We start from the raw sequence: 144,179 nt of genomic DNA on the forward strand, positions 1-144,179 counted from the left end.
AGCTTTATACATTTCCCCATCACCTTTTGAGTATCTATTCTTAATTGCACAGCAACCATCCCTTAAATGAAAGCATGCAAGCAAGAAGCACTGTGGGCAAAGTGGATTATTAAAACTAAAATAACACAAAAAAGGGAACAATAGGCAAGAAATGCCTTTAAAAAATTAAGTTAAAAAAACACCATTATCCTTTAGGTGCTTATGTAGATCTTTCAACTCTTCAGGGTCTGGCATTGACATTTCCGCTAGTTCAATAAGACCATGCACTCAGGAAGAGTGTCTGACATCCTGACTAAATTACTCAATAGTACTACTCAGGAGTTACTCTACAAAAGTACTAAATTTCAATAGGACGCCCTCTAGCAAATTTAGTCAGGAAGTTAGGCAATGAATTTAGTTTTGCAAACGCCACTTGCTCTAACTACTATAGTCACTAAAATTATGTAATAGCAGCTTTTTGCTGCCACCATCAGCCCTTTTTCTGGAGGCAGGCTGAAAGCCTGTAAAAGCACCTTGAACCTTGTAAAACACACAGGGCATGGTTCAAGGGTGTTACTACAGGAATTCCCCTTGTCATAAAAAAAAGGGAGGGGGACCCAAAAATATCACAGAGAAGCAAATTAGCCAAGCATCAGGTACATGTGGGACTGAATGCAATATTTAAACCCAGTACAGATCAAGGTTATAGTAAAAACAAGGAAAAGGTCTAGTTTATTAAGTACAACTTAAAGGAACAGTTTACAGGCAATCAAAATGAAAAGCAAATGTTCAAAAAGCATTGTTACTTGCATTCAAGATTTAAGATGCAAGGATCTAGGAGCTAGTTTCTCTCAGTTTCCAACTATGGATTCAAGTCTTACAGCTTGGTTTAAGTTGCCCTCTGCCCCAACTCAGACAAAGAAGACTCAGGAACACACAAGTTGGTCTCATGAGCAAGAGCCTCTCATGGAAGCCTGCACTCAAGAAAAACGTGTCTCTTTTCTCCCTTGCATTTACAAGCATACATCAAAAGGTAATCCTGTCTCTCTGTATGGAGACTGGAGCTGAGAGAAAAAGGTGTTAATTAAAGTCTAAGTCCTCATTTGATAAAAACATCTGGGATACATAGGTGGGTGATTGCTCCAATGGTTAAACTTGTTTTTTGGCAAACAACCAAAATAATACCAAATATCGACCAAAACAACTGAATATCCAAAATAATACCTGGCCAATGGGGTTACACATGCCCCACAATGAGGCTAGTTGCAACTATGTATGTGGAAATGGTCCGCAGGCTGTTGTGCGAACAAATCCACAGTAGGGCTTTAAGACAGTCCCTAATATTCAACAGCGTACATCTGTATTTCTGAAGCATATTTGAAGCCATTTTAATAGCAAATGGAAAAAGAAAATAACATTAAAGGAGGCTTTTATGTCTGATGATGAGCAATATCCAGAATACCTGCTCAGTAGTATCATGCATGTCAACCCAAAGTGAGGCCAGTTTCAATCCCACACCCCCAGACAGTCATGTCAGATATTGGGAGCTGGAGCATCATTTCTTGTATATATTAAGCCAAGAGAGGCCCGGAATTTAACACAAAATTCAGGGCAAATTTGAAATGGCCCACTCAAATGTTGGCAGAAGTTAACCATATTTCAATTAGAGAAGTAAAATTCACAGTAACGTCTTGGATATGTCTATAGAGAAGAGGAGAGATAAATGTTATGTGGAAACAATAAGAAAATATGAATCAGAGAACCCTTAAAAGAGAGTGGAAAGCTGTCTGATATAGCAACTTTCCCAGTCAAATAACTGAGAGAAGCAACTTTAAATGGAAGAAGACCTATTTTCCCCACTGGTTATTTGGAAGACACTTACTTAATAAAATTATTCCCCCAGCAATTATGAAACCTAGTCATACACATGATACTGAGGTCATTCACACAATCAAGAACTGTGTTCTACCTGGGTTTGGGAGCTGTGTGTACTCCCAGTTTTCAGTTGTGTGGAAGGAAGGAAGGAGGGAAACCTGGGTAGAAGTGATTGTGTGGAAGCAAGGTAGGAGGAAAATTTGGGTAGCTTTTCCTCCTACTTTGCTTCCACACAATCACTTGTATTTATTTTACTTATTTATTGACTTTCTCATATTTCTGTACCACCTGATATAGACACCTCTAGGCACTGTACAAAGTTTAAAAGATAGCAAATATAAAACAATGTAAAAACAGTTACAATTCACAAAACAATTAAAAACAATCTCAGAAGATAAAAACATATTAAGAATTTAAAAGCCTGGGAAAACAGGTATGTCTTGAGGGTCTTCCTAAAAGCAAACTGAGAAGGAGATGCTCTTATTTCAACACGGAGAATATTCCAGAGCCCAGGGGCAGCCACAGAGAAGGCCCAGTCCCAGGTCACCACCAATGAGCCGGTAGCAACTTTTACCCAGGTTCTCCTCTTATTTTGCTTCCACACAATGTATGGAAACATACATTGTATTTTCCACACTGAAAATTGGGAGCACACGCAGCTCCCAAATCCAGGTAGAACACAGTTTTTGATTGTGCAAATGACTTCATTGTTTTTAAGTAATGTCAGTTATTTTTGCCTAAAAAAACTTTAACTTTAAAACTTTGAAAATTTTAAAAAACTTAATGTAACTATGTAAAAAAAAAAAAACTTAATGTAACTAAACTTCAGAATCTCTGAACAAAAGAAGCCATCAATTCTAATTTCTACCCAGAAATCACATTTACTTTCTTAAGCTTCAGTTCTCAGGTCACTTGATCATTTTCGTTCACATTCATCATCTTTGACACTGTCCTCTTTTCCGTGGTTCATTCATAGAGACAGTTGTCAAAATACAGTCAAATCAAAACAGAGATATGGCATGGATTAAGGAGTACTAGATTGAAGGGCAGACAATGACCAAATAATGAATACAAAAATTATAGCTTACAATAACCTCACAAAATATATGTGTGATTTATTCCTCAAATGAGGCAAAGCCTGTGGTTTGGGCCACAATGGATTTTCCCTTTGGGTTTATTTTTAAAGCATTATATTTCCCCCATTTGTACTAGCAAAGGCCTGCCTCAGAGGCACATGAGCACATGTTTTGGATTCAAAAGTTGCAGCACAGGAAAAGCCAACCAAAAGTTATTGTTTATCTTTTGAATTGGCCTTAAATACAAATGAGTAGTAAAATAGCACTCTATCCAGTCTATATAATCATATGCATTGTTTCCCATTTATACTGCTTACTCAGGATAGCTATACAAAGTAGCTTTAAAAGGATGTGTTTAAATTGTATATGGCTTCTCGAAGGCTGATTTGCTCAGCTTTTTATAAAAATGAGGAAACCAGCTGTTTTAGTTATATTTGAACCCCTATGATAGAAACAGGTAATTACTCATGTGTTAACCAGATGTGCTGATATGTCAAAACCTGAACATTACCTATTAATGGGCACCACATTTCATTTATATGGAGATTTTTCAAAAACAAAATTTGATATCTTCTTTTTAATCAAACGTGTTATTTAGCCACATGCTAGTACAATAATTAAAAGGGACAGGAGAACTTAATTGAGCCAAACTATACGCAACCTTCAAGTTTACCCAGGTTGCTCCTTTACATTTAACAAAAATACAATCTTTTGTGGCACAATCCACAGCCCAAACTAGGCCTTCTCCAATCTGATTGTTTTCAGTCAAGAAGATTTAAACACATGTTTAACTCTCCCTTTGAAATTAATGTGTCTTGAAAGTCCTTTGACACAGTTCTACTCTTGATCTTTAAATCAATATACCACCCAAAGTGTTTTTTAAAGTATGGTACTTTTGATAACCCAAAAGATTCCTATGTTTTAGAACACCCATAACCCATGAGAACAAACAGATGGGCAACACACCACTGCTAAATTTGTTATGAGTTTGACTGAGTTGATTAGCATAAATCAACCCATCACTGCGGTTTTGCTTGGTGTTGCTTGATCAGGGACTTAACAAAAGAGTTGAATATTCCTTCACAGCTCTAGCTAGAAGGAGTTTTTTGGAGTCTGAATTGAGGCAGGAACAGAAATAGTGGAAGACAACAATCAGTTGAAATGGAAGTACCGTGGGGTGCAGTTGCTGTTCTTGGGAAACTGATACAGTCAATCAATCAGTCTTTATTATGGTCATAGACCAGCATAAAGTATAATGGGTGATTACATATTACATATTAAAAGTATAAGTAGATATTAAAAGGCCGGGAGTGCACAGCACAAGCATATAATAAAAGACTATGATAAAAGACTGTAAGAATCAGAAGTAGAAGTAAAATTTAAAATAAAAATATGACTGTCTAAGACAGAACAAGACCGCAAACTAAATAACCCTTAATGCCCGAGATCTAAGAATTGCAGTTAAAAGTAGTTAATAATGGTTAAAAAAAATAGTTACAAATATTTGTAAAGGCATCATAAAAACATCATTTTTTTTAAAAGGCATAAAAGAGAGAAGCAAGAATGCATTAAAAAGTTATATGAAAAACATGGAGGCATATAAAATAATAAAAAGATGGGTACAAATAAACTGATACAGATTGAATAGTTGCCTGCTGTCTGTTTTCTTACCAAGTATTCTGCTTGTATATGGCCACCTAATGGCATAGCAGGGAAGTAACTTGCCCAGGGAGCAAGAGGTTGCTGTTTCGAAACCCTGCTGGTATGTTTCCCAGTCTATGGGAAACACCTATATTGGGCAGCAGTGATATAGGAAGATGCTGAAAGACATAATCTCATACTGTGTGGGAGGAGGCAATGGTAAAAACCCCTCCTTGTATTCTACCAAGAAAACCACATGGCTCTGTGGTCGCCAGAAGTTGACACCGACTCAATGGCACAACTTTACATTTATTCTGCTTGTATATATATTATAAAAACTTTATAAATATGCATTATATTCTAAAGTTTACATATTTAAACTTTATACATATGCATTAATATGTATATATTATACATATATACATAATACATATATAAATATGCATGTGTGTGTTTATAAATAAATGGATGTGAAAAATATAGCTTAAGTTTACAATGCTTTCTTGTCCAAAGGAAATGAAACCGCTCAGTGCTGCCATGGAGTTCTCATCACTTTGGAATGGGTAGATAGTAACTAACAACATTACGTAGGGACATGTGCACAGTTGGGCAGTTGGGGAGAAGGCAGGGTTCAACCTAACTTCCCCCAGATGACCGCTCACATCCTGGGTGGCACACAAGCCACACACCCACATGACCAGCATTGCTGAGAGCATGCTGCTCCCAGGAGTGCTGGTAAACAGGGGCCAGAACTCATTGTCCCAGCATACATGAATCCCACAATGCACTGCATGACATGCACGAAGCATTTTGGGATTCCCCCAAGAGATGGGTGCTCTGGGTGCCCATCTCTGTGTGTGGCCATGCTAGTAGTAGCCCGGCTCTCACATGAGCCCATAGCCCAGGTTAAGGGAACGCATGCTCCCTTAACCTCAGCTAACAGCCAGGCTAAGAAGTGGGACTAGGTGGCACTGCCCCACCAGGATCAGGCCCAATCCCAGGGGTTAACCATATTTCAATTACACACGGCCTAACCCAGGCTGGGCACCCCATCCTGTTTTAGGTTGCACGTAAGAACAGTCTCGTAGTTTCATTCTATTGTGGCTTGTTTATTGCCTTATATAGGACAAGAAGCCAAGAAATTAGCTAGTTGGCTCAATCAGTAGCTAAAATTCAGCTCTCCCCTACCCTATCTTTGTGCTTTATAGTGCAGGCTTCTTGGTGCATTGCACTCTTAAGGGTATCAGACTACCAAACTCTGGTGAAAGTTGAAGCCAGGGGCGTATCTGGGGTAGGGCAGGCAGGCCATGTGCCCCAGGCACCACTTGAAGGGGGCGCCATTTTAAAAAATTTAAAAATGGCCACCGAAAACAAAATAGCCACCCACATGCTCAAATGGCCTCTGTGAGGCCCTAGGCCATGCCATGCCTCACAGAGCCCATTTGAGCATGTGCGGTGGCCATTTTGTTTTCAGCGGCCATTTTAAAAAAAATTATTTTTAAAAATGGCCACCGCCCATGCTAAAATGGTCCCTGTGAGGCCCTAGAGGCCAGCAGGAGGAGGGGAAAACTTTTCAGACCCCCCCCCCACCGTACGGCCTTTAGGAAGCCCTCCAAAGGGGCTACAGGTTATAGTGTTATATATATATATATATATACACACACACACACACACACACACACACACACACACAACTGTACACATATTTAATTTGGCACTAACAGAGAATCGGGGCTTGTGAATATTGAGCTGAAGCTTATGAGCTAGGATTGTATTCATTTGCTCTTACTTTGCTTCTTGTGATAAGTGAGTTAAATGTGATGTCTTAATAATATGGCTACTAATGGTGAGTTTGTCTTTGAATCAGTGTGAATTCCTTAGTATTAAGGCCCACTGGGAGTTTCTTGCTCTCTTTCTCTCATTTGAACTGTCTTTCTGAAATAGTAGAATATATTGCAAGCAGTGACACAGTTTACTCTGCATATCCTTTAATTATTTTCAGAGTATCTGGGAAAAGTCAAATTCTCCATTTATTTTTTTAAACTTATGTAATAGTGATGCTACAATGCATAGTAGAGACTTAGACAGGCACTTCTGTTTAGTTTTCCAAGTACACGTCCACATAGTATTTGGGTATTTCATGAGCCCCAGCATACTGAAATTTGTAGTTTTCCAGCATTTTTTGTTCTGACTACGTGCACTGCTACATAGTTTTTGAAATATTAAAAGATTAACAAGCTTGACTTGTATTTTTCAGCTGATATTATGGTAAAGTTACCTGAAAGATGGGTGTCAGATGTTTGGACAGGGGGCGCAATTTCTGTGCTTGCCCTAGGCGCTATTTTCCCTAGATACACCTCTGGTTGAAGCAATATCGGAACAAATCTTGTCCTTCTCTGAAATGACAGCAAGTGAGGTCATTTTCACAATCAAAACCAGTGTTTTACGTGGGTTTGGAAGCCATGTGTGCTCTCTATTCTCAGTTGTGTAGAGGCAAGGTAGGAGGGAAACGTGGGTAGAAGTGATTATGTGGAAGCAATAATCTCCTGTGCTTTCACACAGGTTGAACACTACTGAAAATTGGGAGCACACACAACTCCCAAACCTGAGTAGAACACAGTTTTTCTGTGAATGACTTCTCCCTATAAGATTTTGCTTTAGTCCTGTTTTCGCTTGGATCTTCCTTCTTTCATTGCCATCTCTTCTGTGTGTAAAAGACCAACTCCCAGAATAACAGCAATGCCACATGGATAAAAGTATAGAACTTCCTTCCATTTTTTAAAAAAAGAAAATAAATTCCCACAGCAATTAAACTATACCAAGGGACAGATCTATGAGCAAGTCTTAGGCAGACATGTGCTAATTGCAAGCAGTTGGGGGAAGAGTTAAAATGCAATGAAGGAGCATATGGTCTGTAATAATTAAGAGCAGTATCATGGCAGTTTCATAAATTATCATACACTGGAGCAGAAACAATGCCATTATCTCAAATTTTAAGTATGATAGTAGCGTTATGTTAAAATGCATTTGAGAATTGCACTCTTAAAGTGTCAGTTAGTTTGCTTATAAAGCTCTGGAGTTTCATCATTTTGAACCCTACACTGGGAATAAGAAGAAGTGGTTGTAGCCAGTTCAAAAGTCCATATACAGGTATCTCTGACATTTCCCAGCAGCCTATTCCATTAAATATTGAGCCCTTTCTCATGATCATGAGAAAGGGCTTGAAGGAGAGAGGGGAGTAAGCCTATAAAAGCTTACCTCCTCCGCAAATGATCTGTTCCTCTTTGCTGGGTGTGTGGATTGCACTCCCAGATTGCCCTCCGCCACTGCCAGCAGCAGGGAGGTTTGGGGACTGGGAAGCCCATGGGACTCCCATTATGCACTGCACAAGTGTGTGGTGCATTATGGAGATTTCCCCAGTGCCGGCAGGGAGCCCGGGGGCTGACAGATGATTTTTAAAAGGGGTTAAGGGAACGCTTGCTCCCTTTAGTTGGGCTCCCTAAGCAGTTTTGCTGCTGCACTGCCACCAGGAGCCAAGCAGCTCCCAACGGTTCTCATGAGCAGACATAACCAGGGGGGGCTTCCTTAGCCCACTTTTGCCTCCAAATGAGAACAGCCTCATCCTGGTCTTCGCATGACATTTCCTAAAATTGGTCATAAGCATCTTTAGTTGGGCTATGTGGTTTATTCTGCTTAGATTTCATGTGTCCATTGGCTATTATGAAAATAATAATAATAAAAACAAATAATAATAATAAGAAGAAGGAGAAGAAGGAGAAAGAGAGAGAGAGAGAGAGAGAGAAAGAAAGAAAGAAAGAAAGAAAGAAAGAAAGAAAGAAAGAGAAAGAAAGAAAGACAACTTAAAATAATCGACATAGCAATACCAGGTGATAGCAGAATAGAAGAAAAAGAAATAGAAAAAATCACAAAATACAAAGATCTACTAATTGAAATTGAAAGGCTGTGGCAGAAGAAGACCAAAATAATCCCAGTGGTAATTGGCCCCCTAGGTGCAATTCCAAAACAACTTAAACAGCACCTCAACACCATAGGGACCACAGAAATCCCTATCAGCTAATTACAAAAAGTAACTTTACTGGGAACAGCCTATATACTGCGACGATATCTATAATAATAACAGCAACAATATTGATAATAAAATTCAGCCATCCCAGGTCCTTGGGAAGGACTCGATGTCTGGATAATACAAACCAGTCAATAACACCTGTCTGACTGTGTAAACAAGAAATAATAACAATAACAACAATAACAAATAAGCATCCTTCTCTTTTAATGGGCCTTTGCTAACAGATGTGATTAGAAATGGTCTTTTTCCTTTAATGTCTTAGTTGCAAGAACTGATGAAGTTTTGTTTTTACTGACTATACATATTTACTGCCCTCCTCTGCATTCCAGTTTATCAATATCCTTTTTAAATTGCAGGGCCCAAAACTGGATATGGTGGCTCCCATGGTCTGCAGGCTGACATGTTCTGCAGTAATGCAGGCTATAGCGATCCACCCGTGTTGCTTCAGGCTTTTTCAAGGTTCAGCAGTTTGGGGCATTTGCATAACAGATACTTCATGTAGCCTGCCTGCACTTCAGACGCACCAGTTAGACTGGAAACATGCCATTTGCGGTGTTTCTGATCTAACTAGGGCTTCCAGAGCACAGCTGGGCTACTTGCTTAGACAAGTAGATAAGGGGTTTCAACAAATTTATGGAGGAAAGATCTATCAATAGCTACTAGTCTAGTGTCTATGGGTTACCTCCAGCCTCAGAGGTATGATGCCTCTGTATACCAGTTGCCGGCGAGCAACATCAAGAGAGAAGGAATGCCCCACTCACTTCATGCCTGTGGGCTTCCCAGAGGCGTCTGGTGGGCCAATGTGTGGAATAGGATGCTGGACTAGATAGGCCTTGGGCCTAATCCAGCTGGGCTGTTCTTATGTACTTGAAGTATTTTCCCTCTTGTGTAAATGCCGAGCACTGTTGGCCCTTCACCATTAGCCCACAGCAGCATGGGTGAATCCACCACCAGCCTGAAGCAGCGTGGGTAGATTGCCACCACCCCTGTTCAGGCGCGGCTCGTGAACGCGCCTCGGGGGGGGGGGTGGCGGGCGGCTTCTTTAAGGTAAACGGAGCCAGTGCTCTGTGCTGCCCAGCAGCCTTCACAACGGGGAATCGCCTCCACCACTCACCTGGCTCCCACGGAGGCAAGCCCCCACCAGCAGCCAGGTGAGTGGCGGAAGCAATTCCCTGCTGCGGGGGCTGCTGGGCGGCATGCAGCACCGGCTCCATTTACCTTAAAGAAGCCGCCCGTCCCCCCCACGCCGGAGGAGAGTTCACGAGCCACGCCTGCCCCTGTTAGACTGCAGAATATGTAAGCCAATGTTCTAAGTGAGGTCTGATAACTGCAGAATAGAGTGGAATTGTCCTTCCTTCAGTTCCTGCAGTGGGCACAAACATATTTCTTGAAATGAAAGCAAATGCGGTGAGACTTTATACCTTTGGTTATAGTAATAGAAAGCATTAGCTTTTTAATCACAGTAGTCTCTTTTTTCCTATTCACTTTTCCCCACAAGCTAAGATTCTGCTTTCACAGACTGATTAGTTCTTGGGTCTTTTTAAATTCAGTATTCAAAACCCTAATTCAACAACATAATACACACTTTTTGTCTCTGAATGTTTCCATCTTCTCTTCACAACCCTCCACAAACTGACGTAGAACATTACTTCACTGGCACTAGAAGGAGCTAACATTTGTGGTAGTTATAACAGTCAAAAACTGGAAGGATTGCTCCTGAAATATAGCTACTGGTTTTGTTAGCTGCATTCCTACTTCTATACAGTTTTGCTGGGGTTTAAAGGAAGGGTTCTTATGTGTCCTTTACATACTGTTTGTGCAGGAGGTGGAACAGATGGAATGACAGACTCCCAGTTTTCTTTTCTTCTTTTGCTTCTACCAACTGTAATTCTATAGTATAAATCTTAATGCACAAAACAAGAACAGCTGTGCTAGCTCTCTACAGAAGGCCTCAGAAATACTAAAATGACTGTTGCCCACGTTGCCGTTGCAGATGGTGGAACAACTAGTAGGGTTAGGGTTGACCTACTGACCCAGAAAATACTCAAAGAGGCTATTCTCATGACCCTCAGACCCTAAGGGACCCCAGCCCAGTTTCTGTGGGTCATGTGCTGCAACGGGAGCCACCCGGCTCCCGGCAGCAAACCCATGTAATTGCCTGCCCTTAAACGAGGTTAGCAGAACACACACTCCGCTAACCCCATTTACCTGATCATGAGCTGCCTAGCAGCCTGGCTCTGTGCCACGGTGACTCTTGAGGAGACCCTGACAGAAGTGCAACAACAATGCAACAGCATTGGGGGGGGGCTCCCCAGAGTACCCCATGCACTCATGTGGGGCATTCTGGGACTTCTGGGGGCAGGGAGGCCCCCGATCCCTGCCGCCCCAACCAGCTCCATAACAGTAATCATGTGGGTGGCCAATCCGGCTGCCCAGGGCTAGCCACCTGATCCTCTTTGGGGAGAGCAGGTCAAGCCCGCTCTCCCTGTGAAAACCCTTACGGCTGTCCACACTGCCCATGTGGAGAGCCTCAAACCTTCAATAAAAATCACACAATTGCCTGATTGTTTTGCAATTTGGGTGGTTGGTAGCACTCATCATGCCCTACCACTGAACCTGCCACTGAACCCTACCACTGTCCCTAGGTGCTACACATGGGGAATAAGGGGGTGATTCAAGTTCCCATTACTCCCTATGGGTGAACCAGCGTGCAAGTCTGCCACACAAGTGAAACACACACACATACGGTACAAAAATTATGGAATCTCCCAATACAGAACACAGTGCAAAACATAGTCTGAAAAAGAATCACTGACCCAGTATCTGCCAGCCAAAGTGCCAGGTACCCATGTATCTTTGGCACAAGTTGCTCTTCCACGCACTGACAAGGACAGGTGTCCATCCACCTGGGCAGCTTGTCAGGGGTCACATCCACTGAGCTCCATCCACCTGGGGTCTTGTCAGGGGTCACATCCTTGGGTCACATAACCAGGACAAAACATGCTCTGCTGATTGACCCAAGGTGTTGCTGAACCACTCCACTGCTCCAGTCCTCAGCCGAGCTGCCAGGGCTCATGCTTCCTCAGTGGTCAGCGAAATCTGGAGCTCACCCATCATCTTCTCCAGGAGAAGAGCAGCGGGCAAAGCCTGGCTGAGTGTTTCTTTCTTGGCACACAAGCTTTTCGTGGCAACAAGGAATGGCTTGAATGTCAAGACAACCTCAGCAGTGAGCTCCCAGTCCATGTTGGAAAGGTCACACATTCCAAGCCACACCTCCTTGCCAGGCCATGGATGTGTGGTTTACCATGTATGTGGTAACTGAGGGTGAATTTTTCTTTTTCTTTTCTTTTTTATATATTTTTTATTTTATCAACAGTTTAAACAGAGAGACATAAGGAAAACAGAAAAGAGAAGGAAAAAAGATCAAATAATGCAATTACAATAATTACAATCTGTATACATCCACCCGAATTATTTCCACCACCATCTCCCTCTCCCCTTCTCCTATCTGAAAGATAAAGAGCTGCAAATTTAAAAATATTGCCAGTAAGGTCAATAATTAGTGCACCTGTTATCTACTCAGAGCATTCAGCATTAGATTTCTCTACAAAAAGAAACCAAATCTTGGATGAGGAGCCAAACCCAGTGATTTATTATATTGAATAAATGGCTCCCATGTCTGAGAGGGGGGTGAATTTTTCATAAATGTTGTAGCAAGTTTCATTTTTAGCACTGAGGACAGAATTAAAATATGTGCATTCCGAATGAAGACAGAATTCCATTGATGGCTTCCCATTACAAAAGGATTAGAAATAAGAGTGCAGTGAAGTGTTTCTCAACCTGGGAGGTGAGCCCTCAAGTCAATCATGAGTTATTACTGATCAGTAAGAGGCCAATTTGCTGTCAGGATTTGGAATTTCCCAGAATTATGACCCTACTGACACCGATGAAAGAGAGTAGAGTATCATATTCCCAAACGATATAGTCCAGATCAGGAAAGAAGGATTTGCCCAGCAAAGCAGGCAAAAGGTCCAGCAAGGTAGCACAGATCCAGCAAGGCCCACACCCAGCAAGGTCCAGCAAGGCAGGAGGCCCAGCAAGGTCCAGCAGGGCAACATTAGGGTAGCACACAGCAGGGTCCAGCAGAAAGGCACAGCAAAGGCAGCAAGGCCAGCTCTCTTCCTCCAGAGGGAGGTTAAATACACTTTGAAAGTCCCTTCCTTTTGCTCCCCCTCTCTCATCCCCCCAGCCAATAGGCGAAGAGTTGCCCTGACAACATTGCCCTGACAACACTTGATTTTGAATGACAAGCCCAAAGGAGATCGGCTTGTTGAATGACAACAAGCCAAAGGAAATTGCAAGCCAATCAGAAGGCAGTGGAAGAAAGCCAATCAGCAAGGGAGAATACTAGTTAACGTAGCTGCTATAGCCACTTCAGCCTTCAAACCAGGTCTGATTTGGTTGGATTGCAGACCAACCACCCTTTTTTTTAGGCTGGTCCAGTTCATGATCAAGCCGGTTGAACTGGCTAGGTTTGAAGTGAACTGGTTTGATATTGAACCAGTTCGGCACACCACTAATAGTACCCCCTTTTCTCCAATAGGACTCAGGTTTGTGGTGGTCAAGAAATGGTTAAAAGGGTCTGCAAACTGCTCTAATTGCAACTTGCTAAAAGCACAATAATTCTTGTTGACCTGCTGGAATGCAGGCAAAGGGGGCCCCCTTGGTATCTGTAGATAACAAAGTGTTGGCTGGCCAGTACCTTCAAGGCCACATCTGGAAGGGAGTGAAATAGTTGGCAATCAATATGCAGAGAAAGAAGGAGGAGGAGAAATGCTTAATTATAGTTAGCAGAAAATGTTTGATTGGTATAATTGTAAGATGACGCTGCTTATTAATGAGAATTGTATCTACAATATGTAAATTACTATGAGTTTAAAAGGCGGAGACACAATGTAAACGGGGTTCAAGCTTTGGAATTTATTCCCTTGAGACTAATTGCTAGCAATAAAATCTGCTTTCTCTCAAACTGTTGGTGCCATTCTCTGTCTATGAGAACCCAGGGGATTTCTGCTACACAGTCATCCAAAAATGACTGCATACCCCTATTACAGCCTCTCTCCAAGTCTACTATACAGTCACAGAAACTGTATAGCAGAAAGTTGAAAGTCACCATAGCTGCCCTGAAAGAAGTGGAAATTCATTTGGCTAGAAGAAAAGGCTGAGGAACAGATGGACTTCCAGGCTGAAATGACAAAATGGCCTGGTTGGACAAAGCGATCTGAACTCAAAGAATAAATTCAAAATAACAAGCCAAGTCATTGTCTGAAGTTTTCAATATAATTGTCCACTATAAGATAAGGCATACCATGCTTCTGTGAGTTTTTGCGATTGCTGAATAGTTCTCTACACTACCAGAGATCAGGCCATAGATCTAAAATAACAAAGGTTATTTTTTTTATAAGAAAGCTTCCTATAATTATGTCAGACACTGAAAATCTCCCTTTCTCCAGTGGAACTGTCTTTTGGAAGGTTGAAAAAGTTTTTCTTGGTCCAGCCACAAGAGGGGAAACAACGATCTCCTCTGAGTCTCTCCTGACATGTAAATACAACTCTACTCTGGATGCAAAAATTTCAGAAATAAACAGCATTATGCTATATAGGGAAACTTCTTTTTTTTAAAGGCCAGACCTTTTAAATATTGGTATATCTGAGCCTGAGACTAAAGGGCACCTGGCCACTGTAACTGCGTTTTGGCCTGTTGCCCATAAAAACAAGCTGCTGTTTTGCTTTGTGTGGCAGAGCACAGCTTGACCTAAGCCCACCTGAACATTCCAGGGCTTCATCAGTATGCTCTGCTGCTAGTTCTTTGTCTCATGTGGTTTAGGCCTCTTCTTGCTCTGTCTGAGTCTGCTGTGTTCACCTCCACTAACCATTTGTAACCAACTCAGTCTGTCTGCATAATGCATATGCATCCATAATGAGCTCCTGCTGCCAGAGCCACACCGTGACCTTCCTAATTTCATACTGAGGCACCTTTTGAGCAGAGCTTTTGCAGCTGATCCTTCTCATGTGTTGTTCACTTCCATGACTGCAGTATTCGTTGAATAGGACCAGAGCTAGCCTTTTTAAAAAGAGAATACTGGAGACACTTGGACAATGGCACTGGAGTGTATTATGCTGCTTTGCTGATGCTTTTGTATGAGGCTAATCATAATAACAAGCTATGGGAAAGGTATAAAACCTCATTTTCTCTTTTTCCTTCCCTATCGCAATACAAAGCCATTAAGTGAATCATCATTATTCAGGGCATCACACAGGGTTTTTTCCCCCTCCTTTTGCAAAATCTTTGGGTATAAAATACTGTAAAAATACAGCATTTTAAATCATCTCCAAAGTGTGATATGCAAACAGATAGATTACTTGTGTGGACAGCAATTTGTGGGAGTTAGCGACAGTAACTTCAGCACCATTTATCGAAGGTCAAAATTCTGCTTCCTGTGTGTGCTCTTCCTCCTCCACAATATCATTTCATTTGACATACATGCATACATACAGGCTCTTTAGGAGGCTTATGCAGTGAGTGACACTTTTGTATATTGTGGTGGTGTTGCAGAGAAACAAGAAGCATGAAATGTTCATGATTTCTGTTCAGTCCAGAACATTATAAAGCCTGAAGTCATTTGTAGCTGGAATAATGTCAATAGCCCCTGCTAAAAAAATGTGCTCTTGATTCAAATCTTTCTTCTATCATTAAATAAGAGATCATGGAAACAGATCATTATCTCTGGTACCTGGAATTTAGTTCCATAGGGAAAGGCAGATAGCAAGACTGTGTGATTGAACATGCTGGGGCTCCATATTTTTGTAGGCAGGAGTTGTTGAGGTAAGTCTTTTGGGAAGCAACTCCTAAATATGGGATAAATATGAATGGATGGTCCTTATTCTAAAACTGTCCTTATGTTAAATGCACATGTGCTGTTTTTTGTCTTCATTCCAGGTGTGGTAGCAAATGCAGATGGTGCTTATATCTACTAGTTGAACTGACTGACTGCATATAATTTTTTGTACTTCTATATTTGTAAATTTTAAGGCTGCAATCCTATCCACACTTAATGTGGGGGTACGCTGAGCAAATGCGGAGGGACTTATTTCTGAGTAAACATAGTAGGATTGTTCTGTAACTCTCTTCACATCTTAACCCTGGATCGATAGACTTGGGAACCTAATACATTGTGGCCCTAATCTTGATGATAATATGATGTGTGTGTGTGTGTGTGCGCGCGCACACACGTGCATGGGCACACATGTGCACACACAAGCATATGTTTAATTCTATTGCTACTCTGCTGAGTATTCTTTAGTATACTTTAAAATCTCACCATGGCTTGAGGTGTTCATTTAAAGCACAACTATATGTTACTGAGCAAGCCAAAAGCTGAAATGTCTGAAAATAAAAGTTTTAGTTGTTTTGTCATTCACTTATACATTTATGTGTTTGATAGTATCTTTCTGAGATCCAGAGCTATTTGGTTGCTTTAGTAATGAATTATATATATGATATGGACTCCTGTAGTGAGCTCCATAAGATGATCCTCTGGAGCTGCATTTGGTCCTGCTGCATTTAGTGTTTGGTACATCTTGTTGTACAGTAGTGTGACAATACAGATGAAAGAGTTTCCTGGGAAGAGTCAGGCAGCTTCCTAGATATCGGACTGTTTGGGCCTCTGCCAATTTTACTTCTGCAATTAAAGGGAGCAAATAGCAAACAAAAAATACTGACAGTTCATGTATTTACTATCTCCTACAGAGTGTGCGCTAATACAGAAGAAGCAAGGAAACAGAATACTACACAGAAAGCCCTTGTTAGCACCTCTTGTGAGTTCTAAGCAAAGGAAAGATGAATGCAAGCCATCCCGCAAGGTACCATAGGCAACAGCCCAAAACATCAAAGATTGCTGAGAGAACTAACAAAGTCAGCATGGATGCTTGATGTGCCATAGGGAGACAATCAACAATAACTCAGTTTCCGTGACTAAACTAGCTTTTTAGACAAGACCAAACTACAAGTGGAAATTCTCCCAAACAGCCTTCCCAACAGACTGATAAGAAATGAGTGGAACAAAATAAAATAAAAAAATGAGACTTTGTACCCAGAACCCCAACCAGCATGTATGGATAAAAACAGGGCCACTTTTATTTATTAGATAACTGTGTAAGGATCTGCAACAAGCACAACAAAATAAATCCAATCTAAAATGTGGGCAACTCAACCCCTCATGGGTAAGGTCAGCCTCCTAAAGAGGGCAGGCCTCCCCTTACTGTTGGGTGAAGCAGCGTGGCTTTGCAAATGCCAGCTGAAGCCTCAGCATGGCCCCGCCAAGCCACACAGTTATCTGTGTCAAGGAGGTAGCCATCCAGGTCACCACCCCCCAAGCTGCAAAGCTCTGAGTGGGTGAATTGAATGGCACTCCAAACGTTGTTCATTCTCAGACACCACCCGAGCTGCAGGACCCTGGAGGGCTGTTCCATGAGTCCACTTAAGGGTGCCTCTGGCTGAACAACAGTTCAGATTTTAACCTCCAAAGCCTACACGCACCTGCCACAAAAAGGGGGCAAATCTCCATTTAGTCCCCTTTCCCCCACCATCTACGAACCACCTCATGGGTGCCATGTTGCAGATCCCTCAAAAGGATGTTATTGCCCTGTTCTGAAAGGTGAACACCATCTTCCCTTTACAACCACTCACTGTTGTGCCCAATGTCCCCATGAGGGATACATATCCTTCAATTATTAACTGTGGCCAGTGAGCCAAAGGGATTCAAAAATCCACTGCAGCGTGCAGAATAAGGGCCTTGCCCTTCAGCAGGCCTAGGTCATTGCCACCAAGGTGAAGGACCAATACTTACGGGTGAGGGCGAGAGCTGACCTGATGGAACAAAAGCGGCAGCATCTGGCACAATGCCATGCCTCATCTTCCAAGCCCCTCCACCTGAGCAAAGGTGGTGCAACCCAACTGGGTTCACCAGTTGCTAGAGCAGGCATGTTAACTGGCCCAGAACACAAAACTGTGTCCACCTATCAAAATGTGGACCAAACCAAGGTGGCTCCTGACATCTGCAAAAGAAACAAGAGTGAGCAACTGTCAACTGAGACTATTTCTTAAGCCCCTCAACGGGCCCGACATAAACCCGATAGGCCAAAGAGTACCACTGACCAGTGCTCCTGATGCACACTGGGGACTGCTGCAGTGGATGCTGCCCCAATCATAAAGGAGTGTGTTCCAGAGAATTCAGCTGGCAAGCCTGCTGCGTGCAATGCCGAATCTGTGAGTATCCCAAACTGGAAGTGCGTTAGTGGGACTGCATTAGCATGAATGAAGAGAGATCCAGGGGAATCCCCCCTGACAGAAAGATATGCCAGCATGGCCCATACAAGACAAAGTAACAGGTCAGAGCAACCTCAGAGAAGAAAGGTCACACCTCTGTGCTTCTGATTGGTGTTTGAGGCCCGCAGACGTACCTTCAACTCCATCTGAGACACCTGAATATCTCCCCTATCCAATGCCCTACCTGATGTGTCCTGTTTAGATGAGACCACCAACTCACTAATGTGCAGCGCACCCAAAAGGCCAACAACAACACTGCTTGGAAAAGAAGGGTCTTATAATTGGAAGAACAACATGCCTGAAAGTAACTAAGCACATGGGACAAAACCCCAGGTGAAATTGACCACCTGGGATCATGTGCCCACAGCTGACACCTGATCCAGCCTTCCAGCAAACCATTTAACATGTACCATTTCAATTTAGGTAGTAGGCAGAGGGTTAGACTTGACCCAAAAAGGCTACCTTATGTCCTATTTAACCATAACGTTCAGTGGTTGCAGTTAAGCAAGTTGCTAACTTTGACCCAAACCTACCTCACAAAGTTGTTATGATGGAAAAATTGGGATAACCTTATACACACTTCCTTGAGCTCCTCAGACAAGATGGGATACAAATGACAAATAACTAAAATGCAACTGCAGTTCAATAAAATACCACTATGATGGCAACAAATATTTATATACCATTTTTCAACAGAAGTTTCTGAAGAGGCTTATACAGAGAAATAACAAGTTGTTCTAGTAAGAACTAAGCTGCCTACTTTCCTTTCACTGCCTCTGCAACTGGACTAAATTTGGTTCAAATTGAGGTCCACAAATTAGATCTCTTGCGCCTCAGATGTTCATGCATCTGCCATTTTGGATCGAGGTGGATGACATCATTACAAACTACACCATTTAGGTGTTCCTATGTGTCACTCATTACAACTGTACCTCATTTGGTTCAAATCGGTTAGGCAGTCCACAAGTTAGTGTACTTGTGCCGCAAAGATTGATGTTTCCGCCATCTTGAATAATCACAAACTACACCATTTTGGCATCTCTATCTGTCCTGCAGCTGAAGCAAATTTGGTTCAAATCAAATTTTGGTTCAAATCAAATTAGGTGGTTCACAAGTTAGCCCACTTGCGCCTCAAAAGTTTATGTGTTTGCCATCTTGAATCAGGGTGGATGACATCAGCTCAAAATACACAGTTGAGGTGTCCCTGTGTGACACTCACTACAAATGTACCAAATTTGGTGTAAATTGGTTAGACAGTCCACAAGTTAGTGCGCTTGCACCCCAATGGTTCACATGTACGCCATCTTGGATCAGGGTGGATGACATCATCACAAACTATGCTGCTGAGGTGTCCCTACAAGTGTACCTGAATTGGTTCACTGGTCCAGGCATTGTGAAGTTCACACACACACACACACACACATACACACACACTGCTGGGTGATCTCATAAGCCTACAGGAAATTAGGCTAAAAATAAATAAAGATGGATCCCTGCCCCCAAAGGGCTCACAGTATAAAACGAAATATAATATAGACACCAGCAACAGCCACTGGAGGGGAGCTGTGCTGGGGATGGCTAGAGCCAGTTGCTCTCCCTCTGCTCTGTAAAGAAAATCATCACTTTTAAAAGGTGCCTCTTTGCTCAGTTAGCAGGGGCTAAACACTAAAATTAAGTTAAGCAAATATAATTATATATTATAGGCCTTCAGTGCCAGCCTACATAGACATAACAGTTTTAAAATATGCTTAAATTTGCAAACAGGTCTACAATTTATGAAGGTGGCAGAGCTGTGTGAATAGATTCATTGTTGAAAATGTGCTGTATAAAAATTGCAGTAGATCAGAGGGGGAGAAGTAGTCTCTTCTGCTTGATTATCCAATGACCACCTACCTTTTTCTTTAGCAAGCGTATAAAATGTGAAATAAAATTGAAGTTGGAACATTCAATGCAAGGGGGAAGGCTTTGGAAGCATGTGCCAACTACATTAATATTAAAAACCTATTTGGAAAGGGTAGGGGAGAAGCACCCTACATTTTCCTTGCTCTCATAACCAAAGTTCTTACTCAACTTTGTTTCTCTAGAATACCTGCAAAAAAGAATAAACTTGTTAAAAATAGTTCTCTATGCCTCAAGGTTTCTTCTCTGCTTCCTTTTAATTAAACACAGAGGCTATTATTCTCTTGCTTGCCCAGTGAATTCCCTCTTCTTGAATTCAATTTCCCATATGTATTTAATATATAAGAGCCACAACAGCAACCTATAGACGACTGTGCCAGCTTGACTTATTGTCCTGAGTGCATTTCATGTGATTTGTACTCAACAATTTGAAAATGACATGTTGCATTCGATTTAATTAGTTTTGCTTTCCCAGGGCTTGAGCTGCTCCTTTTTAATTAGCATTATGAACAAACAGAAGTTCTTCTCACCTTTTAGTTTGTCTCTGTAGAAGAGTTCATTATAATGATTGCATTTATCTTGTTAAACAAGACTTTTTATTCCACTGCATCCCTAGTTTTGGTTTATAGGCCTCATTAACGTTAACGGGAGCAAAAACTTCAATAAGGACAATATTGATAGTGTGTATATCAATAACATGTGTTTGATGCATGGTTATCAACAAAAGTGGAAGGGTACTAGGAATGGAGCATATTGAACATCTCTTTGCATCTCCCTTTCTCCATTGATAACTATGTTCAGCAAAGTACCTAATCTGTATCAGGACACACAAGAAACTAGGGATGTGTGGGCTTGCTCACTTTTGAGCCAGGCTCTCTCGATATAGATATAGATATAGATATAGATATAGATATAGATATAGATATAGATATAGATATATAAATTTGAAACGGCCTGGCCCTTTGTTTGAAGGACCAGCTCATGGGCTGGCTCAGGTATACTTGTAAAGGGGAACTCTTGGAGATTCCGCTTTACAACTAAAGGGCTTCCCTATTCCTAATGGTAAAGGCGGTGTGGATGGGTGGGGCTAACTAAAGAAAGCAGCCTCCTTCAGCCTCCATACCTTTAGAGGAGACCGTGGAGAAGCGGTGGGGGCAGCAGTGGGGGCACTTCCAAGCTTGTGGTGGGGAAGCCACTGACTTGGCTTGATTCGAAACAGTCACTTTGATTCAGAGCTGACCTGAACTGGATGGGCCGAATTGGATTGAATTGTCTCCTAGTTCTCCAGCAAATAGGTAGCTGCAGTCATTGGGGACACTGACACTATGCATGCTTAACAGCAGGGAACCTTCCCTTTTATTGATTGATTAATCGATTGATTGTTAAATTTATATACTGCCTTTCGTTAAATCGATTCCAAAGTGGTTCACACAGAAAAATTAAAACAAGACTATAAAATTCACAATTAAAATATTAAGCTAAAATATAAAAACATAAATCTGACTAAAAAGATTTAAAATACAAGCTTTTGTGTTTTAACAGCACTTGTTCTTAAGTGATCAAAGTGCCATGCATTAGAGCTGTGTGAAGCTTCAGAGGCTAACAGATTCTGAATGGATTTGATTTGGCCCCTCCAGTTCTGGTCAAATTTGGGGGCAAATTGAAGCCAGAACTTATTTGGCTCCCGAAGCAACCCCTTCCCCTACCCTGTCATCCCTTCCCTGGGGCTGCATCCCAGCAAGTTCTGCGGTGCTCACATCACTACATTAGCCTCATAATGTATTAAGAAATTTTGTTTTAATATTTATTTATTTATTTATTTATTTATTTATTTATTTATTTATTTATTTGATTTATGTACTGCCCTTCCAAAACTAACTCAGGGCAGTTTACATCAAAATCAAAACAATCAAAATCAAAACTAAACCAATTAAACAATTAAAATCATTTCAATATTAAAATCATTAACATTAAAATCATTTAAATCCAACATTAAAAATTTAAAATCATAAATCTATCTAAAAGCCTGGGTGAATAAATGTGTCTTCAGTGCCTTTTTAAAAGTTGCCAGAGGTGGGGAGGCTCTTATTTCAACAGGGAGTGTATTCCAAAGTCCAGAAATAAAAATCAATTATACTTCTTTCTTTATTACAAGAATTAGATTATGGGTTAAACATATCTGGCCCCTGCTAACTGAGCAAAGATGTGGGGCTAGTGTGGGGCCCCCATTCTCTCTGGTACATAATAGAACTTTTACACTGTGGTTCCCCTGCTCTCCAGGCGACTGTTTCATACTCCTAACGAATAGTGGCCGTTCCATGTGTCCAGGCAGTACTGTGTGGGCAGATTAGGGAAACACTGGGACCAGGGTTACTCTCATTCAAATTTTCCAGGTTTCCACTGGTATTCAGGGATGTGCGAACTGGTCTGAGTTCAAACCGGTTTGAGTTCAAACCGGTTTGGTTCAATGGTTCAAACCTGGACCAGACAGGGCTCTGATTTGCCCTTCTGGTCCAAGTTTGAACCAAATCTGAACTGCTTTGAACCAGTTTGGATGTGCCATGGAGTGCCTAGGGTCTGTTTTAGTGTTTGTGTGTGTGTCCTCCATTTTGCAGATCATTGTTCACTTTTGCTCCTGGCCTCCATTTTGTGAGCCTATTTTTCAGACTTTGCATTAGCTGGGCTTGTTGGTGAGCTGGGTAGCAGGGAGGAGTATGTCCTCACTTGTCTCTGCGACTCGACCATCAAGGGCAATGTCGTGAGTGCCAAGAACTTGCCCGGGTGGAGGGACCTCCTGGTCCAGAAAGTTAGGGAGGAGGAGGTCTCTAGGACCAGGAGAGACCAGGAGGGTGGCAGTGGTGTGGGTGTGTCTCCCCCTGAGCGACCCGCATCCAGAGGCAGTGCGGTGGTGTCAGCTTGCCCTTCCCCTTCCTCTTCCCAGTCCAGCAGCATGGCATCCCAGGCAGCTGCGCCAATACAGCAGAAACTTGCTCCCGCCACGAAATCCGCCCAGTGGTTTCAGCACGTGTGCCTTGGCGCCTTGCCTGGTGTGCAGGAGGCTCGATCTGCCAGGCCCTCCAGTGCTGAGCAATGTGTTGCCCAGTACTTGGAGGAGCCTGTGGAGGAAGACAGCTCGATGGACCACACAGAGTTCTGGACGACCCGTCGCCAAGTCTGGCTGGACCTGGCAGTGGTTGCTGTGCGCCTCCTCTTCTGCCCCCGAACCAGTGTCCAGAGTGAGCGGGTGTTTTCACATGCCGGGGATGTGGTGAAACCCTCTCGCTCCCAGTTGGACACTGGTCTGGTGGAGCAGTTGGTCTTCCTTAAGGTCAACCTCCCCTTGCTGGGCTACCCCAAGCTGGAGGTTGAGCTGGGTGAGTGATTACTGTGGTTTCCCCATGGTTGGTCACCTGCCTGGCTCATCCTCTGCTCATCCCTCCCCTCCCCCCTTCCACCTCTAGCTGAGCTGACGTGACAGATGCTGAGCCGTGCCAGCCAAGACGCAGCATGCCTACTACTGGTGCTACGACTGGCCAAACATTTATACACCCCACCACCACCCACGCCCACGTAAGAAACCCGATGCTGACCACAACAAGTCCTTATCTCCACCTTTCAACATTGAGGGGCCTGGCGCGGGCATGACACACACACCTAAAAGTAGCACAGCCCCATCCTCACAATAATACCACCAGACTAGCACTGGAGATGGCGGGTATATGTTCTGTAAATATGTAAATATGTAAATAATAATTTCCAAAAATGTTCTGTTAATCAACCCTCCAAACGTATTGAAAATCATACTTGAAAACGAATGATGACTCAAAAAAGTATTGGTTTTTAAAAATATGTTATCAAAGAAATGTGTGGGGTTGGTTTTCATTTAAAATGTTTTTAATATCTTGCTGAATGAATTCTCATGTTATTGATTATGGTTACTGTTAATGTTGACTAACAAATTATAATCATAGAACTTTACTTGTCAACACAACATATTGATTGATTGATTGATTGATTGTCTGGGTTCTTTGTGGGGGAGGGAATTGGGTCTGTGTCTGTGCTGCTTGTACTTGTCTGGAGAGGTGTGTGTGTGTGTGTGTGTGTGAGAGAGAGAGAGAGAGAGAGAGAGAGAGAGAGAGAGAGAGAGAGAGAGAGAGAGAGAGAGAGAGAGAGAGAGGGAGGAGGCTGTTTCTGTTGTGTCTGTGTGTCTGTGTGGATGGATGTTAGTAGATGTGTCCTAGAGCAAAGATGTGGTGGTCCAGACAGACCCATTTCTTTCCCCAAGCTAGGCAAAAGGCATGCACTGCAGACACAAAGAGATGAAGACACTGGACAAGAGAACTTGAGAGAACTACTCAACCAGCTGGTGAGTGTTGCAATGCTCTGCTCTATCATCACACTCAGTCAGCTCTCAGCTGCACTGTGTAGACTCACTGGTGGTTCTTCCTGTAGTTCCTGTAAATAATATCTCATAGGGATTGATGGCTTAACTTTTCACCCAGTGACACACATTCCATCAATCCCTATGAGATATTATTTAATGCCTTAGAAAATCCTTAAAAAACCACCCATCACTCCTATCACTCTGGGGTTGTCTGGGAGGGATTGGGGCCATTTTTGCCATGGTCCCAGACCCACTTTGGGGTGCTGCCACCCCACAGAGGTGGGGTTTGGGGCTTCCCCAAATCCTCAATATAAGGGATTTCCCCCCCAAAAAATTCACCATTAATACTAGGGGCAACCAATTGCCTTGGGAATTTGTGGGTGGGGGACACCCATGGGTGCCTACCACCCACCCCAGCTTTTTGCCCCTAAGTACTCCACAGAGAGAGTTATGGGCAACAATGGAAAATATTTTAAGAATTCATAGAAAATCATACCAATCTCCAATTGCTTTGAGGTAGGCTTTGAGGTAGGCACCACCCTACCTACTTTTTGAGTTTCAAACTGGTTCAAACTGGTTTGAAACCAGTTCAAAACCAGTTCAAATTCACACCGAACCAAGGGGTGGTTCGAGGAAAATCAAAACCAAACCACCCCACCCCAGTTTGAACCCAGTTTGAATTCGAACCAAACCGGGGGACCCAGTTTTATGCACATCCCTACTGGTATTTCAGTGTATGCCAACTGGCAGCTGCAGGGAATAATAGTAAAGGGGAACCTTGATTTTCAGTGATCCCAGAAAAATGGGATCACCATACCAGGCAAAAGCAAACATGGATATGTGCCAATGGACAACCAAACTGGCAGAGGGACTGCTTGGACTGCTTGATTGTAGCAGTCACCAAGACAGGGAAAGGTGTTGCTGGGGTATGTGTCCCGTGGCTTCCTTATGTCAAGCAACCAGGCTAGGTGGCATCTGCCCTCCAGCTTGCATATGTGTTTCCCTGGCCTTTTGCTCTCATAAGAAAGTGGTCCTTTGGAGAAGGGGCATCGTCATACATTATTTATGATTCTGCCCTATCCCTGTCTTCCCCTCCCAATGGTTCTTCTTATGTGTAATGCCATAGAGTGTGCACTTGCACTCAAGGGGAATTTATTGTACAATAAATAGAGTAGAGACATTCAAGATTTCTTGGGTGGGCCTTCCTTTTAAAGCTGATACATAAGAACATAAGAACAGCCCTGCTGGATCAGGCCCAAGGCCCATCTAGTCCAGCATCCTATTTCGCACAGTGGCCCACCAGATGCCGCCGGAAGCCACAGACAGGAGTTGAGGGCGTGCACTCTCTCCTGCCATTACTCCCCTGCAACTGGTACTCAAGGGCACCCTGCCCTTGAGGCTGGAGGTGGCCCACAGCCCTCTGACTAGTAGCCATTGATAGACCTCTCCTCCATGAAGTCATCCAAACCCCTCTTAAAGCCATCCAGGTTGTTGGCTGTCACCACATCCTGTGGCAGAGAGTTCCACAAGTGGATCACGCATTGTGTGAAAAAGTACTTGCGTTTGTTGGTCCTATACCTCCTGGCAATCAATTTCATGGAGTGACCCCTGATTCTAGTGTTGTATGAGAGGGAAAAGAATCTCTCTCTCTCCACTTTCTCTACACCATGCATGACCTTATAGACCTCTATCATGTCTCCCCGCAGTCATCTTTTTTCTAAACTAAAAAGCCCCAGGTGTTGTAGTCTTGCCTCATAAGAAAGGTGCTCTAGGCCCCTGATCATCTTGGTTGCCCTCTTTTGTACCTTCTCCAGTTCAACAATGTCCTTTTTAAGATGTGGTGACCAGAATTGTACGCAGTACTCCAAGTGTGATCACACCATAGTTTTGTATAAGGGCATTATAATGTTAGCCGTTTTATTTTCAATCCCCTTTCTAATGATCCCTAGCATGGAATTTGCCTTTTTCACAGCTGCCGCACATTGAGTCAGACTTTCAACGAGCTGTCCACCACAACCCTAAGATCCCTATCCTGGTCCATCACCAGCAGCTGGGATCCCATCAGCATATACTTGAAGTTGGGGGTTTTCGTCCCAATATGCATCACTTTACATTTGCTAACATTGAACTGCATTTGCCATTTTGTCACCCACTCCCCAAGTTTGGAGAGATCATTTTGGAGCTCCTCACAATCCGTTTCGGATTTCACTACCCGGAAGAGTTTGGTATCATCTGCAAATTTGGCCACATCGCTGTTTACCCCTGCTTCTAGATCATTAATGAATAAATTAAATAGCACGGGTCCCAGTACAGATCCCTGGGGGACCCCACTTCTTACTTCCCTCCATTGTGAAAACTCTCCATTTATACCTACCCTGTTTCCTGTCTTTCAACCAGTTAGCAACCCACACATGTACTTGTCCCTTTTTCCCATGACCACTAAGTTTCCTCAGGAGTCTTTGATGAGGAACTTTGTCAAAAGCTTTTTGGAAGTCCAGGTATACTATGTCAACTGGATCACCTTGATCCACACACTCGTCGACACTCTCAAAGAAGTCCAAAAGGTTGGTGAGGCAAGATTTACATTTGCGGAAGCCATGCTGGCTCACTCCCAGCAGGGCCTGTTCTTCTAGGTGCTTTACAATTTTATGCTTTCCAACAATTTGCCTGGGACGGACATTAGGCTAACTGGCCTGTAATTTCCCGGATCGCCCCTGGATCCTTTTTTGAAAATCGGTGTTACATTTGCTACTCTCCAGTCCTCTGGTACAGAGCCCGATTTCAGGGATAAGTTAAATATTTTAGCAAGGAGGTCGGCAATTTCACATTTGAGTTCTTTGAGGACTCTTGGATGGATGCCATCCGGCCCTGGCATCCATCCTGTTAGCTTTCCGTTTTTCCAGACAGTTTAGAACATCATCCCTTGTCACTTCTATCTGACTCAGCTCTCTAGCCTCCATCCTTAAAATGGTTCAGGAACAGGTATATGCTCAGTATCCTCTGCTGTGAAGACAGATGCAAAGAACTCATCCAGCTTCTCTGTAACCTCCATATCCTCCTTAATAATCCCTTTCACTCCCTCATTGTCTAATGGTCCAACCGCCTCCCTGGCAGGTTTCCTGCTTCTGATGTACTTAAAGAAGTTTTTGTGATTCCCCTTGATACTTTTGGCTAAATGTTCCTTAAACTCTCTTTTTGCCTCCCTTATTGTCACCTTGCATTTCTTTCGCCAGAGTTTGTGTTCCTTTCTGTTCTCTTTGTTTGGACAGGCCTTCCAGTTTTGGAAGGAAGTCTTCTTCCCTTTCATGGCTTCCTTGACGGTACCCGTTAGCCATGCTGGCATACTCCTGGACTTAGTAGTACCTTTCCTCCTTTTGGGTATACAATTTAACTGGGCTTCTAGTATTGTGGTTTTGAGTAAACTCCATGCACTCTGGAGCGAAGTGACTCTCCTGAGTTTCCCCCTCAGCTTTCTTTTCACCATACTCCTCATTTGGGAGAAGTTTCCTCTTCTGAAATTCAAAATGTCTGTTTTAGACATCCTTGGTGATTCTCTGCCCGCATGTATGCTGAATTTGATGGCACTGTGGTCACTGTTCCCTAAAGGGTCGATGACACTGACATCATGCACCAGGTCCTGGGTGTCACTCAGAATTAGATCTAAGGTCGCCTTCTCTCTGGTCGGTTCCATGACCAACTGTTCTAGGGCACAGTCATTTAGCGTATCTAGAAATCTGACCTCTTTGTCCTGACTTGAATGTGAATTTACCCAGTCTATGTGTGGGTAGTTGAAATCACCCATAATTACAGCCCTGCCTCTCCTTGACACCTCCCTGATTTCCTCCTGCAACTCCCGGTCACTGTCGGCATTTTGGTCCGGAGGGCGATAGCACGTCCCCAGTAGCACGTTCCCGTTCCAGCCTTGTATAGTCACCCACAGGGTTTCTGTGGAGGACTCCAGTCCACCTAGGTTTTCTAGCTTGTTAGATTCTATCCCTTCTTTAACATAAAGTACTACCCCTCCCCCAAGGTGCCCCTCCCTGTCCTTTCTATAGAGTTTATATCCAGGGATAACAGTGCCCCACTGGTTCTCACTGTTCCACCATGTTTCTGTTATGCCCACTATATCTATTTCTGCGTTAGCAACCAAGCACTCCAGCTCACCCATCTTGGCTCGGAGGCTTCTGGCATTGGCATACAAGCACCGATACACTGAATTTCTCCCCTGATGTATGCTATTCTTCTGACTCTTTGACCTGCTGGCACAGGCTCCCATCTGCTCTTTATGCGGTTCTGCTCTGTCCCCTTCTGTTTTATTTGAATTCTTTGCAGCCTCACACTTTAAAGGATGGCTTTTGCCAAATGGGATACTGCCCAGCTTCCATCGGCTGTTCCCCAGGTGTCATTTAAAAAGCTGCTCTGCAACCTTTTTGATCTTAAGCACCAGCTGTCTGGTTCCATCTTGGTTCAAGTGCAGCCCGTCCCTTTTGTATAGGCCTTGCTTTCCGCAAAATGTGTCCCAGTGCCTAACAAATCTAAACCCCTCCTTCCGGCACCAACGTCTCATCCACGCATTGAAACCCCTCAGCTCTGCCTGTCTCACTGTACTTGTGCGTGGAACAGGTAGCATTTCTGAGAATGCTACCTTGGGGGTCCTGGACTTCAAAATGCTACCTATCAGCCTAAATTTGGCTTCCAGGACCTCATGACTGCATTTCCCCACTTCGTTGGTGCCGACGTGCACCACGACAGCTGTCTGCTCCCCAGCACTGCCTAGGAGCCTGTCTAGATGCTGCGTAATGTCTGCAACCTTCGCACCAGGCAGGCAAGTCACCGTGAGGTCAACACGTGGGTCACAAACCCGAGTATCTCTGCCCTGCCATATCTTATACCCCAGGTACGGGTATCTCTGATACCCCAGACTCGGGTTTCTCTGCCCTGCCATATCTTATCTTTGCAGTTATCTAATCAGATTTCCCAGTTTATGGCACTACTGTGACCACATGTGCTTGTGAACATCCTTCTTGACCAATTTATTTTTGGTGACTAGAACACATAGTACCCATTTTGCCATCCTGACCCCTTTCTTTTCTGGTTGCCAGGGCAGGGGACAAAAGCATGGAGTGGGCTGTTTCCTGGGTGGGTCTGGCCGCCCTCTTTATTATTTCAGTTCCAGAAATAGCACAAAACTGCGGTCATGTTTGCGTCTGCATTCGGACAACTCTGCCACCTTCAAACCTCAGGTTGGTGCAGCAAAACTCACTACAAACTATAGGTTCAAACGGCAGCTTGGCAAGAGAAACTGCAGGTTGCAGTTTCACACATTCAGATACACATGGATCCCAACCATGAGGAGAGCTGGTCTTGTGGTAGCAAGCATGACTTGACCACCTAGCTAAGCAGAGTCCACCCTGGTTGCATATGAATGGGAGACTTGATGTGTGAGCACTGTAAGATATTTACCTCAGGGGATGGAGCCGATCTGGGAAGAGCAGAAGGTTTCAAGTTCCTTCCCTGGCTTCTCCAAGATAAGGCTGAGGGAGATTCCTGCCTGCAACCTTGGAGAAGCCACTTCCAGTCTGTTTAGACAATACTGAGATAGATAGACCAATGCCACATTCAACTCTGGTTTGGCATTACATGCAAATTGAGCCTCTGTCTCTGCTGGGCTCAGCAGTAGCTAAAATTGTTTGGGAGAGGACGTAGTTTGACCAGTAATAGTGAATCCTGTTGTGGCCACAGTAACACTAACCTTTTAATCCAGTGGAAGTGGAATACTAGTAGATCCTACTGAAACTGTTAAAATGACAATTTCCCACCACTAGCATGGAAGCCACAGATGAGTTTCTACCATAAGTGCAAGGGCCTGTTATTCATTGCATACCCACTTTAGACAATGACTTGCTGTTGCTGGTAATATTTATGTGGACATTTGTCTTAAGTTTCTGCATTTTAATGAGTGTATCATATTTCTTATATATCACTGAATCGCTGCATACCACAATCTATAAAAATATCCATTTAAATTATATCTGCATTCTTTGGCAAATTCTTTAGTTCTGTATTTCTTATAGCTATAAAAATATTTATTCTTATATTCATTTTCTCTTTAACAACTTAACCCTATTTTACCTCTGTAACTTAAATCATGCAATATTTCCAGATGATATGCTTATGCAAATGTTCAACTATTCTACCTTTGCAAAGCACTGCATTTCCCCCCAGTGCTGGGAGGGCCCTCGAAAAGAGATGGAACCCTCTTTTAAGAGCACTATGGGGAAAGCACTAGAAAGGGCTCAACTTCCCAGCAGTCTTTGCATGCCTTCCAAGATGATGCAGGAGCTCAAAGGGGTTCAGTTTCCTTTAAATAAGCTGCACCCCTGGCACTAGGTAAAGCACAGCATTGCACAGTAAGAATGGTCGTCTACGCATGCTGCCAGGGGGAGAGTATTCAACTTTGGCCAAAGAGTCACACAGGCCCAATAACCAATTAGGGAGTCACACGTAGGGTTGATGGGGGTTGCCACTGGTCCCAGGCCTTACAATGAAAAACACTGCCCCAGTATATGTATATAGGATTGCAACCATAGTACTGATAGAATTTCTTTTAGTTTCTTTGAAATTCTTTGTCCAGTAGTTCCTCTTGTCTGGTTAAAGTGGAACAATTTCAGTTTGTGACTCCCAAAGATGTGCACAAGATACGTGGGCAAGATGTGCACAAGATACGTACTTCACCACCTGTTCTCTCAACCCTGGCCCAACATGGCTTATACAATCCAGCAGTGAAGTTATCGGAGAGGGCCTTGTTAAGATCATGAATGCATCTCTGAGGGAGAGCAGGATGCCTCCTTGTCTCACAGAGGCAAATATTAGACCACTCTTGAAGAGGCCTTCATTGGGTCCCTCAGAATTTTGCACTTGCAGGCCTGTCTCCAGCCTCCCATGGTTGGGTAAAGTGATTGAGAGGGTGGTGTCTTGGATGAAGCGGATTATCTGGACCCATACCAAACTGGCTTTTGGCATGCTTTTGGGCAGGCTATGGTGTTGAGATGGCCTTGGTCAGACTGTTGGATGATCTCCAATTAAGAATTGATGGGGTGTGTGAGATTCTGTTGGTCCTTTTGTATATCTCAGCGGCTTTTGATACCATCAATCATGGTATCCTTTGGGGTAGCTGAAGAGATTGGGAGTGGGAGGCATGGCTTTGCAGTGGTTCCGCTCCTACCTCTCGGGTAGGTTCCAGATGGTGTCACTTGGAGACTGCTGCTTTTCAAATCAAGAGCTCCAGTATGGAGTCCCACAAGGCCCCATACTGTCTCCAATGCTTTTTAACATCTATATGAAACCACTGGGAGAGAACATCAAGGATTTGGTGCAGGGTGTTATCAGTATGCTGACGACACCCAAATCTATTTCTCCATGTCAACTTCATCAGGAAATAGCCTAACTTCCCTAAATGCCTGCCTGGAGGCGGTAGTGGGATGGATGAGGGAGAACAAACTGAGGCTGAATCCAACCAAGACGGAGGTACTCATTGTGGGAGGTCGAGACTTAGGACGTGGTTTAGATCTGCCTGTTCTGGATGGGGTTGCACTTCCCCAGAAAGAGCAGGTACGTAGTCAGGATCCAAACCTCTCCCTGATTTCTCAGGTTGAGGTAGTGGCCAGGAGTGCTTTCTATCAGCTTCGTCTGATTCACCAGCTACCTCCATTTCTGGAGATAAATGACCTTAAAACAGTGGTGCATATGCTAGTAACACCTAGGCTTGATTACAGCAATGTGCTGTACATTGGGCTGCCTTTGTATGCAGTTTGGAAACTACTGTATGCAGCAGCCAAGTTGGTCTCCGGAGTTGCCCAAATAGATAATATTATATCAATTTAAAAACAACTACACTGGCTGCCAATAAGTTTCTGGGTGAAATATAAAGTGCTGGTTATTACCTATAAAGCCCTAAATGGCTTGGGTTCAAGGTATTTAAGAGAGCGCCTTCTTCTTCATCAACCCTACCGCCTATAAAGATAATCTTGGGAGGTCCGGTTGCAGTTGCCACCAGCTTGGTTGGTGGCGACTCGAAACCAGGCCTTATCTAGAGTTGTCCTGGGACTCTGGAATGTGCTTCCTAATGAAATTAGAGTTCCCCCTTCTCTGAATGTTTTAAAGAAGGACCTAAAAACATACCTGTTCAGTTAGGCTTTCAGTTTATAGTTTTCTTTTTTAAAAAAAAGTTTATGTTTTAAATTTTTATTTAAGAATAGAAATAAAAACAGAAAGGTATGGTTACATCTCTTGAACTTCCAGCATACAAAATATATGTGCAGTATGTTGAAAATAACTTTCAAAAAAAAAAGACCTCTTCCATCCCTTCTCTAACTGTTATCACATTAAGAAACTAACACAAAGCCAAAAGGTCTATAGTAAGAATAATATGGTGATATAATATAGCATGAAAGGCATCATCAATGGCAACCAAGTTTCAAATATGGATAACTACTCTATTAATAAGAGCTAGGTATAAGTAAGATTTGTATATCTGCCCACTCCCTGAAAAGATTTCCAGTCTGAAAGAGATCGCCCGATTATACTTGGTTCAGCTTAAAAACGTGAATAATCATCACCAAAGAAAACAAAGCTTTAGATGTAGATGAGTACTCTATAAAACAATGTAAGATTTATGGAGGATTCCCGGACCATCAGATTATAACCGTAATTATTCCCATAATTTTGTTTCAGCAATATCTTATATTAAAAAGAAGTAATGTCTAATTCCTCCTCTCAGTTCATTCTCCTGTTTAATCCTCATCCAAGGATTTATTTAACACTAGCGAGGAATCTGTTGCTTATTCCCATGATTTTGTTTCAGCAAGATCTGTATGAAAAAGAGATAACATCTAATTCTTCCTCTTCAGTACATTCTTCTAATTAATCCTCATGCAAAGGTTTGTTTAATACTGGCAGGGAATCTGTTACAATTAAAAATTCCCGCTAAAAGAAAACAAGCATTTATACTTGGTTCAGCCTTTAAGAACCTAAATAATAAGCATCATTAATGAAAACAGAGCTTTAGATATAAATGACTACTCTATAAAAAATATAAGATTTATAAAAGATTCCCTAGTTTATAGTTTTAAAGCTTCAGTGTAAGAGTTTTTATTGTATTTTAAATTGTTTTAATTATGTTAATATTTTAATGGTTTTATATTGTGATTCACTCAGGGACCTTTTTGTATGGGGTGGTATATAAATGTACTAAATAAATAAATAAGAATAATGGGAGATAAGAGGTTAGAGGGGGAAAGGCAGATTTGAGACATTATCAGCTTATTATCTAGATTATCATTATCTAGCTGGTAGATTGATTCATTTGGGGGAATTCATATAATGCACATTTATCACCTTTACTTGCATGCAGTCACGATTAGTGCATAACAAATGAAGTTTTCTTATTACTTGTCTTTATATAATCTTAAATGCGCTATTTTACAATCTAGGCATTTAACATAATTTAAATATGAATCAACAGGTAACTTCAAACATCTCTGCTAACTGAGAAAAGAGGCACCTTTTTTGAAGTGGCGATTCTCTTATTTTTTGCAGGGGGAGAGCAACTGGCCTAATTCACCTCCAGCACAGCATCCCTCCAGTGGCTGTTTCTGATTTCTGCCATGTTTCTTTTAGATTGTGGGCCTTTTTGGGAAGCAAACCATGTTATTTATTATTATGTTTTCTGTGTAAACCACACTGAGAACTTTTGTTGATAAATAGGAGAAGGAGAAGGAGAAGAAAAGTGCATTTGTAAATCAGCTCAACAATGGCTGCCAAGATGAGTCAATATTCTCATTTACAAATGAGAAAGTCACTGCCTGGTAAGCTTCCACGCAGTTGTTCTCCTGCAGTGAGGTTCTGAGGAGATGCTCACGATCAGCAAAAAGCAGGCCAAGAGAGCCTAGCCTGCTTTGTCCTGATCGTCTGCTGCCACGGGAGCCATGCGACTCCCGGCAGCAAACCCTCCTAATTCATCCTCCCCTTAGCCAGGGTTAGCAGAGTGAGTGCTCTGCTAACCCCATCTTTTTGATCATGTATTGCCGCAGTGCAGCTCCGTACCACGGCAGCACATGAGGAGACCCCCGCCAGGAGGCTGAAACAAGCCTCCCAACCCTGGTCTCTCCAGGATGCCTCACGCGCTCACGTGGGGCATCCTGGAACTTCTGGGGCTGTGTGGCCCCCAATCCATGTGGCCCCCTGATCCCCGCAGCCTCCGCCGGCTCCGTGACAGAGCCAACAGTCGTGTGGGTGGCCAATCATCTGCATCATCTTCCGATCATCTGCAGGGAGAGCGGACTAAGCCTTCTTTCCCCACAAACCCCCTAAAGGCACGTCTCACTGATTGTGAGACTCGCCTCTCTGTGTGACCTACCTGTAACCTTAGAGAAGCTGATGCCAATCTAGACAATACTGAGTTATATGGACCAATGTCGGTCTCTGTATAAGGCAGTTTCTTATATTCCTATCTGTGCCACCTCTGACATGGTCACATTTATTTTTAACTGTTCCTTAGGAATAATAAATATTTGTTTATTTTTTGTAAGGCAAACCTACTTTTGTCCACATGGGTGCAAATTGACAAGAAACCATCAGCATGGGAGATTTATAAGAGGAGAAACACAACACAATATTCTATTGCCATACAGTCAGCCTCCATTTTCTACTGAGTTTGACATACTCTCACTCAGTGGTGGATGGAATCCTGAAATAACTTCCATTTATTTCGCAGACAGGGTCAAGTTGATCAAGTGGGCTTTATAACTTTTCCTGGGGAAGGACCCACCCAGTTCAGGCTATGCTTGTTTCATAGCAACAAGATTCACAAAGCTTGAGTCTATGAAGCCAGTTCCTTTCCAACTTTTCACCTTCCCAAGTACTAGAGATCTAGAGCTGGAAGAGACCACAATTTAGATTCCTCTCCCTCCATTTTCCCTCTACAGCCAAATTTGCCTGGCATCCCCTTAGTTTAGCTATTCTCCCCTTGATGATTGGTAGTTTTTGTCTTTGCCATTCCAATTAAATCTCATAGTTTTAAAGAAAAAAATCCCATAAATTGTCCAATCGATTCTGTATATTTACTGATGTCATATTTACTGACAGTGTTAATTTCCCAGTAATTTATTTCATTAATCCTGTATAATTAAGCCAGTGCAGGTCTGGGCAGCAGCAGTCTTACACATTTTAGAAGGTATGATCTCCCTCACTGCCCCACCCTTCCCCAGCTGTCATGTAGAAAGTAGCTGTTCGTGGTGGTGGTGCCTGACCCCATGTCCCTCAACAATTAGTGCCCTAGGTGACTGCATAGGTCTACCTAGCGGATGGGCTGGCCCTGACTCCTTATCTGGTAGATTCTGGGTTTCTGAATACTGACAGTGTTCTGAAATGAGTCAGGCAAGAGATCCCTGGATCCATGTTATTTCATTAGGAGGAATGAAGCTGAAACTGTGGAATAGCAAGCAATGGTAAAGGGAGTGATTTACAATTCCTTCAGTAGTGTGCTCTTCAAGCAATGCTGGAAATTGCTGCCCCTTAAGTTAAGTAATATAAAATGTAAGATTTAGCACTACCTTTTTAATAGCAACATTTAGGATAATCCAGCTAGTTCAAAGTATCTTCTGAGTGCTATATAGATAGAATGAGAGATTATGCAGCAGCCGAATACTGATTTAAGAGCCCTTTTTCATGTGTAGTGAGAAAGGGCTACCCAGTTTGAGGGGAGAAAGACCAAAACCACTTACCTCCCCACACATGAGCACGCTGCCATTCCTGGGAAGGCAGATCATCCACCCAGATGAGCACTGGCTCCTGCAATTAGCTCTGAGGGTCGGGGTGCCGGGACGTGCTGCCCCAAGTTGTCCCACCCCCCAGGGCTCCAATAATGCACCACACAAATGACATACGATTGCTCATATAGGGTTAGGAGAGCACACCTTTAGAAGGGAGGCTGCACAAATGGTGCCACCGGAATCGGGCATGATCTCAGCAGTTCACACAAATATGCAGAACCAGGTTGGGTTCCCATCACCCGGTTTTGCACACATGTGTGAATAGCCTCTAAGTCTTAAAAGGTAGCAGAGTTTGATCTGAAAGGAAAGCATTGATCACCCTTAAAAAGAAAGGCACCATAGAGGTACTTTTAAAAAATGTATCAGGTGATCCTTTTAAAATGTGTGTTTTAGATGAGATCTAAATATAATTAGCATAGTTATTATTATTATTAATTCGATATCTATACCGCCCTTCCAAAAATGGCTCAGGGCAGTTTACAAAGAGAGATAACAAACAAATAAGATGGCTCCCTGTCCCCAAAGGGCTCACATTCTAAAAAGAAACATAAGACACACACCAGCAACAGTCACTGGAAGTACTGTGTTGGGGGTGGATAGGGCCAGTTACTCTCCCCCTGCTAAATAAAGAGAATCACCACAGTAAAAGGTGCCTCTTTACCCTGTTAGCAGGGGTTAATCTTCATTATCTGATGATATAATTGCTTTAATTTTTAAAATATAAACGTTTCTATTAAAATATTCATATTAAAGGGGTTTTTATTTTGTTCATATTAACTTATTAAGGAAACTGCTTGACTACCTCGAAGAAATAGACTGTGTTGATTACCCCTCTTAAAATGTTCATTTCACAACTGCATTCATTTGTAATATTAAAAATGCAAGCAAAATAAGGGGGCTTCTATATAATTAACCAGCACTGCTCACAATGCTATTTCTAGAACATTATAAACATAGACAAGAAACTATTTACCTAAAAAAACTTGGGAATAGTTTCAAATAAGGAATCCATTGGAGAAATGAAATGCACATCTGTTCACAGGCAATTATCAAAAATGGGAAGAATTTGCGTAATGCATTATTTAGCAGCACAAATTGTTCGCTTTGGTGTGGTACTTATATTCTATTTTATTCCACGACAGAACAAAGATATAAGGAAGTCCTCACTGCCTTTTCAGAAACACAATTCCCAATGTGATCTTAACAAAGTTTCCTAAGTGAACTGTATAGTAACAGAATTATAGTTAGTAAAAGTTTAATTGCAACTGGCAGTTTGTAGCTGGGTAAAAACCACCAAGCACTATATTGCAAAGTCTTCCTTCAATGGGGCTTGAACTGATGGTTGCATAGCAACAGGATATGGTAGATTGTGTCCCCTGCTCCTCGTTGACTGAGTGTTCAGAAGGCGAGCTTGTTTACATCCAAAAAATTTAAGGTTTTGCTATCCCTACACTCGTTCATTTGACTCGTACATAGTCATGTTTAAGGGAAAAGACAACCTCACAACTATATAAGCCCTCATTAAAGACAGACTCACAAATCACTAGAGGAGTATGGGAGCAGTTTCCCTGTGACTTCTTCCCACACCCCTACTGTATGTCATGTGGGCAGGGCGATTTCCATGGTTACTGTCCCTACAAACTTTTTTCTCCTTGAGGGAAAGGCAATATTTATGTGAGAGAAAAACACAACATTCAAACTACCCAAGGGACAGAGAGATAGGGACTATTCTAGTGCGTAGCTCATCTGTGGGCTTGACTCTATCATGTGTTCTGTTCTATTTGTATCAGAGCTTTTTAAAAGGAAGATTTGGTAGGGATGTGCAGAATGATTTGGGTACAAAATGATTTGTACCTGAATCTGGTTGATTTGGGTGATTTGTAGACAAAACAAACCCCTGTCCTCAATTGCCTAGATTCAGGTACAAAACACCCTAGATTCGGACCCAACAATTTCAGAGATTCAGACATCCATTTTGTGGCCAAAGTGTGTTGGGTGGTAGTTCCCAATGGGTAGAAGCTAGGGATGTGCGAACCGGTTCGGATCCGAACCGGTTCGGGTCCGAACCGGTTCCGGTTCGGAGGTTCGGATCGAACCGAACCACCCCTGGTTCGGTTCGAATCCGAACCGAACTGGGGGTGGTTCGTTTCGAACCGGTTCGGACCGGTTCGGATCGGTTTGGAAAGCTGAAAATTGGTCAGATGGTAGCTGGCACCCAGGGGTACCTGTCACCCAAACCCCAAAGCAATCGGACACTCGTACGATTTTTTATGAATTTTTGAAAAATATTTTTATTTTTCTCTCATAGGATATAATGGGACCCGAACCAGGCCATTATTTCTTATTGTGGAGCACTCATGGGTGCCAACAACCATGCAAACCCTGAAGCAATCAGACACCCCTATGATTTTTTATGAATATTTGAAATATTTTAAATTATTTTTCTCATTGAGTATAATGGGACCCAAACCAGTCCATATCCCCTGTTGTGGAGGACCTAGGAGCACAAAAGCAGGGTGGGTGGTAGACAGGCATGGGTGCCTACCACCCAAAAAATCTCAAGGCAATTGGACACTCCTCTGATTATTGGTGAATTGTTAAGTGTTTTTGAATTCCTCATAGAGAATAATTAGGATTGCAGCAAATGTATAGCTTCACGTCGGGGGAAAAGGGGTGTCGTAGAGTGCAGTGTGGTGGGTGGTAGTTCCTAGGGTGGGCAAGGAAGCTATCAGAATTATTTGAAAGGAATTGGGCAAAGAGGTGATTTTTAAGTGATTTTTGAAGTTTACGCGTCTTTAAGGTTTTTCCTCATAATAAGTTATAATGGAGCTTTCAGCAGCCCTATAAGTGCACATGGGGGTGCTGGGGTGGCCCAGAGCAAGTGGTGGTGTAGTGCACATAGGGTGCCAACCACCCCCATGGGTTTCTAACCCATGGGGTACAGGGATCTCTGGTAGGGGCACCCCCATGGGTACAGGGTTCTCTTGTTTCTGAGGTATTGAGTGTGGATTCTATGATAGCAAATGAGATTTTCAATGAGACACCATCAATCCACTCTAATATGCTATCATAGAATCCACACTCCGCCTCCTGCTTCTTCTCTGTGTGTGTGCTTAGTAGGGGTGTGCAATTTGGGATTTCGGGTGATTTGGCTCGGACCCGAACCGAATCACCCCTGTTCTGTTTTGTGCCCGAATCTGGGTCACCCGAATCACCCTTGATTTGGTTCGGATTCGGATTTAATCCGAATCCAAATCGATTCGGGGGGTAAAAAGGGGCCCAGGGTCAAAATTTTGGGGTGGGGTGGTAGTGCCCAATGGGTAGAGTCTACCACCCCAATTTCAGGGGGATTGGGCAAAGGGCTGATTTTTGGTGAATTTTTAAAGTTTTAGTGACTTTGGGGCAGTTCGGGGGCATAGCATGGGATATGGGCAAAAGGAGTGGGGTGGGGTGGTAGTGCCTAATGGGTGCAGGCTACCACCCCAATTTCAGGGGGATTGGGCAAAGGGCTGATTTTTGGTAAATTTCTGAAAATTTCATATCTTTGGGGCATATTGGGGCAGAAAGTGGGGCCTGGGGCAGAATAGTGGGGTGTGATGGTAGTGCCTAATGGGTGGAGGCTACCACCCCAATTTCAGGGGGTTTGGACAAAGGGGTGATTTTTTGAGAATTTTTGAAGTTTTAGTGACTTTGGGGCAGTTTGGGGGCAGAAAGTGGATCTGCCCCAAAATAGTGGGGTGGGGTGGTAGTGCCTAATGGGTGGAGGCTACCACCCCAATTTCAGGGGGATTGGGCAGAGGGCTGATTTTTTGAGAATTTTTGAAGTTTGGGTGTCTTTGGGACAGATTGGGGGCAGAAAGTGGATCTGCCCCAAAGGAGTGGGGTGGGCTGGTAGATAGTGCCTAATGGGTGGAGGCTACCACCCATCCCCAATTTAAGAGTGATTGGGCAGAGGGGTGAATTATGGTGAATTTATTTGTATGAGGTTTGTCTTCATAAGGTGAAGTGTGCTAAATTGATTACTTCCTCATATTATTCATAGTAAAGGAAAGTGTGAAAAAGTGAAAGTGGGGTCATGAGAGTTGTTTAATTGAAAAATATCTCATTTGCTATGATAGAATGAGAATTCACACCTTTTCTATTCACCATAATTCACCCCTCTGCCCAATCACTCTTAAATTGGGGATGGGTGGTAGCCTCCACCCATTAGGCACTATCTACCAGCCCACCCCACTCCTTTGGGGCAGATCCACTTTCTGCCCCCAATCTGCCCCAAAGACACCCAAACTTCAAAAATTCTCAAAAAATCAGCCCTCTGCCCAATCCCCCTGAAATTGGGGTGGTAGCCTCCACCCATTAGGCACTACCACCCCACCCCACTATTTTGGGGTAGATCCACTTTCTGCCCCCAAACTGCCCCAAAGTCACTAAAACTTCAAAAATTCTCAAAAAATCACCCCTTTGTCCAAACCCCCTGAAATTGGGGTGGTAGCCTCCACCCATTAGGCACTACCACCACACCCCACTATTCTGCCCCAGCCCCCACTTTCTGCCCCAATATGCCCCAATCTGCCCCAAAGACATGAAATTTTCAGAAATTTACCAAAAATCAGCCCTTTGCCCAATCCCCCTGAAATTGGGGTGGTAGCCTGCACCCATTAGGCACTACCACCCCACCCCACTCCTTTTGCCCAGATCCCATGCTATGCCCCCGAACTGCCCCAAAGTCACTAAAACTTTAAAAAAATCACCAAAAATCAGAGGAAGGTCCAATGGACTTGAAATTTGGGTGGCAGGTAGAACACAAGGTCCCCTTTCAAACCAGCTATTTTTTGAGATCCGAACAGGTTCGGTTCGGATCCGAACCGGTTCGGATCCGAACCGAACCGGGGGGGTGGTTCGGCAAAACCAAAACCGAACCACCCTGGTCCGGTTCGGACCCGGTTCGGATCCGAACCGAACCGGGAGAACCAGTTTTATGCACATCCCTAGTAGAAGCTACCACCTAAATTTCAAAGAAATTGGGAAAGGGGTGATTTTAATTTTTTTTTTTTGAAGTTTGCATGTCTTTAAGCTTTCCCCCCCATAGAGAATAATGATGGAATTCAGCAGCCCCATTACTCCACTTGGGGGACACCAGTGTGACCCAGAGTGAGTGGTGGTGTAGTACAGATAGGGTGCCAACCACCCCCAAACCTACAAGACCATGGGGCACTGGGTTTGTTGTTTCTGAAGTGTCCTTCTGAGAGTAGATTTTTCTGGTAGGAAATGAGAGTGGATTCTATGTTTGTCATTAGTAAGAACTAATCTGCCTAATCCTAATTTCCTTTCACTATCCCTACAACTGGACTAAATCTGGTCCAGATTGGATAGGCAGTTCACAATTTAGCCCACTTGTGCCTCAAACGGTCATGCATCTGCCATTTTGAAATAGGGTAGATGGCATCACCACCACCTATGTATTTGAGGTGTCCCTATGTGTCCCTACAACTATACCAAATTTGGTCCAAAATGGTTCCCACTTGCACCTCAAATATTCATGTATCCGTCATCTTGAATCAGGGTGTATAATATAATTACCAACTTCACCCGTGAGCCATCAGTAAGTGTCCCTACACTGGTACCAAATTTGGTTCAAATTGGGTAGGCAGTCCACAAGTTAGCCCTCTTGTGCCTCAAACATTCATGCTTCTGCCATATTGGATTGGGGTGGATGGGATCATCACAAACTATGCCGTTGAGGTGTCCCTATGTATCCTTACAACTGTACTCAATTTGGTTCATATTGATCCAGGCATTAGGAAGTTGATAGTGGGGAAAACATACACGGATGAACACACACATGGAATACCAGGTGATCTCATTAATATATTAAAATATATGATATAAGGATTACTATTTTTTAAGAGTTTGCTTCCTGTTTGCTCCGGGATCTGATGTGGTGTGTACCAATAAGCTTGTAAGCTGAAACCTACAAACCTTCTACGGCATTTTTGTGCTTTTTCGCCTACCTAAAAAGCACAAAAATTCATTACAAGGCAGGGCCATCCTTAGGGTGGGGTGACCGAGGCAATTGCCCCGAGCCCCATGCTGGCACAGGCCCCACTCTGGGAACACTGCAGTGCAGCCTGCCCTCCTCTCTCCCCCAGTCCCAGTCAGAGCCAATTTTTTGTGTCTATGCGTAGCCTGAAAGGCTCCCAGGCAAAATGCTAAGAGTTCCGTCTCTCCCCAACTCTCGGCTGTTTGACGGGTGGGCCAGGCTTCCAGGGATGCCTCCATGTAGGCCTCCCTGAAGCCTGAAGTGAAGGAAGGAAGGAAGGAAGGAAGGAAGGAAGGAAGGAAGGAAGGAGGCAGGGAATGTCTTTCTGTAGACCCTCTGTATAGCCCAGCCTTAGCAATGGAGGTATGATGTGATTTCCTTTTTGTGGTTATCCCCCCACCCAGGATATTTAGGGATTGACTTGCCATAGAGCTTTGGTATTGAGCAAATTGTTGGTTTTATTTTATTTTTCTTTAATTAAAAAAAAAATCCATCCAAAAAGTCCTATAAGTGGCTTGTTTCATGGCAGAAAATTACAAAAATGTCAGGAACTAAAGCCCCCCTCCCCGCACCTCAGACCATCATTCCACCCCCATATTGAAGAATCTGCCCTTTCCTTCAGAAAAAAGGGCTAGACATTCCTCTTTCAGCCCCAGCCTTTAGATAACCTGGAATGACTTGGCATAGGGCTTTGGCACTGAGCAGAGATGTAGGTCAGGGTGGGAGGAATATGTATATTTAAATTGAAGTGAATTAGATAAATTGATGGTTTTTAATTTTTTTCCTTTAATTTTAAAAAGCTCATCCAAAAATTCCTATAACTGGATGAAAAGCCTATTCATGGCAGAAGATTACAAAAATGTCTGGAACTGAAGCTCAGCCTTAGACCATCATTCCATGCCCCCATGGTAGAATCTGCCCTTTGCCTTCATAAAAAAGGGTAAAACACCCCCCCTTTTGGCCCTTGCCTTTAGATCACCTGTCCTGGAATGACTTGGAATAGGGCTTTGGCATTGAGCAGATCTGTGGGGCAGGATGGGAGGAATGTGTATATTTAAATTGAGGTGGACTGGAAAAATTGTTGTTGTTTTTTTTTTTAAAAAAAACTACCCAAAAAGTCCTATAAGTGGTTTGTTTCATGGCAGAAAATTACAAAAATTTCTGGAACAAACAACATATAATATCTATCTATCTATCTATCTATCTATCTATCTATCTATCTATCTATCTATGGATGCCCCATAGGGATGTGCACAAAACTGGCTTGGACTGTTTGGTTTGAATTCAAACCAGTTTCGAACCAGCGTGGGTAGGCTTGGTTTTGGTTTTGCTCGAGTGCCTCCTTCCCAGTTCAGTTCAAATTCTAACCCAATTTGAACCAGTTCTGAAAGATTCTACATAGGGTATAATGGGGGCTCGAACCAGCCCATTACTCCCTATGTAGAGCACCTAGGCGTGCCAAAGCAATTGGATACCCCGAAGCAATTGGACACTCCTGTGAATATTGATGAATTTCTGAAGATTTTTCCAATATTTGTATTCCTTCCATTGGGAATGGGAATTTGAGGTGGCCCATCTGGCCCATTGTCCCCTTTGTGGGGTTCCCAGGGCACCTCAAAGTGGGTCTAGGGGCACAGCAGGTATGGCCTCAACTCCCCCCAGGCAGCCCCAGGTTTGTAGGATTTATTGGCTTTTTTAAAAAATGATTTTAAAAAAGAATTTGTCCCCTTCATTGCAATGCATTAGGAGGATTATCTCCATTTATAGACTGTGTGTGCCCTTAATTGCTGTGAACTCTGAACTCAGGACCTCAAAATGCCACCAAACATCATTGCTCTGGGTGGCCTCAGATGCCCTGGGTGCCGTATTAGGCCTCTTGCATGGCCGCAGACCTAGTGGGGCTGCTGGTGCTCACCCACTGTCATCATCCACCCCACTTCCACCCTCGGCAGAAGAAGAAGGGCCTGACTTTACTGGCAGAGGGGCCGCCCCCTCCACCTCAGCAGCAGACCCTTCCTCCTCAAAGCCAGAATGGAAGGACCCAGCACCGGACTCTGCCACGACCTGGGCATCATCAGGGGAGCCCCCAGTGAGTGGTGAGAGAAGTGCTGGAGCAGCCACAAGAAGGAGGAAAAATCTGGCTGCACTGCCAAACGTCAACTCCCCGCCCTCCACCCCCGCCATGGAAGGAGATTTCCTGGCAGGAGAGTCCACCACACCACCAGGCTCCACACGGGGCAGAAACACTGGTGGTGCACCCCCCAATGAACCCCCCACTGTTATGAACGGTCTATAACATATCAGATCCAGAGGTACCAACTCAGAAGTACGGTGAAATATAGGCCTGTGTCTGATTTCATTTTATAATGAAGTAATATCTGAATTCAGAAGTGAATCTCATGACTGCCTGGTCAATGATTTGTAGAGGCAGGGGAATCTAGCATTGGTTATCAGCGTTTGCGGAAACTCACTGAGACAATGGGTCAGGCTTAATTACCAGTCTCACACTGCTGAAATTAACCTGTTGTCCAGTAATCCCCTTTACCAGGATGCTTCTGCCTGAAGTCAAATGTGTTGATTAACTTGCCTCACTCATGCTTACCCTTTTGATGTTACTTTGAATATTCTTTTGTTGCAAATACACACTAGATAGAGGTATACAAGAAATAATGTCTCACACAAATAGAACTAACTCCCTCTCACTAATTGCTAACTTTTAACACCTTCTGGGACCAGGTTAGCACATCTGGGATGCAGATTTGCTTTTGGACTTTGTCCCCTCCTCAAGATAACAGTTTACAGAAGATAAGATTGAGATCTCTCTGAACCGACCAAATATCCTGAGCTAATTTTGGTAATTAAAAGACAATATTCAGAGGATAGCAGAAAAATGCCTTTTGTGACCCAGAAGACTCAAAATTGACATCAAGGGGTGGAACCACTATAAGAAGGAGTCTCTGGATATGGCAGTTTAGCAGTTCTGTGCCTACGGGCATTCTGTTCACACGCTAGCTATCTTGTGCCTACAGCAAGATTTGCTCAGGAACTCTGCCCATGAACAGGAACTGACTGTGACTTCTACTGCGCAGTGAGAAGCCAAGACTTTTCCCCAGCCATGGCACCTTCACTCTCTGCCTCGCTCTGAGCAAACTGTCTGCTCGACCACAAGAAGCCAGACCATCGCTCTGTTGCTGTTCCCAGCTACAGTCTCTCCTCTTCAGCTGAAAGATCCGCCATTCTCAAGCCTGGGTAGATATGCTGCCTGTAATTCCCTCATCCCTTCCCCTTTTACTGCTCCCTTCTCCTTCTCCCCTTCCTTTCCTCTACTAACTCCAAACCATGCCAGCCCTCAGCCTCTCTCAACGCCCCCCCCCTCTTTTCTGCCTGTATCTGAAATGTATTAGAATCTAGGAAAATTTAATTACACACACATAAGTTAGTTAGGCACACGGTAAATATTGGTACTGGTTAGGATGTTCTGTTTAATTACTGTTGCTAATATTGATAGAGGGTTCTGCTTTTTGCCTTGCTAGATTAAGTCGTTTATACTCAATAAAGCCCATTGAATCTTTGAGTGGTTTGATCTCCTTTCTTGCTTGCATCCAGATCAAACATGGTCACTAATATAAAAGAACTTGGTCCAGACCTATTTTATATACTAGCTAATGAGCATATTTAGTATATAGATCAGGCCTGGCCTGTAACACCACTGGTCGAGGAACTCATTCGGGGGCAGAAGGCTCCTCCGGATAGGAGGGCCTTTGCACCACTGCCTCACCTGGGCCAAAGAATTCACCAGTGGGGACCTGTGGGACCCCAGGATAGTATCTTCTCTGCCCATGCAACCCACTACACCAGCTTGGGGACCCCTCCCACCTCTCCCTGCCATCCTGCTGCGAGCTTTGCTCACAAAATGGCACTCAGACATTCCTGCACAAAAAACCTTTAAAACGTTTAAAAAATTTAAAAACAAAATTTAAAACAAAAAACCTATTTTGTGGGGGAAACCCTTTTAAAAAAACCTATTGGGGAAACCTTTTTTAAAAAAGAACCTATTGGGGGAAACCTTAAAAAAAAACACCACCCTATTTAAAGAAAACTTCTTTTAAAACAAGCCTACCCACCCACTTCACCCACAACAATACAACACAATAAAGAAACAAAGCAATCAATAAACTACAAAATGGGTGAAGGGAACCTGTAAAAACAAGAGACAATCTGCAAAAACAAGAAACAACCTGCAAAGAAAAAACACAGAAAATATACCTCCCCACACCCAAACACAAAAAAAGGAGGCCCTTTTTTAAAAAAACACTAAAGCGGGAAAGGGGACAACAGAAATTAACCACTACCCCCCCCCCCGTCATCCTGGAGATCTTCTGCCCCGCACACTGGTCAGGGGGAAAAAGAAGGAAGACCCAGACCACTGGCAGGCTGGCACAGCCTGGACGGGCACAGCCAGAGAGGGGGTAGGGCAGAATGAAAAAGCTTTCCAGCAATTTCACAGACCCAAAAACAAATTAAAAGTAAAAACACTAAGAAAATAAATAAAAATGCTGGTGGGAGAAAACATTGTGGGAATGGGGGTAGGAAGGATAGGGGAGAGGGAGAGTAGAGTCAGGAGCAGGTGGTGTGCTAAGCACAGCAAGAAAGAGATTAACAAGAAAAGTACCTGTTCCAGAGGAAACAAGCGGGGGGGGGGGCTCCAAAGAGCCCAGAAAAATAAAATAAAAGCAACTGGCACTGGCTGCTGAGCTGAGGAGGAAGCTCTCAACTCAGCCAACAGATTTTAAAGCAGCAGCCACAGCCACCAAAAGCAAAAAAAGGTGGGGGGAAGTCTGGGTTAGGGAAATGGATGGGCCAGAGAGATGCCTCAGGCCAAAGTGCCTGGGCCCCCTGGCCCAGAAGAGAGGGGGGAGAGAGAGACACACAGAGACACTCACTCAGGGGGTGGGGAAATAAAAGCAGTAGAAACATACCGCAGAACAGACATACAGTGGGGGGCGGGGAAGGTTTAAAGAAGCAGGGGCAGAGAGAAACAGGTAGAAGGGAACAGGGTATTGGGACAAAAACACAGCAGTGTCTGCCAGGCAGACTCACGCCAACACAGCTACAGTAGGCCAGAAGGAAGCCCAGGAAGACTGCAGCCAGACTGACTTTGCCAGGCCAGAGGCTTGGCTTTAAATATGATTTGAAACTCCATTCTTTGGGAGCCCCTGACTTTGCCCTCCCCGCTGACCAATAGAGTGCCAGTTCTCAAGGACTGGCACAGTGCACAGCCTACCAGAGAGCCAGACTCATCTGGACAAGCAAGAGCTCAGCGAATAAACTCAAGCAAAACAAGTTACACAAAATAGAGGACAAGATCTGAAATGGCAACTAGAACCTTCGAACTGCCTCGAACAGGCTTGAATCAAACTGGGCTTGATTAGTTTGAACTCGGTCCGGCATTGCCAATGCAATGCCCTGTTTGGTCTGAGCTTGAACCTTCAAACCAAACTGGTTCAAATTCGAACCAGTTCAATTTTGAGCCAGTTTGGGCATCCCTAATGCATCATGCTCAAGTTGATTTGCAACCCAGAAGGTCTGAGAACTGTGAAGCATGTATTGTGCTTTTTATTTTCATTTCTTTAGAAATGCATTATATGTCCAAGCTTCCTTATTGCCGCCACCGGCCATTCGGTCAGCTCTTCAGTCTTCCCCATCCAGCGCGGTGGCCATTTTGGAGGCCGCTGCACTTGCGCAATTGGCCTCTGTGTGGCCTGTGCAATTTTTTAAAAAAAAACCAGCACCCCCCTCCCGAACAGTCTGGGGGTGTTCGGTCCAGGGTCAGTTCAGTTCAGGAACAGGGGATGGTTCAGTTCGACCCCAAACAGTCAAACATTCAATGTCAAACCTGTTTGCACATCCCTAGCTCAGACATCTATAACTAGACAGAGGTCACTTACAATAATTTACATTTTAGTCTCTCAAATAAATGTGAAGTGGAAAACAGTTTTGTGACAATAAAATTTTATTAGCTAAGCTAAATGTAATTTACAGTTAATACATGAAAAACTTCTCACTTCACTTGACTCTGTCTGATACAGCAGGATGAGCAATATACTAAGCATAATGGATCTGTGAAGTATTAACATTGTGTATTTAACATATTGTCCATTACACACAATCTTCTTTTTGTGCAGAGGAAAGTGAAATCCAGAATTGACAGTTATTGATTTGGCAGCAAGGTGATTTAACTAGTTTTAACATAGATGAAAGTAAAAATCCAATTAAATGACTTTCTAGCTGAACTGCATGTCTTTGACAAAATACTGGGTAAAGACTACTAATATCCATATAGACCATGCTCATGTGGCAAATAAATCAGAGCTAATTTAGTTTATATTTTGAATGAAGGTAAGAAGTTGCCACCAGCTTGGTAATTTGATATGTTATATAACTTTACATGTTATATCTAATTTTATATAACATAGCAAGGAAAAAAGGGCAGCTCCATCAAGTCCCACTTTAATGAAGTTTAAGTACATGAACATGAAATAACCATGTATTAGGGGTATGCATGAACCATTAAATCCTGAATTGGTTCACCAGCTCAATTGCAAACCAAACCAGGGGTGGTTGGGTCCACGACTGAACCAAACAAAGCCCGAGTCGGGCAAACCAGTTCAGGATTCAAGGGGCAGGGTGGTGGTGAGAGAAATAGATTAATGTTCTGGTGGTGCCACCACTAGTCTCCCAGCGCAGCCCAAGTGAGTGGCAATCCCTCTTCAGCAAGCTGCCTTAATGTTCACCTGTAAGAACATTAAAGCACCTTAAGTGGCGCAGCAGGGAAATGCTTGACTAACAAGCAGAAGGTTGCCAGTTCGAATCCCCGCTGGTATGTTTCCCAGAAAATGGGAAACACCTATATAGGGCAGCTGCGATATAGTAGTATGTTTATTGTGGTCACAGACCAGATTAACAAACACTAACAATTAATAGCATTAATAAGAAAATTCAAGAAGTAGATGCTGAAAGGCATCATCTCATACTGCGTAGGAGGAGTCAATGGTAAACCCCTCCTGTATTCCACCAAAGACAACCACTATGGGCGCCAGGAGTTGAAACTGACTTGACAGCACACTTTATCTTTAAGAACATTAAATTGCTTTCCTTGCTGCCCCCTGGCCCCACTTTAGAGGATTCCTCCTACCCCTTTGCTTGTAAAGGGGAATCCTCACAGAATTCCCTTTTACAAGTATAGCCCCTTAAACCACTGAACCAGTTTGGTCAAACAGACAGGACCACCCGGTCGGTTCAACTAAACTGGTTTGAGGACAGTTGGTTAGGTTTGAATTTGGTCTGAATTTGAACTGAACCACGATTTTCAGTTTGTGCACATCCCTACCACGTATTAATTAAAATGATGATGATGATGATCATGATGATGATGATCATGATGACGATAGCATTGAGATTTTATAGTAAAATACATGCCACTGTCCATATTGAGGAATGTATGAATATGTAAGCTGGGACCTGACACCATAGCGGCTTTAGAGCAAACAAATATGTGTTCTGCAATAATTTCTGAAGGCTATCACAGAGGTAACCCTAAAATGGCAGCCAGCATGATAAAATGGCAGCCACCACTTTTGCTACAGAAAAACAATTGCCATCAGCCATCAGCAGTTATAGGGTATTTTTGAGTGTTTATGTAGCTACCAATTATGCGCCTTTTCAGATCTGTAGGAAAAATAATCAAGACACATATTAGTGTTTTGTCCAGTCTGTCATATCATCTGCACACTGTTCCTAATTGTTCTCAGGACAGATAAGATCAGCAGTTTGGAAAAGAGGTCAAAATACCTTTGTGATATTGATCCTGAATTGTACAATACCTAGACATCTTGATCTCTTTAATTTAGTTATTTAAATGTTTCTCACTTTATCTGATTATTGAAAAGTTCTGAATGCCAATATTACATATGGTAACTCTGTAAAACATATCAACCTCTTCTCTATCAGCTCCATCGTCACCAAAAGGGCTAAAAAATAAGAGCAATGAGGAAAATCATAGAAGCCAAATGAAAGTTCTTGTTGATTTTACTCTTGGACCCTTTCCAAGTATTCTGTCTAGCCTTGTTTTAAATGCCATAGAATTAGACTCAAGCTGAACAACAGAACTCTACCACATCTGTTTTATTTATGTTTCTGCTATTATTTAATTGTTTAAATCTCATTGTGAATTATGAGTGATAAAAGAGACAATTTTGTAACAGACTATCACTGTTTGAATTTTACATTGTTCTAATGGAGAAAATAAAAGGATGCAAATGTTCAATTATGTAAGAAGTTTTTGCAAGAAAATAGTCATGTTAACTGGGATTCCTAACATTGTTTTACTATAGATGATAACATCTCAGCTAAAATTGCATTTACTACTAATATGCCGTGGGGCTTCCCCAGGGTTTCCATGGAGGCAAGCTCACCTACAATGACCACTACTACTATTTGATTCAGCAGGATCATCATGGGAGGTGGGAGGCAGTGAGAAGATTGGCAGTATGGCCACCAGGTCAGGTCTTGTGGGTGGGGGCTAGATGGAGCAACAACTGAGAACAGAACAATCTCAGGCTGTCTCACAAGAGCCAGAAGTCTCATGACAGGATTTTGGGCTCCCACAAGATTTGCACCATCTTGTCAGAGCCTATTTCATACTCCAGCTGATGTTGAGACAGAACTGGAGATTGAAGTGAATTGATGGAGGTCTCGGGCAAATGACCGGGTAGCTGTGAGAAGAAGGAAGGGAGACAGAAACCTCAGTGATGGACGACTGGCCCACTGCCAGACCCAGACTAAAACTCCATGCCTCTGCTGAGGCCACTAGAGGAAGCTCAAAAAGCAAAACAGAAAGACAGCCCCAGGCATGCTTGTCCACACCAGCTGTGGGCAGAAGATCCACATACATCTTGCATGATTTTTTAAAAGCAGTTATTTTGTAGATGAACATCAACCTAGAGGGAGATATCAAGTGGAATACCAAAGGGACTCTGTCCTGGGCCCTGTGCTGTTCAACATGTTTATAAATGATTTGTACGAGAGAGAAGAGGGGCTCCTTACGAATTTGAAAACTAAGCTAACACCTTAGAAATCTGAATCAAGATTCAACACAATCTTGACAAGTTCAAACACTGAAAGCCGTTCATGTGACCTGAACCTATGTGTCCTAGTGGACCAGAAGCTGATCATGTGCAGGAAGTGTCATCCAACTGCTAAAAAAAAAAAAGCAAATGCACTCTTAGAAGTTATGCACACAAGCAGGCAAAACCAGGCTAAGGAAGCCCAGTCCAGTTTTGCCTGCATGTGTGCACCGCTGGGATAGAGCCTGGTCCTGGTGGCACCTCGGTGGCAAACCCACCAAGGCAACCACCCTCCAAAATGAGGTTGGGAGAGTGAGCACTCTCCTAACCCTGTTTCTGTGATCATCTGCCAGCCGTGGCTGCTTGTTCAAAAGCTTGCTCAAAAACTTCATTGCTCAGCCACTATTCCAAGTGCGCTCTGACCAGCATAGAATATCATTCACACGATCAAAAACTGTGTTCTATCTGGGTTTGGGAGCTGTGTGTGCTTCCAATTTTTGGTTGTGTAGAAGCAAGGTAGGAGGAAAAGCTGGCTAGAAGTGATTGTGTGGAAGCAAAGTAGGAGGAAAACCTATGGACCTACTCACCTGCTCTTTAAGGGAACATCTCAAGATAGGAAGAAAACCTAGGTAGCTTTTCCTCCTACTTTGCTTCCACACAATCACTTCTAGCCAGCTTTTCCTCCTACTTTGCTTCCACACAATCACTTCTAGCCAGCTTTTCCTCTAACCTTGCTTCCACACATCTAAAAATTAGGAGAACATACAGCTCCCAAACCCTAGCAGGACACAGTTTTTGATTGTTTGGATGACCTCTAGAATGGTGCAGGCTCCAACAACACCATCCTACCCTGCACTTCATACCCAGCATATTATTGTGGAAGCTAGGGATCATTAGGAAGGGGATTGAAAATAAAACTGCTAATATTATAATGCCCTTATACAAAACTATGGTGTGGCCACACCTGGAATACTGTGTACAATTCCGATCACTCCATCTAAAAAAGGACATTGTAGAACTGGAAAAGGTGCAGAAGAGGGCAACCAAGATGATCAGGGGCCTAGAGCACCTTTCCTGTGAGGCAAGGCTACAATGCCTGGGGCTATTAAGTTTAGAAAGAGAACTGTGGGGAGACATGATAGAAGTCTATAAAATCATGCATGGTGTGGAGAAAGTGGATAGAGAGAAATTCTTCTCCCTCTCACATAACATTAGAACCAGGGGGTCATCCCATGAAACTGATTGCCAGGAAATTTAGGACCAGCAAACAGAGGTACTTTTTCACGCAACACATAATCAACTTGTGGAATTCTCTGCCACAAGATGTGGTGACAGTCAAAAACCTGGATGGCTTTAAGAGGGGTTTGGATAACTTCATGGAGGAGAGGTCTATCAATGGCTACTAGTCGGAGGATTATAGGCCACCTTCAACCTCAAAGGCAGGATGCCTCTGAGTACCAGTTGCAGGGGAGTAACAGCAGGAGAGAGGGCATGCCCTCAACTCCTGCCTTTGGCTTCCAGCGGCATCTGGTGGGCCACTGTGTGAAACAGGATGCTGGACTAGATGGGCTTTGGGCCTGATCCAGCAGGGCTGTTCTTATATTCTTATGAAGAAAGACCATCTAAGCCTATACCTGCATCCCCACACTCACTTCCCCCCTTCAGGTATTTGTGACCAACCTGGGAGCACACACATCTTGTCCTACTCAGCTTACCATTGTGAGAGCCAGTTTGCTGACTTTTTCATGTGTTTTATATTGCAAGATTTACATGCACTGATAACAATAACCCATATAGCCATTGCATAAGAACCAGTAACAAAGCAGTGTGTTTTTTGTTGCTTGACAACTTGAATCAGAAATACATAAATTTGTTCTTTAGATTATTCACTGACTACTGTGCTTTTTAAAAAAGTATGTTACCAGTCCCTTTCAATATGAACTAGTCATAGTTGTCGCAGATACAATGATAAATTGCTGCAACATCATTATCTCTTAATTGAGCCATCAAGGAGGTCACATCATGTGCTTGCTTAGTTGGTTGCAAACACATGGTATTTTCATGGCTGAATAGTCCAAAAAAAAAAAAAAAAGGCACACAAAGAACCAAGCTTTATTTTTCTTCCAAACAATCCGTATTCCAGCTTCTATATTTATACGATGGTTTATACAGTCAAAATTTTAATTTTTATCCCCATCCCCACAAATATACTTCCTTTTATTAGGACTCCTAAATTCATAGCACAGCTGTTGCCATGCCTATTTTCTGGAGTGAAGCAAAAAGGGTAACTGGGATGAGGTTATATGCATTTGTTTTGTGCACACTGGTCCCAATATGGTCCGTTAACTCTCAGTAGCACTGCCATAAGTCTCCTGTAGGAGAGATTGTCTCTAAATCCCTCTCCAAATTCTTCACACCCTAGAACAGGGGCTCAAATCAACTTTTTAAAAAAGCCTCAGTATCACTTAGCGTGTGACTCAGAATGGGCATGGGTAAGACAGAACTGAGTACTTCCAACATAGACAAAGTTTACAGTAATTAAAAAGCTAGTTAATTTAAGTAAGTTTTTAAAGGAAAGAATTTACAGGCAAAAAAAGAAAATAGTCAAAATATACAAGCAAAGTCACTTTTCAATCTGCCTAACACTAGGATGGAGGTTATAAGATCTTAGTTGTCAAGTTAAAGTTCAGAAATGAAAAGCTTGTATCATGAAACGAGCCTTCATGATGAAGGTTCTGCCTGGCTGGTGAAGACCCAGCCTGGCAGAGTAGCTGGACAGCCCTGCTGTAACAGGTCCAAGGCCTATCTAGTCCAGCATCCTTTTTCACACAATAGCCCACCTGATGCCTCTGGAAAGCGCACAGGCAAGAGCTGAGGCATGCCCTCTTTCCTGCTGTTGCTCCCTTGCAACTGGTATTTAGAGGCATCTTGCCTCTTAGGATAGAGGTGGCCTATAGCCTTCAGACTAGTAGCCATAGATAGATTGTCCTCCATGAATTGATCTAAGCCCTTTTAAAGCCATCCTGGCTGATGGTGGTCACCACATCTTGTGGCAGCAAATTCCATCAGTTAATAATGTGCTGTGTGAAAAAGTACTTTCTTTTGTCAGTCCTAAATTTCTGGGTAGTTTCATGGGATGGCTCCTGGTTCTAGTGTTATGTGAGAGGGAGAAAGATTTCTCTCTTTCCACTCTCTCCATACCATGCATGATTTTATACAGTATACCTCTATCATGTCTCCCCTCACTTGAATACCAGGTGTTGTAGCCTTACCTCATAAGGAAGATGCCCTAGGCCCCTGATCATGGTTGCCTTCTTCTTCACCTTCTCCAGTTCTATAATGTCCGTTTTGAGGTATGGTGACTAAAACTGTACAGAGTGCTCCAAATGTGGCTGCACCATAGATTTGTATAAGGGATTTGTATCATACATAGATTTGTATAATATTAGCAGTTTTATTTTCAGTCGCCTTCCAAATTATTCCAAGCATGGAATTGGCCTTTTCTGCAGCTGCCATACATTGTGTTGACACTTTCAATGAGCTGTTCATCACGACCCCAAAATCTCTCTCCTGGTCAGTCACCAACAGCTCAGTCTGTATGCTCTCTAGAGTGATGCAGCTTGGGTTCAACTGATAGGGATGTGCAAATCGATTCAAATCTGAATACATTCAGCTCAGATCTGGGTTATTCGGGTGATTTGAATTTGAATCGAATCACCCCTTAAAAGGGCAATTTGATTTAAATTTAAATAAATTTTTGAAATTCAATTCAAATTTGATTCGAGAGCCATTTGGCACATTTTTAAACTATTCAGGACCCTTGATTGGTTAAAAATGTTGCCAAAAAAGGGTTTTGATTTGAATTCAATTCAAATTCAAATCAAATTTTTGGACCAGAAACAAATTTGATTCAAATTTGAAACAAATGTTCAGAATTTGATTCTAATTCAAAACAAATAAAAAATATCATTTCATACACAACTCTATCAGCTTGGAGCCCAACCAAAGTGAAAGCTAAACTAATACAGAAGTCAACTTAGATCAAGAACTCTGAACAATTATGACAACAACAACAACAACAACAACAGACAAAAGCTGGCCTTAGTTTTTATAAGAAAGAATTCCCTGTTTAATATGGGAAAGAGCATAGCTAGATGATAACTAATTTTTTCCCCTTACATCCCTTTTAAGTCTCTGGGATCTATGGGCTGATTTCTCTGGCAATTGAAGACAAGGACTCCAGTCATTATTTTAATTGTTGTCCTAAGGAATACAATATAACTTGTGAGCTTCCTCTATTTGCATTGATGATCCATTTAGTAGTATTTGGGTCTTTCCTGACACAGGAAGGAGATCATATAGAAAGCAGGCGACTAGGAAACATGTATACACTAGGGATGTGCATGGAACCGGCGAGGGACAGTTCAAAGGTGGGGGGAGGCTTCCAGGGCGGGGGAGGATGCACTTACACCACCACCCCTGCTGCTTTTCCAGCACCGGTGCACCTTTCCCTAGAAGCCAGTCGGGTAGCAGCATACCTCCCTGCCACCCTGCTCCAACATTATCCTGAAGTAGCCGGAGGTAGTAGCTGTGATGTGCGCATGCGAGTGACATGCACAGTCGCAACTACTACTTCCAGTTACTTCCGGATAACATTGGAGCAGGGCAGCAGGGAGGTATGCTGCCACCCCGACAGGCTTCTAAGGAAACGTGTGCTGGTGGGCGAAATGCAGCTGGGGAGGTAAGTGCATCCTTCCCTGCCCTTAAAGCCACCCCTCCCACTCGAGGATCCCCTCGAGCCGGGCAAAGTTTGAACTGGTTCAGAGACACCTAAAAAGGGCCTCCGAACCTGTTTGTGCACTTCCCTAGCATACACATGGCTAGATGGGAGGTTAGAGAAGCTTAAAATGGAGTTTAGAATAAAGAAAACTTGGGCCGTGGGGCTGAAAAGAGGCCAGTTTAACGACAGGAGGGCTTTGTGGTTTTAAGAAAAAAGGAGATACCCAACAATAAGCCTAGCCTAGATATAGTAACAAATACATGCAGCATCAATAAAAAAATGTGTCTTTTGTGACCACATTGTTTTTGATATGTATGTATGTATGTATGTATGTATGTATGTATGTATGTATGTATGTATTTGATTTCTATACCACCCTTCCAAAAATGGCTCAGGGCGGTATGTCTGCATTCTGCTGGAACAGCCCCTCTAAATCAATGTTTCTCAACAATTTTGGAGTCATGGACTGGTACATTCTTCGTGCACAGTTTCCTGGACCAGCAGTTAGTAAAGGGGTCACCCTCCTACCCCCAGTGATGTCATGCACAAAGGGTGGGCCCCAGGGCCCAGGTAGCCCAGGTGAGCTCTCCAGGGCCCATTTCTAGGCAGGCAGCCATCGCTACAGGATAACATTCATTTTGCTTCCTCAAAATGAACATTATCCAGCAGTGAGGGCTGCCTGGAAAAGAGCTTCAGAGAACTCCCGGTGGCAGCCCCCATGGCCCGAAATTGGTTTGGGGTGGATTTTTATTAGTGATGCCTCTTGGACTGGTACCCAATGCCTCGTGGACTGGCACCAGTTTGCAGACCAGTGGTTGAGAAACACTGCTCTAGACAATGGTTTTAGCATGAGGCTAACTATAGATGGAAGAAGTAGTGAACTCTGAGAGCATCTGTTTTAACAAGATAGTTCTGACTTGTTTATTCTGTACTAGTATTTTGAAGCCCGTTAAAATAACGGGCACTAGTAACTTCCCCCCCCCTTTCTTCCTTTTCCCTTTCTCTCGCCCTCCTTTCTTTCCTTTTTTTTTCTTTTTCTCTCTCTCTCTTTCATTTCTTCTTATAAGGACTAATACTCAAATGGCTATTCTAGGTCAGGGGATGGCCATTTTAGCACAACACACTCTTGTTTAAGCACAGAGGGTAGTTGTGATTCAACAGTTTTTATAAACACAGACTGTCATTTGAAAGGCAGTGGAAGGCCTCTGTAGGCCAACACTGAAGATCTGTGCTACAGTGTGGATGAGCCTAAAGTCACTTCCAAGCAGCTATGATAGTTACCAGTTAATATTGCTGGTCATAGCCCGTAATAAAGAACTGACTGACTGGCTATCAGTCAACAAATTCCCAGCTGAGCAGAGAAAGAAATTTAAGAAATCAGCACACAGTAATGGAAGAAAGTCATGTCCTGTATATATTGGCACAATGAGAAGCCTAATAAATGATATGAATTACAAGAAAGAAAGTAAAACTATGCAAACAAATTGGGTACAAGACAAATATATTTCAGAATACAATAGCCCTTGTACAATCATGGTGGTAACTTGGCATTTCATATATTTAAAAGTTCAATGGGAAATCAGCCTGGAAAGACAAATTACTGTATTATAAAATTATGATACTGATTATAATTAAATTATTTTATTCATTATTATAAGATTTATAATACTGAACAGTTATTATATACCCCACTGATGCTGGCAGAGGCATGTCAAATGTTCCCCCTTAACTACCTTTCCCTATTGCTCTTTTCAGCTGTTGTTCTTGCCTGTCTTTCCTGCTGATTCAGTGTCATTTATTTGGCTATGCTTCTCCTTCCTCAAGTGAACACTGCCAATCGCAACACCACAAAGCCAATCAGATTTGGTATGTGATGACATCAAAGTGGGAACAATATATAATGTCAACCAGTTGAAAAAAGTGCTGAGGAGGTAGATTTTGCAGCTGAGTGATGAAAGTTTGGGGGGAAAGTATCTGTCCTTTAACACATCCCTAACTGTTAGAGCAATGACAAACCAATCTCCAAACCACCAAGACCTAAAAAAAGAAAGAAAACAATTCAGCACTGACTTGCAGTATATTTTCAGATAGTTTGGCATTAAAATGACACCCATCAATTTAAAAATGAAATCAATATTGATTAATTAGACTACCAAAGGGGGAAAGCACATTTTTTGTTTGGACTATTTTGTCTTCAGCATGGATATGAAGTAAATTTTTCCTTCACTGTTTTCCCTTCATACCAATATGCAATATGTTGTTTACAGAATAAACAAAACCTTGTGTAACGTCTGGCAGTTCTGCTGCCACAAATGAAAGTTTTCCATCTGTGCAAAACCTAAAACAGAGACAAATATTTAGAAAGGCAGCTGATAACATTTAATGGCTGATTCATTCACTGTAGTACTTTTTTTATAAAAAACAACTGGAGTTATTGTCAAGCTGGCAATGACATTTATGGAAGTTGGGGGCTTTATTGACATTCTGTTCCATGATTAATAACAGCATGTTGGTGGGGGAGATAGTCCTTTACAGATTATGGGCCGTTGACAGTGTAAAAATTAGGTCACACAGTTCTTCCATAGGCTGCCGGAATCGAATATTGCACATGCATATAGCATTTCAGAATAACAAACCAGGGACAGTAAATCAGAGATATCAAAGGCACAAAACAGAATTTCACAGCTGATTTTATTACAGTGTTTGATCAGTTTTCATACATTTTGGGAAGTCCACTTGTGCTAATGCAATAAAAAATCACTTCACTAAAATGACAGAAAGTGGATAATGCTATAGGACCTTCATCACATTAGTACCCTTCTCATGATATTACCAACTCAATAGAGGACAGGGGAGTCACTGTTTCTATAGCAAAGTCACTAATAAAATATAGCACTTCTCAATATGATATGAAATATGCATCAGAGTATAATGCTTAGACGGGTTTTATTGTAGAGCAGGATCCTTAGCTGGAACAAATCAATAAAGGAATAGCTACTGAGGATCTGGGACCATGGAATTTTCCAGGCATTGTGGTTATATTTTTTGTTATACACACACCTGGTCCACACACAATAGAAAACAAAATAAGCTAAATAGAATGATACTTCATAAATTTCAAGTTCAAGTTGCACAACATTATTCTCAGTGAAGTATATTCCAAATTAAAAGTCTCATACAATGGAACTTAAAGTATCTGGAGTTAGAAGGGATTTTTCTCCTTTTCCCAAATAGATGATGATAAATAGGTAGGTAGGTAGGTGGGATTTATATACCACCTATATAAATGCAATCATTTAACAGCATCAATAAAAATATGTTCCTTTCTTCTTGTGCAAAGCTTGAACCTTTATGAAGAGAATATTACTGATAAATTCCTCTTCTTGCTTGCTGTCTCACAAGTGGGCTCCCCCAACAGATGAAAGAAGTAGGTTGTCTTCAATCTTGTAGTCAGGAGTTGCCCAAGGTATTTTGGTATCTGCAGCAAGGTGCAAAATGCCAACTCGCCTTGTCCCCCAGGCCTGCCCCCTGAAACATTTGAGGAGAAGAGGCTGCTGCTTGCTGACAGCCACTTCTTCATCTGAGCCACCTTTCAAAGCCCATGTTCCAAAGCCACCCATCCATCTATCCTTTCCCCCGCTCCCTTACCTTAGATGATTCTGACTGCAGGGAGCAAAGGCTGGTGACTGTTGCCAGATCCAAGGCCTGGTCTGGGAGCTAGAATTTGCAGCATGTCAAATATGAGAGGAGGGAGAAGGAAGTATGGATAGATGCATAGCATGAATGAAGAAGGCTGCAGTGCAGCAGGAGCAGCTTGGGTGCCTTGTGAGCTAGAGCTCTGCTGGCCTCATTGGCAGGGTGAGTTTTGCTCATAGAACCTCTAAGAGGTGAACCAAATAGTGGATTGACCACTGAGGAAATATCCGTTGCCCCAGGAGGGGCCTCACAAGGCCAAATATGTCAATTAAAGGAGTTACACTGTAACATATGTATTGAAGGAGTTACACTGGCTGCCAATATGTTTCCGGGCAAAATACAAGGTGTTAGTTATATCCTATAAAGCTCTAAACAGCTTGGGCCTGGGAATTTAAGAGATTGTCTTCTTTGTTATGAACCCCATCGCCCATTGAGATCATCAGGGGAGGTCCGTCTGCATTTGCCACCGGCTCGTCTGGGGGCTACTCAGGGATGGGCCTTCTCCGTTGCTGCCCTGAGGCTTTGGAATGCGCTCCCTAGTGAAATAAGAGCCTCCCCATCTCTGACAATTTTTAAAAAGTCTTTAAAGATGCACCTGTTCACCGAGGCTTTTAACTGATACTGTTTTGATTTTTTAAAATGTTGTTTTAGAATAGTATTTTAAAAATTTTAAATTGTTGTGTTTTAAATTTCTTGTTTTTGTTTTTAACTATTGTTTTACTTTTATTTTTATCTTCTTGTAAACTGCACATAGGTTTGGGGTGGTATACAAATATGTAAAATAAAAATAAATAAAATAAATAAATTCATCAAGGCAGCAGGGCTTTTAAGTTCTGTTCCTAATGCTGCCTTCTCTCTCCTCTTGAGCTCTGTAGTCTCTCTGTAGGGACAATTTTTAGGGTACATGGCAAATCGTCAGAGCTGTGTTGTGAAATCACTGAGGAGATTATCTGCTGTTGTTGTTCAGGACCATGGAGGAGGGGAAATACTGCCTTCCCTGGAAGTGGCCTCACAAAGCCAAAGACGTTTGTTAGTCAAAGAGGTGGGCTTCTTCTCAAGCCATGCTTTCCCCTTGTATGATACTTTGCTGTAGAAATACCATTGGTTTTCAAATATAACTGAGCAACATTGTCTCCTGTGAAATCTCTTAACTTTACTGGACCTGGAAGCCTACCATGAAAACAGGAGGAGCCCGGCTGTTCCTACAGACAGCCCTATTGTTCCTTATTCATCAATAGTTCACTGCAGATCCAAGTGTTTAAAAATACATTGTTCTGCAGCTCCCTAAAGTGCTTTGAATGCTGTTTACCTTAAACCATTTAGCTTTTCAATGAAGAATAAGATAATGTGCTGTATAAGAGCAGGGGAAAAACCATGCTGTTGTGTCAATCCTATAACAATATTGCTAATACCTAGCTTAAAAAGCATTCTGAAATATCTCTTTGACATTTTCCTTTCATTAAAGAGGGATAAAACCTCATCACTAACTTTAATCTACAAATAATTCATATAAAATGTTTCTAAGGCTGTATTTAGTCTAAGGATGTTTAACAGATGAGTTATCCAGACTTCACAACATTTAGATATTTTGTAAGCAGAGGCACCAAACCATTGTCCAGCCCAGCAATTGATAGATGGTGTATTTGATTGTTGAATCAAAAATCATGAAAAAGTCAATATGTACATTAAACAGCTGCACAAAGTACGTATGACAACTACAAATATCTCAGTGGATTACAAGGACAGCATTAGTACTTGTGTGTGGTGTCACAAAGTGTCTTTTATTTTCTTCTGTTTACTCTTAAGTTGTTAAAATTGTTTCCTCAAGGAAATATGCTGTTATGTTAAAATGAGAAAAGAGGACATAACGATCCTTTTACTGAAAGCATGGCACCTGTAAGCATATGGGCTGGCAAACAATTATTACACTCTGATCTAAAAAAAGACTACTTTAGGATTTGCAAGACCAAGCACAAGAAGCAAGTGAAAAAAGATTTTAACAATCCAACTTAGGTATATTATGTTGACTTGCCATGCCCACAACATATACCTTAAGGTATATTATGTTGTTATTATGTTGCAGCCCTGTTACAGAAGAAGAAGGCTTGTTGAAAGAGAATCAGCATGGCTTCTGCAAAAATAAGTCCTGCTTCACTAACGTTTCAGAGTTCTCCAAGAGTGTCAACAGGCATGTGAACAACAAAAACAATCCATTTAGACAACAAAAACAATCCATTTGGACTTGCATATTTATTTATTTATTTATTTATTGACAAAATTTATCACCAGACCTCTTGAGTACACCACAATCATGGGGTACATGCTTGCAAACTGGTAACAGGTTAAAGAATAGGAAGTAGGAACAGTTTTCTCAACAAACCATTTTCACAATGGATGGAAGTAAACAGTAGTTCCCCCAAAGATTCTGTATTGGGACTGAGGTGTTATTTTCAGAAATGATCTGGGGTTAGAGGTAAGATGAGATGACCAAGTTGCATATATAAACTATTCAACTTACTGAAACAAAAAGGATTATGAAGAGTTTCAAAAGGATCTCACTGAACTAGGTGACATGGCAAAAATAATTGCAAATACAGTTCACTGTAAATCTGTGTAAAGTGATGGATATTGGGGCAAATCATCCAACTTCATAAATGCTTTCGGGGTCTGAGCTAGCAGTGGCTAAGAAGGAAATAGCTCTTGAGCTCTTGACTAGGTACACCAGCTGTGGAAAAGGCAAATTCCACACTAGGGATCCTTAGGAAAGGGATCAAAGATAAAACTGCTAACATTGTAATACTTTTAAGACAAATCGATGGTGCTGAAATACTGTGCACAGTTCTGGTTGCCACATCACAAAAATAATATTGCAGAGCTGGAAAAGGTGAAGAAGAGGGCAAACAAAATGGGCAAACACCAGAAAACCTGCTTATGATGAAAGGCTACCAGCTGCCAGTCTCTCTCCCTCTCCCTCTCTCTCTCTCTCCCTCTCTCTCTCCTTGTCCCACCCTGGCTGCCTCTTCCTCCTTCTTTTTTCTCATCCCAGTGCCCAACCCAGTGAATGACCAGCCCATGCAGTTTAAGTTAAATCCGGGGGGGGGCAAGGGGGGGGCCAGCCGGTGCAGAGCAAGAAGAGAGGGAGAGAGAGAGAGATGGCCCATTCTGCACCTGCCTGCCCCCCACTGCCCCACTCAGCACCAGCTGCTACTTAGTTTAGAAAAAAGTGACTAAAGAGGGGGCATGGTTGAAGTTTGCAAAATTATGCATACTGTAGATCAAACATGCTGATATTATGGTAAAGTTATCTGAGAGATGGGTGTCAGATGTCTGGACAGGGGTGCAAATTTCAGTGCTTGCCCTAAGTGCTATTTCCCCTAGATACACCTCTGCTTAGCAGCAGCAGACTCTTGGGCTGTCCAATGGGAGATGGGTAGGGCTGCTGAGGCTGTGGGTTTCTGCTGTGGGTAAAGTTTCTTCTCCTCCTTGTTGGAGCAGCCTCTACGCTCCCTCTCCCTCTCCCTGCCTCGTGCCTGTGCTGCTTGGTGCCAGTGCACTTAAACTTTTTTTTACATCTCCCCTGCCGTCATGCAGGCATTCTGCCACTTAAATCTTGCTGCCAGGGTGCCGAGGACCTGGCTCTAGGATACCAGGAACCTCCTCCATCCACCACCCTCCTCCAGCTGCCTCTGCAGATCTCCTTAGATGCCTTGTGAAGGGGGACTTTGTACTCTCGCGACTTCGCACTCCAGAGCTGGTGGAGGGAGGAGGAGGCAGCACAGTCTGGCTGGGTGGAGACTGAGAGGAGGAGGCAGCGGAGGGGGAAGGGGAAAACCAGGATTTTGGCAGGCAGGGCAGAAGTGGTGAGAGCATAAGAACATACATAAGAGCAGCCCTGCTGGGCCCATCTTAGTCCAGCATCCTGTTTCACACAGTGGCCCACCAGATGCCTCTGGGGAGCCCACAGGCAAAAGGTATGTGTATGCCCTCTCTCCTGCTGTTGCTCCCCTGCAACTGGTATTGAGAGGCATCATTCCTCTGAGGCTGAAAATGGCCCACAGCTACTGGACCAGCAGCCATTGATAGACCTGTCCTCCATGAATCTGTCTAACCCCCTTTTAAAGCCATGCAAGCTGGTGGCCATCACCAGCAGTAGCTGCATGATTATGTGGCTGTTAAAAACAGCTGTGTGTGTGGGGGGGGGGCTGCTCATCTGCCAGAGTGGGGCCTCTCCTGGCATGGGGCAACCACACTAGTTGCCCCACTCTAAGGACAGTCCTGCCTGCCACACCCAACCTAGCAGTCTCCCTGGAGCTGTTTCCTGCAGCTCTCCCTGCCTTGCCCTCTCAACCCCACTGGTATCTTACCAGCCTGGACCCTTCTCATCCCTGCTGCCCTCTGAAGGGAATGAAAGCCCTCACGGGAGGGATGCCACGCCCTTCTCCAGCCTCCATAGGGCCACCCAAGCAACCAGGTAACATGGCATCCTGATAGTTTTCAATAATAAGAACTGTGCTTGAGGAAAATACATGGAATGTTTTTAAAAATCTGATATTAATAATGGCTAGAGGAAGAAGAATATAAAGCCACCAATCTGTAACTTATTACTTTTAACATATGGTCGCCTTTGTTTTATAATGTCCTATGGAAGTAATAGCTCCAACAAAAAAGCGATCACTGAATGATTTAGCTCTGGAAAGAAGTTAGACATGGCGGGCTGGTGGCCCTTGCTAAGAATTTGTACTCAAATGGTATAAGGCCTGTTGATCTTGATGGCTACAATGGCGGAATTTAAATGAGGGGAAGCAGATGCTGTAATCTCAAGTATGCTGATGATGTTGTCCTTATCATGAAGGCTCAGGAATCACTTCACCAGCCAGTAATGAGAGTGGCTGAAGCTAGTTTGGACTGAGACATCATGCGAATGTAAAAGAGACAAAAGAACAGGAAAGGTTATTAGAAAGGACAACATTCCAAGAATACCACAAATAGATATTGAGAAGTCAAGCAAGCGAGAGTTCTCTAATTAGGTTCTTCATGTATGAATAAGGACACTATTTGAATTATATTCGAATTAGCATTTTGATGTGAAATATACACAAACAAAGCAAATCAAGGAGAACAAAGCTTAACTTTTAAAAACAAAGTTTATAGCTTTTTTAAACCCTTTGCTCCTGCCTACATCCAGACTAACACAATGTTTGTGCAGCTAACACTGCACTGGTCCTGGTGTTATCATCTTGCCAACACCCTGAAGCCCTTATGTCTGGCAAAAGTATGTTCCGGAAGGCTACATGACTCTCAGGGACATATTTTTGGGAGTTACAGTCAGCTTTGGAGGGAAAAGGAGATAGATGGAAATTGGACCTCCTGTGTAAAGCCTGCATAGCATCACTACACAAGCTCTTTGTTAGCCTAGGGGGCTGTTCCGAACCAGACTAAGAAAGCCCAGCCCAGTTTCCCCTGTGTGTGAGAAATGCCAGGAGCCACTCGGCTCCTGGCAGCACCCACCATGGCGGCAAGTCCACCTCTGCAGCCCACCTCCAAAGTGAGGTTAAGAGAACAAGTGCCCCCTTAGCCTTGTTTTTAGGATTGTCTGCCAGCCCCTTTCAGATCTGCTTTCAGAAGAAACTATCATTCAAAGGATAGGAGCTAAAAGAGCTGAAATGACCATGCCTTGGAAGACTAATGCTAGTCAGAGTAGACAACTCTGAGCTAGATTGACTCTGTATATGTCTCATATGTGAAGCACAAAGGAAATAATAGGAATCAGACTATCAAGTTCCCATTGAGAATGATGTATTTATTTGGAACACTACTTATCCCACTCTTCATCCAAGAGTCTCTCAAACACCTAACAAAAATTTAAAATCAATAAAACTGTAAAATCAGTACAACAACCCAGGCAGTTCATATCAGTGCCAAGTGATATGTTTTTAGAGTTTTTTATCCATATTGTATATTGTTTAAATTGTATTAATGTTTTAATTGTTGTTGTGTTTTTAGATTGTGAACTGCCCAGAGACTTACATATGGGGAGGTATAAGAATGTGCTAAGGAAGGAAGGAAGGAAGAGAGGGAGGAAGGAAGGGAGGGAAGGAGGAAGGGAGGAAGGAAGGGAGGGAGGGAGGGAGGATGGAAAATGGGCATCAGGCAATCCCACTGAGTAAAGTGTCCTGCAATTGGGGCACCCCAAATTAAAAAGCTCTGCCTTGGGCCACCACCTCCCTCACTGATGAAGACAGTGGGGACTCAAAGAAGAGTCTCTGAATACTCTTAATGTCTGGTAGATTAAAGCAGGATAAGGTAGTTAAACCCTTTTCTTCGTGCATATGCATTTACAGAAGGAAAATTTGGGCAACATTTATTTATTTATTTATTTATTTATGTTCTTAAAGTGAGGGGGGAAAGAAAAGGAAATGCATAGTAAGAGGGATAGTAGATAGTAGATGGCTGTTTCCCAGTTTTAAAAGCCATCATTTCATCTTTATATCAAAGGCAGCAGTCATAATACAGTCTGGCACCTTGACAACATAACAAACTGCTACCTGCTAATAAACACAGCTGGAGAATTTGCATGCAGTCAGACTGCATATAGAAGACACATAGCTTGCTGCTAGGAAGCCTGACAAGAAACTGTCTGTTTTAAAAAATGGAAAATATTGTTTATTTCCACAGTATCCATTATTGACAAAATACAGATTTTTTAAAAGTCCTATTGCAAAGTATGCAATAAGACAAAAAGCTTGAAAGCTATGAAGTCCGAATGCTATTTTTCACTTTTCAGATTATGGTTTTATTATTTAACTGTTTTAACCATGAGATGTATTTGCTGGTATACAATTGTACTGAATGAATGAATAAGTAAATACTAGTAGATTAATAGATATTCTATTAATATCTGGCTGCCAATAAGTTTCCAGGCGAAATACAAAGTGCTGGTCTTTACTTATAAAGTCCTAAATGGCTTGGGTCCAAGGTACTTAAGAGAATGCCTTCTTCATCAAATTTTAATTATAAAAATATAGTTTTTATAATTCTCAATTTTTAAGCTTTTAAAATAACTTTTAATTTAAAATTTAATAATGATTGTGGTTTTTAATCTGACTTTTAACTTAATTTGGTTGGTTTTATTACTTTTATTATATACTTTATCTATTTCATTGTTGTGGGCCACTCTGAGCAGTAGTGTACTGGAAGGTGGGGTATAAATATTTCAAATAAATAAACAAACAAACAAACAAACAAACAAACAAACCCTGCCACCTATTAATATCATCTGGGGAGGTCCAGATATGGTTGCCACTGGCTCAGTTGGTGGTGACTCAAAGCTGGACCTTTTCTAGAGTTACCACAGGACACTGGAATGCTCTTCCTAATGTAATTAGAGTTTCCCCTTCTCTGAATGTTTTTAAGAAGAACCTAAAATCATACCCATTTAGCCAGTCTTTGAGTTTATAGTTTTAAAGCTTCAGGTTTTAGAGTTTTTATCTGTATTTTAAAATTGTTTTAATTGTGTTAATGTTTTAATCATTTTTAGATTGTGAACCGATTTTTGATTGTACTAAATGTACTAAATAAATAAATAAAAATAAATGTTACTGAAGTACATGGGTGAAAACTGAAACTATTGTCCATTCAAAGTCCTCCTTAATACAGAATTCATGTTATATGCATATTAAGATTTCTAGACTATCAGTTGTGATGGCTCATGTCAGGAGATAATACATTCAAAAATACAGAAAGCAGCTGATTAAAATGAGGCAAATCAATTAAATACAATGTTTTCAAATCCTTACCTGGTTCTTTTGAGCCCCATAACCTATGAGGACCACATGAAAAGATCGTACAAGGCTTCCCAAAGATGCTTTGGCACTGGGAAGTCTCCAAAAGAATTTAATTCCACACCTGTTGGATGTCAGCAGAGCCAGACCACTATGAGGTTGGATCAGGCAATTGTCTCCAGCAACAGACTGGAGTAGGCAGGATTCCTCCCACTCTGCGACAAAGGGTGGGAATGGAGCAGCTCTTCAAAAGGAAAAATAGGAGGAAGAGCAGGATGGTGGCAAGTGCTAAATAAAGGGGAGGAATAAGGTGGGGAGAAGGTCAGGATGCCTCGCCTGGCAATAGTAGCAGCTGCCACATTCGTGCTTCTCCTCTCACTCTGATGCAGAGGGCAGGAAGGAGGCAGTAGGAACTTCCTGCCCCTCCACTTTTCAAAAGGCAGAGCAAGAAGAGAAGCAAGAGTGTGGTGACTCCTTTGTGACACTCCAACTTCTCCACCATCTGCCTTTTCAAAAGGCAAGAGGAGTACGACAAGGGCAGCTGGTGAAATGTGTGCTGCCACCGGATGAGGCTTGAGGCAGCTGGGCAACAGAGATGACTGGGGCTCTGTATGGCCCCTCCATCAATCTGGTCACTTTCCCCAGCCCCATTAATGTGCCAGATCTAAAGCTTTGCCTGCTACCAGAGAAAGCTTCCAATGTCCATGAGTGTTTCAATATATGCAGGGATTATCACTACTGAAGAGTGACTGGGAATACTGAATTGAAGCACACGACGACTAAACTTTTAAACATGCAGATGGGTTAAATGTGAAAACACATGCAATATTTTTAATTACCCTGCTTGTCATTTTAGATGAACAGCAAAGGCCAATCAAATCCTTATGTCGCCAAACTGAAAGTGACAGAAATACCAAGGGGCCATGTGTGTTTCATATTTTCATTCTTCCCTTGAGTTCCAAAGCAAAATGAACTTTTGGATTTCTTTCCCTTAGCTTAGCATGAAAGCCTTTATGTTGAAATTGTCTCTAAAGGAACCAACAGTTTTTAATGCAAAGTTCTTCCCTCAAGGAAGAGGGTCTAATTTTTCATTTTTCTGAGGATAAAAATATTACTCTCTTTACATGAAAGTTCTATCTTTTCTATTGCTGAGGGGTAAAAAGCAGCAAAACCTCTTTAATATAGCCCAATTCATCAAACTGATTCTTTTTTGCTCTAGGTTATTTCACATTGATATTCCCTTTGGTTCTGCTGAGTTTTTAAATTAGGGTTTCATACATCTATGGAGCACAAATTATTTAGCTAACTATTACTTTCCATTTGTATTCATTATGTGTTGTATGACTTTATCATTGCTCAGCATTATTGCCACCATAAAGATATGTTTTATATTGCCATGGATGCAGAGATAAAGGTCCTTCATTTTGAAATCAGCATCTTTTCTTTTCCTAATCAGATGAAGAGGCAACACGTCAATGTAAATAAATTGTATATATTTATCTAGGCATCTTTGTAGCATACACTATTATTCCACCACTTCAATGAAGCCACATTCTTCCTTTTGTTTTAACCTGTATGGTTCATTTGTAACCAGGACTACAGATATCTGATGCTAATGATCAGCAGAGACATCTCAAACCAATATAAGCTGCACAGTAGTATGCACAGGTAATATATTTCTTGTACACTTCCAAACAGATTAATATGGGCATTGTATTTTCTGCAATTGATTTCCCCCCATCTCATTTTTTAGAATATATTCCAATGCCATTACACTTTAAAAGCATACATCTATTGCCATAGTTCTGAAAAGATCACAGAAATGCTTCCTTTACATCTTTTTATTTTTATTTTTCCTATTTGTGTCATAACATAAACAGCACAAATATCAGTTCCCATGAGAAAAGTTCTTTAAATAGTTAGAAGAAAGTTTAAGGAAGTTTGAGGTAGGAAGGCAACTACTGCAGATTTTGTGGATTTTTCCACAGCAACACCTGAAGGGGAATCGACTAAGGACTTCCCCAGTGTAGTCCAATGAATATGATAGCCAGAGTTAACGGAGCCAGCATGGTGTAGTGGCTAGATGCTGGACTAGGACCGGGGAGACCCGAGTTCCAATCCCCATTCAGCCATGATACTAACTGGGTGACTCTGGGCCAGTCACTTCTCTCTCAGCCTAACCTACTTCACAGGGTTGTTGTGAGGAGAAACTCAAGTATGTAGTACACCGCTCTGGGCTCCTTGGAGGAAGAGCGGAATATAAATGCAAAATAATAATAATAATAATGTTCTGTTTTCCCAAAGTCATTACCACAATTATACACTTTTGGATCCTAAAATCCCTTCCCTCAGGAATGACTTTCCCCCAGTGAGCTCAAGCCAGATTCTTCAGAAGATAAGCCGCCACCACCCTAGAGATAGGTAGAACCACTTGGATCTGCTCTGGAAACATTTCTGTGTACCCGGATTTTTGTTTCTAGAATCCACTAAAATTTCCACAATAGGTATTCCAAATTCTGCAACAGAGCTCAGAATACTGCATGTGCATAGTGAAGTAACATCCAGGGTAGGTTACTCAATAGATTTCTGAGTAACATCAATAAGTTACTCAGGAGTTTCGTAATTTCAACATGACTTGCATCATGCAATTTAATCAGGATATGAGCCAATGTCTTTTGTGAAAGTGTTCATATGGAGTTCATGACCAATTAACACAACTGATTTTGGGAATTGTTCAAACATTCTGTGTAGTTTCCTGTCAACCTGCCAGGGCAACATCAAAGGCAGCCCTGACAGTGTGCCTTTAAAGTGTTTCTGGGTAGAAGTGGAGCACTGTTTTGATAGAAAGGAGTGCTGTGTTGCTGTCCAGGAGTGGTTTAAAGTCATTCTGCAACAGCCCCTTTGCTACCCTGTCAGGGCTGCCTTTGGATTGGCACAGAAGCCCTGATGCGTCCTTAGTGTCAGTCAACGAGTGTGCAGAGTGTCACCTAGCACTCTTATTTGGGGATGGCAGTCAGGGACTAGTTGAGTACACAGGCTTGTTGTGTAGCAAGGCATCAGAATCTACATGCCTAGTTGTGCACACAAAAAGGTGACAACCTGTCTCACACTATAGCACCCTTGACATTTTAGAGCACTCCAAATCCAAGTCCTTATTATGAAAATCCCTTTAGGCAGGACCACATATCAAAATATGACTGACTGAGTGACAAAAGCTTGACTACAGCCACCCAGTGAGTTCTGGCTGTGCTGAAATTTTAAGAAGTGACGTCTATTGCTGTGGCTTTATACTACACCGTACTGCCTTATGCGAAAAGTTGTACACAATTGGTTGCTGCATTGTAATGTAAACTATGTTGATAAAGAACATGTCGAATGCATTCAATAGCTGTGGTTTAGCAGCTTTGATATATAAAATGGTGCTTAGAACGTGTAGGATATTTGTCCTTTTCTTTAGTTGAGAAAGAACTTTCTTCTTGGAGAAAGTTCCCCACACCAATACAAATACGAATGCGAATACAACGAATATTTATATACCGCTTTTCAACCCAAGTTCCCAAAGTGGTTTACATACAGAAATTAATTAATTAATTATGGCTGTATGTCTCTAAAGGGCTCACAGTCTAAAAAAGAAACATAAGAAAGACATCAGCAACAGCCACTGGAGGGATGCTGTGCTGGGGTTGGATAGGGCCTGTTGCTCTCCCCCTGCTAAATAAAGAGAATCACCACTTTTAAAAGTGGTGCCTCTTTGCTCAGTTAGCAAAGTTACCAATGGTGTGTACTGGTTCCCTAACAAAACTGATCTTATTCCCCCATCCCCAGTTCTTGTTCCTAGAATTCCTTCATTTAAATTCCCTCAGTTAAAGTATTTGCTGCGTATTGATATTCAATTAATATACATAACATGACATAAACAAAACATCTCATAACATAAAAAAAAACAATTGGAAGAAGGAAATATGTAAATATGTGCATAAGTATCCACGGATAATAATCAATAAGAATTATAAAAATAATCAAGAAAATCTCACTGCCGTAACAATACTGCAATAGAACAAAATAATATTTGCTTTTCAGTATGCATAGATTTGTGGATCACAAGCCAGCAGCCCCACTGACGCTGCAGAGGTACAGAACGTGAAGCAATTCCAATGTGTTTGGTAAACTGAGAGTCACAGAGGGGTGATTTTTGCCATTCCCCCTGCTCCTGGAAGCACTCCGTGTGACCTAGAAGTAGGTCCCTGAAGGTTGTGCAACCTTCATGGATCTGCTCCAGATTTCAGGAAGCATTTCTGGAGGAGGGGAATCAGCCAAAACCACGGGCATGTGCAGAGCAACTCTGGATTGCCAAATGCTGCAGAAGTGCTTTGCATGCTTTACCTCTACACCTAGTGGGGATACCAGCCACTCTTTGTTACTTGTGCAATGATTTGGGGATACAACTGCCAGACCCACGTTTATTGAGATAATGTGAATTCAGAGGCATTTGTTGGAGTAGTTTTAGGTGGAAGACAAAATGTAATCCTTCCCATAAAGTTGTGCCTTTGGGTCAGTGTCGACTCCTGTGGTGACCACAGAGTCATGTGGTTTACCAGTGGTTTACCATTGCCTCCTCCAGCACAGTGTGAGATGATGCCTTTCAGCACCTTCCTATATTGCTGCTGCCTGATATTCTGGGAAACACACCAGCAGGGACTGGAACCAGCAACCTCTTGCTTGCTAGGCAAGTCATTTCCCTGCTACACCATTAGGTGGCTTAATCCTTCCCATAGCCACCAATTACCCTTCCCCCCGCCTTATCTACTGCAAATATCCCCCATCTGCTTTTCTCCGACCTGAGCTCATTTCTGTTCTCAAAGCTCAGCTGGGGAAAATGAGTTGAAAATGGACAGAGAGGCATTTTTAAAATGAGTTAAAATGAGCAGAGAGGCAGTTTCATGGAAGAATCAAACAAGGAGGCAAATGAAAGTGTGCCATCCCCCGCCCCCCTCCACACACACACACAAATTCCCTCTGCTGTTCCTCCACATTAGCATTGCAAGGCAAATACAGGAGCTGACCATGGCTACCTTGTAATGAGCAACTCCACCCTTTGGCTGCAATCCAGAACACACTTTGTAGGAAGACGTCCCCAGGAATGCTACTGAATTTACCACTGAATAGAATGTCAGTGTTTGTTTTGCCTCACTGGAGATCCAAAATATGATGGTAGATTAAAAATATTGATCCTATGCAATTTGAAACAAGGACAGGGTCTTTTTTCCCCCCTTCCGCCAACCCATATTAATTATTATGTGAGTTTAGACCAACTGTTCCCCTCAGTTGAAGACCAGCTAATTAAGCACTGGCTATAGCCAAAGTGGATAGACAATATGATTTAAAGTGATATTATTGAATAGATTGGTTGGTTAAATAAAAATGGACTCCATTCATTGTCTATTGGAATATACAAGGAAGAGAAAATGAGAATGTATAGAAGAAGAAAGGGACCAACAATGGGGGGAGAAAAGGAAGGGAAAAACAAAAGGAAAGGAAGCAAGAAAAATGGAGGCTCTTTCAAAGAATGGAAGAAAGTAAGAGAAAGTTCTAATATACTTTTTAAAAAAGGTTACGAAGACTGAAATGAAACAGTAATTTTTTTTCTTTTTCCTCTTCCTCATTAAACTCCATAAGCCCTGCTACACAATAACTTGGTTTCCACTGCCCCCTGCCTTTTTTGCATTGCACAAAATGAGCCCAGCTGCACATTAGAATACACTCAGGGCTGCACAACTAAAATGCCCTAGTGGGCCGGAACCATTCACAACTTGGCATGCAGGGGCCAAGGTCAATTTTTAGCTCATGGTTACATTAAAATTAAACATATTATTAGTTTCTTGTAGATCTACTCCATTTGTCTAGGGACCCATATTTTTAAAGGACAGTGGCCAGAGAATAGGTCCTGCCCTGCTCAGTCAGTGAGGCCCCTAGAATGCATGTCAGGCCCAAACAAATGCCAAGTCCGATCTTCTCCCTAAATCACTGTTGCTTTTAGGCTGCAATCCTAGGCATGCTTACATGGAAATAAGCCTCACTGGGCACACCATGGAACATATTGCTGAGAAATCATGCACAGGATGGTGCTATAAGGCAATTTCCATTTCCTGAGTTGCTGCAGGATACCTGGGGCTGGTCAAATAGTCCGTTAGGGTCAGATCCCCCGGGCCTTATGTTGTGCAGGCCTGGAATATACATCTGGTGGTGAAATAAAAATGGCTGAGAGCCATCCAAAAATACAACACACACACACACACACACACCCCGTGCACAAGCTCTGCTTTCTTTGCTTGCATGGGTGCAGCATTAGTCAGGATGTCAGTCAACATTTTAAAACACTCCTATTGTGTGGGCATGATATGGTTAGTTGTCCAAAAGAAATGCCCATTCTAGTAATACTAATGGATGGTCTAACAGTTATACCATACATAAAGTGCTTTGTTCTTGCTTTCTTCTACAACAGTGATGTCAATCCAAAGAAAATTGTCTAGTAAGTAAGTAAGTTTATTGCGGTCACAGACCAGATTAACAAACCATAACAATAAATAGCATCATCTCCATTCATGCTTAAAGGTAAAGTGAGCCGTCCAGTCAATTTCAACTCCTGGTGCCCACAGATCCCTGTGGTTTTCTTTGGTAGAATACAGGAGGAGTTTACCATTGCCTCCTCCTGTGCAGTATGAGATAGTGCCTTTCAGCATCTTCCTATATTGCTGCTGCTCGATATAGTACCAGCAGGTATTCGAACTGGCAACCTTCTGCTTGTTAGTCAAGCATTTCCTTGTGCTCCACTTAAGGTGAGAATTCATTGCTTACCATATATTATAAAGGAGACAAGACTTCTTGCTCTAGATTGTAGAGTTTAATGTCTGAGTGTTAACGTAGATACAACCTGATGAAGCATTTTAAACAACAGACAAGTACCGTCTGTATTGATGCATGACAATCCTACAATACATTGCTAGTTTTGCCACTTGAACAACTCTAAATCTAAAGACAGATCATGAACCATTATAGTTCACATAATAGTTATTCCATTACCGTATACAGTCCTGTGGTATTGAACAGATTACTGAAAGGATTTGGATTTAAAAAAACAAACAAATAAAAAACATTCATATTTTTAAAGCTCCCATTTTTGGAGGTTAAGTTCCTAATGCACCATATCCACACAAGTATGCAGTAAAGCTTTTTTCCATGTGTGAAAATATCTGCATAATGTAGCTATTAAACAGAGATGTATTTTTAAAAGCCTCAAGCATCAAATTGCAATTTAAACTAGCAAGAAAAGGAAGCAACGGAAAGTCAAGCCTCCGCCAATAATGCATTTTCTTTAAGAGAGAGAGAGCTACCTCTTAACACCAGAAACTCTCAAAGAGAAAAAGCATTCACATGTAGAAAATAGAGTAAAAGTGTATTTGTTTTCAGAGTCTCCAGAGTTGAACCACTGAACCAGAGAATCGACCGAATAAGTCATAATTCTTTGGTCCCAGATAATAAACAAATAAATAAAACACAAGACATAAAGCTGAAAAGTAACGGGATTATTAATACTGGCTAGAATATAAGAAAGGCCACAACATTTCAGACTGAAATGTCTTTGCCCATTTGCAATCTGTTGCCCTTCAGTTATCAGAAACCCATTATTTTCAGCTGACAAAAAATTGCATTGTTTCATGTTCCTCACTTTCCCAGGTGTTGAGAAGTTCCAGGGGTGGGGCAGAGCATGGGATTAATTTCCTCTGCAAGAGAACTGAATGTGAGATGTATGGCATCTTTGTAATATCTGCTTTATTTACAAATGTACAAGCAAAGCATAAGTCACTCTTACAAGGCAACCATGAGTCCACATTAGGTCCTCAAGATGAGATCCTGCAACGGTGCCTTCAGCCTTCAGCCAATTCATCTCCCTCTCCCTCTGTTTCATGTCTTCAAAAGAACCAATTCAAATGTCTTCAAAATCTCTCTCTCAACAATCTGCTAAATCTTTCACACCTCAAAGTGTTGCCTCCATTCAGGGGCCCATTCACAAACATTAGGGAACATTAATATTCTTTTGGATAATCCCAGACAGTAATCAAACATCATTGTAATGCAATGTCAAAGTGGTAGGTACACCATTCACAGTAACCAACAGCAACCTCACAACAGTATCATGTTGCACAACTATCATTTTGTGTAAGTTCCTATGCTCCATTAGTCTTCAGGAGCATACACATGCATAAAGTAAAGTTGTGACATCGAGTCAGTGTCGACTCCTGGCGACCACAGAGCCATATGGTTTTCTTTGGTGGTCGCCAGGAGAGGTTTACCAGATGACCTCAATGGGTGGTGGGGCTTGTAATGAAGAAGACGCTCATTTAAATACCCAGGGCCTAAGCCGTTTAGGACTTTGTAAGTTATAACTAGCACTTTGTATTTTGTCCGGGAACCTATTGGCAACCAGTGTAACTCCATCAGTAAAGGAGTAACATGGTCTCTCCAAGATGACCCAGAGACCAACCTGGCCGCCGCGTTCTGAACCAACTGAAGTTTCTGGACTATGGACAAAGGCAGCCCCATGTAGAGCGCATTATAAAAGTCAAGGCTGGAGGTCACCAACAGATCTACCACGGGTTTGAGGTCATTGATCTCGAGAAACAGGCGCAGCTGGTGTATCAGCCGAAGCTGATAGGAAGCACCCCTGGCCACCGCCTCAACCTGAGAAACCAGGGAGAGGTGTGAATCCAGAAGTACTCACAGACTGCAAACCTGTTCCTTCTGAGGAAGTGAGACCCCATCTAGAACAGGCAGATCAAAATCATCTCTAGAGTTCTGACCCCACACAATAAGTACCCCCGTCTCATCTGGATTCAGTTTCAGTTTATTCTACCTCATCCAGCCCATTACTGCTTCCAAGCAGGTATTTAGGGAGGATATGCCAGTTCCTGAAGAAGCTGACACGGAGAAGTAGATCTGGGTGTCATCAGCATACTGCTAACACCCAGCTCCAAATCCCCTGATGATATCTCCCAGTGGTTTCATGTAGATGTTAAAAAGCACTGGAGAAAGTACAGAGCATTGAGGGACACCATACTTAAGGTCAGATTTTGAAGAGCAACAATCTCCAAGAGACACCATCTGGAATCTATCCGAGAGGTAAGAGTGGAACCACTGTAAAAGAGTACCTCCCAGTCCCAGCCCCCTCAGACGTTCCAGAAGGATACTATGGTCGATAGTATTGAAAGCCACTGAGAGATCCAAAAGGACCAACAGAGTCACACTTCCTCCATCAATTGCCAATTGGAGATCATCCATCAGGCCGACCAAAGCAGTCTCCACCTCATAGCCTGCACGAAAACCAGTTTGAAATGGGTCTAGATCAGTGGTTCTCAATGCTGGGTCTTCAGATGTTATTGGACTTCAACTCCCATAATCCCCTGCCCCAGTGGCCTTTGGTTGGGAATTATGGGAGTTGAAGTCCTTTCACATCTGGGGACCCAACGTTGAGAATCCCTGGTCTAGATAATCAGTTTCCTCCAAGACCGCCTGGCGCTGAGAGGCCACCACCCTCTCAATTATCTTGCCCAGCCATGGGAGGTTGGATACAGGCCTATAATTGCTCAACTCTGAGGGATCTAATGCAGGCTTCTTTAGGAGAGGTCTAATGATTGCCTCCTTAAGACAAGGAGGCATCTTGCCCTCCCTCAGAGAAGCATTTATGATTTCCACCAGGCTGTTTACTACAACCTGCTAGATCGAACAAGCCATGCTGGACAAGGGTCAAGAGAACAAGTGGTAGGCCTCACCGCTCCAAGATGATGTCAACATCCTCAGGAGCCACAAACTGAAACTGATCCAGTCGAATCACATAAGAGGAGTCGTTGGGCACCTCCAACTCAGACATCAAATTAATTGTGGAGTCTCCATCTAGGTCGGCCCAAATCTGAGAGATTTTATCTGCGAAAAACTCTTTAAACACATCACAGCGGGTAACTGATAACTCCAAATTCTGGTTCAAGGGAGGGCGGGCAGATACTAATCCCCTCACAACCCTGAACAACTCGGCGGAACATGAATTCGCAGAGGCAATACAGACAGAAAAGAACCGCCTCTTTGCGGCATGTATTGCCTGAGCATATATCTTTAGATGTGCTCTGTGTCGCAATCTGTCAGATTCGAGTCGAGTCTTTCTCCACTTGAGCTCCAGTCGCCTACCTTGCTGTTTCAATAGAATATTGAAGTGTTTAATTTCTTTGGTGTCTAATAACTTTTCCTCATAATGAATCCAATGAGGATTGATTATACGCCTTCGTTTCTTCTGTTCATTTTGACTGTCATTGGACAATGCCAACTGTCAACTGCCATGTGTCAACTATATCCCCCCCCCCCCACATACAGGGGTACTCAGTTTATTTTTTTAGGAATTTTTGAAGTGTTTAGATTCTTTGGTGTCTTCATTATGTACCTTCATTTCTTCTGTTCATTTTGACCCAACAGCTTTGTGGGGGGGGGGGATTAGTGACTTCCCATGTGTTAACTACCCCACAACCTGCAAGCCAGTGGGAACTCAGTTTATATTTTATGAATTTTTGGGGTGTTTAGACTCTTTGGTGTGTAATGAATCCTCATAGGGATTCATTATGAAGCAAGGTTATTAGACACCAAAAGTCTTACTTGAAAAAATTTATAGAAAATAAACTGAGAAGTACCCCACTGCCTTGCAGGTGGGAGGGGGGTATAGGTGGCACATGGCAGTTGACAGTTGGCACTGTCCAAAGACAAAATGAATAGAAGAAATCAAGGTGTGTAATGTGTTGGACACCCTCCCTTTGGGGATGTGCCTCCCCCAGCATATTAGACCCAGAGGTACCGGCCCAGAAGTATATGGAATTCAGGCCCATGTCTGATTTCATTTTATATTAAGAGTTCAATTAAATGCCTGAACTTGAGGTGAACTGACACCCAGATCTCATGAGGAAGAGGCGATCCAGCATTGCATTGTGAAATGGGTACTTGAGGAAGCACAAAAGCCAGGCCAGAACAATCCAAATCCTAAAATGTGACTCACTATCAGATAATGTCTGTGGAAGAGGCCAGAGGCTGATCTCCCCTTTCCTTTTGCAAGAAGTCCATGTTAATCCTTGTCAATGATTGCTCTGCTATACTCAATTGCTCTCTATAGAAATTCAACATAGGTAAATGCACACAAAGAAAACACCTATAGACTTTAATTCTTACTTTACTAACACCTTTACACCTCATGGAATCAGGCTAGTAAATCTGGGACAAGAGAAGGGGCCCATTTGCAACTCAGAGATGCAGATTTGCCTTGGGCAATGTCCCCTCCTCAAGATAGCAGCTAACAAGATGAGATTAAGATCTCTCTTAAATGGCCAGTATCCTGACTAATTAAAAGACATTATCCAGAACGTAACAGCATTTTCACCCTTTTGGGGACCCAGGAAAAGATGAGGAGATTTGAATAGACTCTATGAGAGATCAAAGGAAAATACAACTATAAAGAATGAGGCTTACTGGACAGAGAGCGAGCAGTCTTGTGCCTACATGCAAGATCTGCTCATGAGCAATCCAAGGGTTTGCTGCCCGGGGCTAGAGGCAGGAACTCTTGCCATGGGAGAAGGGACTGTTTGTGATTTCTGCTGCGAAGTAAGGCTTCCCCAGCCATGGTGCTCTGACTCTCAGCCATGCTCTGAGCAAACTGCATGCTTGATCCAAAAGCTCCTGTCTCCAGCCAAAAGCTGCTCTCCTTCAGCTGAAAGATCCACCGTTCTCAAGCCTTTGATCCGGGTAATATGCCTCCCCACAAGCCTTGGATCCCTCCATCCTTTCCCCTCCTTCCCCTCCCCCCCCACTAACTCCTGATCTCCCCAGCCCATGGCAGTCCTCAACCTTCCTTAACCCCCCTCTTTTCCATCTATATCTGAATTATATTAGGCTCTAGGAAGATTTAACACACACACATATGTTAGTTAGGAACACTAGGTGAATATTGTTGCTGGCTAGGGTTGAAATACTGTTAGTAGTATTGATAGAATGTTCTGCTTTCTGCTCAGCTAGATTGATGTTGCTATTCTTTTATACTCAATAAAGCCCATTGAATCATTTAGGATTGGTTTGATCTCCTTTCTTCCTTGCGCCCAGATCCTACATGGTCACTATATAAAAGAACTTGGTCACTTGGTGACACTGATGAGACAGGCCTAATTTTGTATGCTAGCTAATGAGCATATTTAGTATACAAATCAGGCCTGGACCACAACAAATGAATCCTCATAGGGATTCATTATGAGGAAATGTTATTATGCACCAAAGAATCCAAACACTTGAAAAATAATGACTGCACATTTTGCTCCATAACTCCACTTCTACAAGGGCAAGAGGTTAGCTTTTTTTAAAAAATGAAAGCTGGGAATCTGGGGGAATTAATAGGAGGAATCGGAATCTCAAATCAAATCTAGCCCAATTCAATTTGGACCTGAATCTAGCCAATGGACCACAAGGGTGATTTGTTCTGTCTCCAAATCACCCGAATTAGCTAGATTTGGGTACAAATCAATTTTTACCAAAATCGATTTGCACTGTGCACATCCCTAGTGTACAGATATCAGCATATTGGTACAACATATTCCTAAATAGAGCCAAAGCCAACAGCTGATTTCAAAGGTCATCTATATTTATTAGTTTTATTTATTTAATTTACATGCCACCTGATTTCAAAGGCTAGTTCACAAAAATAAACACAACAAAAAACAAAATAAAACAATTTAAAACATTCAAAGATTACTAAAAGCCTGGCTAAAAAAATATGTCTTAAGGGCTCTTTTAAAGGCTGATAAAGATGTTAAACCATGAATGTCTCTAGGGAGTGCATTCCATAGCCCAGGAATGACTACAGAGAAGGCCCATTCCTGAGTCACCGCTAGACGAGCTGTCAGCATCCAGAGACGGACCTTTCTCAATGACCTTACTGTGTTGTGGGGATCATGCAGAAGAAAGCGCTCTCCGAAGTATCTTCAGATTTTAAGACTACACTTTCCATCCCCAATGTGTTAGTGGTCCTGCATTCTATTCAACATCAATGACACTTGCTTCTCACAGGAAAGAAAAGTCAGGCAAGTCATGGTTTTGATTCAATTCTGTTAGAAAACCACATGGCTCTGTGGTAGCCAGGAGTCAACACCATCTTGATGGCACAACTTTACTGTACTTTATTTGCTAGCAGTAGCTTAGGACAGTGCCATTCTAGCCAACTGCTTTCTGCTTCCCTGATCCTTTGGTATAGAGAAGAAAGGGAAAACTTGATATACAAGAAGAAGGGGAAACCTGCATATTTAAAGATTTTCACAAACATAAGCTCTATTTGGACAGTGCTGTATACACTTACGACATCGGAAGTGCGTCAGAATACCTGCCCTGACACATCACTCCCTCCCTCCACTGTACCACTCATGGTTACGGCAGCATTCATCTGAATAGATAAATTCTCTAACCTCCCACTAAGTGTCACATATCAAGCCTTGAAAAAAACAGCTTTTAAAATACAACCTTAATGCTTAAAAGCTGACCCTCCAATTCCCACCCCAGATCACCTGTCCTTCCCAATTAATCTTTTCTCTTCCATGAGTAGAGGCCTGTTTATTATTTATTTCTTTAATTTGTATACTGCCCAAAACTTACATCTCTATCTCTACATGAGAAATACACTCATGCATGTACGGTGTGTTTCCTTTCATGGGAGAAACTGGAAGTGCGTGCACATGTAGAGCTTTGGATCACACACACACAAGCATGATCCATATGCCTAAGTAACCTCCAAGAAAATGAGACGTGCACTTTAACACTGTTGTGAAGAGACACTTTGCCTATGCAAATTACAACAATAAATATAGGGAAGGGGGGGAAATGAACTAAATCCTAGTCTTCCGTGCCTATTCATTTGCTGGTAGAGAACAATAACTGTATAATGCTCTTGGTATAAGTTTAATTGCAGTTGTCAAGAATTAAATCTCTGCAATTATCTCTAGGCAAATTTCATAATGGAAACGGGCTGGAAAACAATCACAACCTTTCTAGCTTCCACTTCATTTAAAGCTGTGGAGAGAGACAGCAGAGAATTATGGGATAATCTGAAGGGTACTCCCCCCCCTGAGAATTACCTGTGTTATGTAGACCATTCTAGAAAATGAAACTTCTAATAACACTGTGTTGCAATGCCATACAACTCCCAGATATTATTTTTGTTTATAAAGTGTTGAGCCTCTGACTTTATTTAGCTACAACCACCTTTCTAGAAAGATCTAGAAAAAACTGCATAAATAATAATCAATCAATCAAATAGGGATGTGCGTGGAACCAGTTTGCATGGTTCGGACCTCATTTGGATCAAATTCAGACTGAACTGCAGTCAATGAACCAATTCAGTTGAACCAACCAGCTGGTCCAGTCCATGCAATCAAACTGGCTTAAACCAGTTCTCTGGTTTGAGTGCCTGTAAAGCAGAATGGGTGAGGAGGATTTCCTGTTGCTACCAAAGGCAATAAAAGGCATCAGGGGAGCACCGAGAGAGATATGCCTTTAAAATGAAAAGAGAAGGCATGTACGAGCAGGCTTGAATGCCGCTCCCCCCACCCTCTCAGTGGTGGTAACATCATCATAATCATCATCATAATCATCATCATCAACATGTTTATTTGTTAGCCACCCCATAATAACTTGTTCTCTGGGCGGCTCAAGCTCCTTGCCCAGGAAGGGAATATTTGCCACAGACCTATAGTTGTTTACATTCTCTGGACCCAGCTAAAAAATCCCTCCTTACTAGATTTAATAAGCTATGAATGGCAAGCATGCACATGGTCAGCCAAAATTGAATAAACACATGCACACAGACCGTGTGTGTGCCAACACTGCCCAGAGGGTGTCTGGAGCATCATGCAGATCTGCCAGTAAGCATCTTCTCTTTCAGTTTTAAAGGCACTTTTCATCACTCCCCTGCCGCCTTTTATTACCTCACCAGATTCCCCTTTACAGGTGCTCGAACCAGTCTGCCGATGAACCAGGTTCAGGCTAATTTGATTACAGGCTGGACCCCTTTCTGTGGAGCTGGTTCAGTCCATGACCGAACTGGTTGTACTGGCATGGTTTGCTGCAGACCGGTTTGATCGTGGAGTGGACCAATTCAGCACACCCCTACTATTAAATAATAATCATTTATTTCTGGCTGGCAGTCTGCAACTTTTGTTTGTGCCTAGATCAGACTCAGGTCCTTTGAATGATGATGGGTTCTATATAAATATATACACGCAAATAAAAGGAATCACCAAGCTCTTTCGGGTAGTGAAATCCAAAACAGATTGTGAGGAGCTCCAAAGGGATCTATCCAAACTGGGTGAGTGGGCGACAAAATGGCAAATGTGGTTCAATGTTGGGAAGTGGCACATTGGGATGAAAAACCCCAACTTCAAGAATATGTTGATGGGATCTGAGCTGTTAGTGACTGACCAGGAGAGGGATCTTGGGGTCATGGTGGACAGCTCGTTATCGACTAAATGTGTGGCAGCTGTGAAAAAGGCCAATTCCATGCTAAGGGTCAATAGGAAGGAGATTGAAAATAAAACTGCTAATATTATAATGCCCTTATACAAAACTATGGTGCGGCTACCCCTGGAGTACAGCGACAATTCTATGTGTGACAATTCTGGTCACCACATCTAAAAAAGGACATTGTAGAACTGGAAAAGGTGCAGCAGAGAGCAATTAAGATGATCAGGGGCCTAGAGCACCTTCCTTATGAGACAAGGCTACAACACCTGAGGCTATTTAGTTTAGAAAAAAGACAACTACAGGGAGACATGATAGAGGTCTATAAAATCAGGCATGGTGTGGAGAAAGTGGATAGAGAGAACTTCTTCTCCCTCTCACAGAACACTAGAATCAGGGGTCATCCCATGAAATTGATTGCCAGGAAATCTAGGACCAACAAACTGAAGTACTTTTTAACACAATGCATAATCAACTTGTGGAATTCTCTGCCACAAGATGTGGTGACACCCAACAACCTAGATGGCTTTAAGAGGAGTTTGGATAACTTCATGGAGGACAGGTCTATCAATGGCTACTAGCTGGATGGCTATAGGCCACCTCCAGCCTCAAAGGCAGGATGCCTCTGAGTACCAGTTGCAGGGGAGTAACAGCAGGAGAAAGGGCATGCCCTCAACTCCTGCCTGTAGGCTTCCAGTGGTATCTAGTGGGCTACTGTGTGAAACAGGATGCTGGACTAGATGAGCCTTGGACCTGATCCAGCAGGGCTGTTCTTGTGTTCACATGAAATTATAGCAAGATGCTAAAATCCTCTGATTTTGGAATGAAGTACAATGCCATAAAGTATTGTTGCTAAAATAATAGATGTAAACCACCTTTTGATGTAAGCCATTTTTGGAAGGGTGGTATATAAATAAAATAAAATAAAATAGCAACAGAGCTGCCACATATTTATTGTTATTGTTATTGTTGTTGATGATGATTAAATGAATATCATTTAACACCAACTACACCAGCTGTTCAAATTAGTGTTCAATCAAGTAAAGCAACTGAGTGAGATTTGTGAGATTAGATTTCTGTATGGCCCAATACCAATGATACTCTGGCCAGCCGATCCTAATCTCATCAAGGAGGAGCATGAGCATCCCAATGTCCATCACGGTTAACTGTTCTACTGTTAACAGAGAACCTACTGTTAGGTTACTGTATCACCTAACCACACAGAGGGGCAATTTGGAGCTGCACTCTTCAACGGCTAGATCAAATATCACTTTTTATCCCATGCATTAAGGGTCAGTTCAAATGAGCAATGTTTCTGAGTGATTAGGACAGGCATCATCTCATACTGTGCAGGAGGAGGCAATGGTAAACCCCCCCCTGTATTCTACCAAAGACAACCACAGGGCTCTGTGGGCACCAGGAGTCGAAATTGACTTGATGGCACACTTTACTTTACTTTAGGAAACCTTGGCTCTCCAGCTGTTATTGAACAATGTATTGTGACTGGGGATGATGGAAGTTGTAGTTCAACAACAGCTGGAGAGCTAAGTTTGCCTACCCCTGGATTAGTCAAGGTTGCCTAACCCTGAATTAGGCATGCTGGCAGTGGGGAGATGTGTATACCACATTCCTTTCCCACATGAGTAGTATGGGACTACTTAGGAACATAGGAAACTGCTATATACTGACTCAGACCATTGGTCTATCTAGCTCAGTATTGTCTTCACAGACTGGCAGCGGTTTCTCCAAGGCTGCAGGCAGGAATCTCTCTCAGCCCTATCTTGGAGAAGCCAGGGAGGGAACTTGAAACCTTCTGCTCTTCCCAGAGCGGCTTCATCCCCTGAGGGGAATATCTTGCAGTGCTCACACATCAAGCCTCAGATGCAACCAGGGCAGACTCTGCTTAGTTATGGGGACAAGTCATGCTTGCTACCGCAAGACCAGCTGAACTAGCCACTGGCTAATATACTGCACAGAGAGTCATGAATCCAAGAAAAATCCACACTTGCTTCTTGTAAGGTGCTTACCTGCCCACGGGCTCTGCTAGCGATGGTGGGGGCTCCTCCATGCCACTGGCACATCACATCATAACAACTGTGACCTGCTCCCACCATTCCCAATGGGTGTAGGTCAAAGCTGCAGTGATGCAATGTGTCATTAGCAGGGAGGATTTCCCACAGTGACTAGTACTGATGGGTTGGTGAATGCCTCAGAAGCAACAAAAGTGGATCCCTCTTGGATCTGCAGCTCACTGTGTAGCATGTCAGCCACTGTGTGCAAGAATCAAAGGTTTTAATACAAGGTATGAGACCACTTGCCTTTTCACACACTGTGGTATGAAAATGAATCTGTCCTACCCACAACCACTGTCTGGCTCATTTGCTTTATCTTTCCCCCCTGTAAGCCCAAACAATCACATGTGTACGCTTAGAAGGAGTTTTCCACGAAGGTTTACTTTTAGTAGCCAAAGTCGTGAATAGTGGCAAGGTATAAGAATGGCAAAGTAGGTATAAAGTCCTTGGCAGTACTGGGAGAGACTCAGTGGTAGTGGTAAGGCTATGAAATACCTGTTGTCCTAGCTGCGGATTACTTGTACAGATTGGCAGGTAGGCAATAGAGGGGGAAACACACAATTTTCAGTGTCAGAACCTGAGACAGCACACTAGAGGAAAGATTACAGTTAGTCATTTGGGGCATAGGTCAGTTATCAAGTAACTCAACTCCCACAATAATTTGACCCTGTGTTGAAAAGGTTTCACAAGGACCTACCTTCCTATAGGAGATTGGACCTCAGTGAAAGGTAAAGTGCAATGCTTTTGAGCAATACAATACAAGACTGGTATGTCTCCAGTATGCCTCTGGAAAATTGGTATGTCTTCCATACCAAGACTGGTATGTTTCCCAGTATGCCTCTGGAAAAGATTGGATGCCTAAGAATGGCATGAAAACATTTGCAGAACTAGGAGAAAGAGGAAGTACTTGAGGTTCCACCTCTTCTTCAACTAGGGAGCTGTTGTATTCTATCCACTATCCAGTAATCTTTTGTATTAGGTTGTTTGCCCCAGTGGGGATCCTGTAGGAAAGGAGTTTGTCCCAATGGGGATCCCATGGGGGAGTAGTAAGAAAGGAAAAGGGAGGGAAAGGAGAAGGAGAAAATGTTGCTGAATAAACCTTGAGTTAAATCTACATAAAAAAATTTTGTGTGTATGAGGGAAGCAGCTATAAAACAGGATTTTTTCAGTGTTGGAAGGTCGCCTCAGTCACTGCATCCAGAGATGGTCCAGAAAGAGAGTTCCTAATGTCTGAATCTGGTTGCTGGTCCATGGTGCTTCCTTTCTGTAGCCTGACACGAAAACAATTTCAAGGGACCAGGAATCAGAACATGATGATACCAGTTATAAAAAGACCAAGCTTATGTCATTTCGCTATCACTGATAGCATCAATAGTATATGGCTGGTCAAGTCTCCAGCTGCATTCTGGAGGAAAATACAGGAAAACAACCTTTTGTTGGTTTGACTGATTACAGCATGGTTCTCTTTTAATTTTCTTAGAAACCTGAAAGCAAGAAATAAGTGGATACATTGCCCCTGCTCTGCTCAGGGTTTTTCCACTTCGCAAGCGTTTTCCTCCTTGCCGCTCTCTTTAATCTTTCTTTCTGAGTTTTCAATTTCTTTTCTAAATGAACTCGTTGTCCATGTACTCACAAGTCCTGAATCACAAAATAAGAGTTCTTCTTCTAATTGACATCTAAAGCAGTTAACTTAATCCAACTGCAGATAGCTCCACTGCTATGATGAAGAAGCCCATTGCTGTTCTCCTCCTTTGGTCAGGATCAGAACACAGCCAGTCTTTTCATTTGAATTATCACTCCAAACATGTTCTGGGGAGTGTTTAGTAATCGGGACTTGTTAGGAAATAGATAGAAGATTGCAGCATCGTTTTTTTCTGTGCATATATCCGTTTGTATGTGGGCTGTGTATAGATGATATGGGGGGAAGGCAGCATCAGGCAGCACTCACAGGAAAATTTAATCTAATGTAATATCCAGCTGTTGCTGTGCGATATCTATCATTCACAAGAGTGTTTTCATCAGAATCAAACAGATAAAATTGGTATTTTTGCAGCAACAGAATCCTAAAATAAATGCAGGTTCCAAAATTGTTATGTGTCATTATTCGGTGATTTAGGATAGTGAGTAACAATTATTCACAATGTCTTTGCTAAAACATGTTGTGTTCTAATGCTTTCCCAAAGGCAGTCTGGTTTCCCTCATCTGAAGCAGCTTACTGGGCTCGAAGGTGTGTGGATATAAGGAGTGAAACCGCCACATGGAAGCCATACTGAACATCTCTAATCAGCCCTAGTTAGTAATTAGGCAAGCATCTAATCACATACCTATCTTTGTGCTGTTTCTCTCCATTGGCCTGTGAGCCTCGGTGGAAGCTTGTTGTATTTATTGAGCAGTAAATCAACAATAATATGCTTCAAGCCAAAACATGTTTTTTAATTCTCTATTACTATCAATTCAAGTGCCTTTCCAGGTAATACAATTCCCTGCTACGCTTCTGTGGCACTGGGGATAGCTTGCAAGCAGAATGTTAAGAGGAAATACTACCCGGCTGGCTGATAACTTTGTTTGCATCTTTTTGATAGATAGAAATTACAGGGAATGGAATTAATACTCAAGCAACCTCAACAGTATAATAAATTGCCATTTTCCTTCAACAGCTTACAGAAGTTACAGAGACGGGTAAAGGCAGCCCCAAAGAATTTGTCCACGTCATTTATATATTGATGAACAAATCAAGATCTGCAGTATTTTCTGGTGGGTGGACAGGCACTCTACAGGGAGGAAGGATGCTCTCCACCCTTCTGCTTGTCCTTTAGTTCCATTAGCTCCCTACAATGTTTATGGTAGCTGGTCTCTGTGCAAGCCTTCTCCAAGGAAAAGTAGACAGATTGAATCAGTGGTTGCTGCCACAACAATGCCTGAACAACTTCTTGGATGAGCAAACTTGTAACAATGATGAAGATCAAATTCCCCTGCAAGCTTTGTCCATTAAATTGGCTCATACAGAGATCCAGGAGGAGTTTCTGCAAGCCTGTTGCACCTGGAAAGTTTCCGAGTAGCACTTGTCAAATCCTGGTTCAGATTAGTCAAATCTTAAGGTTGTGGGCTTCAAACAGTTCACAAGGACTTTAATTAGCTGGGCCAAGTGAGTAGCCCACTGACCATGTATGCCTCCCTAATCAACTGCCCTCTCATTATTATTTTTTTACTACTACTACTACTACTACTACTACTACTACTACTATACTACTACTACTACTACTACTACTACTACTATTTATTTATTTATTTAGCATATTTTATACCACCCAAAACTTATGGCTCTGGGCAGTATACAACAAAGCAAAATAATACAACAATCTAAAATTTTAAAACAATATTTTAAAATAATGTTAAAACTAATAAAACAATATTTAATTAAAAGATGCATCTTTAAATACTTTTTCAAAGTTTTCATTAAATATTTCCAAAGCACCTGTGCACTAGGGGTGTACATGGAACTGGTTGGTCTGGTTTGGTTTGAGTCTGAACCAGATCCAAACTGGACCGGGCCAGTTAGTTCCGGCAAGCCCTTGAATCCCCTCCCCCCACACACACACCAGTTTGTTCCACTAACTTTAGGGCTGGTAATGGCTGTTTTTAATTCATTCTTATCCTTCTGTTTTTAAAAATGATATTAAAATAGCTTGCTTGGGAGCAGAATATGAATGGTGACACCTACCTACCTACCTACCTACCTACCTACCTACCTACCTACCTACCTACCTATGTATTTCACTCTTCTAAAGGATTCAGCCATAACCTTATGCAATGGTCTCATCTGAAAGAAACTTGTTTTCCTCTCTGTTTAATTTTTTTAAAATTATTATTATTTGCTTCAGATGTCTGTGGTTTTTGCCTAAGATCTAAAAATGTAGACAATTGATTCCTATGGCCAGTGAAATCAATGGCTGACATCCAGACTAATGCTGCCCATGCGAAGCCAAAAAAGCATGTGTGCAACAGCTGCATGTTCATGAACACTTGAGCTGAGTGATTTTTGCTGATCTTCCCTCCCCATGAAAGTGCTCTGTGCAATGCACAAATATGTTATTGAGGGTCATGCGACCCTCAGGGACATCACTCTCTGTTGCATGGAGCACCCATGAGGAAGCAAACAAAATTGGTGAAAATTGGAGATTTTTGGAGATGGGCAGAAATCCGCTCTTCATGCTTAAGCAGCAAGCTTCAGAAGCAGGCATTCAGCCATTGCACACATGCTTTTTTGACTGTACATGTGGAGCATTAGCCTGAATGTTCTCCAGAAAAAATCCTTCCACTGTGTTCTCATCTTCACCATACGAATTGTTAGTAGCAGTGGCAGCAGTACCGTCAGCATTATCATTTTCCCCTTTAAATCATCTTTTCTCCTTCTTTAAAATAAGATGTTGATACTGAGAGCATGCAAAAATAAATTCAATCAAATATGACCTGCAATCATGAGTTTCTCCTTCTCCCTCTCCTATATTTCACACATAAAAGCCTGCATACGTAGATATTCTTTTCTGCCAGCCTGAAAACTCCTATGTTGTTTTACCCTGGAGCAAATGCCTATTGCTGAATTATGAAGCACTGAAAATAGGGGTTTATAATGAAAATGTCATACCGCTATAATAACTTCCAATTCATGTTTCTACAAAATACGCTGTAGATCAAGTATAATATAGTTCTGTTCCATTTTATTTTGTATGCCATTAGGTTGTTCTACTGTGCCTATCACTTCTTAAACTTATTCTGGAAGGCTGGAATGAATCTTTATTTTGTGTGATTGGATTTCAGCCAAGGGTTTTCAGACTTTGTCACTGCAAGCCTCCCAAGTGTAACAAAGACAGATGGCAAAGCTCATTCTCATCCCTGGTAAAGGGCAGGTAGCTCAAAGGGAAAGAGAAAGAGTCAGGCCATGTGGGCTTGTGCCAACCTCTATCATTCAAAAGGAGGCATTCTAGGAATCACACAGTCTACAAAATAGGACCTGTTTGGTCCCTTCAGCACAATACCCATTATCAATACTCCAGCTGCAAATTTGCTTTTCATAAGCAATGTACCACATCTACTAGATCCTTTGGGTGATAAATATGAGATGTTGATCACCATCAGGTTTGCTTGTGAGAATCTTTGGGGAATCTGGCTGGCTACTGTGGAAAATGCAGAGGGGAAAACTCAAAGTGCACACTGGTGACTTATTGATCCGATGCATTTTGAGTCTGTTGATTTTTCCTCAGGGGCAGCTTGGGCATTTTCAAAAAATCATCCCAAATATCTTCCATACCAGACAGAATAAGGACTTCTGACCCTGCGCTGCCTATTCATAGAGTCACCCAAGGTTGCACTCATTAGTGGAATAGCGACAAACTGGAACTCAGTTCATCAAAAAAAAAACCATGATAATTGGACTGTAAAGGATAATGTAAGTATAAATGTCTTCTCCAGAAAAGGCATGCTTCTGTTTTGGGGAGACCATTTATCCATGATGAAGGTCTCTGATTAAAGCAATTTAGTATGATTTTTAAAATATTCAGCATAGATGTATTGTAATGTTGAGTTATAGAACAATAAAATAATAGAGCTAAACAGTACTCTACGTCATTTATTCAGATCAAATAGGAACTCACTGAATTTTGTGATATCTATACCCCATTTCTTACATAACCAAAGATACAGGAGAAAAATATGAGTTCTCATGCATCTGCTAGTCCTGTTCTTAACGTAACATTGCAATCAAACCTTAATCCACTGCTAGTTGTTGCACAATTACACAAGCATTCTGTGCTTTTGCATTTTGACCAAATCCTCCATAAAAACTCCATCAAGCAAATCTAATGATCTCAAGAAAAGAAATGTATAAAGATTATAATACAATGGATTGTATTTTGCTCTTAGCTATGAAATCATTTTTATGGAGATATTACAGGCTAACTAGGTATATACTGTCTTATCTAGTTATGATTAGTGCTAACTCTGAAACAGTTCGAGCCTCTGGCATTAAGACATATGTCTCCAACGCAGCTAATTTCCATACGCATTATGCAAGGTGACTAGAACAAGGTTATTCTTATGCCTGCTGAAACACAAGTTAATAATCATAGATTATTCATTCTGCAATAAGTCTACTGTACTTTTTAAAGCACATACCAGGTGAAAAAATATTTAAAAGTTAGTCCAAAAAAGTTCAGTTCAGTTTCATTTTGATCTCTGACCAGCAATACAAAGTAGAGTGATTAAAAAAAACTTTAAGCATTAATAACAATTCATCCTAAAGTATAAGTATTAGAGTCTGTCTAATTCTATCTATTCTAAATGTGGTGGTGTTTTTAAGAGGGAGAAGAATCATGTATGAAATGGATCCTCTGTACTAGGCACTCACACCATGAGTGCCTAGTACAAAGGATCCATTTGATACATGAGGTCATTTGCATAGTGAACTAGAGGAAATGAGTACCAAAGACTTGTGACTTGTTCCTTGGAGCCAAAGTGAGGGGAATGATTAAGAGGAAGGAAGGATTTGAGGAAGAAAAGCAAAACTGAGTTGTTATTTTTGTCTTTATCATTATCTACCTACCTACCCCACACATTGTAAGGCCCACACTACATAGATTTATACACTCATACTCTATTTCCTCAATAGCAGGGCTGCTCAACTTCGGCCATGCAGATGTTGGCCTACAATTCCCATACTCCCTGGCTATTGACTGCTGTGGCTGGGGATTATGAGAGTTGTAGCCACAAAACAGCTGGAGGGCCAATGTTGAACAGTCCTGCTCTATAGGATAAATAGAAATTGCCAAAAAACAAAAACAAAACCATTTATTCATGTTATCTACAAATATAAATCCCAATGGAAACTAAGAAAAAAAATGTGTTCCGGCCATTGAACACATCTTAATTTGACATGCATTCTGTGTTATTACTGATAATATTCAGCTCTACAAAGCTTTATAAGCCAGCATTGAAAACTACTGATGTGCTATATTTGGACTAAGTGAGGTTCACATTTGAATATGACTATATGTTATGCAAGTGAATACTTTAGATATGAGGTCTTTGTGTTGGGACACTGACCACACAGTAATTATCGCAGCTTTTCTGAAGCCAAGTGGAATTTTAGTGTAACATTCTGCCCGTTCCCATCCATTAAATAACACATAACATCTGTGGTAAGTGCTGCATTCTGTCACTTAAAAGGCATCTCCAGAGTCCAGCCCTTATTATCTTGGTGTGATAATAATTTGGCTGGTAATTCAGGCCCTTGTCGTTTCCCTGAACTATTGGAACACCCTGTGCTAGTGATGTGATGGCTTCTAAGGTCTACATTAATTATGTCAAGGATACAGAGCCTTTGCACGTTCTTTTATGGTGAGGAAAGGCAGGTCTCTTTCTTTTAACTATATCTGTTTCTCTTCTGCAGAGTGGGCACATAAATCCTCAAGTGAAATTCAATCTGAAATTCAAAAGGAAGTAGTTAGAACACTCCTGTTAGACTACTGTACTACTATGGTGTCCGTATTTTAATAATAAATGAGTTGTTCTCATTTATTAGTAGCCTTTCCTACTCAAGGCAGCTTTCATTTGCACCTAAAGACAAAGTCAAAATAAACATAAGATAAAATCCATAAGCACACAGAACGAAACTGAAATAGTGCAACCCTCTCAAAAACACAACAAGAAGCCAAAACTAATTAGCTGTGCGAATCACTGAGTTTTACATGGAAGGTAAGTTTTACATCCCTTCTGAAAAGCCCCTCAAGAGGAGACATTGTGAATTGATAGAAAAAATGTTTCATAATGAAGTATCCTGTAGCAAATGAAGCTGATGTTCTTGTGTGATGAGGCCCACTTCCCAGCAACCCACTGCAACTCTGGGCCTATACAGATGTTTTTGAAATTGTGAACAGTGTAGCTGTGGGCACTCTCTGGGCACCCAGTATTTGCAACCATGGGAAGAATTTCTCCTCGGGTATGCCGTTTGCCTCCTCAGGCATACATAGGGTTGGATATAATGTGCACACTGGCTAACAAGCATGAGGCTTAAATTATGCCCTCGTGGATGCTGTGCCTAGCTATAACATCTGTGTAGGGCTTGTGAGTTAAAGATGTCCAGCTACCCATAGAGCATCTAGGTTCAGACTCTCCACAGACTGCCCTACAAACTGAGGCCAATAAGAAGATATATAGCAGCATATCAAGGCTATTCTCACAAGCAGTCTAACCCAGGCTAGGGTTAGCCTGCTAGTGTGCACTGCCGAGATTGAGGCCAATCCCAGTGCTGCCACCCAGCCTAATCCTACTTCTTATCCCAGCTTTTAGCCAGGGTTGAGGGCATGAGTGCACCTTTAACCCCGGTGCCAGGGTGGTGTGTATGCAGCTCGTGCATACATTGAGTCGGGTGCCTAGAGCACCTGACTCCCAGGGGAAGCCTCTAATGCGTGTTACACAGTTCATTTGAGGATTCATGGAGGCCGGGAAAACAAGTCCTGGCCTCCATGAGGTGAAGCCCTGCCTTACCTGCCATCCACCCAGCTGCTAATATGGTAATGTGCACAACACTCTAAAGTGCTATTTGGAAGCTTGATCTATTCTATCTCTATGTTTAATACACTAAGGTTGTACATGGCAAGCCCCGCTCCCGTTGCAGCCATGACCAATGAAAATGTAGGGGCGGGGCTTGCACATATAACCTTTGTCTGAATATTGACAAAGGAATATCAGCTGATCCATCACTTATCCTATCCCTGGATGGATAGCTCCGTTAGTGATGGTATTCCACCTGAGCTCTGCTCGGTCTGGTATACCTCGTTCAACGAAGCGGTGGCCGTGGTGTGTGCATGTGGCCACGGTGAAATTCTGGCTAAGTGTGATATTGACTCCGCCTTCTGGCTACTGCCAGTCCACCCCAATGATTTGGGGTTCAGAATGGAAGCTATTACTAGGGGTGCATGGAACTGTCTGGCCCAGTTCGGTTCGAGGCCGGATTGGCCTCGAACGGAACCGGGCCAGTTCGGTCAGGGCTCCCATCAAACCCCCACCCCCAGTCCGGTCTGGTCCCGGACTGGTCCATGAATTATTTTAAAAATCAAAAAGAAGTACCTGTAGCCCCTTCGAGGGGCTTGCTGAGGCCACGGGGTGTGTGTGTGTCCGTGTGGGTTCCCTCCCCCCCTGCCAGTGGGTTCCCTCCCCCCTTCCTCATCACTGCCGTGGCCATCGCGGCCGGGTAACTGAAGCATTTTCGGCCCTTTCGGGCCTCTGTAAGAGCAAGCATCTGCCATTTGGGCGGCTGCCGCACATGCACAAATACCCTCTGCAAGGCCGTGGCCTCACAGAGGGTATTTGTGCATGCACGGCAGCCACCAAAATGGCAGCCGCTCACTCTCACGGCGGCCTGAAAGGGCTGAAAATGCTTCAGTTACCGGGCCACGGAGGCTGTGGTGGTGATGAGGAAGGCCAGCGGGGGGAGAGGGAACCTGCACGGACACCCACCCCTGTGGCCTCAGCAAGCCCCCCTGAAGGGGCTACAGGTACTTCTCCTTGATTGTAATTTTTTTAAAAAAAATTTATGGGCCTGCCAGACTGGACCCGGTGGTCCGTTTCTGGTCCAATGGAACTGGGGGTGGGGGGTAGTTTGGTTTGACCACGAACTCACGAACCCCCAGAACGAACCCCCAGAATGAACCGCCGGACCGCTGGACCAGTCTGCACATCCCTAGCTATTGTGTTGATAGGACTTTACCTATGGAATGCTCTGTTTCTTGCACAACCTTTGAATCATTCAGCTCCATGTTGGAGTGTGTAGTTCGGCACAGGGCAGGGTTTCATTCTTCAGCTCATTACTTAAATTATTTTCTTTTCTCAGGCAGGGCAGGTACAAACCAGTGTACCCATCTACTTCATAATTTCATGGCCCTTTGTAACAAATTAGGTGTCCCATTGGCCAGGGACAAGACTGAAGGTCCAACCACCAGGTTAACGTTTTTGGACATTGAGCTAGACACAAAGGCAGAATGCTTGCAACTCCCTGCAGAGAAGCTTGAGACCTTACGGAGCCTTCTTAATGATTGTGGACACACCAAGAAAGTTACCCTACGTCAGCTGCAGAGCTTGATCGGCCATCTTAATTTCACCTGCCGGGTAGTCGCCCTTGGCCGGGCTTTCTTAAGGTGTCTTTGTGGTGCCACTGCCGGGGTTAGGGAACAGCATTTTCACATTGGGGTAACCGCCCTGATTCGGGAAGATATCAGGCTCTGGTCATTCTTCGTGGACTCATTTAACGGGGTATCCTTCTGGTGTGACATCCAGTTATTGGAGGCTGATTTGCAGGTGCAATATGATGCGGCTGGAGGTCTTGGCTTCGGGCTCTATTTCCATGGGTGCTGGTGTGCTGAGCACCGGCCTGCCAAGTGGGCTCAATAGGGTATCACCAGGGACATCACCTTCTTGGAATTTTTTCCCATCATAATCACAGTCCACATTTGGGCTGACCTCTTTAGGGGCTCATTGGTGTGGTTCTGGTGTGACAACTTGGCCACGGTTCACGTCATCAATAGCCAGACTTCTAGATCTTCCTGAGTCATGGGGCTGTTTCAAGCCTTCGTGCTGGCCTGCCTGCGCCATAACATCTTATTTGTGGCTCGTCACGTACCTGGGGTCTAGAATGGGATTGTGGATGCCCTTTCTCATTTTCAGATGCAACGTTTTGGCAAGCTGGCCCTGGAAGCAGCACTGCAGCCCTATCGGATGCCCGAGTGGCTGTGGAGTCTTGGTGCTTAGAGGCTAGTAGAGCAATTGGGGCCTCTTTGGCGCCAGGCACCCATGTCGCATATGACAAAAAAGTCAGGGCCTTCCAACATTTTAGGTCCCAGGTAGGAGTTGGTCAGGGGCGGCTGCCCCGCCAGAGCATCTGATGCAGTACCTGGTGTACCTGCATCCACAGGGACTAGCCGTCAGCACCATGTCAGGTCATCTGGCTGCCCTGGCATTCTTCGCAAAGTCTAGGGCCCTGCAGGATCACTCAAGCGATTTCAGGGTGAGACGTATGCTGGAGGGTTGGGCTAAGGAAGCGCCGGCGCCACCAGACCTATGTTTGCCCATCACGCCTAAGGTCTTGCAAACTGTGATTGGGCAGTTTAATTCAGTGTGCTCTTCGCCCGATGAGGACACCTTGTTCCAGGCAGCTGCCCTGGTGGCCTTCTTTGGAGCTTTTTGGGCAGGTGAATTGTTTCCCAAAGGGTTGGGCCACTTTGCTCATCGGGTTGTTCAGTGGGGTGACATGGTACTTAAGTCTGACTTGGTAGATATCAAGTTGTGCTTCTCCAAAATGGATCAGAAGGGCAGGGGGCATCTGGTCACCCTCCATAGGTCTGACAATCCCATGCTATGCCTGGTTCAGGGCCTGGAGGTTTTCATAGCCATGAGGGGGGCTGTTAGCTGATGACTTTTTGTGCACACAGATTGGCACCACCTATCACAATATCAGTTCTGGGCAGTGATGAAGAAGGCTTTAGTGGCTGCTGGGGTGGCTACATCTTGCCTGTCGCTTCACTCCTTTAGGATTGGTGCTTCATCAGCAGTATCCAGGTTGGATTACCCAGGGATGGCCATACAGAGGCTTGGATGGTGGTGGTCCAGGATATATCACAGGTATGTGTACTAAGGGAGTTTGACGGCAATCACCAGTTTTCTTTCCTTCCTTGCAGGATTGAAGTCGCCAGGTGAACAAGTTAAGATTGAAGTCGCCAGGTGAATAAGTCCTCATCCTGGGCACTCATTTGTGTTTTGGGTGTTCAAGTGGGCACATGGTGCTGAACCAGGAATGCAGCCGGGCCTGGGGCATTGGGCCTTGGTGACGTGGCTTGGCTGGAGGGGAATGTTGTTTGCTCAGTTTTTGCCCTTTCTTCTGGAATTTCTGGGGGATAACCCACCACCAGATATCCTGGTGGTACACTTAGGGGGAAATGATCTGGTGAGTCAGTCAGGGCTCTCCCTCATTCACACGGTGCGTGCTGGACTTGGGGTGATGCAAACGTAGTTCCCGGACCTCATTATAGTATGGTTGGATATCATCTGGCATAGGGTATGGAGAGGGGCATGTAAACCTGGCAAGATCAAGAAAGCTAGAAGAAAGGTTAACACAGCCTTGGCCCAGTTCTTGACTTCTGTGGGTGCTGGCTGCTTGCCACATACTGATATATTATTTTCGCAGCCTAACCTTTACAGAGGCAATGGCGTACATCTTTCCTTGGAGGGTATGAGGATATTTCTAGAGGACTTATGGCTGGGATTGGCCACAATACTTCATGGTTGGTGGCGGGTGCGGGGTGTTAAGCTAGGCCAACACCCGCCATGGCAGGCGCAGTGTGGTGGGGAGCAACAGCTAAGCCTTGGTGAGCACCTTAGGTAAGTGTTTGACCCCTTCTACTTTGTTGAACGACATCCTTCCAAAAGGCTAAGCGGCTTGGGGGTGGGGTGCGTGCTGCCAACAGCAGAGACTTGACCTTAGGTCAGCTACGATGGGCAGGCTTTGCTTTAGTGCTATGGGGCTGCTTGGAGCCAAGGTGTTATTGTCCATGTCAACTAGGCCAAGGTGGCCACTTGAGTGGCTGGCCTTTTAGGAACCGCACTATCGGGGGGTGGAGCGCCAATCCCAGTTTATGTTCTCATGCAGTTAAATTATATTTTAATAAATTGTAGCCCTTATTTACCAAACAAACTTGTCTCCTGTTTCTCCTTGGGGTGTGGGTACAAAAATATATACTTGTGTACAGACAACGGGATGCAGATAGAACACAATGTCTGAATAGCTCTCTAATGGTGGAGTGAAATGCTGCCAAGGCTCTAATGTAGAAGACCTTTCAATCATAGGGTCAGCTCAGGTGATACTTTTAAATGCATGATTAGTATGTCTGTGGTTTGATATACTAATAGACCACCAGTATACTAATCATGCATTTAAAAGTATCACCTGAGCTGACCCTATGATTGAAATGTCTTCTACATTAGAGCTTTGGCAGCATTTCCCTACTTGGAAAACAAATTATGAGTAGAGTGAATGATCCTATCCTGGGCTCTGTTGTTTTTACCATTTGTACTCAATGGTTGGTGGCAGTGGGCGGGGGGGGGGACCATTTAGCAATCCAGATTATCATCTAACTGCATGATAGTGACTAACACACATTTTAAAACACACATATAGAGCTGGGTCTCACAGTCAGTGAGACCCGGTTTGTAAGGGTGAGCAGGGAGAGCGGGCTTAGCCCACTCTCCCCACAAACAAGCAGACAGTCTGCTTTGGGTGGCAAAAACGGCCGCCCACACGACTGCCGTAACGGAGCCGGCATGACTGCCGTAATGGAGCTGGGAGATGCTGGGGGCCGATTGTCCCCCAGAAGCTCCAGCATGCCCTGCGCGAGTGCACAGGGCATGCTGGAGAGACCCCCGGAGCTGGCTTTCTGCCTCCCCTCCATGGGTCTACTCATGAGTAGCTGCAGCATGGAGCCACACCACAGCTACTCACGATTTTAAAAACCGGGTTTGCGGAGCACTCGCTCCGCAAACCCAGTTTAAGGGGAGAGGTACTTAGGAGGGTTAACCGCTGGGAGGCAACCGGGCTCACCTAGGGATGTGCGGTTCGGTTCGGATCCGGACCGGTTCGTCCGAACCGGTCCGGATCCGGCGGCTCGATCCCGGACCGAATCGGGCCCTTCCGGGACCGAGCCGGACCGAATTCGAGCCGGTTCGGTACCGAACCGGCTCGGGTTTCCCGAACCGGTTCGGGAATGAAATTGAGTCTCTGGAGTGTCTCTTTAAAGTTCCAAGTCTGTCCTCCATTTTGTGTCTCCTTCCCGAAACTTTTGCTCCTCCTTGCATCCATTTTGTGATGCTATTTCCAGGCATTGTATTGGCTGCGCTATTGATCCTTGATTGGCCAGAATGAGTCCTTTGGTCTGGTAGGCTGCTTGGCTGTTGCACTGTTGAGAGCTGGCACCCTGTTGGCCGTGGGGGGAGTGCAAAGGTGGGGGCTCCCAAAGGAGGGAATTTCAAACCTATATAAACCCAAGCCTCTTCTCTGGAAACTTCTCTTGGCTGCAGTTGTGGGATCATCTCTGAGACCTGCTTGCCCTTTGCTGGCTGCTCTGGTGTCTCTGTGAGTCCTGACTGTGTCCTGTGTCTCTCTGTGTGTGCTCTGTCTAATCCTTTGTCCACCTGCCCTTTGTGACTCTCTGTGTGTCTCCTCTCTCTGTCTGTCTCTTGTCTGTATACTGTGTGTTACTTCACTTTACTTTCTTCTTAATTTCCCCCAATTTTCCCTGTTCCTTGTCTGTCTGCTTTTCTCCCCCCCTCCCCCCCCTTTCCCTTCTCATCCTTTGGGCCTACCCTCCCCCTCCCCCACTCCCACCCACTGCATCCTCATTGCTTTAAATCTTCTTCCATTAATTATTGCTCTTTGTCCTGCCTTGTTGTTGTCCAACTTTTTGATTTTCACATTGCATTCCATTGGTTTCAGTTATATATTGCTTGCTGGTTTTGCTTAAATTGTACCATTTTGTTTGTTTCTGCTGACTGCTGCTGCCCTGCGAGTTGGTTCCCTGAATCCCTCCCCCCCACCCCCAGAGGATTCTGTTGTTGTTTCTTGTTGTCCCATATAATCAGTTTTGGTTCCCTGCTCCAAACTTGCCCCTCCAAGTCCAACCACACCCCACCCCAACCCCACCCCATCCAGCCTTCTCCCAAGTTTGCTGCTGCCAAACCGAGTCCAGTTTTCTTTGCTTGGTTCCACTTATTCATTTGCTATTATTAATTTGCAGCAATTGTGGTTTCATTGTCTCTGTTCACTTAGTGGCCCCCCTCAGAGTCTGTGTTTGGTTCCCCCTCCCCACACCCCCACCCCCAAGTTTTTTCTGCTGGTTATAGTCTTTCTTTAAATTTTTTTTTTAAACTTCTGGCTTGTGTTCTCTTGATATATATTGCTTTATATATTTTGCTACCCTCCTCCTCCTCCTCCCCCCCCTGCCTGCCCCCCCCACCCTCCCTCCTCCCAGACCCTACCCTAGCCCAGGCCCAGCTCCTCCCCCAACCACCCCATCCAGCCTAATCGCTGCTGCTGCCCGAGTTGTTCCAGTTTCTCCTTTGCTGTTTGTTGTTGCCCCCTCCCCTTCCCCCCAACACCCCTCTGCCACACACTAGCCCCCAACCACACACACCCTCTCTGCTCCCCCCACCCCACCTCTTTTTCTCCTTGCCCCTGACTCTCTCCACTCACCCCAGGCCCCCTGCCACACACTAGCCCCCAACCACACACACCCTCTCTGCTCCCCCCACCCCACCTCTTTTCCTCCTTGCCCCCGACTCTCTCCACTTACCCCAGGCCCCCTGCCACACACTAGCCCCCAACCACACACACCCTCTCTGCTCCCCCCACCCCACCTCTTTTCCTCCTTGCCCCCGACTCTCTCCACTTACCCCAGGCCCCCTGCCACACACTAGCCCCCAACCACACACACCCTCTCTGCTCCCCCCACCCCACCTCTTTTCCTCCTTGCCCCCGACTCTCTCCACTTACCCCAGGCCCCCTGCCACACACTAGCCCCCAACCACACACACCCTCTCTGCTCCCCCCACCCCACCTCTTTTCCTCCTTGCCCCCGACTCTCTCCACTTACCCCAGGCCCCCTGCCACACACTAGCCCCCAACCACACACACCCTCTCTGCTCCCCCCACCCCACCTCTTTTCCTCCTTGCCCCTGACTCTCTCCACTTACCCCAGGCCCCCTGCCACACACTAGCCCCAACCACACACACCCTCTCTGCTCCCCCCACCCCACCTCTTTTACTCCTTGCCCCTGACTCTCTCCACTTACCCCAGGCCCCCTGCCACACACTAGCCCCAACCACACACACCCTCTCTGCTCCCCCCACCCCACCTCTTTTACTCCTTGCCCCCGACTCTCTCCACTTACCCCAGGCCCCCTGCCACACACTAGCCCCCAACCACACACACCCTCTCTGCTCCCCCCACCTCTTTGGACCGCTGCTACTGCTGTGTCCTCCCCCCACACCTGAATCCCCCCTCCCTGCTGCACTGCGCTTCTCCTCTCTCCTCTTTCTCTCTATCATCTCTCTTTCTCCTCTCTCTCTCTTTCTTTTCTCTCTCTCTCCTCTCTTTCTCTTTGTCCCTGCCCCCCCTCTCTTTTCTCTCTCTCTTAGTCTTTTCTCTCTCTGCTCCCCTTCACTTTCCACCTCCTCTCCCACAGCTGCAGCCACACACAGTAGCCTACCCACCTGGCGGCTGCCATTGGTTTTTTTTTTCTTTGTATAGTTTTTGGTTGATTTTGTCTCTGCTTGGGGGTGAGTTGAGCGACACAAATAGTGTTGTCTCCTCACTTCTGCCCCTCCATCGTTGTTGAACTACCCCGGTTGCCTGTGTGCCTCGTGCGGCCGCCCTGCTGTGTCTCAGCCCAGGGTGGCTGGCTGGCGGCGGCGAATCCGTGACCAGCAGTGAGCGGCAGGAGAAGGACTGGAAGAAGAGGGGTTAGTGCGTGTGCGATTGTGCACCTTTTGTTGCCCCTTTCTCTCCCTAGCTGGCAGTTTTAAATAGGGACACCCCTATTCTGAAATGCATTTGGGTGTGGGGAGGAGGGAGGGAACCTTGGAGAGGAGATGTACTGTTGTAAAACTTGTGTCTTCATGCCCATGCCCAGTAAAGAAATTGCTGCTGTGTGTTGCGTTGCATTGCATGCGTCTTGCAGGTGGTTTTTGAACAGGTGCCTTCCAGAGTGCTTCCTTGCCTCTGGGGCAGTCTGAGTGGGGTCCAGGGTTCTGATGCGATGCTGCCACTACATGCTGGGCCCATGCCATGCCAGAGTGCTTCCTTGCCTCTGGGGCAGTCTGAGTGGGGTCCTGGCTGGGCTCTGATGCTGCCACTACATGCTGGGCCAATACACACGTATGATGATGATCATGATGTTCAATCCATGAGGCTGCCATCAAGTGTTTGCTGCTGCTTGCTTGCCATGGCATTGGGCAGGCAGAGTCACAGAGTGGGTGGGTTCAACCTCTGTGTTGGTGTGACTGGGTTCTGGTTTTGGTTGTGTGCAATTTAGAGTCACTAAATAGGCTGCATTGAGTTTGATGCTCCCCCCACAGGAGCATTACTTGAGAACCACCCCCCAGAACCCACACTTTGTGTTCCAGTTCACTAAATAAGGGTTTCCTCCTTTGATCTGCAGGTTCCCAAGCGTTGACTGCATCCCTCCCCCACCCCCGGTAGGTGCTGTGCCCTCCCCCCATCCACTCCCCCCCCCAAAAAAGCTAAAAACTTGCCACCCACACCACAACTACTCCACCCAACTGCCCGTGCCACCCTCCCACACCGGGGTTCCACCCTTTAACCCCCTATTTTTCTAAAAAAAAACCCTCCCAGACCCATCTCCCCAATTGGCTTGGTGGTTGACTCCCAAATTCAAAAAGGACACCCTCCCCCTCACTTCGATTGGCTTCCCCCCCCATATCAAAAAGTCTTCCTTTCCCCCCAATTGGCTTCCTTTTTTGAAAACAAACTTCCCCCCCCGCCGCCTCCAAATCAGCTGCCTTTTTTTTGGCCCCTAAGCCCCTCCAAATTATTTTTTTGACCCTGTCTGGCCTTCCTCCTAAAGTCTCCCTCCTTCTGACCTAGCAGCATGTCTGAGCGCCGTGTGGCGGGCAGGGCTCGCTCAAGGCTGGCAGGCAGAGGTGGGAGAGGCCAGGTGCGGGGTGCGCCTGCGGCACGGGGAGGGAGAGGACGCGGGGAGCCTGAGGACACCCCAGTTCTCCCCATTGGAGAATTCTTTGCTCCGGCCCCATCTTTGGTGCGCAGGATTCAGTTCCCCACGCCTGCTGCTGCCAATCGCGGCAGAGGCAGAGGCACTGTTAGGGCTGTGGCGGGTCCCTCCTCGCCGGCGGCACCAGGTGCTGCTGAGCTACCGCCAGTTGTTGAGGTGGAGGAGACTGTGGAGTTGGAAGAGCAGGTAGAGGGCGGTGAGGACCGTGCGGCTGGCAGCGATGCAGCCAGGTTCTCCCTCCCTCTGGGGCCCCTTCCCCCTATCCTTTCGCCGCTCAGTGGGGCCCCCCCTCGTGAAGCCCAACACTCTGGTGGGGAGCGGTCTGGCGAGGTGGTGGAGGAGAGGCCTGCCTCTCCGATGCCAGTTGAGCCGGGCCCTTCCTCCGCTGTGGAGGGCGGAAGGGGCGGGTTGGGTGGCAGCAGTGGGCAGGCAGCGGCGGCCGCCCCCCCCCCCTAGGACTGCAGCCACCCTGCGAGAAACGGCCTAGGACGGCGCCCAGGGTGCAGGAGGCCAAGGGCAGTGGTGCATGGGTGCATTTTGAGGTCCCTCAAGATGCCCCATTCCACGCCCGCTGTGTCCACTGCAGGATGCTTGTCAGCCGTGGAAGGGACCCTGCGCACCTGGGTACGACGCCTATGTAGAGACACCTAGAGCGTCACCACCCAGGTCTCAGGGGACAGGCTGGCAGCGCTAGTGCGCCTTGTGCATCTGCCACTAGAGCGGGCAGCGGCAGTGTGCCAGCCAGCAGGCAGGCTACACTGCCCGTCCAGTGGTGGACGCAGTCCTCGGGCAGCCAGCGTATTGTTCGCGTGGACCATCATCACCTCACCCGCCTCATAGGGGAGATGATTTCCACCGATGACCAGCCGTTTCAGGTGGTCGAGAACAACGGCTTCCGCCGTATTCTCCAATACCTGGCTCCCGAATACGTCATCCCCTCAAGGACGACGTTCAGCCGGAACGTGGTCCCCTCCCTGTACCGCCGGTGCAGGGAGCTCGTGTCGGCCGAGCTGCGTGCAGCTCCGGCCGGGACAAGCGTGCATTTCACGACTGATCTCTGGACCAGTGTCAGTGGGATGCACGCTTCTTTCCTGGCCCTCACTGCCCACTGGTGGGGACCGGAGAGTGAGGGGACCTCCGCGGGCGATGCTTCCGGGTCCGGCGCGGCTCCCGATGCACTACGGCACAGGTGGGCCGTCCTGCACGTGGAGACGATGGATACGAGGCACACCGCGGAGGAGGTGGCGGCCGTACTCGACCGCCAGATAGAGGAGTGGATTGGCGGGTGTCCACACCTCTCCCGCGGCTTCATTGTCACCGACAATGGAGCCAACGTTACCGCCGCTGTCGAGACAGTCATGGACTGTGTGAACATACGGTGTATGGCACACACACTCCATCTGACCGTCAGGGACGCCCTTGGCCTTAAGGAGCTGAGGGCGTCCCAGGAGAAGGGGGCCCGCCCCATCGCAGGTGCTGTTGCTGCCACGGCCACGCTTGTGGATAAGTCCCGCAAGCTGGCCGCCCACTTCCACCGCAGCGAGAAGTCCAGGAGACTGCTTCGCCAGAAGCAGGATGACCTTGGCCTTCCTCGCCATCTCATCCCTACGGATGTGGAGACGCGGTGGAACTCCACCTTCCTCCTGTTCCAGCGCCTGTTGGAGCAGGAGAGAGCCCTTGTCGCCCTGGCGAGGGACGAGTCCTTGGATGTCTGCGACTTCTCGAACGCAGAGTGGAAGCAGATGTCCGAGGCGGTGTCGGCACTCGAGCCCTTCCAGCTTGCCACGAAGGGCTTGTGTGGCGACACCACTCCCTTGAGCCAGGCGCTGCCCACAGCTGTTGGTCTCGAGAAGCTGATGGGTGGACTCCATATCTCTCTGACCACGCCAGAGGGTCGTGCTCTGGCTGGGAGGCTGAGGTCTGGGGTTGACAAGCGGCTCGTTGATGTGCTGGGAGACAGGGAGGAGTATGTCCTCGCTTGTCTCTGTCACCCAGCCCTCAAGGGCAATGCCGTGAGTGCCGACGACTTGCCCAGGTGGAAGGGCATCCTGGTCGAGAAGGTTAGGGAGGAGGAGGCCGCTAGGGCCCGCAGAGACCAGGGTGTTGGTAGTGGTGCGGGGGCAGCCCTCGCGGCCCAACCCGCACCCAGCAGCAGCATGGGCGGCCAGCCGGCGTCAGCTTCCCCTTCCCCTCCCTCTTCCCAGTCCAGCAGCGCGGCATCCCAGGCGGCGCCATCGCAGCAGCCATTTGCTACCGACTCGAGATCCGCCCAGTGGTTTCAGCGGTTCTGCTATGGCGTCATGCCTGGTATGCGGGAGGCTCGACCTGCCAGGCCCCCCTCCAGTGCTGAGCAATGCGTTGCGCAGTACTTGGAGGAGCCTGTGGAGGGAGACGGCGTGGACTGCGCACAGTTCTGGGCGAGCCGCCGCCAAGTCTGGCCGGACCTGGCGGTGGTGGCTGTGCGCCTCCTCTCCTGCCCCCCAACCAGTGTCCAGAGCGAGCGGGTGTTTTCACGTGCCGGGGATGTGGTGACACCCTCTCGCTCCCGCTTGGACCCTGGTCTGGTGGAGCAGCTGGTCTTCCTTAAGGTGAACCTCCCCCTGTTGGGCTACCCCAAGCTGCAGTTTGAGACGGGCGAGTGATTACCGTGGGTTGCCCCATGGTTGGTCACCTGCCTGGCTCGACCTCTGCTTATCCCTACCCTCCCCCCTTCCACCTCTAGCTGAGCTGACGTGACAGATGCTGAGCCGTGCCAGCCAGTCGCAGCGTGTAGTGTGCCCACACAGAGATGCAGTTGTAGTAGTAGTTGTAGTGCTGCGACTGGCCAGATGTTTACAATGCCCACGCCCACCTAAAAAGAAACCCAATGCTGACCAGCACAGGCCCTTTATCTATCCACCTGTCAGCATTTGGGGACCTGGCGTGGGCACGGCACACCCCCCCAAAGTAGCACAGCCCACGGAGTACTAGACTTAGCGGCAGCGGCGGGTATACGTTCAAAAATGCAGTGTAGATATGTAAATACTGTATGTAAATAAACATGTAAATAATTTTTTCTTTAAAAACCCCATGTCAAAATCAAGCCTCAAAATTATGCAAAAGAAAGAAAAAAAGGTGACAAAGGGAGAACAAAATGATGAATGCCAAATGAATTGATTTTATTGAAAATGTCACCAGAAATCATGTGTGGGGGGCTTGGTTTACATGGAGAAAATGATTGGGTGATTTTTTGAAATGAAACGAATGAATTATTATCATCTTATGTTCATCTTGATTGTGGTCACTGTTGATGTTGGCTGATGGCAAAAAACCCAAAACCATCAGAATAGCAATGAACTGGCTGCCAACACAACATATTGATTGATAACTGTGCAGGGGGGGAATTGGGTCTGTGTGTGTGTGTGTGGTGCAGGCTCAGTCTGTCTCTTCCTGTTGTGTGTCTGACTGTCTGTCTGTCTGTCTGTGTGAATGGATGCCTAGCACTGTCTCTGTGTGTGGATGCTTTCTGTGTGTAGTGTGGTGTGTGTCTGTCTACGTGTTTTTTTTCCTCCCCCCCATGCCTCCCTCCATCCTTCCCTTCTCATCCTCTCCCCTTCCTCTTCACCACCTTCCATCCTCCCTCCCTTCCAGCCCACCACCGCCTCACCTGCCCCCAACCCCGGTCTGGCAGATGATGAGAGTCTGGTCTCTCCCACCGAAGCACACACGTGAGCACGTGTGTGCACAAATATGTGGCTGACCAACTCTGAGCCGGACCCTCCCCCTTCAATCCCCTCTACATCCCTCTCCCCCTCCCCTTTCCTCCCCCCTGCCTCCCTGCCTCCCTCCCTCCCCCCTCCTAGCTAGCAGCGCACACATACACACACAAAACACCTGTGGTGGCAAACACCACCAGCACACATGCACTCACACTGGTGCCACCACCTCTGCCTTGGGCCTCTGTGTCCTTGAGCAGATATGTGGTGGTGGACCAGAGAAGCATTTCTTTCCAGCAAGGCAAAAGGCATGCACTCACTGCACACACACACACACACACACGAAGAGGTGAAGACGAGAAGAGGCAACTTCTAGAACCAGCAGCAGCAGGTGAGTGTCGTGTAATTGTGTTGCTTCCCAAGGCCACTGCCCATGCTCAATGCTCAGTCTGCTGAAACTAAAGAACTAGCTACAATCACCCTTCCTCACATGCAGCTCAGCTCAGCTCAGCTCAGCTGCACAGCACACTGACTAAATAGACACTACAGCTGGTGGTAGAAAAAACAGAAGTCTAGATTCTAGAAGATGTCCTGGTGGATTTTAAACTTTCAAATCTGTGCTAGGATTGCCTTGCCTCCTCCTCCTCCTCCTGCCTGTAATTGTGCCCTCTCCCCTTGCAGTTGCGCCGTCGTGATGGGTTGGTGATGTGCGTGCGCCGTCTACTTAGCTCTCTCCTCCTCATGTTGGCTGGGCTTGCCAGGCACTGGCTGGCAGCAGCTGTTGGCTGTGTGCTAGGCTCAGGCTGTGGCGCGCGTGACTGGACTGGGAATGTTATTGTAGCGGCAACACTGGTTGTGGTGGTAGCAGTAGTAGCTGTTGTTGTTGCTGGGCTGGTGGCTGCTGGCCTGTGCTGACTCTGCACACTTGGTCTGGTCTGGTCTGGCCATTTGGATGCAGATGTAGGGTGTGTGTGCATCATCCATGCGGAACATCAGAGCAGAGCAGAGCAGGTTGGCTGGCTTCTGTCTGTCGGGCCTAGTCAGTGGCAGGCACTGAGTGAGGCGGTGGTTTCTTTGGGCATCACGTCACCCATCATGCAGAGCGGCAGGTCTGCTGCTCTGCTGCTCCGCCTCCTGCTTCTTCTCTGTGTGTGCTGCTCTTGTGCTTAGTGTGCTGCTCTGCTGCTGCTGCTGTGCTGGCAGGCAGCACAGCAGTGGCCTTTTTGTTAGATCAGAGAGTGGGTGTTGTCTCTCTGAGTGTCCTCCTCTTACTTGCTTGGATAGGAGTGGTGGTAGTAGGTAGGCATTAAGATGGACTGACTAGGTGTTACGTGTTAGGGCGCCCAGAGAGAGGCGCCAAAAAGATGGGGTGGCAATTGTTGGGTTGCTCCTAGTATTATTGGTGAATTTCTGAAGAAAATTTTTTTTCCATTGGCTAGAATGGGGGTTCGGGGCTGCCCCAGACCCGCCTCTGTGGGGTGGCAGCACCGCCAAAGTGGGTCCGGGGCCATGGCAAAAATGCCCTCAGTCCCTCCCAGCAATCCCCGTAGAGATAGGAGTGATGGTTCTGTTGTTTTTCTGAGGTGTTCTGAGTGAGTGTGGATTCTGTGATAGCAAATGAGAGTGGATTCATGGTGTCTCATTGGAAATCTCATAAGCTATCATAGAATCAACACTCAGAATACCTCAGAAAAACAACAGAACCATCACTCCTATCTCTACGGGGATTGCTGGGAGGGACTGAGGGCATTTTTGCCATGGCCCCGGACCCACTTTGGGGGTGCTGCCACCCCACAGAGGTGGGTCTGGGGCAGCCCCGAACCCCCATTCTAGCCAATGGAAAAAAAATTTTCTTCAGAAATTCACCAATAATACTAGGAGCCACCAATTGCCTTGGGATTTTTGGGGTGGAGGACACCCATGGGTGGCTACCACCCACCCCAGCTTTTTTGCCCCTAAGGGCTCCACATTGTGAGTTATGGGCAAAAATTTATTTTTTGAAAAAAATTTGTAAAAAATCAGAGGAAGGTCCAATCGACTTGAAATTTGGGTGGCAGGTAGAACACAATGTCCCCTTCAAAACCAGCCACTTTTTGTGATCCGAACCGGTTCGGTTCGGATCCGAACCGGTTCGAAACCGAACCGGACCGGGGGGTGGTCTGGCAAAACCAAAACCGAACCACCCCGGTCCGGTCCGGACCCGAACCGAACCGGGAGAACCGGTTTTATGCACATCCCTAGGCTCACCTGCGAGCCTGGTGGCTCCCACGATCAGCCAAAATTGGGCTAGGCTCCCCTAGCCTGATTTCGGCTGATTGTGGGAATAGCCTCTATATCTAGTATTTAAATCCTGGTTAAAGACTGTATGTTTTTCAATTTGGATGGTCATTGTTCACATGCTGAAATCATATATTCAATGTATAATCTGAACTGGCCCATACACACAAGAAAGCCTGGGCTTGGGATCAGTAAAGCTTAGCAGCTTCCAAGCCCAGGGACCTCAGAAGGCCCACTGCTGATACCTGAGGTCACCTCTGCGACAATAGCCTTCATGCAGTAGGGCAGAGCAACTCTCTCAGCCAAGAAAGCTATTCCTTCATCAACTTGTCTCTCCCATCTTGTTTGCCATGAACTTTGGAGGGAGGCACTCAGGTAGGGGAAGACACGTAATAGCACAGTGGGGAAGTAACTTGCCTAGGGAGCAAGCGGTTGCTGGTTTGAATCCCCGCTGTGGAAACACCTATATTTGGCAGCAGTGATATAGGAAGATGCTGAAAGGCATCATCTCATACTTCATGGGAGATGAGATGCACGGGAGAAACCCCTCCTGTATTCTACCAAAGAAAACCACATGGCTTTGTGGTCACCAGGAGTCGATGGCACAACTTCACCTTTACTCAGGTAGGAGGGGGCCCATGGAGGGCAATTTGCCAAGAGATCCCTGAAATCTGGAACCAGACCTAGGGGCAAGGTTTTTATATTCTATAGTAAGTGTATAGGCTTCCATTCATACTAATTTTTCCCCATCAAAACCTGGCTAAATTTGAATTGCCACATAGATTATTGTCTCCCTTCCTTCTACAAAACAGAAAGTAAACATTCAATTATCCCAAAGTTTATTTACTATTATTACATTTTTATCCTGCCAAAACCAACCCCTATCATACACAATGTTTGATTTCATCCTAATATTAGTTTAAATATTTCTCCAAATAATGCGTTATTCAGCATTCCACTAGATTATATATTCCAATTCCAATAGCTAACTGTTCTATTCTTTGAAGTTTGAAGTTCAGCCTTTTGACATGCTTTCCCCCTCCCCCAGCTTTTTACTTATCTTAAGTAGCACTTTTCCCCACAAGATAGATGAAGAAATAATGAGAAGGGATCATATTTTCTGTGAAGACTGTAGAAACTATCAAACAATTATTTTGCAAATGACCATATAACATTTAAAAAGTTCTGTGGACTAAGGAATTTATTTTCCCTCTTTGAGTTTGAACCTGGAACCTTGGAAGAGCATTGGTGTCACTTCAAAAGGGACTTCAATAAAGTGTGTGTGTGATTTATTTATTAATATATTTCACAAACTAAACATAATATAAGAAAAAAATCCTCACTGGCTCAGACCAGTGATGCATCACAACCAGAATTCTTTTGTCTTAAGTGAATAAAGTGACAGACTCCTGAGGTAACTGAGTGGATTACAACACTCCAAAATGTTGGTGGGTGATACCATTTTTGAAGGTTGTCCTGCATAAAAATTCCTTGCAAGTAGAAAAATCACACAACAGGGAGAAATAGCCTAGCCTAGTCAGTTTCTTGTAGAGCTAGCTTTCTACTTACAGGGAAGGCTTTTATTATAGAGGGAAGCATTCAAAAATGTGGTCCCAACATCAGCCCCAAAATGCACTAGTTTCTTCTACCACCTTAATCTCCGCCTCCTTGCTCCCATCTTGTTCTGCTAAATCAGGGATTCTCAAACTTGGGTCCTCAGGTCTTATTGGACTTCAACTCCCATAAACCCCAGCCTCAGTGGCCTTTGGATGGGGATTATGGGAGTTGAAGTCCAATAACACCTGAAGACCCAAGTTTGAGAATCACTGTGCTAAATGCATAGATGCAGTGTCAGATCCAGAAACTTGAAGACATTTATAATAGAACAGGCAGCTAATAAACATAGTTATTGCCTCTTGTCCAGTCCTCACCACAGGCATTTTAACTGTAGAATAAGGATTGAGATGGATGGATCCACCTTTTGCTGCTGGACCTGTAACAATCTCCTTCCCTTCCTCTAGCAGTAAGCAGTGCTCCCCCATATCCCTCAGTAGAAGGTATAAAAGTGATCTTTTCCAACTGCAAACAAGGTATTTTTTCTAATAAACATTCCAATGCTAGTGTTATGCCCCACGTGGCTGTAAACAGGCCAAGAGTAAGCCATGATGAATAGCGACAACCCTAGTAAACTATTCATCTCACTGACATCATCATGTGAAGCCTTCAGTTTCTTGCATGGATTTAGGAAGTGAAGTTTGGCTCACAGCAGATAGAAAAAACATATGGCGAATTTTATTAGCCTTCCGAGACAACTTGAAAATCCCAGGGGCCGTTGTGATTGCTTTCTTCCCCATTATATCCACAGCATTGTAGGAGCCATGCCTGGAGAAGTGGAGTGATGATGAAGATGCGGATTATCCTTGCATGCAGAAGGTATATTATGCAGTTAGATGTTGGTGCCACACTGAGAAAAAAACTCAGAGAATAAATGCCAGAGAGCGTGTTCGCAGCAGGAGTGGGCATGAGTGCAGTCCTGGTAAAGTGCTCCAAAGTGAAAATCAAAGCAAGGAGATAAAAGCAAACATTGGTCTGGGCTTTTTAATCAGGCGCCTGGAGCAAAGCGAAGGCAGGAATGATAAATCTGTGACTAGGTTATAGCACAGAGAGAGCACTGCAGCTGATCAGGTCAATGTTTATGTTAACTGTGGTGGAAATCATTGAGTGCTCACCTTTCACCCATGCAAATGAATCAGCAGCTTAGAAACTGTGGCTAATTTATGGCATAGCGTGCAATCTCACTAACAACTCAGGTGGAAAGGTAAACAATTTAAAACATTCCAAGATTTAGATACAGCCTTCACATGCCGAAGACATATGGGATGCTTGCAAAATTGCTAATGAAAGTGACTGCTTGCAGCAAATGGAAGTGAAATATGGAGAAGAGCCTGGAGAAGAGAAGACTAAAGGGAGATATGATCATTGTCTTCAGATATCTGAAGGATGGAGCAGACATGTTTACCATTGCTCCCGAGGGCAGGACTACGCTCAATGGGTTGAAGTGACAAGAAGCAGATTTAACCTAGGCATTCGAAAGGACTACTTAACTGTAAGGGTGGTTCAATAGTGGAAAAATCTCCCTCATACAGCAGTAGGCTCTCCTTCACCAGAGGTTCCCAAATGAAGGCTGGACAGGGATACTGTAGCAGTTTCCTGCACTGAACAGGGAGTTGGAGTAGAAAACATAAGAACATAGTAACAGGAGCATAGGGAGGCTGGTGGTGGCCCGTGTGCGGCCACTACCATGGCCCCCTGCCCCCCCATCTGACATCAGACGCAGAAGGCTGGTTAGCCACACTTCCGCATATGACGTCAGATGTGGTGGTGTGGTCTCCCTCCCCAATGGGGCCGCGTGGCCCTGTTTGGAAGGGAGATCGGTCCATGCTACATTAGGCAGCACAGGCCAGAGCAATTCTCCCTGCTTCAAAGGCAGGGAGAGCCATTCCAGCCGCGCTGCCAATGCAGCACATGCTGATCTCCCTCCCCAAATGAGGCAGCACAGCCCCTTGGCCCCACTGCATTGGCAGCGAGACCAGGAGCGGCTCCCCCAGCCTTTAAGGCAGGGAGAGTCACTCCAGCCATGCTGCCAACACAGTGCAGACCGTGCGGCCCCATTTGGGACTGAAATAACACCTCCATCTGACGTCAGGTGCGTGGGGCATATCTGGGGCAATGCCTGCAGTCCCTGATTGGTGGCGGCATGGGTTCTTTGAACCCGTTTGCCCAGTGGTGGCTCTGTCCCTGCATAGTAACTTGCCTCATATGGAATCAGTCTATCTAGCTCAGTATTGCCTACACTGACTGGCAAAGGTTCTCCAAGGATTCAAGCAGGAATCTCTCCCAGCTCTACCTGGAGATGCCAGGGAGTGAAGCTGGGACCTTCTGCATGCAAGCAGATGCTCTACTGTGGTCCAGATCTTAGAGCAGACAGTGCTCACATGTAGTCATCTATGTGAATACAAACCAGGGCAGACCCTGCTTAGCAAATGTGACAATTCATGCTTGCTACTACAAGACCAGCTCTTCTACAAGGTTCCTTCCAGCTCTGGTTCTAAGATCTAGTCAAACCCTGTATTCTTCATGTGGGTGAAGAATAGGTTAGGACCAAACTAACCATGACTTTAATAGCTTGGGATTCCCTCTCCCCCATAAATAAAGCATGCAAGGCAGCCGATCTCAACCAGCAAAGGATCAGAAAGGCTTTCACTCTGTTCCCTGACTTGGTCCCTCTAGTGTAGGAGCCCTGCATATGCTATTTGTCCTGAAAAAAGCATTAATTGACTCAAAATGTTTCTAGAATGCATTTGTGCTATATCATTGATTAATAATCCAGTTGCTCACTCCACAGCGTTGCCTGTTTGCCCCAGCTCCTTTGAATGGAGCACAAGGCGTCAGAGGCGCTCTTACCCCTGGACTTTGGGTAGAAGTCCAGGGCCTCCACACACTGGCAGCCTCAAAATCCTCTTCAGTCTATCCCAGGTGGTGTGGTCACCGCACCGCTAGTTCATGCCGTGCCAGATAGCCAAGCATGACTGTGACCTGCATGTGGTGGCCAAGCATGACCTTTGCTTTAGAGACGGAGGGGGGAATGGGGAAAGAAAGATGTGGGATGGAGATATGTTCAGCTTTGTGTTGAAATGTTTCTGCTAATGCATATTTGCATAAATATACCAGTTTTATATTCTTACATTCTTGTGAGTTCAGTTGCTGTTTGTGCCCTCAGGAACCCACATGTTAAAATACTGCATGTGTCATGGAGTGTGTGTGTGTAAGGGATGATACTTAACTTGCAGCATGGGGAGTGGGCCTTCAAAGGCCTTTATGTCCAGGCTCCAAAATTACCTCGGTGCACCTCTGCGAGGCATGGAAGGGAGCTGATTGGCTCCTGAGTTGGTGGGATGGAGCCTTGGAAGCCATTGAGCCTTCAGCATCTCAGCCCCCTTAGTTCATTTTAGGAAGAAAGCCCTCCCACCCATCCCCCATCCCTTGGATACAGTGTGGGTTCATGCTGTTCACCTTTGGGGCCGGGCAATAATGTTTTGGGTTCTCACCTGATTGGCTTTTGGTGTGTGCCTTTTTTTCACCTGCTTCATACTGTACCCTTAGTTAGTTCAAGTTTTCTGGTCACAATGGCGGGTACAGTGAGGAATACAACAATAGTGTTGGGCTGGTGAATGCCTTAGGCACGTGAAAGGAGCCCTGGTCATCCCCTAGATTAGGGGCGTAGCAAGGTTGGAGTGGGCCCAGAGACAAGATTTTAAAATGCCCCCCCCCCACTGAAGTAAATATATGTGTTTGTGTGTGTGTGTGTGTGTGTGTGTGTGTTTGTGTGTGTGTATAAACACCTATGTGCCACAATAGAACATCATCCTAAATTATTTTTTCAAAGGTCTTATGGATGATGCAAGTCATTTAGTGGTACTAGAGAAAGACATGCTGTTCTGGTAGCTCCAGGTCTTAACACTCACATCAATTTCGAAGGATGAATACAACTGAAGGAAGCCCGGGTGGGTGCGCTGCTGGGGGAGTCAGTCATGTGACTTGCCTCTGCCCACCCCCAAGGCAGTGGGCCCCCAGACAACTGTCTCCCCTTGCCCTATTATAGTTTAGCCCCTGCCCTAGATGCTTCACGGCTCAGGGAGTGCTGACTTGGGTCACTCTATTCTGTCGAAGTATCGCCTCTTTGAAAGGCTTTGTGGCTTTGGGGCGGGGGGAGGCTAAGAAGGGCAGCTTCTGCCACAGGGCAAAGGGCCTGCCTGGAGCCAAGGTGTGTCACCCATGGTGTTTTAGGTGGGGCTTGCTGCACTGGTGACATGCCCCTCATTACCACATGGTATGGGGGTGTAGAGCCTATCCCCTTCCACTTTAATATTGCTTCAATAAAGTTGTGGCCCATTATTATCATAATTTGTGCCTTGTGTCCTCATTAGTCTGGGTGCAATAATGTCATGGCTAGCTCTCATTGGCTTAGATGAATATTTTATTTTATTTTATTTTATTTTATTTTATTTTATTTTACATTTTATATCCCGCTCTTCCTCCAAGGAGCCCAGAGCAGTGTACTACATACTTAAGTTTCTCCTCACAACAACCCTGTGAAGTACGTTAGGTTAGGCTGAGAGAGACATGACTGGCCCAGTCACCCAGCAAGTATCATGGCTGAATGGGGATTTGAACTCGGGTCTCCCCAGTCCTAGTCCAGCACTCTAACCACTTCACCATGCTGGCTCTAACCACTACACCACCTCTTTCCTGTATACACAGAACTGGCCTGTCAGGAAGAAGGCCAGGATTGGAATTTCTCCCTGACCTTAAGTTTTCTGTGGAGGGAATTTTGCAGTCATGTCAGACTGCAGTGTTCAGTCATGTGAGTCCCCACTTGCAGCCTGAAGTGGAACAGCCAGGAACAGATGTGCCACTCAGTGACAACTAGACCTTAGAAACAGCACTTCCTAACCCCTCGTCTCTTAAAGACTTGTTAATTTTGTGTGCATGCAAAACGATTCAAATGTGGTTTTGACCACCAAGAGGACTTTGTTATGTTATGTTTCCAAGAAGAGAGAGATATGGGTGCTGAGCATTTTCCAAACAGAGCAGAAATAAACTGTAATTTCCTGCTCCATTAGGTTCTTCCCAAGGGCTGATAACATGTTAATTCATAGACATGCTTATTTGTACCAGAACATATTGTGCTAACTAATCCAAGAGATAGATCAAAGCGTATTGGTACTAGCTGGAGACTTCAGACCAAGCATATCTCAGAGCTTCTTTTACAAGAACCCAAATCCACAAAAGTTGGGAGTAAGACAGAGAAAATGGCACCAGGTCATAAGAATAAGGACAAGGAATATGAGATGTAAGAACCATGACAGAAGAATGGGGAAACTGATCAATATCAAAAAATAGAAGAAGCAAAAACTGCAATGCTTTATATACAGGTAGTTCGATAATACAAAGGATGATGCAACTGAATGAAGGGAGGAATATTGCAAATCTTTCTCAAAATGAAAGATGGAATTGAGTTCAATGGTTGTCTTCAGTGTTCAGGGGTGGGCAAGTTGAGGCTTTACAGCTGATGGACTACAACTCCCATCAATCCCAGTTGCAATTTATTGCAGCTGGGGAAGATGGGAGTTGTAGTCCAGCAACAGCTGGGGAGCCTCATGTTGGGCACTCCTGGTTTAACAGATCTCTGGAATGTGTGGCAAGTCATCACCTAAAGCTGGCTCTTATCTACAAGAGCTTAACAATAAACATACAGCCAGAGTGAATCAGCATCAAGGTCTACAAACATTTCGCTGTATCATTAAAGATAGTGATTTTTAATTATATGTAATATCTCCTGGGATTTCCTCCGCTTCCTGAGTTTAGTTTCCAGTATGTTACAGATTTCACACAAATATTGTGACAGGTTCCCAAGCAGAAAGATTTGAACTTCCAAGGTAGGAAGCACAACTATTCTAGGAATATTTGAAGAGGCAACAACATGTGAATATTTGACTAAAGCTATGAAAACCTTCTAATTGGAATGAACAACCCAGCAAAATATTTCACTCAGTCACATAATACAGGATAGTATTTATAGTAATTCATTTTATGAAGCCCAAAGCCATGTGAAGGTGAACAACATGATAACAATGCTAATGAAACATATCAAGCAGCTGTAGATATGAGTGTACAGTTTGGGGTATATAGCACTCCAAGCCTTGAGACCCTAAGACTGAGCACTAGGTTTCTCATGTGCACACAGTACCAGAACATGTGGTCTTGCACTGTGGTTAGGAGTCACTGAAGTGCCTCAGAGGCACAAGATACTGTGCAGCCATGTGGAGAATGGATGTCATTGAAGAAAGTGTGTGCTTGTGCACACAAATCAACATGGCAAAGAGCAGAAATGAATGCCTCTAAGTCACATACCAGACACTGTGTACAGCTGTACCTGTTGCGTGCGACAGACTGATGTGTTACTCTACAGTAGAGCTATAGAACTTTGTCTCTTCTGCAGATGTTGGACCACAATCCCCTTCATCCATTACTACTGGCCACTGTGGCTGGAGATGGTGAGAGTTGTAGTCCAACAACAGCTGGAGAGTCAACGTTGTGGAGTCCTATTCTTAGGGATGTGCACAAAATCGGTTTTGATGGTTTGGTTCAAATTTGAACTGGATTCGAATCAACCCGTTCCAGTTCTGTTTGGGCTCCGGTCGAACCGGTTCATGGGCCAGTTCGGTGGTCTACTGATAAAGGGGAATGCGGTGATTATTCCCCTTTACCAATAACGGGGCAGGGGGGCTTCCCTAAGCCTAGAGGGGGTGGGAGGGGAGGAATTTAGTACTTACAAGTACTAGCAGTGGCAGTGGCTCCCCCACCCACCCCCATCAGCCTCCCCCAGAGAAGCCAGGGCTGGGAGCAGTCCTGGTTCAGGTCTTCTCTGACCTGGTTTGGGCCGCCAAACACACATTGAGGCCATTTTTGTGACCTCCGTGCATGCGCAGAGGCCATTTGTGTAGCCACGCAATTGCAAATTAAGTCAGCTCACACATCTCTACCTGCTCTAGATCTATACAGATATATAAGATGACACAGTAATGTGCTAATTATAACAGTAACCATAGTATTGGTTCTCCCCGGACCGGTCCAAGCATTTTGTTCTACCTCCTGTTCTTAAGTGAAAGGATATATATGGTAACCCTAAGATTGTTTTCTGTTAAAAAATACTTCATAAGACAGCAAAGCTATAACTAAACTGTGGCTAAAAGCTAACTAAAATCTACTGGTGGTATGAACATCAAAACAACTACCAAATCCAGTTCAAAGACAACACAGTGTGTAAAGGTCTTGCATGCTGTCATTCTCTGGCATGGAAAAAAATCATCACTGAAATCAGCCCAATTTTCTCTAGGGACCAGTACAATGAAGCCTATAATAAAGCAATGAAGGCATCTTGGGAGAAAGTGCTGAATAGATGGAAACAGCTCATCACCCAGTGAATAGGTCACTGGTGTAAATTACAAAGAGCATGATCCTGTCAGATACAACATAATGATCTTCAGGATACTGAAGACAAGAAATGCCATGTTCTAAAGCTACAGATGCATTTTGACGTGTTGGAAATATTTTGAAACATTTGGAGGCCAAGAGTATGATAACCTTGACACCCTCTGAATAAACTTCCATCAAAATGACTAGATAAACACTGTAAGAGGCTATGAAATTCACTTATTTGGGGCCTGCATTTTCAGACACCTTTTATTTAACAACCTCTGAGAAGTTGGCAGGTTACAGGTAGCTATCTTTAAAAATGGTTTGTTTGTCTTTTGCCCTAAGGCCTCCTTGCGTCATACCAATAGCTCACATACTGCTGTGTCAAATGCTTTCGAGTGAGTGCATCATATCACTGTCACCAAGCACAGCAAATTATTCCTCTTCCTATGTACCGGCCAGATTAGTTTATTCTAGTTACCATGTTTCTTTAATACAGTTCTGGCTTGACTAATTCTTGTTCTTTGTGTTTTTATCTCTTTGTTTTATTGCCCCTGCAATTTGCCCCACTGTAACTTCTGGAATCTGTTCACAGTACATGAGTATTGTCTTTCCATTGCTGGAATCAATTCACTGAAAAATATTCCGTTTGCCAACAAAAATAATAGTGCTACAAATAGAGCTAGCAAGAATTATTACTTTTCATGATATGTATTATCTCTCCCAGACTGTAGCTATAAAATATGGTTAATGAATATTAATCTACACTGAAACTCTTATTGGTCTCTGCCATTATTGGATTAAGATGTTCAGCTTCCAAGCAGTTGTAAAATATCTGTGCTGGGTATTGATTTTGTGAGGGGAGGGGTGTCATTGTAGGATATAAACAGGAAAAACAAAATTCTTGTGGTAAATTAGTCTCTTGCTAATAATTCTTTTGAAAGGGGAATTTCTTTCTTCACCCTGCATATTGAAGTATCACTGCTGGGATGTTTTGAACTTGCAGACTAGGTGGTCAAAACCTTTTCCTTCTAGAAGATTTTTCAAGAGCAAAATGTGAGGAGGACCGACTGGAGTCTCTGCTTTAAACACACATGGGAGGCAGCCACAACATTTTTGATAAAGAAACTTGGAGACAAGCTTCTAACAAGTCTTAACTATTCTTTTTACATAAATAATTATACTACTGCAATCATGCCAACATAGTTAAGATGGAGTGTTTTCAACGTTCCACCAATAAGCCCTGAACATTCTATTGCTTATAAAAGCAAACCCATTTGTCTGATCTGCCTGGCCAGCAGCACACATTCACTAGGTGAAAAGAGAGACAGCCCCTGCACATTTGGTGAAGATCTGTTGGGAAATGCCTTAGGTAGAGCAGTTTATATTTCTCTCTCTCCTTTGAACAGGGGTTTAAAGGGTTGGCGACATTTTTTCAGACTGAGGGAGTGATATTTAAATTATTTCATAGTCCATTTGCATAGTTTTATCCTTTAGACTGCATGCCAGAAAAGTGCCTTCTGTATATCTCTCTGGGACCCAATCAATGGTTATTACACAACTGATCCTCAACTTGCTTGCTGAAAGAGTCTGTGCAGTAGGACTTTTGAAGCTGCAGTGCCCTGCCCACACCATTGCCCACGAACAATATGGTGGTCTAGCAGCAGGCAATGTTGTCAAGGATGCGGCTGGCTTTCCCGCCATCTGCTGCCCGCTGCCACTGCTCTTGCCCAGCACTGCATGGAGTGCCTCTACTGGTCCAGCATGCACCCCTCATCAAGTCCAGTGTGCGACTCGCTCTGCCCAGACACCAGGACTCACATGGTATCTGTGCATGTCCAGTTGGAGGCTGGCTTTCCTGCAAGCTGTTGCCAACTGCCGCCATGCAGAGCACCTCCTCTGGTCTGGTGCATGCCCTTCCCTCAGTCTGGCATGCATTCACCCCGGCCACTGGCCCTGGCAAGGCAGCGTTCCCTGCTGGTTGCCCCATCCCCATGGCACAGTTGGCTTCCACACTTGTGAAGGTGGATGCTAGGGTAAGGCACGCCCTGGACCAGGCGAGAGGGGTGTGTGTGTGTGTGTGTGTGTGTGTATGTGTGTGTGTGTGTCTGCCTGCCTACCATGTGTGTATCTGCAGTGTGTGCAGTGTGTGTGTGTGTGCATGTGCATGTGCAGTGTAGTTTTGGACACACTTGTTAAAACATTTGTTATTTTTAATTGTCATCATTTTTGCTAAACAAAGAGTTTATGATGTAATGGAGACCTTCTGCTAAAAGAAAAACCATGAAAGAGTCTACTGAAGGCACTCCGCTTCTTGGAAGTTTTGGATACTGATTAATGTTCAGAAGGACTAAGCAACACAAACAGGGGCATAGCCACTATTGGGCAACCAGGTTCAAAGAACCTGGGCTGCCACCCCTCAGGGGCTATGCCTTGCAGCTCCGACACACACACACCCGCGTCTGATGTCAGACGTGGGCAGAGTTGGTTTAGCTCCCGAGTTAAATGGCCAGCAATGCATTCACAGTGCTACTAGGAGCAGCTCTTCCCTGACTTAAAGGTGCAGCCCCATTCGGGAATTTGATGGCCAGCACTGCATTCGTAGCATGGCCAGAAGCGGCTCTCCCTGCCTTTAACGTAGGGAAGAGCCGCTCCTAGCAGCACTGCGAACACAGCACTGGCCTGGATCTAACTCCTGAACGGGGCCACGTAGCCCCATTTGGGAGGCAGACCACACACCCCGTGTCTGATGTCAGATGCAGGGGTGTGGCTAAATCCCACATCTGCCATCAGACATGGGGGAGGAGCCGGGCCACCGCCGTAGCCAGACACAGGCCACCTGCGGTTTGGCTCTACTAGTGGACACAAAGGCTGCAATCCTAAACATGCTGGCCAACGTGATGCACAATGCAACATCTGTGTTGGCCATCAGCTGGTGCTAGCACTGCTGCATATGTGACAGGCAGCCCTAGTGGTGTTGTGTAGTTGCACAGCTACTGCATACCTGCAGTTGTGCAGCACTACTTCAATTCCAATGGAATAGCAATTGTATTACTGCCCACCTGTGCAACTTGCCAGGGCTGCCTGTTAGCTCTTGGTCATCACTGGCGTTGCATTGCCGATCATGTCAGACTCTTACTAGGAAGTAAGTTACATTGCACTCAGAAGGACTGGAAGTCTTCTTTCATGTTTACTTTGAATGAAATGCCACTAAGTTCAATGGGCAACATCCTGATTAATGGTGCCCTTGAGGAAGAGCATTGTGCTTGGAGTTGTACAGGCAAGTTCCACTACAGAAGGAGCTTGCCTTCCAGACTAGTGTTGCACTCAAATCATGCTGTTGTGCTCGCTTAAGGATGTAGTGCAATGATGTTACACAAAGAAAGGAACATCTGTTTGAGAGTTGTCCTTGTGTTAGCAGATGTTGACAGGCTGCACAATTGTTCCACAACATAACTGCATAAAACCATGGAACAACTGTTCCACAAAATCATTTCTCAAGACTGTTCCACAGGACTTGAGCAATGACTGTTATTCAACATGGGTTACAGGAACTTGTGCAACCTTGTATTTGTCCTGAAGAAGATCTCCAACTTGTAGTTGTTCAACATCATGGGGCACCACAACTTAGTGCAGTTCTGTATCCTACAGTGCACAAGTGCACCATTAGTCAAGATGTAAGATAATGCATATATTCCTAAGATAAGTGTGCTTAAGAGTGAAAAAGACATGCAACACAATCCTCCTCGCTCCACCAATCAATATTGCATTGGTTTTCCAATAACTTGTGACTCATTCACCATAAGTATCTGAAGAGAAGTTTGTTCATGGGAGTTCTCAGAACTTGTGCATATAATAATGATTTGATTATAAAACATGCTGAAAAATGTTTCCCTCTGAATATAGTTGCTGGAGAGAAGGAGGGAGAGGGGGAGGGGAGGTGAAGAAGAGAGAGATCGAAAGTGTCTCTCCATCTTCATTTGTGTCTATCTGATTCTTTCTAGCTACTAATTTTCTTCCAGTGCTTATTACAATCAAATAATTATAATCTCCAGATGTACCAAAAACATGCATGAGAGGATTTTTGTCAATTTCCCCAGATACTTGCTTAGGTTACAAAAGTTGTGTTAACTTGGTAACGATGCCATTCATAATGTCCAGCCTAAACCAAGGACCAAAGCTTGCATCAGAAGTTTGGCTTAGCAGATTTAAACCAGGAGAAAGACATACTGAAAAATAAAGATTCCTTACACTCTCTGCACTTCCTATTAATCAAGACAGGACTGTGCCTCTCTCCCCATTTGGAATCTATTAGTGCACATCTGCACTCAGGCAACCCTAGATCAGACTGTAAATTTTACAGTTGTTCTTTACCTTTTGGCAGCCTGAATGAGGCTGAAAACATCTTGGTTGCATGTGCTAGAAAGGCATTCACTCACTCTCCATATTAAACGTGTGATTTATTATCCAGTGGCAAAATCGACTCATTACCTTTTTTAAAAAGAATGCTGGAGTCCAAGATTTCATCTGGCTGGGGGAAGGAGAGTGCACTTTAAAGAATTTTAAAACATCACTCTCATTATGAATTTTTCCTTTACTCTTTTAGTATTTTTTTAAAAAACCCTTCATACTGAGTCATGTCCTAAAAGTACTTAGCATGAAAAAGATCTTTATGAGACACAACAATTGTGGGTTTCTTTGATCCTTACCAGAGATTCTGCGTAACTGTTGTTACATTTTCCTTCTTTAAACTGGTGGAATGTAGAATTTTGTGTATTTCTTTATCAACAAGATGCATATGCTGCTTTTCCATCAAAGCATCCAAAGCATATTTTACAGTATGAATTCAAACTGATCAATAAAACAATAAAAAAATTATCTTCAGTAAAACTAAAAGGTGTGGTAGCACAGCAAATCTAAAAGCACTGACAAATCAGGACAGGGCAAATGGCTGTTTAAACAGGAACATAGCAACAAGCATGGGGACCAAACAAACATACATGTCAGGAAAGTGTTCTAAAACTGAGGCATCACTGCAGAGCATACATAGATCAGTCCCACTGCTGAAGATTTTAACGTGTGGGCCAGGGGCAAAGTGCTGCTGCCTATAACACTTCCAAGGAACCCATGTGACCCTGGATCTGGAGACACCTTGCTCACCCTGGAGCTGTCACTCACCCACTGACAAGAGTTTTTCTCCCTATGCCCCACCCACTCCTCCAGCCCACCACCGCTTCCTACCCATCCCCAGCAGCACCCCATGGGGTGAGAGCATGCCTTCACTGGAGTGAGGAGGCTGCTGCCCATCACCATTGTCACAGTCATGTGTGCCACCAACAATGTAGGGCGTGTGCTGCCAAAATTGGGGTGGCTGCCCCTGAGAACAAGGGCCATCTATGCCCTCCCTATGCCACAGATATGGGTAGCTTCAAATGGAACAAAGCAATTCTAAAGATACTCTGTGATCAAACCTCTTCTCTCCTGCTTCTTGCAAGCTCTGAGGAGAGGCATCCTTGAAAAGCTTGTGAGAATGGTCTTGAAGAGCTGCTCCAATAATGATGGCATGGGGCATTTTGCCATCCTGTTGGCACCCCAGTAATCTGCTGCCTGATCCAACTGCCTTGCTTTGCCTCATGAAAGGATTGCCACTGAGCTGGAGGACCCTAGCTAGCCTCCTCTCAGTTCAGGATGGAACAATTCCCTTCAGTTTTTAGGAGGCTCCTGGGCAGGCATGATTTTGTTAAAATTGGGAGATTGTTCACTAAGAGCACCCCCCCCACACACACACACACGCACTCTTCCAGAATTTGATTGCTGTTTAGGGTTGCTGCCAAACTCTTGTTCAAAGGTGCACCTAGGTAATTTTGGAGCCTGGACCTAAAGGCCTTTAGCGCCCACCCCCACCCGCAAAAGTTAAGCATCATTCCCCTACAGACACACGCACATACTGTGAAACATGCAGAATTTTTAACATGTGGGTTCTTGAGGGCACAAACAGCAACTGAACTCACAAGAATGTAAGAATATAAAACAACTATATTTATGCAAAAATGCATTAGCAGAAACATTTCAACACACAACTTATCCCATCCCACATATTTCTTTCTCCACTCCCCTCTCTGTCTCTAAAGCAGAGGTCATGCTCAGCACCCAGCGCAGGTCATAGTAACGCTTGGCCACCTAGCGCAGTGCGGGCCGGCAGCATGGCAACCACACCACCCGGGATAGACTAAAGAGGACAGACTAAAGAAGTCCAGGGCCTCCGTACCCAAGGGGGTGTGGAGGCTCTGGACTTCAGCCCGGAAGTCCAGGGGTAAGAGACAGCATTTTGTTTATTCACAGGAGTCTGACATATCTGTCTGTGAACTCAAGAGAATCACAGCATTGGGACAATCTCCACTGGTTTCAATGGGGTTTAGAACAAGTTCTGCCAGCAAACCACAAATACAAGGATGAAGGCTGCAAAATAGCAGTGGGTGGAGGACTGCACCTGTGCATGTGTAAAGCTTATACCATGCACAGATCAATGGAGTAATTTTTTCCCATCCAAATCCACTGCATTTGATCATGCAGTACTAAGTGCTATACTCCTTATACCTATTATTGTTACACAATATTGTATTATTGTTACACAATAGTGGACAAACCAACAAGAAACCAACCATCATTTTGCAAATACCAGTTTTTCATACCAAATCAAAATGGCAAAGGTACAGCATTATGAACTTTACTCCATAAAGTTTAGGTCCACCAGAAGGATAAGAACATAAGAACAGCCCTGCTGGATCAGGCTCAAGGCCCATCTAGTCCAGCATCCTGTTTCACACAGTGACCCACCAAATGCCTCTGGGGAATGCACAGGCAAGAGGTATGTGCATGCTTTCTCTCCTGCTGTTGCTCCCCTCCAAATGATATTGAGAGACATCATGTCTCTGAGGCTGGAGATGGCCCACGGCCACCAGACTAGTAGCCATTGATAGACCTGTCCACTATGAATCTGTCTAAGCCCCTTTTAAAGCCATCCAAGCCGGTGGCCATCACCACATCCCATGGCAAGGAATTCCATAGATTAATTCTGCCCTGTGTGTGTTGATACTTGATGATATATTTTCAATATGTATGTGATTTTAAAAAATGATTTAGGAAACTCATCAAGTCAGTCTAGACCTGTGCTCTATGAATTTTCTTCTCTTTGAATACAGAACCAAGCTGAAGGCCATTCCTGCATTTGTTACCCTAAACTGGAACACATATGCTTGTGTTCATGCACAAGATAGATCTTACTATGCATCCCAGGTAACAATTTGAGTTAACATTCAGCACATTCTGTGTTTAGGCTGCCAGTGGCTGAAATCACTGATGAGATAAATTATAGTATCCCTAAGGGAAAGAAACAAGTCAGTTGTCACTTGTTGAATAACCAGCTCTAGTATCTACTTTTGTCCCTCCATCTACCTAGGTATAGTGGATATTGTAGAAAAGTAAAAATAGATAAGTATGATAGCAAGTAAGCAAGGATGAGAAGGATTTAGATAAATGATCTTAGATAATTAGTACCTACTTATGCTATCTATGGACTGTAGCAAAAGTTTTCTTCCTCAGAAGAAAAAGCTTCCTCAGGAGGGAAATAATCTTAGAATATAAGCTAGTGCAATTTTGAATGAAGTTTTTAAAAGGGAAAGTGTGCATTATATACATTTTTCTTAAGCAAAATCCTCACCATTGTTCATCATATCCCCCGCCACACAAAAATACATTTCTAACTGGACTTGTCTGGAATGTTGTAGTTACCAAAATGAATCAGGATGGCTCAGTAGACCTCATTTCTATTGTTTTGGTGGGCTAGTTATTTTTCTTTTTCAAAGGCAAGCAATGAGACAAGGCCATTATCTGTCCTGAAAATAGAGATTTTTATCAGTCTTTGCAATTAATCAGATCCGGATGATTAGCAACCACAGGAGTTACAAAGATTGCTCTATGCTCTGTTGACATTATGAGACCAGAGTTTAAATGAGTGCCTCTTCAAATTCAGCTCCATTTGTGCTCCACATTAATAATGACTTCAATTGACTGAAAATGACAAAAAAACCAAACCCAATTAAGTGTCATTACAAGAGTTCAGTCAAATACCCACTTTGAAAAATCTCTCAGAAGATATTAAGTTTCATGAGTTTACAGCAAAATGCAGGGATGCGAGTGCTTAATTCTTAAAGGTACCTTGTCTGGTTAAAAAAACAACAGTTGGCATCCATGAAAAATGACAACGTTTCTGTTTTTCAAAAGCACACCCATTATTTGCTGTTCCAGGTCTACCAAACCTGTTTGTCACTAGTTACACTTTGAGCTTACTTATGCATGGGAATTATGCCCACATCTACAAATATATAATATATTTTTGCTGGGCCCTACATATTGTAGATATTGTTTCTTCCTTTATTCCTTTGCAGTCTTGCACCGACTGATACGGCATTTTGATTAGGTGCTAAATTCAGGGGTGTAGCTATAATTGAGAAGATGGGTCCAAAGAACCTGGGCCCCCAGCTCCTGAGGACCCCCCAGCTCCATCCCTTCCTATTTTCTTCATTATCTCCCTCACTTCAAGGGACCACCAGAGAGAGGGGTAAATATGGGCCCCCTCTCCCCTAGCTATGCCCCTGGCTAAATTCAGACAACAAACAAAGATGCAGATACAGGTACCCTGGGTAGCAATTCCGCTGCTATTGAACTAGATTCCTCAAGAAGGTCAAATTTTACCAAAGTTCACGTCAAAACTTCTTTCATAAGCACAAATATCTGTTTGGCCTATTATTTCTATTTCCTCCTAAGGTCTGGTTCAGTCAATTAGCATTCCCCTTGTGCTCACCAGTGGGACAGCAGCATGTCACCACCATCAGGGAACATTAAACACCAATTGAGTGAACCTTTTTTCCCATAGCCCTATTCATATTTTCAAAATGTGTAGGTAGCACACACATGGGAATGGAGAAACTGGGGTTGCAGTGGCAGACCCCATGCCTAACTTGTATGCATATATTTGAAGGTATAAACAAAGTCATTCATATGTGCTTAGAGCCATCTTTAGTTTTAGGAAGCCCGAAAAGCAGGGTTCCCTGTTGCATAGAAGAAGGTCATATGTAGGCAGAGCTGATATACTTATAGTATATCACAGACTCATCACAGATTCAAAGGCAGCACTGCCTGCCAGTTTGTTTCTGGGTACAATTCAAGATCCTGGTGATTTACCTTTAAAGTCCTAAATGGCTTGGGTCCTGGGGACCTTAGGGACCATCTGCTCCCAGCTGAATCTACCCACCTGACTAGATCAGCTGGGAGGGCTTTGCTCCGTGTGCCAAAAGCTGCTGAGGTCCATTTGCCCAGCACGTGGGACAGGGCCTTCTCAGTTGTTGCCCCCAGGTTGTGGAACTCACTCTCAACTGACCCACATGGCTTCCTCTCTTCCAGTCTTAGAAGGAGAGTGAAGACTGCCCTTTTTATCCAGGTTTTTGGACAATGAGCTGTCCCTTGCTCTTTTTAAATTTTTTAGCTGCATTTGTTCTGTTTTTATGTTCTAATTGAATTGTGTTTATCTTAATGCCCTGGGGTCTTAGGATGAAGGGTGGTATATAAATATCCAATAAAATAAAATAAAAAGTTGTGAGTATATCAGGGCCATGGTTTCCAAAGCAATTTTCCCACCAGTTACAGTCATCCAAATATTTGAAAACTAACTTGTATGGGACCTGCACACATGGCTCCTGTTATTTAAAAAATCCATTTGAACTGGGGTCTAAGTGCCTCTCTTCGAACTTGCTTTTGATGGTGAACATTAAACACACTGACAATGGCTGATATCCTAACTAACAAAGCATGCACACTGGAAGCAAGGTAGGAGGGAAAGCTACCCAGGTTTTCCTTCCACCTTGCTTTCATACAATCTCTTCTACTCAGGTTTTCCTCCTTTCTTGCTTCCACACAACTGAAAATTAGGAGCACACACAGCTCCCAAATTTGGGTAGAACACAGTTTTTGATTGTGTGAATGACTTCAGTGTCTTTTGTGCAACATTGTGTATGTATGGCAAAGGGGGAGTTGTGCAAGGCTCCCATTGCACACCCACAGTCCCACAAAATGCTCATGCTTCATCGTTGTCTGTCTGTCTGTCTTGTCTGTCTGTATAGACTGCTTTTCAACACACACACAAAGTTATCAGAGCAGTTTACATGGAAAAAGAATGAGAAGAATCAGGAGAAGATGATTCCCTGTCCCCAAAGGGCTCACAGTCTAAACCAGGGATTCTCAACGTTGGGTCCCCAGATGTTATTGGACTTCAACTTCCATAATCCCCAACCAATGGCCCCTGGGGCTGGGGAGTATGGGAGTTGAAATCCAATAACATCTGAAGACCCAAAGTTGAGAATCCCTGGTCAAAACTGTGAAACTAGCAACAGCCACTGGAGGGATGCTGTGCTGAGGTTGGGCCAGTTGCTCTCCTGCTACTAAAAATAAAGAGAATCACCACTTTGAAAGGTGCCTCTTTGCCCTCTTAGCAGTTAGTTAGGATGTCAGTCAGTCAACACACATTACATTAGTCCTTTTCCTCATATTTTGTGTGCGACTTTACTTCAATATATTGAGTGAACATTAAACACTTTATTAGTACACATTATATTAGTCTTTCCCCTCATATATTATGTTTGTAATTCAACATATTGAGTTCCACAAATATGAATAACTTGAAATACAGAAGTGGGTGGGGATGGATTTTGAACTGCTGTACATTGTGTACATGTGTACACATGTGTACAGACCAGCGGGGTGAAGTGGTTGGAGTGCTGGACTAGGACCAGGGAGACCCGAGTTCAAATCCCCATTCATCCATAAAACTAGCTGGGTGACTCTGGGCCAGTCACTTCTCACTCAGCCTAACCTACTTCAAATGCAAGCTACCTGTAGCCAAAGATTGGTGGGACCATAAAATTGAAAAAGTGGTAGAAAATGAAGATGCAAAAATATTATGGGACTTCCGACTATAAACAGACAAACATCTGCCACACAATACACCAGATATAACTGTAGTTGAGAAGAAAGAAAAACAAGTTAAAATAATCGGAACAACAATACCAGGGGAAAGAAGAATAGAAGAAAAAGAAATAGAAAAAAATAACAAAATACAAAGATCTACAAATTGAAATCAAAAGGCTGTGGCAGAGGAAGACCAAAATAATCCCAGTGGTAATTGGCGCCCTAGGTGCAATCCAAAACAACTTGAAGAGTACCTCAACACCATAGGGGCCACAGAAATCACCATCAGCCAATTACAAAAAGCAGCATTACTGGGAACAGCCTATATTCTGCGACGATATCTATAATAATAACAGCAACAACACTGATAATAAAATTCAGCCATCCCAGGTCCATGGGAAGGACTGTCTGGATAAAACAAACCAGTCAATAACACCTCTCTGACTGTGTAAATAATAATAATAATAATAATAATAATAATAATAATAATAATAATAATAATATTATTAAACGTATTGAAATATGTTAAACAAACAAACAAACAAATGTATAAAACTATGACCACCAGCAAGGGTATAGACTGAAAATACCCTTAGAGCCAGCGTGGTGCAGTGGTTAGAGTGCTGGACTAGGACTGGGGAGACCCGAGTTCAAATCCCCATTCAGCCATAAAACTAGCTGGGTGACTCTGGGCCAGTCACTTCTCTCTCAGCCTAATCTACTTCACAGGGTTGTTGTGAAAGAGAAACTCAAATATGTAGTACACCGCTCTGGGCTCCTTGGAGGGAGAGCGGGATATAAATGTAATAATAATAAAATGTATAAACACAAAACTCAAAGATCAACCTGTGTAAGATACATTTTTCCACTCATCCTTAGCAACAGAGTCCTTTGACATAAAATTAAGAGGTAGAATTTATGCTCTCCTAACCACAGTAATGGATTAACACACCACCTTGCTGGGTTTACAATCCCTGGCTATTCTGAGAAAGATAGAGATTGGATCCCCTGCAGACAGTACTGGTCGTGCAAAAACAAAATGAAATGCAATTTCAGCCAAGCCAAATCACAGTAAATGGTGAAGCGATAACTGAGATAATTGCATGGTAATCACATTGAAGAGCAAGTGTCTGTTCAATGACACAGGTAAGTGAAGAAAAAAGAGAAAGAGAAGAAATGCAAATAGCATTCAATGGAAGGAAATATATCAACCAGGTCAGTGCAGCATATAAACAATTTGTCAAAGGTTGTAGGTGGTCTTACCAACACCAGTAAATACACTGCTACAGAACAGAAGTCAGCAGCATGCTTTTGCAAAGAAGGCTGCTTATAAAATCCTTTCCATGTAAAAAATGTATCGGCATTGAGCAACTGAGAATTCTGCTGGATAGGATACCTCGGGTCCTGCTTTGGCTCCCTCTGTCCCTGGAACTTCTGCTGCCACATCTCATCTTCTTTGAATTCCAGGTGAAGTGCCTGGTGTAAAAGCGAGCTTAGGAACACAGGAAGCTGTCTTATGCCGAGTCAGACCATTGGTCAATCTAGTTTAGTATTCTCTACACAGACTGGCAGCAGTTTTCCCAAGGTTACAGGCAGCAGTCTCTCTCAGCCCTACCTGAAGATGCAAGAAAGTGACCTCGGACCATCTGCATGCAAGCATGCAACTGCTCTTTCTAGAGTGGCCCCATCTGGGAAGAGCTCCTAGGGGGATAGATAGATACTTTATTTACCGCCAATGGCCAAAACGTTGGGGGGGGGGGCGGATATCTTACAGTGATCATATGTAGTCTCTCATCAAAATGCAAACCAGGGCAGACCCTGATTAGCCAAGGAGACAATTCATGCTTGCTACCCCAAGACAAGCTCTCCACTCATTATTGCCCTAGGTGGTCCATTCATTGGTGTCCAGCCTGAAGCACAGAAATTATGGGGCAAAGAGATCTCCATTCAGTTTTTCTTTGTCTTTGCTGAGAACCCCCTGTCCAGTATCCTATGGCCACTTGGGCAAAGTCTAATTGAAACTGGCTCAGAAGTAATAAGTGTTTACCCTGGAGGTGTTGTTTTGTTATGAATTTTAAAGAAAAACAAGTGTCAAATGATTTTTGCTAATCCTCTCCTTCTCTTTGCTTCCCTCAAGAGCATACATAAGGGCAGTAGATAGAACAGCGGAACTGGTGCCTGAAAGTTAACATCCTAACAGGAGGAGGGCAGTATTAGTCAGGATACTATCTTTCTTTCTTTCCTCACATATGAGTGCAATTGTAGAACTGCTGTGGTTTGTGTGGATCATTTTGCTGTCTTTCCAATTCAAATGAATAGTCATGATGGCAAGTAGGAAACAGACCATATATAAAGGATAACATGGAATGAATTTAAATACTGTGCATAATATGGCCTTTATACATAGCTGGTTCCCTTGATTGAAGGAACATGACTGTGATGTCTGGAAAGAGATATTGTGGAATTCTAATAAGATCCAATCCACACAGCTCCACATCCACAGAATACGGGAGATGTGTGTTCCTTCCCTCAGGCTGGTAAAGCCAAATTGGAACACATATAGTTTTCTTTTTCAGTTAATTTTCCCAGATCGTCTCCACTCTTAGTAATTTACATCAGTTTGGATCTGATCATTAATTTTGCATCAGTTTTAGGACCAGGATTGCTGGTCTCATGGTCGTGAGCATAAATTGTCTCCTTTGCCAAACAGGGTCTGCCTTGGTTTGCATTTGGATGTGACACTACATGTGAGCACTCAGATATTCCTCTTATGAGATGGGGCCATTGGTCAGTGGAAGAGCATCTGCAGGTCCCGGGTTCACTCCCTGGCATCTCCAGGTAGGGCTGGGAGAGACTTCTGCCTGTCACCTTGGAGATTCACTGCCAGTCAGTGTAGACAATACTGAGCTAGATGAACCAATGGCCTGACTTGGTATAAAGAGCTTCCAAAGTCCTTATGACTTCCTTATCAAGGTCACACAAAACTTGTGTAGTTTTTATGCCATTTGAGACTTGCCCCTGTCTTAGGTTGCAAATTCTGTCTGTAAAGGCAGACAGCTGCTTCACTTATCACCTGAACATACTCAGCTGATTTGAGAATGCTCAGAAACTAGGTGTAGCAAAATTCATCATGGAGGCAACTTCCAGCACTACAAGGAGAGATTGAAATGGGAGCCTCAGACACTTAGACAAGTAAGCCAATGGAGACTTTCCGTACTCAGGCCTCAGAGCTTATGGCCAACATTGGCCTCCTTGATTTGCTGGCAGTATCAAGCATCTGAACGACCAAGCTGTATATAAATTCTTGCAGCAGGGGTGTAGCAAGGTTGGAGTGGGCCTTGAGACAAAAAAGTAAATATGGGCACCTTCCACTCTCCCACCTCACTGCCTTCTACTTCAGATAAGCAGAAAGGGGAGACTGAAGAACAAGCTGTGACTCAGTTGGCTGGACCCTCCCCTTCCGGGTTATTTGTTGCCCTGTGTTCAATTATAGCTACACCCCCGACTTGAAGCCTGGCCTTCTGATTTTGCCTGCTCAACAGAGCAGTACTTTTTCTACACATTGAATGTCATTCTCTGGCTCCTAGCTTCCTCTGCTTTGTCAGTTTTCGGCTCCAAGCTAAAGTCACATCTCCAGCTCCATCAACTGACTTCAGGGTACATGTACATTGATAGTTTTTTATCAGACCGATCTAGACCAGTCAAACTTCCATGGGCTAGTAACCCATCATGCTCCCAGTCTAAAAGTAGATATGGTTGCCACTGTGGATATGGTTGCTTGGCCTTGACCTGTTCTTGGACTGCTGCTAAATCATGTGGCTCAATTTAAGCAGAAGCATACTTGGCAATTTCATTGAGCACAACTTGGTAACACCAGACATAAGAAAAAAAATTCATTTATGAAAGGCTATTCACCCTTTGATCTTTCACTTTTCCTTTACCATGATGAAACACAAGTTCATATTGCCAAATGAAAAGACGATCAAACTGTCTTGGAGTGGGAAAGATGCCTGCAATATAAACTCAACAAAAGGATCTCAATTTTCTGTTTTCTTTTCAAATGGGTGAAGAGATAAATAAATAAAAAATCTTTGTGCTCTATTTATTTGTGTTAGATTTTACTGTCATTCTGCAAGCCCTTCTCATGCTGTTGGAGGTTGCTGGTAGGGTTGGGGAAATGGTGGGGGGAAGTCAATATCCATCACCAAAAAAGTAGAAATAGAGAATGCTTTCTCACCAAAAATGTCTCCAACAAGTTTCCACTTTGCATAAAATTTGTATATGTTTATTGGTATTATATATGCATTTTTGATAAAAATTGGATAATATGAGAATAAATACAGCTCATGACTGTGAAGCTGATGAGCAGGTGATCTCTACGTCTCCTCAGTCTCCTGTCTAGGTGCATTGTTCTCAAGGCCCCTGCTTCTTATCTGTAAATTCATAAGAACATAAGAACAGCTCTACTGGATGAGGCCCAAGGCCCATCTAGTCCAGCATCCTGTTTTCCACAGCGGCCCACTAGATGCCGCTGGAAGCCACAGGCAGGAGTTGATGGCATACCCTCTCTCCTGCTGTTACTCCCCTACAATTGGTATCCAGAGGCATCCTGCGTTTGAGGCTGGAGGTGGCCTATAGCGCTGAGAAAAGTAGCCAATGATAGACCTCTCCTCCATGAAGTTATCTAAATCCCTCTAAAAGCCATCCAGGTTGTTGGCTATCACCACATCTCATGGAAGAGAATTCCACAAGTTGATTATGCATTGTGTGAAAAAGTACTTCTGTTTGCTGGTCCTAGATTTGCATGGGATGATAGAATGAGAATTCACACCTCAGAAAAAACTTCTGAGGTGTGAATTCTCATTGTATCATAGCAAATGAGATTTTTTTTCAATTAGACAACTCTCATGACCCCACTTTCACTTTTTAACACTCTCTATTACTATGAATAATATGAGGAAGTAATCAATTTAGCACACTTCACCTTATGAAGACAAACCTCATAAAAATAAATTCACCAAAATTCACCCCTCTGCCCAATCACTCTTAAATTGGGGATGGGTGGTAGCCTCCACCCATTAGGCACTATCTACCACCCCACCCCACTCCTTTGGGGCAGATCCACTTTCTGCCCCCAATCTGCCCCAAAGACATCCAAACTTCAAATATTCCCAAAAAATCAGCCCTCTGCCCAATCCCCCTGAAATTGGGGTGGTAGCCTCCACCCATTAGGCACTACCACCCCACCCCACTATTCTGCCCCAGGCCCCACTTTATGCCCCAATCTGCCCCAATCTGCCCCAAAGACATGAAAATTTCAGAAATTTACCAAAAATCAGCCCTTTGCCCAATCCCCCTGAAATTGGGGTGGTAGCCTGCACCCATTAGGCACTACCACCCCACCCCACTCCTTTTGCCCAGATCCCATGCTATGCCCCCGAACTGCCCCAAAGTCACTAAAACTTCAAAAATTCACCAAAAATCAGGACTTTGCCCAATCCCCCTGAAATTGGGGTGGTAGAGTCTGCCCATTGAGCACTACCACCCCATCCCAAAATTTTGCCCCTGGTCCCCTTTTTACCCCCCAAATCGATTCAGATTCGGATTCAGATTAAATCCGAATCCAAACCGAATCAAGGGTGATTCGGGTGACCCAGATTCGGGCACAAAACAGAACAGGGGTGATTCGGTTCGGGTCCAAGCCAAATCACCCGAAAACCCGAATTGCACACCCCTAATTTTAAGTGCCAGCAGTCTGGTTCCATCTTGGTTCAAGTGCAGCCCGTCCCTTTTGTACAGGCCTTGCTTGCCCCAAAATGTATCCCAGTGCCTAACAAATCTAAACCACTCCTCTTGGCACCAATGTCTCATCCACACATTTAAACCCCTCAGCTCTGCCTGTCTCACTGTACCTGCGCGTGGAACAGGTAGCATTTCTGAGAATGCTACCTTGGGGGTTCTGGACTTCAAAATGCTACCTATCCACCTAAATTTGGCTTCCAGGACCTCCTGACTACCTTTCCCCACACTGTTGGTGCCAACGTGCACCACGACAGCTGTCTCCTCGCCAGCACTGCTTAAGAGCCTGTCTAGATGCTGCGTGATGTCCCGCAACCTTTGCACCAGGCAGGCAAGTCACTGTGCCCTCAACACACGGGTCACAAACCCATCTCTCTATACCTCTAATGATCAAATCATCCACTACAAGGAGGCCCCCACCCCCCAGAGGAGTATCCCCTGTGCGAGAGGATATGGGCTCATCATCCATGGAAGGGGTCCCTTCTAAAGGGGCATTTCCCTCTTCCTCAGACCGATGTCCTCCTTGCCCGAGACCTTCATTCTACCTGACAGCAGAGGACCTATCAGCCCTGGAGTGGGACGTCTCTACCACGTCCCCTGAACGTCTCATCCACATGCCTCTCTGTCTCTCTGAGCTTCTCCAAATCCACCACCTTAGTCTCAAGGGAACGAACTTGCTCCCTGAGAGCCAGGAGCTCCTTGCCCCGAGCACACACCCATGACTTCTGCCCATGGGGCAAATAGTCATAAATGTGGCACTCTGTGCAATACACTGGGAAGTGCCCCCTCTCCTGCTGACCTTCTATCTTCATACTGTTTTTGTTGGCTGTTTACAGTATTTAGAGATAGTTTATTAGAAGGATAGGTCTCAGCTGTAATGGTCAGCTATTTAACTGTCCAAACAGCCTTTCCCAAGAATATGAGGAAGGGATTTGTACTTACATTCTCTTCTCCACCAGACTCCTTGTGATCACAGGGGATTGTTCCAGGCTCCCCCGCACACTTCCTGCTAAACTCCCGCAAAATTCCAATGTCCTGTTTGCTATCCCTGTTCACTTTGCTCTCGGTCCTACACCTCTTATGTAGAGAGTAGTCTTCTAACTGAGGCGGGAGGTGGCCTGAGACACAGGATGTGAGTCAAAGGAATGTGGGGCCTCCCCCAGCCCTGGCTGACTCCACCCCCTCCAGGCAGGGACAATAAAAAAAACTGGAGTTTGCTAGCCCTTGCAATTGCTAACCTTTGCAAATGCTAGCCCTGGCAAATAACGGGGGGGGGGAGGGGGGGACTTATCTCTTAAAGAGAAACCAGCCCCTGAAAATTTCCCCTCCTCCTGTTAGTTAGTTTGAAGGGGAAAAGGCTAGATGCTTAGAAAAGCTTGCTCACCTCCCCAAGATATGTCTGCTCTTCACAGAGTAGTCTTCCAACTGAGGAAGACCATCTGAGGAAGACTGAGGAAAACCTAACCATCTCCCGGTTAGGTTTACCACACACACAATCCTCTAGCCAACAACTTCACCTCTTGGCTCAAGGCAGGGCAGCCAGTTAGCTACCAAGCCAGCCACTTTGCATCCTGGCGAAGTGTTGCATGCATGGTTCCCCACTCACTTGCTGTTCTCTACGGCTACAAACATTTATATACTGCTTTTCAACAGAAGCTTTCACAGGGGGTTTCACAGAAAAATGAAAAATAACATGCTCCCTGTGTCCAAAGGCTAATAACCTCAAAAGAAATGCAAGGTAACACCACCATCAGACACTGAAAGAATGCTGTGCTGGGGTTGGATAAGGCCAGTTGCTCTCCCCATGATAAATAGAAGAGGTTTGGCACTTTAACAGGTGCCTTTTTACTCAGTTAGCAGGGGTAACTGATAACTGAGTAAAGTTAGTTAGCTAACAACCACATGAAGAAAGCAAGCTTCACCTGCCGGGCCCATCTATCTGTACTCATGCATCACATGGCTCTGCAACCTGCCAGTAAAGCAGAAACTCCCCTCTGGCTTCCCCATTGGATGGATGGTTGGTCAGTAGGATGCTGGCAGGGGAAGGAGACACGGGAAGAGAAGCTGCTCATAAGAGCAAAGTGCAACGTCTGAGTGAACAAAACATTCCACCTGCTTCCCAGAATCTTGGACACCATAACAAATGCAAAAAAAGTTGTTTGGTCCCCAAAATAGTCTCTATTCCTCCTAATGCACCCCCCCCCCAAAAACCCAAACCTCATTTGGTCCTCCAAATAATCGCATGTCCTCTATAAAAGTCTCTTTTATAGTCCCTGGTTGGCAAAATTCTCTGGTTGGCAACACCAGTTGTTGGTCTATGTAGTTCCTTCCAGCATTTGATTTCCTCAGCTGTCTTCTTTGCAAGAAATTATTTACTTTAGTAAAGGTTATAATTATAAGCCATCACACATTTTATTTCTCCTTGTAGCTGTTAAGACAAAGTTTAACTTGTCTTCTAGGTCCGTCAAATAAAAACTATCAAAGCACGTGTGTTTTTGAAAATTCAAAAGGTCAGCTTGGTCACGGAATGCATGTCTTATTGAATATTCCTCTTGAAGAGTAAACCAAAAGTAATATAAAATGACATTTTACACCTTCCACCAGAGAACAGAAATGTGTTTAGTGCTAGCTCAGGCTAATAATAATGGAATTACACGCACTGAAAATGTTTTTCAGATTTATTTACAGACATTCCTTGGATCCTAGTGCTAAGTAGGGTTACGGGCTACAGCAGATACAGTATTTTAGATACTGTTTAAGTTTAATAGACAAAACAGAAGAAATGTTCTCAGTGCCACTAACCACATTTGGGGTGAATTTGTATGTGAACAAAAAAAAATTGCAGTGTGAAGAAGGGGGGGAATATAGACCACATACACAGATTGAAATATTGTAGACAAGCAGCCTAAAATGTACTTGAAATATATGAGGAAGACAAAGCTCTGAGCACTACAGCAGATGTTAGTGGGCCTACTCATTGACCAAACACTGGCACAAATTTAAGAGCTATTCAACTTTGACTCCACAGCATCGATTTTCCAATGCCAATTCTAGGGTGAATTAAACTGAGAGTCTTTTATAAGTTCATTCTACACATAACAAAAAAGGTTAAAAAACAAAAACAAAAAAACCCTAACTGTTAAACCAGGTCAAATGTAAATATACTGGCTTACAGACAGTGAAGCAAGTTGCACTACTGAGACTCCAGAGGAAGGAATAAAGTCATTTTAAAGTCCAGCTGTGTAAGATGGCTGCTTACTTCCTTGCCATTGAGGGTGAAGATAGAGGAAAGCGGTGCACCTCTGGTCGCCTGCCCAGTTCTGTATTTAGAGCTGTTGAAGTGGTGGCGGTGGGGGAAGCCCAAAAGAAGCTTTGAGATGCAAAGTGTTGAGTCTGGTTTGCTTCTTTTCAGTCCTTCTTTGGCCTCAAAAAGACAACGCTTAGCTTTGTACAAAAGCAAGCTGAAGTGGGCCAAAGCCAAATGGGCCATCAAAGCTTCACACAGTGCTAGTGGACCTGGTTTGACATATGATCCAAACTAGCCGAAAGTGCACTAGAGAGTTGTAAAGAACAGCCTCTCTTTTTTTTTGGCTAGGCTTATGGCTTGCCTTAGAGACTCTGGTTTCTTTATTGTGTAGTGCTCTGCTGTGGTTTATAGCTGCTGCTTTGTTATAATCTTATCTATCTATCTATCTATTTGACATATTTGTATACCACCCAAAACGTACGTCTCTCTGCAGTTTACAATAAAACAATACAAATTACAACAGAAAAAAAGTTAAAATGTTATAAGAATCTAAAATGTTAATACAATGTTAAAAACTATTAAAACTTTATTTAATTAAAAGCCTGGGTGAATAGATGAATTTTTAAGGACTTTTAAAAAGTTGTCAGAGATGGGGAGGCTCTAATTTCAGCAGGGAGTGCATTCCAGAGCTTGGGGGCAGCAATGGAGAAGGGCCGTCCTTGAGTAGCCAGTGACAGCTACAGACGAACCTGTCGTGAGGATCTCAATGGGCAGTGGGGTTCATGGCAAAGAAGACATTCTCTTAAATACCCAGGCCTAAACTGTTAAGACGTTCTCCTAAATATCCGGGGACTAAGCTGTTTATCTCATCTATATATTTAATTCTCTAAGGAATACCCATGTCTAATCCCATGCGTGGCACCTCTTGAGAGAGTTCGGAGAGCTGCCAGATAGGCTAGCCACAGGACAGGTGGGAGGGGAAAAATGGCGGCAGTGGCAGTGGCCGGCTGGCTGGCCAGATGGCCGGCAGGCAAGGGGGGAAATGGTGGCAAGAAAATGGCAGCGGTGACCGGTGGAAGGAGGTGGCGGGAATGTATGGGGATGGGAGAAGAAGGAGGTGGAAATGGGTGGGGGATAGAATGAGGCAGCAACGGGCGGGCGGAGGAAGGAGGAGGTGGCAGTGGGCGGGGGAAGAACAGGGCAGAAATGGGCTAGTGGGGGAAAGAGGAGGCAGAAATGGGTAGGTGACAAAACAGCAACAGCAGGAGGGCATATGGCGACAGGCAACTAGAGGAGCAGATGCTCAATGCCCAGCCCAGCTACTAATTTTAGATTTGCTATCAGTTTTAGTTGTTTTTCTTTATGTTTTACTTTTATGTTGTATACCATTTTGATTGCCTTTTTGAAAGAAGAATGGCTTGAACTTTGGTGCTGGAGAAGATTTGTGAGGATACCATGGACAGCCAGGAAAACAAACAAATGGATTATAGAACATATCAATCAAGAATTTTCACTTGAGACGCAAATGACCAGGCTCAAACTATCATACTTAGGACACATTATGTGAAGACCCAGCTCCCTTGAGAAGTCCATAATGCTGGGGAAAGTTGAAGGAAAGAGAAGAGGACAACCAGCAGCAAGGTGGATGAACTTGATTACGACAGCAATGAATGCACCACTGAGGGACCTTAAAGGCCAAGTTGAAGACTGATAATCCTGGAGAGAATCTATCTCTGTAGTCGCTAAAAGTCAACACCAACTTGATGGCACTTAATCAATCAATCAATCAACCAATCAATCAATTTCTTATGGAAGACCATAATAACAATAGTAGTAGTAGTAATAGTAGTAGTAGTAGTAGTAGTAGTAGTAGTAGTAGTAGTAGTAATTCAGATTGAAATTGAGTGGCTCTGGAAAAAGAAAACAAGAGTGGTGCCAATAGTTGTTGTTGCCCTTGGTGCAGTACCAAAAGAACTTGAATACTATCTTGACACCTTGGGCATTGATAAAATTACAACACAGCAGGGTTGCATATGAATGGGTCCTGGTTGCATATGAATGGGGAGACTTGATGTGTGAGCACTGTAAGATAATCCCCTCAGGGGATGGAGCTGCTCTGGGAAGAGCAGAAAGTTTCCAAGTCCCTTCCCTGGCTTATCCAAGATAGGGCTGAGAGAGATTCCTGCCAGGAACCTTGGAGAAGCTGCTGCCAGTCTGTGAAGACAATACTGAGATAGATCGACCAACGGTCTGACTCAGTATATGGCAGCTTCCTATGTTCCTATGGGACAGCACAAATACTATGATGCGATCTTTAATTTTTCTTTAGTTATCCTTGGAAAGGGCCCAATTATTAAAATACCAAATCCAGTCAATAACATCTGGTAGACTGTGTGTAAATATCATCATCATCATCATCATCATCATCATCATCATCATCATCTTATTATTATTATTATTATTATTATTATTATTATTATTATTATTATTATTTTTTTTTTTTAAAAAAAAATCCACATCATGAAACAGAACCTAGACTTAGCAACTATGGAAAGTATCACTTTGTGAACTAGTATGCTGGGCATTGCTAGTGCTCATGCTCGGGCAGGTAGGCTTCCACTGGTTCCTCAAAATCACAGGTTGCTGCTGCTACTGCTGCTACTACTACAACTACGACTATTAATTTTGTTTTTGGCTGACATGATGCACAGCCTCTCATCTCATAATGGTCTGACCCGGGGCTGCTGAAGACTTCAAAGGAAGCTTAAATCTAACTAAATCTAATACATCAAAACTTATTTTAACATCCAAGCACAAAATTGGTCGCAAAATGAGCAGCTGGGAGTGGGGAAAGCATTGAACATACAGTGAGTGTACTATTATGTGGCGAGCTAATATGGTATGAGAGTTTGGAATCTACATTCTCAAATGTCATGTTGACTTATGAATATGAACAAAAGGAATATCCAAATCTGTGAGGCCTTCTCATAACACGAATGCCTCTCAGAATGAATGCTGTTTTGTATAAATGGCCATAGTACAAGACTGCTTTTTCCCAAGTAAAATACACTCAGTTCTGTGATTTATTATATCCCTTTTTCCTAATGAAATTGGATATTTTACCATTATTCTTCCAAAAGGTGTACAACCAGCCCCGCCCCCACAAAGGATAAGTCCAGAGTCAACTGCACACCAAAAATTCAGCACATGTTAACACATACAATATGATGATTTAATAATTCCCAGAAGCAGAGCATGCAATTAATATATTGTATCCCCAGGAAGAATAGGGAACAGGATGTGCCAAGAACTAAACATGGCTTTTGGGCACCTTTATTTCTTGACTATTAAATAAATAGGAAAATCCTTTCCAGGAGGGCTCTTACATCTCATAGTCTGTGCCATTTCTAGAATACAGATAATCATGGCTTGTTTTTTAAAAAAGAAAGAACTCACAATACCACAATAACTTGGAAGACCTTTTAAATATTTTATAGCCACTTCAAAAGGAAAGTCTACGCAATAACAAAATGATCTATGTCTTTTCTAGCTTTCTCCTTCCTTTTGTTTGTCTGTGCATGCATTTTTAAAAGCTTCTAATCTTAGGAGTACCTTTCAGCCTGACTTAATGAATGTTCAAAACAATATGATCATCTGTAGCATATTTAGAGTCATCTATATGGCAGCATCCCATCATCTTTGTCGGCTACTTTACAGCTAAAGTATGGTAAGTAGACCACAGTTGTGGGTCAGCCCTGCAGAGACACTGCAAAGCCAACTGTTCACATGCAGTATATTTGGGTTCTACAAGAGATGTGCAAACCAGTGCAATATCGAATCGGTTTGTACTCAAACCAGGCCGGTTTGGATGTTCGACCTTGAACTGAACCAGATCTGCTTTGGTCCGAGGTCAGGCCAAACCTCTTGGGACAGATTTGGCCTGGTTTGAGAGTGATGTGGGTGTTACAAGAGTGGTAAATAACAAATTACTTACTGTCAGCAGCAGCTGCAGTGCCCTCAGGGAGTGCTGCTGCTATTTGCGGGGGGCGGGGGGGCTCTGTGCATGTGCGCAGGCCATTTGCATGATGCAATTCTGTGGTCACACAAGAGGCCTGTACGCATGCATAGAGGCCTAAGAAATGGCCGCTGCACATGCATAGAGGGCCGAAATGGGCCAAAATGGCCACTGGAGGCTCAGATGGAGGCTGATGGGGGGAGCAGAAGCTGCTGCAGACCTCCCTGTGGCTGCAGCAGCACACCCCTGAGGCTGCACAGCCGCTGGCAACAGTAAGTAATTTGTTATTTATCACTCTTGTAATGCCCCTCACTACCCTCTAATTGGGCCTAAACCAGCTCTAATTCAAACAGAAGTGGGCCTGGCTGGAGTGGGGGCAAAACTGAACATGCCTGGTCCAGTTCAAATCCAGTTTGGATTTGAACCGTACTGGGCAAATCTGTTTTGTGCACATCCCTACTACCGTTGCCCACAACTGCTGTCAGGATAGGTAACCGTTTTTCCAGCCCATTGCAGATATTACACTGTGTTTGCATACAAATATCCATATGTATGACACAATTTTGTGTGAATGACTGTACATGCATTCATTTTCAAAGTGAACCTAGGCACAGGGACCCTCAAATACAGGGTACACTTAGGGGATATATTTGTGTGTTGTACATATGTATGTGCTAATAAGTGTATGTGCATGTGCTTAAGTGAATAATACACTTCTGTGAATAAGTGTGCGTGCTTGCAGACTGCACACAGACTGCACAGTCATGCATATACTGCACAAAAATTGTATGTGCTCTGAACATAACATGTGCATAGAGCTTCAAATAACTCCTTAGTCCGCATTCCTTCTGAAACATGTCATGCCAATGTTCCTCTTGCCTCTGTCATTCTCTCTTTCCCTCTCCCTTCTCTGTTGGCTCTTGTGCTGTCGAAATTTAGACTGTAACTTCCCTGGGGCAGGTCTTTTGGCTTATGGTGTATTTTAATCAGGATGCACATAACTAGCATGATATATAAAATAAATAAAATAAAATAAATCAATTGCCGGGTGATTGGGTGGGTTTTCTGCAGAAGACTTCGAAGCAGCACTACAAAAGATCAGGTGCAGGTGGACTTCAGGCTTGAATATGCAGTATACATCTGATCCCTTTCCAAACTTCCATGTAAACATATCCTTGGTGTAATAGTTAAGTCAGCCTTGACATGTTAGTTTTTCAACATAGCCTTTTGGGTATTCTAAAGATGTAGTCTAAAGATACACAGAAATAAGATATGCATTACATTTCAGAGACTAGAGTTTGTCCAATAAATTTAAAAATATTCAATTAGAAATTAGCCTTAAACATAAAAGAAGAGCTTTATTGCAATGTAATAATATGGAAACTATGCATGTTTTAAAAGCTCCCGAGCCTCCTTCTGGTTGGAATTTGTTGTGCTGGTTAATAAAACCAACATTGTAAGGCTAAGAGAGTCAGAGTTTGTGCATATTGATATATGCTACAAAATTATCTTCTCTGCACTTTAGTGGAAACTGCATCCTTCTAGCCATAAAATATTTTGAAAAATTTTAAAGAATGTCTGGTCCAACAAATTTATTTTTATTTTCTACTGTTTTATATATTGTAGAAATAAATTGAGAAAAAAGCAGTAACTGAACCTAAGCAGAACTTTTTGTTCCATTGTATTTTACATCTGGGTTTTCTGTGGCCTCCGTGATTATATGTTTTATCCCTTTTCAGTGCCAAATTTGGGGGGAGGGGAGTGGAAATCCGGTACAAGGATTTGCCAAAATGAGGATCAAATGGGTTATTCTGATGGAGGATTGATGAATGGTGTAGATGTGGTTTAGGAAATAATATGCCTTAAGGCAAGGGTTCTGCACTTTGTGTCTCCAGATATTGTTGGACTACAAGGCCTTGTGGCTGGGGATGTTGAGAGTTTTTGTCCAACATCTTGGACCAAATGTTCCTCATGAGTAGCTCCTAGGGACACCAAAGTGGGTTGG

The sequence above is a fragment of the Hemicordylus capensis genome, chromosome 2, assembly GCF_027244095.1.
Source record: "Hemicordylus capensis ecotype Gifberg chromosome 2, rHemCap1.1.pri, whole genome shotgun sequence".
Taxonomy (NCBI): domain Eukaryota; kingdom Metazoa; phylum Chordata; class Lepidosauria; order Squamata; family Cordylidae; genus Hemicordylus; species Hemicordylus capensis.